Consider the following 144,179-nt stretch of genomic DNA (forward strand, 5'->3'; position numbering starts at 1 on the left):
ATTTCTTTTGTTTTTCTATTAACTTTTTCTTGATTTGATAATTTCCTGTCTGTTCATGCTACCATTGCAATTGTTCTATTTCACTTTTTACTGGATTCATCTCTTGCATATACATTTTCTTTCTCCGAGAAGTGAGGGATATTATTTCATCACGTACGGTAACTTTTACGGCTTCCCACAATATAACTGGCATTATCTCCTCTTTGTCCTTATTTTGAAAGAAGGCTTCTATAATTTGTTTACCTCTGTCTTTAAAATGTCCATCCCATAATGCTCTTCCTTTTCCATTTCCCAGAGAAATGGTTAAAGTAATTGGAGCATTGTCCCCCAGTGTTATGGTTCTTTTTTACACTTCTTAATTCTTGTCATCTCTTCCTCTAACATAAAAAACTCCCACTCTTGACCGGGTGGGTTATAAATATTTAACAAACACATCGCCTTGCCATCTTCCTTTCCCACTACTAATAGATACCTGCTCTCTTCAGTTCAAACGAGGTACGTTTTGGTGGTATAATCGCTTCTCCTTTTCTGGCTGTGCCATAAAAGGAAGCAAAGACATGGGCTAATGCCAATTTACCAAGTTTCTCATGCTCTATTTTGTTTAAATGCATTTCTTGCAAAAAAAAATAAAAAAATATCCCCCTCTCTTTTTAAAGTTTGCAAAACTATTTTCTTTGTAATACAGTTTTGAAGGCCATTTATATTTTTTGACACAATTTTTTATCTCACTCATAATCACTTATATTTTCTTTTCTATAAGACAAAACTAAAAGACTACAAAACCATAAAATACAACTTCATTTATATTCCTCCTCAGAAAAAAAGTAAAGTAAAAAGGCATTGTGGACTTTCATGTATTACTTTTTTGCATGATTCCGTGTTCATTTTTTGAACACTTTCACTCAAACTACTAGCAGCCCATAAATCCCTCTCAAACTTAGAACCTTTTACTTGTATCTAGTCTTAATTTAGAACATATTTAGAAAAAGGCTTATCCCTTGAGAATAAGTTCAGAAAAAGTGAGAAAAGATAGCAGCTAGGAGAAAGAAAGGAAAGAAGAAGAGAGAAGAAAGAAAAAGGTCTCATTCTAAAAAAAAAAAAAAAAAAAAAAAGGACCTTGAACTAAAATAAATTAGGAGTAGTTCCTATTTTGTCCTCCTTTTAATTAGTGCTTCAATAAAATACAGTAATTCCCGACTGTGCACCCATACTACTCCATACACTAGTCACAAAATCAACTTTTTATATGAACAAAATTACTTTCCACTCCCCCATAGTACTTTAAATGTCCATGCTTTTCTTCCTCATCTTTCTTTTCTTCGCTTTCTCCACTCAACTTAAGCTTCACTACTCTTTTTCACCCTCTCCCACCAACAGCTTTGCTGGAAATAGGACATGCAATTTAATACCCTTCTCTTTCAGATGACTTTGGATGTGCATGAAGCCTTTCTTTTGGGTTTGCAGTTTTGCTGTGAAGTCTTGATCCAGGTAGATGCTGTCTCCACAGTAGAGCACTTCTTTCCTCCCCATGCCGTGAAGGCAGCACCTGTTGCTTGGCCTCCAAGGTCGAGAAGCGAGCAATGATACTTCGTGGTGTTACGGCAAATTTGCGGTTGACCTCATTTGGAGACATGATTCATTGCTCTGGTTGAGTGATGGAGTCCAGGCGAGGCATTGATGATTTTATAAAAAAAGGTTTATTATAAAACTAAATAAAAAGGAGTACAAAGATGGACAAAATTAGTGACCGCCCCGGGCGGACGTCCGATGATCGAGTGGCCCACAGTTCTAACTCATCACGTATATTCCCCCTCAGTCCCCCTCCCTCCTCCCCCAGGAGATAAAGAGGACAGAGAGGAGGTGAAAGAAGAGAGTGAAAAGAGACAGTTTCTTCTTTAGGTCAAAACAACCAGTTCTCTGGTATCTCCTGATTGTCGTGAGTGTTGGAGGTGTGTGCGTGTATGGTGTTTGTGTGTATGAATGGATGTGTCTTGGGTGTGTATGTGTGACTATGTGAGTGTGTGTAGGCATGTGAGTGTGTGATGCCTCTGTGTCTGAGGCATAAGATGTGTTTTGGGAAGCTGACCTCGAGAAGAGAGCAGAAAACATGAGACAGCAGAAATGAAAAGTCTCAACTTAAAGCCTTAAAAAGAATAAGGTCTATGAGTAAATATGTTAATAAACATAACGAACAATTTTGCCCTGACAGTGGCTTGTTGCATGCACCTGCCTTTTTGTTTGCCACAGAACGATGCGCTGCCACAATTCTCAGTTGTTCTTTATTGATTTGCAGAGTTTCATGTAGAAGCGTTTCTACAAAGTTGATCATATTGGCAGGGTCGTTATCCTCCTTCACGTTGTAGATGCTGACGTTCATTTGTCTTGATTTATTTTCTAGATATTCAACCCCCTTCTGCATCTAATCCATATCTTGTGTGAGCACTTATATCACTTCCACAAAGATGGTTTATTTTTTCTCAGTGCAGTTAACCCTTTTCTCCACTGCAATGCCTTTAATTTTGGACTTATGCTGTCCAATTTCTTTCTTTATTTCGTTCATTTCCCTCTTCGTTTCTTTTCGGAAAATTCTCCGCGGGACTCATGCAGCTCTTGAATGACCTTAAACACCTCCTTAAAACGCTGCTTGTCCATATTTGCATGCTTTTATCTTTCTTCTTTCTATTTTCCCATTGTTTCTGCTACTTTACCACTGTCAATACTAACTCCACTGTCTCTATCTTGCTTTTGGGTTTACAAGTCGTGACAGATAATCTGTTTTTAATGTTAACTTTTTTTACCTGGAAAATGTACTGCTGCCCTGATCCCACCTATTTCTGGATCCCTTTATTCATCTGTAATTATTGATTTTCTATAAGAATACTTCTCTTCTGAACATTTTTTAGCTAGATTTACCACTAAATCTTGCTTCTCTATTTTCCCAAGTTATTTTCTTGTTATTTAGAAATGTAAGCATTGCAAAGAGCCAGGGAGAAATACTAGACTTTGTGATGTTTGGTGATTTGGAAACTTTGCCTTCCTCTTCTGCATCTGAGTACAACAACACTCATCCGTCCATGGACCCAGCAAACCCGGACAATCAATTCCCCACCATCCTCTCCCAAGATGGAGCTGCAGGAAGTATATTTGATATTAGACTGCCTGGAGAGGGAGGTCAGAGAGACACTTGACCTCAATAGTGAGTTGGAACTGGTGCTGGCCACAAGTTTTCAGACCTTTTCCAGACCCAAAGTATGCGAGGTGCCAGAAATTAGAGAGCACATTGGGAGACACTTTAATGTCATGCTGAGGGACTCATCAACACCGAAAATGTATCTGGCCTGTTAGACTAAAGCCTATTCCTACCCTTGGAGTTATAATTTATTGCTATGAAAAACATATTGAGCATTGAAAATGAGGTTACCATCCTGTTAAATGTGAACACATTTGCCATTAAGTTCTTTACTTGTTTGTTTATGTTTCTAGTAAAATTATAGATGATTCCCTTACAAAAAAGAACAGGAATCTAGGAAAGCTCACCTGCACTGTCCAGTGTCCATGGTATTTATTTCATAGTCATATTGGAGGAATTATTATTTTGGCTGAAAATTTACTGAATCGTTTTGAATTGAATCATTCTAAATGAACCCATATCGTCCTTGAATCGAATCGGCAACAGCAATCTATCCCACTCATGGTCTTCTAATTGTGAAAAGAGAACCTGGTTTATACCTTTGAGTTTAAAAAAAGATGTAGAAGTTATTCAAAAAGAAATTATATAAACAAATCTCTGTGCATTTGTATTGTTACTTTTCTTATTAAATACTTTTTGAAGCAGAATTCTCCAAGTATTGAAATGTTCATCCACAAATAGGGACACAGTGAGATTTATCCATTGTGAGACAGGTAAGTTTCACCATACTAATGACGTTTTGTTGCAATAGTGATAATCCTAGAAATTGTAATAGTATTAGTATAATACGTGAAAATATAAGTATAGTTATAATAGTAATAAAAATTGTATTATAAAGACATTAAGTATTTATTTATTTTTGACCAGCTGTCTGTGACCCACTCAGTACCCACTTTTGGGTCCTGACCCACCAGTTGACAATCACTGTGCTATATTTTAAAAATCAGAATCATATTCAACTTTATTGGCCATGTAATGTATGTTTTACACACAAGGAATTTGACTTGTTGAACTGTGCTCTCTCTAATAGTGTAAACATTAAACTGTGTTATGCTTATTGTGTGGCTCCTGAGGGTCATCAAAGTTAAGCAGAAAAAGAAGAGATATATCTAAAGTGACATCGCCTGAGAGAAAACATTCCTTTCTCAGTGTACTTCCTCAAGGTAATGTCAGAGTCGAGCAGCTCTCCCTGTATGTAAATGTGCTGAGATGTTTAAATAAAGCACACTGAAGAAATGTTGGTCGGACTTATGGAAGGGGTTTTAAACAATATTGTTGTTTGTTCTATAACACAATTGAAGCTACAAATCCATTAGCTAAGTTTAATATTGAAATTGTAAACAAAATATTGGCAATTTAAAAAAAATTATCAACATTAAAAAGGCCTTTCTTCCCCCCTTTCTCCATGATGATAACATATCTCTGTGTTCTGCGGTGATGGAAGAAATCAAATTGGGCCTAACATTATTTAGACTCCAGTCGAGAGCTTCCTGCTATCTGTTCTTAAGACTTGTTAGATTTGGAGTTTTGGCGGTAGGGCTTTTCTGTTATTGTTTGTATTCTTGATACATTCTTCTTACTAATTCAGAAATAAACTGCCAACACTGCCTCCATGTCATTGTTAATGCAGTCTTTAAATCATAAACATAAACATTCAGGCCCCTATTTCAGTGACCTAAAGTGCAGCTTTGATCTGCGTTTTGATCACAGTGCCTGATATCTTTGAGTAACACTTTTCTCCCTTACTTTTGTAGACATGTCCCTAAAAATCAAGTGTGGTAGAGATTTTGCAGCGCAATTAAGTTGAAAGACAGCATGGCGCACCACGCACTATGATTACATGTTGTTTTGTTTCCGGTGTCACGGTCTGTGTTTACCTCGTACTGAGATCGATTATGAGCATATATATAAAAAACCTTAGCCTTAACCCGAACCTAATCCAATAAACTAATTATGTGTTCACACCGGATACGTCTTCTGCGGCATCGGACGCATCTGCTGCACAAAACGTTCCGCAGGGTCCGCAGGATCAAAAATGTTCGCATCATACGCGCGTCTGAAGCGAAGCTCAGTGAGTTTCACTGCCTGCTGAAGTGAGGAGCTGCACTTCTTTTTCTCCTCTCATAAACATAAACCTCCAGTGAAAAAAGCCGGCGTAATTAGCGGCTAATGCTATCCTAGCTCAGTGCTGACTTTCAAAGATGAAAACTACAGAGATAACTTTTACCTGCTACTACCACTTCCTCACTGATTCTCCTCCACGCCAAATCCTTCCTAGTCTGGTCACGGTTATAAAGGCCATGGTTGAATAGGTGAACAGACCGGTGCCCGTGTTGACGGCCTGACGCCATCGTCAACAAAGACTCTGATTGGCTTTTGTCATGCAAAACAGTCGCAGGAGTATTATTTTCTCTTGCAAATGTGCGGATATGCGTAAAATCGGGAGCGCATTCGCACGGACAACGCTCTTGAGGTGTGCACCGCACTGCCGCACAGATTTCGCATCGACTTTGTATGTAATCTGGACGTACAGACATTTTGTGACACAGCCGGTGTGAACGCAGCATTTAGCAAATTAATGTTTCGGTAGTGCGCATACGCATTTATATCCTCATAATCAATCTCAGTAGGAGGTAAACACAGACTGTGACACCGGGATGCATGTTTATTTACTTTTGGCAAAAAATAGAGGCTGCATTGGAGTCCCGGGTCCCGGGCCCCGGGCCAGCAAATCCTTACTGGTCCGTAACGTACGGCAACAAAAATAGAAGGCTGAAGAGAAGGAGCAATATCAGAAGCAAATGGTAGTACACGTCGTGCTTTACACTGTGCGGTAAGAATTGTATTTTATGTTTTGTTTGTAGCCTTCTATTTAATACAGCTGGCTAGCGCTAGCAGTGACACAGCACCAAGCTGTGGCCAAATTCCTGTGAAGTTGTTTTAACATCAACTCTCACACTGTTTCACATTTTCAGATGTCTGTAAATTTCAGCAAAATCTCAGGCTTTGGTTATCCTGTGTGAATGCGCCACATAAAGAGCAGATGTTTAGGGGTCATTTATTTATTGCATGTGGTCCCTAGGTAAACCTAACCCAGTGTGAATAGGGTTTTACTTAGACTGGACATGAAGAAAGTTCCGTGTTGATTATTGTGGCGTGTGCGATCCCTCAGTGGTTCTCAACTGATCAAGCTTCCTCTTTTTTTTTTTTTTTGTCAATTTCATGTATTGAAAATGTTCTTAAGAAGTTTGAACCTTCTGCATTGTAATAAAATAGGACAGTTTAGCATATTAAAAAAAAAAAAAGGAGGGAGTAAACATTTTTAGCTGTGGGTGATGCAACTGGAGATGGAATACATCATTTCATTTTCAAATAGCTGCCTTTTAATAACAAAAAGTACCCAGATCAAGCCATTCTTCTTATCATATTAGTTGTTGTCATTAATAAAAGTAACGGTAGCATGAACATTTTCTAGTCTTGACAGAAACAAATTATAGAAGAAGAATCTGTTCAAAAAATATCTTTAATCAGCCAAAAAATGTTGTGTGCTAACAGCTAGGAACTATATATGCTGTTTTCTGTTCATATCCTTCTTTCATATGTAGCAAAAGATGAAAACAGCTAAGGATATGAAAAGTGAATCTTAATACTTGGGTTTTTAAGTGGCAGAAAATCAGTGCTAGAGCACTGTGATGAAAGAGGTTGATTCCCCTCTGCCTGAGGAACAAGCGTCTGTTGGGGAAGATCTGTCCCTCCTGGTCTTCGGGGGACCTCAGTGAGTGCAAGTGTCGCTTCAAAAGATGCTACATTGAATAGATACTTGCTGGTTTAATCATAAAATTGACCTCATTAGTAATCTAACATCAGTCCACTGTCTCTCATGTCTTTGTCTGTGCCTGGGAAAAGCCACAATAACCCCTTTTGTGGAATTCACTTGGAGGAAAATGTATGGTTCAGTGGCAGACAGTGAGATGAATTTGAAGAGGTCACCTTCATTAAATAAGTGAACTGTTTTAACAAAAAGAGACAAGGTTATCATCTGGGAAATCATTTTCATTACAACTTGTCTGCAGCATATGATCATTTTCAGTCTTGTCACCGACTCAACAAAGTTCCAGTCCTAATAGAGCTGTGGGGCAGACTTGATCCCAATTGAAATTGTAAACAATTGTAAAATGAGAGATACGGAAAGAAACTAAAAATAAGAGCTTCTTTTGTATGTTGTGATGTAAGAGTAACTAAACCCCTGCTTTCTCCTGACCTGCCACTAGAAGGTAAATTCCTTGAATATGGGCGGGGCTCCAGGAACAGTTAAGACACGCCCAGTCTATACTATAAAATCGCCAATGAACAATCTATGCTATGTTAACTATAGCTACTCATTACTCAATACCTCTGTTCACTCTTCTCTCAATTCAACCTACTCACCACAGATTGTAGAGCCCACAGGTGCTGGTTTTTATAAATGGGGCGGGGCTAAAAATGCTTGTTTGTGACGCAAGATGGTCCCAAAATGTCACATGATCTTGTAGCAAAAATGAATCGTAATAGCTGAGTTTCAACCCATAGAGGGCAGTAACTCTGACATTTTACAACCAAATATGCCAAATTGAAATACTTTGACTAAAATGTTGAGAGTTGGACCAGGATCAATCAACAGCACTACTTCATACCCACATTCATATTCAGCAGAAAAAAAGGGTTTTGGGGTTCAGTTAATAAATAAATAAATAAATAAATAAATAAATAAATAAGAAGATTACTTCCATTAAACCTGCCCTTAGATTAAAGCAAAACTCCAGCTTAAAACCCAACACAAAAAAATACATACTTACCTATGTTCAGACTAAAACGATCACTTGAACCACTGAAAATAATCTTTATCATCTAAAGGTGGTAAAGGGTATGCTAAAGAAGGTTTGGGGAAAGTTGGGGGAAGTTTTCCCTCAGAGATATAACAAAGCATTTAATGTTATAAATATTATAACCTGTTTTTTGTCAATTATGATTTTAATAATAAATGTAATATATTTGACTCTTATTTTTTTAAACTGAAATATAACCATAGAGCCAAGTTGGAGTACTGTAAATGTGTAAATGTGGGTGTCTTCTGTGATGTGGAGCTGCTGCAAACAAGAACATTACACGCCAGAATATCCCTCCTAGAATTCTGTGTTTCTAAAATGCATACTCTGAACACTCTGCTCCGCTGGCTGCACGCAGAGAAAAACAGGAAAGCTTATCCATTGTACTTGCATCATAGGGAATAATTCAATATTCAAAATAACCAGGGGGGCTTGCCTAAAAGGGTGCAAAGTAATGAATCAAGCATTACAAAACAAAACAGCAGCAACAGCGACAAGAATAACATGAAATTAGATGGACGAATATGAAAAGAATGTTTTTCATGGGTATTTATTTTGTTTCCAAAAATGAAAGCTCAATAATGCAGGATTTGTTTTCCCCTCTGTGTTTTTGTAATATTCAAAATGATTAAATAGGCAGGCACTAACTGTGCCTCAAAGAAAATAACGTTAGAAATGCAATGGAAGTTTATGAGGCAAAACATAATAATCTATTTCATAATTTGAGTAAACAAAACAACTTAATGGAAGCTCCTTTATTTACATCATGTAGATTCCACACCCACTTTTGTTGTGCAGAGCCAATGATGGCTTGGAGCACACCAGAACATACTTGCAGGGCAGAGTACACCATTAACAGGATACCAGTTCACCATTGGATTTACACACATAGTAAAATTGGTGCCTATTAGTGTGGCTTTTACACAAATGCTGCAGGCAGGAACATCACTGGTAAAAACTAGACAATGTTTGCTACGCTGAGACATGCAAAACTGTAAAACATAGACATCTTCACGTTATACAAAATAGTCCACGCTTGGAGTCACCTAATCACGTATTTTCCACCAAAAATCTCTTAATTGGTGCGTCAGCTTCCAGCAGTGTAAGACTTAGAGGTGTGAATGACAACTATTAAATGAATATTCATGAGATGAAAAGCAATTATCCATGTTGGTTTACCATTAAAAGCAATAAAAAAAGGGCAAAATAAACAAAACAATGTACCCTGAGACATTACCAAATAGACATTAGCAAAACAGCAGCAATCAAAGTAATGGAGAACAAACATTTGCTGAAATCACCCTATACTGCATTAAAAAAAAAACCAATGCATGCATGCCTTTTCTTAATATTGCTGTGTAGGTGTATAGTAGACATGCTATTATAATTAAACGTGAAATTAATTTGTATCTAATCTCCATAAATGAATTAAGTTGATCCAAACATAGACTTCTGGAGATGTGTTCTCAATGTGGATTAATAAAAAATGTTTTTTGTAAAGTCGAAGTTTTATTGGAAGGCTTTATATATTACTTTCTTTAGATCGACATGCTGTGTATGGATGTATTTCTATTAGGTAAAATGATCCACCCTACATTAGTTGTCTTTGAGCATTGTAAGTGAACTTGTATAGTAAAAATACACTGGCCAAACACACACTGACCCTGTGAGTGACCCTGTGTTGCAAATTATGCTCAGGTTCAAACTACATGATTTCAGCCTTAAACTCCAAACAAGATTTTGATAAATAAAAGCCACACTCGATTTACTTAGGTGGAAGTAGCAAATCCCTTGATAATTTTTTTTTTTTCAATTTAAATTCTTTGTTCAAAAAAATTTGAAATTTGTCTGTAAACAACAGATAGAAAAAGTGTTTTTTGACAACTCTCTGTCATGCATACGGCTGTTTGTGTCATCAATAGGGGTTGTGGATGAGGATCCAAGCGCGGAGACAGAATCAGGGAGCAGGCAGGCTTAACGTTCAAAGAAGGAGTCCATTTTAATGACAAAAAAATTAAATCCAAAGGAGACACGAGGAAACCAGGGAGCAGGGTACAAATGCAGCAGGACAAGAGGAGGGTAACATAGACATTGACAACAAACCAGCAACCATTCTGTGTCCAAGCAGTCAGCTAAATAGTGCAGCAGGCCTGATTGGGAAAGAGCCAGGCAGCTAATCACTCACAACCTAAACACACTGACATCACTGGGAGGTGGAGACTTGAGCAGGAACACCTGGGAACACAGAGACAAGAGTTAACACAAGAAGCCTGTACTATGAAGTTAGATTTCGTCTTATTGCGCAAACTTCCAGGATTTAATTGGTATGTGCTGTCCTACAAAGCAGGCTAACGTCTTACGGAGCTAAATCACCACTGTAACTTAGGCTGAACGACTAACCTGGTCGGGACCAGGTTTTGTTCTGGCTAGGATCTGAGCGAGTATTAAAGGTAGGGTAGGTGATTTTCAAAAGCTAGCATGATTTTGAATGTGGCTTCCCTGATGGCTCCGCCTTTATCCCCTCGCCCCTCCCCCTCTGTGCTCTGTCTCACTCATATGCATGTGCACAGCTGCTGTAGAAGAGGAGCTCAGCTCATCGCTTGTATTGTATAGAAACTTCGTTGTCTCATGTCTCATTCAGCAGTAAATAAACAATAAACTTTACCATTATATTTATACTATAATTCAAGGATGGTGTGTGTGTGTGTGTGTGTGTGTGTGTGTGTGTGTGTGTGTGTGTGTGTGTGTGTGTGTGTGTGTGTGTGTGTGTGTGTGTGTGTGTGTGTGCGTGTGTGTGTGTGTGTGTGTGCGTGTGTGCGAAGCAAATGTCTCCCTGACGCGGTGCCTGTTCCACCTGAAACTTTGTCAACGGGTTCCAAATACCCCGAGTTCGTGCATCTTTTATTTTGGAGTAATTTTGTCATTTTCAAATGTCTATTTTAATTTTATTTCACTTCTGGACAGCACGGCAAGTAAAACCTATTCAGCTTTTGACGTCAGTGTGAGAGGGGGCGCTAGCGCACATCTATATCTATTTCACAGCTCCACCAGAGCTCCTGTGGACGGGCAATGGTGTTGAAAGCTGCACATTTCTTCGTGGCGTGTGTGTGAGAGAGAACCAACGGAGGAGATTAGAGTCCCAAGTCGAGTCTCACACACACACGTCGATCAGGTGCGCTTCACTATCGATCACTGTCTACGTGACATGGTGCAGGTATGTGAGTGTTGAGTGTATAATGGACCACCATTTAGTCTGGTTACAGTCTGTGTCTGACACCTGTTCACAGCGTGGTAGTGACTGTAGTGTTACGCTCTGAGTCAGGTCTAAGTGTTTACATGTTACGTAGATGGTGCTACATAGTGAAGGTCACATGATAACTGCAGGTTCACCCACGCCACACCTGCCACTACACCTAACTACAGGAAATGAAACTTAAGCAGGTACACGTGGATGGACTGGTGCCCCCCCCCAAACACACACACACACACACCAAACGACAACAAAAATACGAAAATGACTCAAAATCACACTACAAATGCAACAAACAACAATTATACAAAAAATGCACAAAAAGACAACAGAAAGATACAAAAAAACACATAATCACTGCAAAAAACATACATTACAGAAAAATACACCAAACAAAAAAATATAAAAATTTGTAAAAAAAACAACACATTCATCATGCGCATGTCTCATAGAATTAAACCAGGGAAATTGCATACACTATTTTACTTTGCACCTGCAAATATACCCCTTTATAATGTTATTATTATTATGCCCATAATTGACAACTCTACTTAAACTCCCACTATATGAATACATACTTCCGATGGGCACTGTACTAGTATGTTAAAAAACGTGACCAAAAACTCTGTTTTAGCTCTGTCAGTGGTGACGCACTTTCAGTGTGAGCTCGTGCATGCGAGGGGTCGAGAACGAGGAGGGAGACAGGGAGACGTGATTGGTTAAAAAAAACTGTTTGTTTTTTTTCATTGGTCAAAGTTCTTACAGATTTACAGCTGCTACAGATGATGGATTTTCGTCGTTCCTTTTTCAGAACACATAAAGACAATTTCAACTAAAAACTTAAAAAGTGTATCTGGAGAAAATCACTTCCCGTGGCTTTAAGCCTCCGCCTCCTGACCAATCAGTTCACGTAGAAAACGACCTGCCCAATAAAAGGAGGATCATAATTGTGTGAACACGTCTTTGTGTGGGTCTGATGTGACGCTGACAGGAAAGAGAATATTTAGGCATCGATGCAATCCTTTCATTTACCCGTGACATCCTCTAGGAACACTATATATTTTTATCTGATAGACAGACCTACATTAGGTCAGATGATAAAACCTGCGTGCATCGGGCACTTTCACACCGATTAATTAATTAATGAATTCTATGGTGATGCAGGGAGCCTTAGTCATGTAAGATAAAATAAAATACAAATATTGAACACCTTATGATGTAGGCTGAACTGTATAAACGCAGCATCAGACAAGGTAAAAGTGAAAGTGAAACTCATCAGAGTGTTTGTTTATCTTGCATGTATAATCTCACTAATTTAAGTATTAATACTCATCAAGTTCTGCATTAATCTCTTACTGCTTTTACTACAGCAACAGTATAGTTTTTGGTCTGAATTATGGATTTTAATTCTTCACATTTTTAAGGGATAAATCCAGGATATAATTATCTAGCTTCGTAGTATAGGCCCAAGAGGTTAGACTTGAAAACAGAATAAACTAAGACTCTCAGAAAAACAGAAAGAGGACTACAAGGGCTACACACAAACAAAACATAACAGACCCTGACAATTTCTCAAATAGAGTAAAAATCCTGAGCCTCATAACATTTCATTATGATTAATTACACATAGTTTAAGGTGTTTTTGTACTGTATTTTGTGGGCTATAAAGCGCACTATTTTATTGGCCGCATTACAATAATTTAAACATTTTCTAAAAAAATCCACACAAATGCCGCAGCCTAACATAGGCGGCACCCTATTGGCTGATGAGGGTGACCTTCAGACAACTCGGCCAATCAGAACGGGCAGGTAGTCGGGTTGCTGTACTCAAGTGATACTCAACTGATAAGTTTACATATCAGTCCATTTACAGCTTTTTATGGTCACTTTTTACTGGAACCAGACTGATACACAGCTTCCTCCGCTCTTCTTACCGTGAACTACCGCGGAGCGATCACAGAGAGTCGGACTCTGAGTCAGAATACGTACGCAATCGTTTCTGAACAAATCCAACGTGGTGATTTGGCAACTTCATGCTGTTATGCTACTTTTACAAACTGTCTGACTTTTCCTGTTGACGGAGCGGAGATCAGAACAGCCTGGACACAGCCTGTATCTAATCTCCTGTTCTGATCTCCTCTCCGTCTGTCCGTCCTCATTACGGAAGCATCTCCATCAGCCTCAGCGTCCAGAGCACCGATCAATCCTGAACAAACCTAACCCAGTGATTTAACAACTTTACACTGTTTATATTTCTGTTACAAACTGGCTGACTTTTACTTCACCCATGCTGCTGCTGCTGCTGCAGCGGGCACTCTCTCTCTCTGACAACATTTGTCCGTGTCGTCGCTATGATAATGACGCAGTGTGCATCAGGATAAAATGAGTGATCAGAATGATTCTGTGCGAGCAAGAATGATTTCATGTTAACAATTGCATTGTGACGGAGCTCAATTGTGTAGCATCATTAAGCTTATAAAACTGGGAAAAATATACAGTTTAGCCACGACATTGTTTACGCCGCAGGGTCAAAAGCTAGAGAAAAATGTAGCGGCTTATAGTCAGGAAATTACGGTATATAGACTTTGAAATAAACACCAGGAGGAACCAAATAGCGTAACAGTCATCAAGCTGAGAGGCAGCATTACTGTCCACCTCAACAAGACTCCAAAGTTTGAACAACAATAGGCTTCATTGTTTTCTAAATATTCAATAGGAGCTGGTCTTAGACAATCTGACTCAATCTATCCTTAAGAACAGAGAGGAGAAGGGTCAGATGAAGTACCTCAGTGTTCCCTGAACAGTGGAGTCTTCAGATGTCTCTTAAAAGTGGATAGTGACTCTGTGGATCATGCAGAGTTGGGTAATGCATCCCACCATTTAGCTAGGAATGTAGAGCCATGCTGGGCTGGGAGCATCAGGCAGAAGTCGCTCCTTTCACTGACTTGTAAGACAAAAGAAGTTTTAAATGTGATTCGAGTTGCTACTGGAGGCCAGTGAAAATAAACAGTGGGTGACATATTGTTTGGAGCTGGTTAAAGACCAGACGTGCTGCCGCATTCTGAATCATCTGAAAAAGTTTTAATGTGCACACAGGGAGGCCTGCAAAAGGGCCTGTATCAGAAGCTGTGTGGGCTGTTGTGTCAGGTAGGGTCTGACCCTTTTCATGGTATACAGGGCAAATCGGTAAGACTGAGAAATTGAGGCCACATAACCCAGATTTCTGGCAGAGTTTGTTGCCACAAGTAGATTGGATTCAAGCCAGGCACTGAATAGTGGTTGATAGTAGGGAATGAAGGTTGGAATGTGGTTGATAGTAGGAAATCAAGTACTAGTGTTGTGGTAGTCGAGACCTGTCTTGGTCTCCAGACCGGTCTCGAGACCAAATTTTAAAGGTCTCGGTCTCGTCTCGGACTCTGAAGCATTTTGACTCGGTCTTGTCTCGGACTCGGGCTGCCCGGACTCGGGATTTTCTCTCAAGACCGTTCGAGACCAGCACTAATTCCTGCTATTTTTAAACTTTTTTATAATGTGATAATAACACAGAGAAGAACGGGATAAAACTATATTTTTTTCATTCTTTAATCCACCCTGTATAATGACCACAACCTTCCTTAATGTGACTGAGTGACGTGTGTGACACACTCGTGTGTGTGTGTGGCTACGGTGTCAGTTTGGACCGCGGAGCGCAAAGGAGATATGAACTAATCACCGGTAAAAATCCCAGTAAAACTCCAGAAAACAATCACCATGAATAAATATTATCTCCCTGGTAAAGACAGTAGCTCTAACAACTGGTAAAATGATAAACTGATGATATTACAGCCTGTGAATGCAGTACAGGAGACGCACTTACTCCGCCTCTGGGTCCTAGTGCCAGCCGTCCGGTGAAGCCTGTTCCGTTAACCGTGTTTACTGAGGTCCGTGTGTGTTTAATAAGACCGTGTGTGTCTGTGTGAAAGTCTGCATGTTTATTCCTCTGTCCATCCACTCTTTTCATTATATCCATGTCTTTTAAGGCTTTTATTACATAGTATCGGCTGTAGTCCGGGCCGCCGCCATCTTGGATTATGTCGTCACCAGTGCGTCATCGCCGCAAATTGCACAAGCCAGAATGACACAAAAAAGACGGTAGGTCTTATGTTAGTCTACTATCTTTTTAAAGTGGTGTTTTTGTGGCTTTTGACTCCAATTACATTTATGTATATAATATGTTCCCCACAATATAAACAGGTTCACAATATAATTATTTTTTATAGTTTCTGTTTCCACTGTATCCAGAATAATAATAATAATTCTCAACAATAACTATTGATTAATTTGTCACATGACTGTTCCAGGGTTTGAGTTTGTTTTATTTAGTTTCCAATCCAATCCAATCCACTTTATTTATATAGCACATTTAAACAACAAAACATTTCCAAAGTGCTGAACATGCGACCACAACAATAAAACCAAAACAATACAAATGAGTTCTGCCACTAAATGAGTATAAAACAATAAATAAAAATAAAACAGTTTAAAAGAATAAATATAAATAAAAAGACATTAAAAACTATAAATAAGAATAAAACTCAATAACATAAAATAAAAGACACAGAGGACCACACAACTTACGCGGTGCTAAAAGCCAGAGAATAAAAGTAAGTTTTGAGACGAGATTTAAAACACTCCACGGTGGGGGGCCGTACGGATGTGGAGGGGCAGAGCGTTCCACAGCTTAGGGCCGACAACGGAAAACGCTCTGTCCCCTTTAGTGTTATGGTTCGCCTTCGGAACCACGAGCTGGAGCTGGCCCTCAGACCTCAAAGCGCGCGGGGGTCAGTAAATTTGGATGAGGTTTGTGATATACTGAGGGGCCAGTCCATTCCAAGCTTTAAAAACAAACAATAAAATTTTAAAATCAATTCTAAATTTAACAGGGAGCCAATGCAAAGAAGCAAGGATTGGGGTGATGTGTTCACGCTTTTTGGTCCCTGTTAAAAGTCGTGCCGCTGGGTTCTGGACTAACTGCAAGCGGTAAAGTGCCTTTTGGCTGATGCCAGAGTAAAGTGCGTTGCAGTAGTCCAGACGGCTTGAACTAAAAGCGTGCACGACTTGTTCAAAAAGATTAAATGATAAAAAAGGCTTAACTTTGGATAAAAGACAAAGATGATAAAAACCCGATTTTAAAACGCCATTGATCTGTTTATCAAATTTAAAATCACTGTCTATGGTGACGCCAAGGCTGGTGACTTTGGGATGCAAATACTTTTGGAGTGATCCCAAGTCTGTGAGGGTACATCCAAATGCCATTATTTCTGTTTTTCCCTCATTCAGTTTTAAAAAATTCTGGGCTAACCAAGCCTTGACATCACTCAGACAGTGGAGCAGGGGTGTCAGGGGGCTGTGGTCATTCTTTGCAATGGGCATGTAAATTTGACAGTCATCTGCGTAGAAGTGGTAAGACATGCCATGTTTCTTAAAAATCTCTCCAAGTGGGAGGAGATATATAGCAAAAAGAATGGGACCCAGGATAGATCCCTGGGGGACTCCACAGTGAAGTGGGGCAGAAGATGAAGTGGAGTCCCCCAGCCTGACGGAGAATGACCTTTTCACATCTACCTGTAGCTCTTTGTTTTTAGACTGATGACAACTTGTTTTATTTCAGAAAGTTTAACTTTTACAGTTACAGCTGGAAACCTTTGTTAATTGAATATCCTAGTTACATTACAGTAACCAAATTAAACTATATCAACTAGGTGAATTAATAAAAATGGCCTGTGTAAAGGTTTTTTCAAACTAAAAAATTATCTTGTGAACTCTGTGACCTGTTGACCTGCACAACTCAAAGAATCAGAATCAAGAATCATTATTTCTTGGTAGAAATGCTTTTAAACACTTGCTGTACATTCAGCTGACATAAAAATCTTGTTTTCAAATATGTAGAATAATTGTGAATTTATCAGTAGCAGTCGTACTTTTAATATTTTACAACATTTTTTGCAGGCACCTTTTTTGTCCGTTAAATGTATTTAAAATTAACTAAAATTGAAGAGAGAATGTTATTTATCTGTCGAACCTTGTCATAATTTCATTTATTTACATATTTTTTTAAATTGAAAAAAAAAATGTTTCTTTTCTTGACTCGGTCTCGGCTCCCGAAAAGTCTTGGTCTTGTCTTGGTCTCGGTGCATTCTGGTCTCGGGCAAGTCTTGGTCTCGGATAGTGTGGTCTTGAACACAACACTATCAAGTACTAACCCCTGAGGTACTGTGTCATAATGTCATGTGATTAAGACACTTTTTCTTCCTATGACACTCATCTTCTCGGACTTGAACCACAACAGGACATATCATGTGATGCGAAGTTGAGAAAGCTTTAACTTATATTTCAACTAAATGACAGTCACAATATACAGTATAGTCCTGACATGATGACATTAAAATAGTGTTAATAAAATTATAAGAAAAAAGAAAAATGACAAATCGACACATTTGTTACTGGAGTTGGAGAGTTCCTGAAATGAACGTCTTAAAAAAGTACCTACTCTCAAAGAACACAATGCATAAACATTGCATTATTTAAACTGTTAGTTACTCCTTCCCTTTGTCTACGTCAATAAATGTTTGGCGATCTCTATGGAGTACCTACAATGTAAAAATGTACAAGATTGTGTTGATGATAATGTATCTTTCTTTAACCGATGCATTGTGAAAAAGTCAACCTCCATAGAAAAAATATGAAATAAGAACCTATTTGGAGCATTTTGGGAGAATTTACTGTGTAGAAGGCTTGTAAAAGTTAAGATATTTGTTCAGTCATTGTAAAAACATTGTTTATGCCTTTACAAAAGAACACACAAACAACTTAAGTCAGAGTGGCAGTAACCAAGACAAAAATAAACAACAGGATATTTGAGAGCACATTTGTAATGGGCAGGACTTTTTTTTTTTATTTCTAATGAAAACATTTTGTAATAATAGCAAGGTAAATTGCAGCTAAAGAGGAGCCAGGATATTTAGCAGAAGAACACAATGACAATGAAAACAAAAGCGTGCAGAGAGCATGATGACTGTCTAATGAAGAACACTGAGCACAGGCTGCAGTGACACAGGCTGCTGGTGAAGGTGTACTGACATAATACACAACTAAATTATATGAAGAAAAAGTGCCATCAAACATTTTTGTTGTCAAGACCATTGCCGTACTTGTGTACCCGCTGTGTAAATTGCACGGCACTCACAACTCCCAAACTACCTTCCAGGTTGCAGACAAACTGAGCAATATAACTACTCTTGCATTTCAATTACTACCAGAGAATACATTTACAGCTCCTGTGATAACAATTGTGATAACAATTCTGTATGCATCATGAAACAATAACTAACTGATATTTATGATTGATGATTAATCAATGATTGTGTCTGATGCTTTGCACCTTTGAGCACTAAATTAGCTGGGATTGACTCCAGCAGACTAGTGCAAACCGTGCAGTGATATATAGCAAAGGAACACAAAATGAAGGATCAAATAACAATATCTTGACTTCTTTCCTTGAAGCTAATTTGGATTTTCATAAAACAATTTAAGTATACATCATAAATTTAATTATGTGAAATCCTCATTTGTAGACCAAAATAGATTGTATGTCAAATACAGTTGTAAAATGTGTATGAAAAATTAAATTGCAGATAGGAATGGTAAAAAGTCTACACAGTTACTGGATAATTGGTTAATACTGTTATGAGTTTGAAAGTGCCATGGTCTTAGCAGAATGGAATAGTTTGATTATTACACCAGTGATGAGAATCATATGCTGAGGTGGAGACATTGCATTTATTCAAACAATCTGTGTTGTTGTCCTTATCTTTACACAAAGGAAGATGTAAAAAGATCAGGTCCCTTAATAAGGTTTTATCTGGTTTCATTATTTGATCTCCATCTTTGATGATATCCCATTCTCAATGATAAACAAATGGAAATCCTTTTTTTTCAAAGCTGAATCAGGAGATTTAAAAAAAAAAAATTAAAACAGCATCATCAAAGCAAAGTCTCCACCATTCTCCTCACAGCTTAAGACAGAAAGCATCTTCTTTTTTAGCTCATTTGTTATCATGATGTCGTTACATACATTGATGTTAGCTCTGAGCCAGAGTAATTTTCTAACTGTCCTTACTATGGACAAAGCAATACAAAACTTTATTTTAAGGTGATCAAGATATTGATTTCAATATCAAGACAGAATGAGGCAATACAGTTTACAGACTTGTTTGAGGGACAACCCCTCCTACACCTTTGCTATAATACAGTACATTCATTCATGAGGAAAATCTAAGACGTGTTTGCTTCTTATTTTTCTGAGCATTTGTCAAATCCTCACACACAGGAAGAAATCCCCATCCACTCAAGAATACTGTCAGTGTCAGCGTATGTGTGCATGTACTGTAGTCTACAATAAAGCACACATTAGCATGGTTTTAATTTACTATTGTGAATTTCACATGCACATCTTTGAACAGATTGGCTTCTCCGATTACTGTGTGTAACCACTGGACGATCAGGGGAGCTGAACCTCATTGCTTGCATAGAGCTGACACAGATTTGCCATTTATTTGTAACATACAGTATAATAAATTCTTCTGATAATGTGTGGCAATTAATGGTTGTATTCAACACCAATGACCACTTCTTTTCACCAACCCTGCCCAAAGCTCATGTTTGTTTCCATGGCCATGTGGGACGTTTGCTGGGAGGGACGGGGGAAGCATGTACTCAGAATATTTTATAATAGTGTACACCCTCTAGTTTTTGCATATATGTTTGTCTCCACTAAAAATATGTACAGAAAATGAGTTGAACCTCTGATTCAGTCAAGGCTTAGCTCCTTCCTGAATACAGGCATGGCAGGCTGTGAAAGAAGAGGAAAATGGGAAAAATAGGTGAGAAACCTCATGATTACATGACAGTAGGGGGCTCAAACCTCCTCTAACTGCAGAGTTGTGTCAGTGCGTGAATCAAATAAGCTGACAGCCTAGATAAGACCCCCCCCCTCAACACTATCTCTATGTAAGGACAGCTTTACATCAAACTAGTAGTTTGTGTGAAAAAAAACAGACTCATTGAGTTCCCCTTGCTGCTCCTGCAGCCTTTGGCAGATTGCCAGAATGCACCGCAACTGAGCAAAAAGAACCAATCGGAGCCAGGATTGTGTTTTATGGACTGTCTGACAGCTGTTGTTCACAGTCCCCGCCCCTTTCCCGGGCTGGAGCACCATCTCTTTTACAGTGTATGGTCTGGAGGAGTAGAATAACTTTTGCTTTTCTGCTTGAAAGGTAATTATTGCTGCTTGATAAACATTATGTTTGATTTGTAATTGTTACACTACAACTCTATGGTGCATGTGTTGTTCATGTGCGCGCAGCAACCTCCGTGTGGCTGCTGTAAGTGACACTGTGTTGTTGCTGCTGCTGCTGAGGTGTGTGCACATTGAAAGAGAAGTGCCGCAGTGATATGATTTTAACAGTGCATGTTATATTACTGTGATGATGCTGTCGGCCTAACGTTAGCTTGTTAGCTCCTCTGAGGGAGGGACATAGGAAAGTTTGGAGGCAGGGCAAGAGAGCAGCGTGGAGGGAGGGGGACAGAGGGATCTGGGAGTTGCAGACTGCACCTTTAACAGTCTTGCAAAGCTTGGTGACAGACGACCAGATCAATCTGAGCCTCCGCGGGCCCTGAGGTCCTCTGGCGCTGGCCACTTAATAATCCCTACAGTCAGGACATGCACACATGGTGAGGCGTCATTCAAGTTTTACGGCCCCTGTCTGTGTAACAGTTTGCCAGAGCACTTCAGGGCTGTGGTGAACATTCAGATTTTTAAGAACAGGCTCAAGACTCACTTGTGTAATTCAGCTTTTAGCTAATTATTTATTCATTGTATGATTGTTATCTTTTATATGCTTTTATAGTTTTAGGATTGTTATCTTTCATGTTGTTTTCATAGTTTTAGGATTATCTTTTACGCTGTTTTTATAGTTTTAGGAATGTTGTCTTTTATGTTGTTTTTATAGTTTTAAGTTTATCTTTTAGGATTACTAACCCAGTGTTTCCAAGGAGGGAGCGCTCTGCACTTGGGGCTGTGATAGGTGGTGGTGTCTGTCTAGTGGCCCTCAGTGGTAGTTAATGGCTTTTACTATTTTGCTGTACTGGGTGGCTTTGTCTCATTGCCCTGTGGCCATGGTCTATGTCCTGCTTCTAGTGCAGACGGCTCCTTGTGATGTCTCCTTACCTAGATCCTCTGTAACCAGCCATGTGCCAGTGTCCTTATTTTAACCTGTGTGTCTGTGTGTGCTAGGCGGGGATTGTACGGGGTGACATTTTCTTAATTATAATTTCATAATTTGTAAGTAAAAATATTTTTTATTCTAAAATTCCTTTCTTCTATGAATTCAAAACAAATTATTGAGTTAAAAACAGCTAATTCATGGTTGAAATACAAGTAAGTAAGTAACTTTATTTATAGAGTGTTTTTCACGGCTAAAAAAACACTAAGTCTAAAGAAAACATGGAAAAATAAACACAAATAACATGAGAGACAAGAACGAAAGAACTGTGGGTCGCCATTGGCATTGGAGGTGCCCCTAAAGGAGAGCAAAGTACAAAACTAGAAAAAAACCTCTTGGCTATAAAACCACAGTCACGAAAACCATAGCACGTGGGCAGGTGGGGGTGGGTGATGACTCTGGGGAGGGGTATTGGGGGCGAGGGCTCGGCAGAGAGGGGTTGAGGATATCCAGCCGCTAGGGGGCTATACAGAATAAAACTGTATAAATGGTAAATGGACTTGATTTATATAGTGCTTTATAACCACACTGAAGCAGTCCCAAAGCGCTTTACATATCAGCTCATTCACCCAATCACTCTCACATTCACACACCAGTGGGACAGGACTGCCATGCAAGGCGCTAGTCGACCACTGGGAGCAACTTAGGGTTCAGTGTCTTGCCCAAGGACACTTCGACACATAGTCAGGTACTGGGATCAAACCCCCAACCTCTCGATCAGAAGACGACCCTCTACCACGTGAGCCACGGTCGCCCATATAGTTGAAAATAATTGAAATTCATAAATTTTGTAAATGTAAATGTTAAATAGTAATTTAAAGAACATTAATACGGCCATAAAACGTGAGAACTGGATGTTTTGAGAGTAACAGCCCTGTTCTTATGCAGGCTGGGTTTTTTCGTTACCCTGGAAACCAGTGACGCGCCGTGACCACAAGGGTTGGGTAGGCAGGGTGTTGCAAATCGATACCACCATTGACAATTTCATTTGTTTCTGCTGGAAAGTGTTAATTTAATTCAATTTAACTTTATTTGTATTGCGCAATTTACAACAAAGTCATCTCAATGCGCTTATCAAAATGCCCCCTGGTAGGAGAAGTATCAGCGATTCCTCCACTTCCACCTACAGCGTGATCGGTGCTTACCCGGAGGGGCCCACACCGGGATCTTTCCCATCGCTGGTGGGGATAATCGGCTCGCCCTTCTCTTCCAGCTGCCATGAACACAAACACTCAACCTCAACTTGTCTCCAAAACAACTAGGTACAAAAACCCAGTCTTTAAAAAACATAGAAAATCTAAATAATTTACAACATTTAATCATGCTCGGATTGTTTGGGATCCAGTCTATAAGAGAAGTGGTTTACTTGGGAGGCACTTAAATATACGTAGTATGATACCAAAACGTGAGCAATTAGAGCATCTGATATGTAATTCAAATCAAGATTTTTTTGGCTTGTCTGAGACGTGGCTAAATAGTGTTTCCCCAGACTCAGCAGTAACTTTACCAGGTTTTAATACATTTAGAAAAGACAGGGATCGAGGGAAAGGAGATGGAGTTTTATTATATGTCAAAAATACGTTCAAATGTAGTCAAACTGTATGGCCAAATAACATTACGTTAGAATGTTTTGGTGTAAATATTTTTTTTTCTGCTGAAATGTCACTGACTGTAATTTGTCTCTATCGTAAACCCACTTCTAAAAATGATTTTTATGATCAACTCAAAGATCTCCTAAATACATGCAATCATAAGAAAGAAATCATATTATTAGGTGATTTCAACATAAACTGGGATGACAAAAAAAATCTGAAATGAATAACCGATCAGTTTAATCTTACTCAATTAATTGATAACTCCACCAGAATCACTAATCACTCAATATCTAGAATAGATTTGCTTTTCACAAATAAACCGGAAAGGATTACTAAAACGTAAAATCTATTAATTGGTCTTTCAGACCATAATGCTATTCTATGCACACTCACTCCTTTCCCAACCACTCAAGGAAACCTAAAAATACTGGCATACCCAAGAACCAACAACAACATTTTGGGAAAGCTTTAAATGATCTGACCTGGGAAAATGTAACTTCATGTGATGATACTGAAACATGCTCTGAAATATTTCTTAAAGAAATTTAGGAAGTTTATAGGTCCTTCACAAAAACAATGACGTTTAAAAGGAAAAAAAATAACTCCGTCCCATGGTTAAACTCTAATTGTTTGAAACTAATAAAAACTAGAGATCAGCTACTAAAAACTTCAATTAAATCTGAGTTGACCACAGACAGACAAGTCCTAGCTAGTGAATGATCCTGCTATACTAGCACAAGAGCTGAACTCATTGTTCCTACGCTCTGTTGAATTAATCGCTGTGTGTTGCAAAACACCGGAAATATCCTACGACACTGAAGCAAACAGTCAAACTTTTAAATTAAAACCAATTTATGAAGCAGATGTTATAAAAATTATCATGATTATCATGAAAAACTCCAAAGCTAAAGATTATTATGGTTTTGACGTTGACCTACTTAAAACTCACAAAATGACGGTGGCATATCCAATTACCCATTTAATTATTCTGTCTGTTAAGCACTCCATTGTACCGTATACATGGAAGGTGGCCACAGTTACCCCTATTTTTAAAGCAGGTGATAAAAGTAATATGAATAACTACAGATCAATTAGTATACTGCCAGTGTTTTCAAAGGTCCTCGAGAAATGGGTTGCTAAACAGTTAACTGAACATTTAATGTATGGCCAAACTCCTTTGCATCCCATGCAGTTTGGCTTTCGTGCACATCACTCAATTGAATCTGCTATCGCAATGTTTGTAGAAAAAGTAAAAAGTAGTTTGGATAAAAACAGTTATGTTGGAGCAGTTTTCTTAGATTTGAGAAAAGCATTTGATGTAGTGAATCATAGCATACTCCTGTCAAAGTTGCAATCTTTTAAATTTTCTGACCAAGCCTTGAAATGGATGGCATCATATTTGTCAAACAGAAAACAAGCCACCATGGTCAATGGAGTGACATCATCTTTGTTTGGATTGTCTACTAGGGGTCCCCCAAGGATCTATCCTGGGGCCCATCTTATTTTCACTTTTCATTAACGATCTGCCAGATGTTTGCAAGGGTGTGGACATGCAACTATATGCCGATGATGCAGTGATACAGGTGCCAAAACATCTGAGGAAGCAGCTCAAACTCTAACATTAACATTAACTCACATTCAGAATTATCTCATCCGTTCCTGTCACCAGTTAAATACACAGAAAACTGTCTGTATGTTTTTTTCTAAAAAAGCCTCCAATATTACCTGCTCAAATGTGTATTTTGGAGATCAAGAACTGCAACTAGTGAAGGAATTTAAATATTTAGGAGTGTTGTTAGACTCTACACTCTCCTTCAAGAGTCATGTCAAAATGATAACAAGAATAATTAAATACAATTTGTCTAACTTTAGCCAGATAAGAAGATCAATGACTGATCAAGCTGCTATGATGTTTTTGCACTGTATGATCCTTTCCCATGTAAGCTACTATATAACCAGCTGGTCACTGACAGGTGTAACAATTCTAAAACCAATTGAGAGGCTTTATAAAAAAGCTTTGAAAATTCTTGACAAAAAACCATTTACATACCACCATTGCAGTATTCTTTCAAAGTATAATCTACTGAGCTTTGAAAACTTCATAGAATTAAAAAATGTAAGTTTTATTTATAAGAGCTTACATGGGTTGGCTCCACCGCCTCTTAATAATTACATTAAATACAGAAAGACTGCCTCGAGGACCACTAGGACCATAAGCAGGGGTGACTTTCAGGTGCCTGTGAGAAAAACTACCTTTGGTCAAAACGTCTTGTCCTACAAAGGCAGCGTTCAGTGGAACAGTTTACCAACCACAGTGAGGGAAGCCCCCAGCTTTAACACTTTTAAAAGTCATTTAAAGGAGTGGCTCAGATCAACCCAGACTTGTGACCACAAGTGATTTAAACTAATATTTTTATAATGCATCTTAGGGGTTTGTGCAATGCACTGTTGCACTTTAAATAAAAAAAAAAATAGAGAAAGAAGCACCTTAGGGCTGTGTGCAATACACTATAGCACCTTAAATTAAAAAAAATAGAGAAAGAAGCACCTTAGGGCTGTGTGCAATACACTATAGCACTTTAAATAAAAAAAAAAATTAGAGACAAAGCACATTTGGGCTATGTGCAATGCACTCTCGCACTTTATATATTGTAGTGTGGATGAGTCGTGAAATATGGATTGCTGATGCCTTGTCAGAAGTCGCTTTTAATTGCTGGTTACAGAGCAGCAGGACAATCACACACAGTGCCGTTACACACCATCCACTCTGTCAGAACATGAACTAACGTTCTTCCTCCTCCCGCCAACACTTATTAAACCTCGTTCTATTCCCGCCAACCACGAACTAACACAAGAGTGAGGACACAGTCCCGAACAAAAAGAAACATCACAATCACATACATTAATTTAGGGCAGCAAACACACACGGAAACACCCAACATGGCAACACAGAACAACATTAAGGCTGGATTCACCGGCATCACAATATTTATATACTTTTATTGTTTTTTTTATTTTTTTATTAAAAGGCAATTCAGGGCTATTTGCAATGCACAGTGGCACTTTAAATAAATGATTATGATAATGTAAATTTATTGTATGCATTCCTGTGATTGACCAACCCTGCATATGTGGAAGCAAACTTCTTTTTTTTCCCCTGTCCATTTCTTCACCCTACAGCATTCTGTCTATTCTCTTGAGTGTAGTTGTTCTGGTCCCAGTGTTCCATTTACATGAAAAGTTACTGTATTTTATGATTCATATGTTCTTTGTCCTGTATGTAATCCTTTTGTATATTGTTTTGTGTTTCGCCATGTCTCATTGTTAAGTGTAACATTTTATTACATCAGCCTGTCTAGGGACAACAGATGGAAATTAGCCGTTGGCTACAATCTGGAATATTTACATTTTTATGAATGTTCATTAATATGTACTGTCCCTACTTAAATAAATAAATAAAGAAATAAAATTCATAATAACAAAGAAAAAACCCAACAAGATCCACATGAACAAGCATTTAGCCATCTGACAACGTCATAAAACAACATTAAAGAAACATAAACAACTATTTAATATAGCCTCCATACTCTCCCAACAAGATATATATCATGACACAGCAGCGCAGCCGTTGTTTGTGTTGGAAACACAGAAACACGGAGAAAATGAAACAACAACAACTCAGAACAGCCTCAATGAGGTGCATCTATAAACCCAATTCTACCATTCACTGTAGAAAATATGAACAATTTTCTGACCTTACCTTTGCTGAAGGTCTGGTAGCTCAGGTGTTGGTCTCCCATCTTTTAAAAGCTTTCTCAAAAAAAAGTTTCTCTATCATCTCTAGCGCTGTCATCCTAACTGTAGTGTTATCCCGCCCACTCGCTAGAGCGAGAGAGAACGTAGCAGCAGCGGCCACGTGGGATCAATTCACTAATGCACTGTGAACTTATGTATAGCATTTAGCATAGCGCGGTTATGTCCAAAGGCAGTGTAAAGAGCTGCCTTTTTACGTGAATGGTTTTCATCTTGGGGAACTGACTTCGCATATGCAAACTTGCGCTGTTTAGTAATTTGGGCTATGAAACGCACAAAATGCGGACACTTTCAAACTTATAGGTACTGTAGGCTGGAAAATGGAAAAATAAATAATGGAAATGGAAAAATAAATAATAATTATATTATAATTAAAACAAATAATCAAAATATCAATTCACCCTTGGGTTGGCACTGCCTACCTTGCCTATACCCTGACTGCACGTCACTGCTGGAAACCATCTTTAGAATTGGAATGTGGATTTTCCTGGATGCAGGAAATTCTCCAAACGGGTTGATTTGCGGCCTGCTTATGCATATTCATGAATAGGCGTGTCTGTAGACTCTGACTCCACACACGCCAGTGATCACTGGCGATTATCTTTTGCTATGCACATACTCTTGTTGTCGTTTTCAGCCAAAAAACTGCACATTACAGTAAAACACATGGCTAATTAAGCAGCTATTGTGTGTATGTGCATTGCTGCAGAATCAGAGCAGTAGGAGCAGCATCTCTTCCTTTCCGCACACAAACACAGCCAGACTCTCTCCTTTCCGCTTACCACTTTCAATCGTCAGTCACCGCGTAAAAGTTGGAAGCCGTCCAATTCCACAACCGAGACCGTTTTTAGTGCTGTGAGCCCCAAATCCGTAAACATCCCCATCGTTTACTAGCGATGTTGGGTCTCACTGCATAGGCTGGTATAGCATTAGCACGGAGTGCTAACAGCTGATGACTCCCGACATGATCGGCAGGAGAAAAGGTAGTGCAGTTTGGGCGTCCAGTAGTGCAGTTTGCATTTACATATGTGGCAATAAAGTATAATATATATTCTGTAGACCGCAGTGTTTGTTTTAGTTGTTAGATAGTTGGAGAGGGAGGAGCTAACATTTTTGGAGGCGTGTATAATGTCCATGTTAGGAGGAGAGAAGATTGTCAGTAGGAGGAGTTTTGGCAGGTGACGTCAACTGAACTCGAAAATCGAATTCGCCCGTCTGAGCTGACTTTTGACAAAATGTGGAATAACAAGGAAGGGACAAAACACAACTTTTTCAATTTTGGCCCTCTGAAAGAGGCTAAAGGGATGTATATCACTGTAGAAAAACCATTAGAAAGTGATTTTTTCATCACCCTTTAAGTCTACCACTGGAGGTCATTGTTGAATTGGTATTTACCCAGCATATATCGTTACCGTATTGTGGTGTTGTGAAAAGTACATTTTTATTTAGTTTTTAAAATGACTTTTGTTTTTTTTTTAATAGAATTAGTTAATTTAAAACAGAAAGTGTGGCTCTAGTAATTTGTGGTGTCTGTCTAAATTATAAAAATAATAACAAAACCACTCCTCACCAATTCGTGTACCCTTTGGTCTTAATAAAATAACAAATAAACAGTGGTTATTTTGTTTTACTGATTTAAAACCAAAGCAGAAATACAGAAATATCAAAAACCAGATTTTTTTTGTATTTAAATAATTATTTCTGGTTGTGAGATGTTTGGATATTTAGGGGGGAATTAGAGTGAGAGCTGAAGTCCACTGTAACTGGTTTCCCTCCTCAGGTCCTGGACCAGATCTCTGGACACAATAGGACCTTTTAGGGTTTATTTCTGCAGTTTTCAGGTCCTGCTCATGTTTTCATGCAGTCTGTGGATGTTTTAGCTCGTAAAAAGCTGCTCACGTTTATATTTTGTTTTGCGGTGCTATGGTCCAAATAAATAAACAGGTGACTGTGGGGCTGGTGTGAGGAACAATATTTGTTAGAATTTCTACGATTTGACACTTTTGAAAAAAACAATTACACAGCTTTTTTTAAGGCAGTAAAAATATTTATTTTGCACGTTATAATACCGCTAGACACTAACGGCAGCCGTTTACACACACGGAAGTTGATCACAAGACACGAGAAGCACCAGTAGATTCATTACACTACTTCTGGTTCCTTTAATCACATATCGTGCCTGCTTTTCATAATATCCATTTTTTTAATGCATTAATAATGTTTCAATTTATTCGTTCATCCGTAATGTGACTTATGCATTGCTCCTTTTTTGCCCAAAAGTCAAAGTTCCCGCCCCATGTCTGTGGGTCCTTACTGTGTGGTGAGATTAAAACTTGACGCCCTCGTCCATAGTTTTCACGTAAATATCCAAATATCATAAAACAGAACAAGATTTAATTTTTAAACAGAAAAACACTGCTTATCTGGTTTTTGGTTTTTCTGTATTTCTGTTTTGGTTTTAAGTCAGTAAAACAAAATAACCACATCGTTTATTTGTTATTTGGATTTCATTTTAAAACAGAATAACAAAAGAATGAAGGGCACACAGATTCTTACCAACCCTAGATACTGGTCCATAGATTAATTTATCCCTTAATGTAACCGATTGCTGTACTTTCTACAGTAAGAATACACAGTAATTTCTCGTTTTTGTGTTTTACAAAGTGTACTGCAGTGCATCATGGGTAAAAATATAACTACTTTAGTTAGCATAAATTGTCTACAGAGATATATTGTAAAACTATCAGGAAATCTTTGTTCTCCCTGTAGGGTGTGTATTACAGTTTATTATTGTTTATGTGGGACCTCCCTCATGCACGTGACGAATTGAAGAGGGAACGGATTTCATTCACTCATTCAACACTGTGCGTTGTTCACAGTCAAAAGCCTCCGCAGAAGACTAGCACACCAAGCTAGCCTGTCTGAGCAGGACCCCTATCTCCACTGTGAAATGTTTGGAAAGTACAAGACTGCTGCTACGTTTTGCCTGTGAAATATGCTTGGTGATCCCAGCCCAGCATGGCTCTACATCTCAATCCATTTCTTTTCCTCTGTTCTTCCTAAATGGTGGAATGAATAACCCAACTCTCCTTTAAGAGGCTTATGAAGAGACATTGTTTAGGAAACACTGAAGCACTTGATCTGCCCTTCTCCTCTTTGTCCTTATGGATAAAATTAGTCAGATGTTCCAATACCAGCTCTTTGTGAATATTTAGCACTGACAATGTTGAATATTGTTCAATAACATTGTTGATATTGATGTTAAATTGTTAATTGTGATTGATTAGCTGTGGTTACATTATGTTTTTCTTTTTAATAGGCACTTCTTCTCGAACTAGATGGCAGCACCTGTGGCCAATCAAACTGGAAGCACTTTGTTGCACCTACTAAGGGTTTTTCCTCCTGTCTAGATTATTACTTATGTTGGAGTCTGCTTAATGAAATTGCAGAATTGTAGAAGTATGTTAGACCCAGTGTTGGTCAGTAATGCGTTACTAGGTAACATGTTATATTTTCAAATCTGGTAATCAGATTATAGTTACTTTGTCCAGTAACTATGCGTTACTTGATTGCCATGTTTTGCTATCAGAATAAAGCGTTACTTACACTTTCATTGTAAATTTAGCCCAAGTACCGGTACTCTTGTACGTCGCATATTAATGTGACGTTATCTGAATGAGACCGTCTACCACAAGCTGCTAACTTTGCAAAACAAATGCAGCACTTCTTGAAAAAGTAATCTGTAATCTGATTACTTTTTCAGAGTAACTTGACTATTACTGGTTAGACCTTAACTATCATGTTTACTCAACCATATTCTACCATCTAGTTATCGATTATGTTGACTACAAAAATGTATCAACGCAGATTTTATAGCGTTGACACGTCGTTTAATCTTGAAGATATGGGTGCAACGTTTAGTCGACATTGTCAATAAAAACCGATGACATAATTAGTCATCGACAAATTCAGGTTACAGTCTTTTTCAAGCTGTGGACGGAGCTGAAGATTGTTTTTTCATCAGGAGTGGCTCATCTCACCTTCTATATAGACCCTTTGATTGTTTGTAAACATTGTGACGTATTTTGTTGGGACTAAAGCTAACTAAGCTAAGCTAACCTACCGAAACAAGTGACAACAACGAGTAAAAAGTACATGGCATACTGTAATCAAATCACAAAGAAACACTGATTTTATTATGGTCATATTTAACACTTGTATAGAAGGATAAAAGTTAACATGTCACACGTCTTGTGAAATAAACGTTAGCATTAAGCTAACGTCACTATTCATCCGTCCCAACTTGTGAAACGCAATATTTTTAATTATATTCAGAGACAAAGCTGGCCCCATTAGACAGTAGTGTAACTATTGTGATTATTACATCAAAATATCCTGTTAGTACTGCTCTCAGTAGACTAATGATTACATCAACAAATCTGATCTGGTTTAAAATCAGAGTGATATTTATAAACCATAACTCTATGTAACTCATTATCATATTCAAAATTATCAAGATTCAGCAGCAGCGGCTTATATTAAAGAGTTTTTAGAAAATAATTTTATTATAAATTAGGAAATAAATGCATTTCACACACTAACACTAATAGAGTGACACACATGCACAAATATGTTCCAAAAAATATCAGCCCATGAAGAAGAATTACTGAAGCCAATTCTAGTGTTAATGTAGTCAATTTAATTTGTGTTTGAAAGGAACCTGTTTACACTTTAAGTTGAGAATTGTTTTATTTATTAATCTATTTTTAATTGATTGTAATTTTTATTGTTACCATGATAAATATTGCCCATCCCTAGTCTGGGAGTAATTCACCCTTGACACAATTTTAAAAAAAGCTTACCTGTCCCAAGCCACATTTAAAAGATTGTAGCAACATAGAGCAAATAATTGTACGATTTATTATCTGATTAACCGATTAATCGTTTCAATAATTGTCTATTAAAATAGTCATTAGTTGCAGCCCTACTTGTAAATTAATGTTGATTCCAGTGCATGGCTGCTTACTGCTTTCTTTCTGGTGCAGTACCTTACATTGACCGCTAGGGACAGTGTGGCACCACCAACTTTGTGCAAGTAAACGGCGCAGAAAGAGAATGGTGGAAAGAAAGAAAAACTGAAGAAGCTTAACTGGACCGATAGTTTCTAAAGCTTCAGAAATTACAGTCTGTGATTCAAATAGGTATTAATTGATAATAGGTATTAATCAATAATAGGTATTATTCGCAGTGTCGGCGTCATGGGGGGGCATTCCCCGGGGAGGACTACACTCATCAGTGAGTTAGTGACGTACCCGCTTTATAATATGTTTTTCTGCTGATACTAGTGTTTAATCTGAGCAATAAACCTCTTTAATTTGTTATCAACTATGTGAGTTTGATAACATTACTTGATTAAAGTAAAAGCAGCTCTGTGATTGGTTTAAACTTCATTACCTCCACAACCTGCAGGTTAGCGCCAGCTTTTTAAAGTTACTTATTTACTCTCTTTGTTTACTACGACTACTTTGTTCAAGACAACATACACTTTAGGTTTGGGATATTTAATTCATTCATAATTTTTTTGTGATTTCAATTATATTTTGTGTTAAATATAAGAACTACACTACAAGTACATGCTTTGCTGTCACAGTACAACAGGGACACGTTCATCAGGTGGAAGGATTTAAGCAGGTGCGCTAAAAATTGCAGTCCAAAATCTGTGCTTCAAAACAGTAAAATAATTGACTACTCGACTTATCGAAAAAAAAAATTGATAGATCAGTCGATTACAAAAATAACCGTTAGTTACAGCTCTAATATAGTTAAATTATGCAGATTATGTTACACGTCAAGCCAAAAGGTGCTGTGAATTGTGTACAAGAGGAGCAGTCAAAAAGAAAAAGCCCTTTCAGTGCAAAAATATGAGTGTCCATTTTTTTTGGTTCTGCTCTGCTTTTTCTGCTCCCTCTTGACTAGTGTGTATTTCAATAGTTCTGCAAACAGGAGAACTCATCAGTGGTCATGCTCTCCCCTACAACGAAACTCTGAGGCATGACAAAACAAAACTTAACCTCCAGAAAATACTAAATAGTGAGAGAAATGTACAGTAACTAACTTAAATAAGTATTTATTAATTTTAGGATTATCTTTCAGGTTTTATTGTTATCATTTGTTGTTTCTATAGTTTTCGGATTAATTATATTTTATGTTGTTTTTATAGTTTTAGGATTGTTTTTATATTGTTTCATAGTTGTGTTGTTTGATGTGATTTTTATAGTTTTAAAGTTTTTCTTTTAGGATTGCTGTCCCATCACAGCCCCCCTGTGCTAGGGGCTGTAATGGGCCGTGGCTGCAGTGGTGCTGTCTTGTGGCCCTCAGCGTTGACGAATAGGTTTTGCTGGACTGGGGGCTCTGTCTCGGTGCCCTGTGGCCATGGTCTATGTCCTGCTCCTGGTGCAGATGGCTCCTTGTAATGTCTCCTTACGTAGATCCTCCACAGTATACCCAGCCATGTATCATTGTCCTTATTTTAATTTGTGTCCGTGTGCGGTGGACGGGGTTTGTACGGGGTGGGTGTATTTTTAACTACAGTCTGTAAAAGTACTTTGAGATGCATTTTATTTGTATGAAAAGTGCTTTTTATGAATAAAGATTGATTGATACACCTTTCTCTTTATCTAAAATTAAGTATGGAAAAAGGGCAACAGCCTCACGAGTCACGACAAGTTGATTGATGCAAACAGGGGAAACAGTACTTAACATGTTTGCAGGGAAGGTAAGGTAGCAGTATTAACAACAGTGGTGACATATTTCAGGATCAATACAAAAAGAATCCTTTTACAGATGAGGACACTGTTGACAATGAGATTAGCCTCTGACTTAATATCAGTACAAGAAAAAAATCTTATAAACAAGGAAAGCAGTTATGATGGGAAAAAAGGCCAGAGAGCAGTAATAAAGGATATACAGTGTTGTGTTTCATATATTTATGGAAGAATGAGATGAAAAATACCATAAATGAAAATTTACAAAAAATATGTTAAAGCTTACAATATAGTGACAGCAGGCAGTCAGAGAGGTTTAGGATTATAGGAAAAGAAGAGTTGAAATTTTGACAGAAAGCTTCCAGAGGCTAATTTCTCTACCCCCTGCGTTCTCTTACCCAGTGTGTAAAAAGCAAAAACCTTTTCATCCATATTAACATGCATCTAGCTTGAAATGATAAAACTCAGGCTTTCGCACTGAAGTGTAACCCATAGATCTTGGCCTGTATTGTGTGGCTGCCTAATTCTGTTTGGTTAGGGAGGGATTGTGTCATCTCTATTGGTGCCATTGCATGGTGTTTTAAATTCAAACAAAAGATGAACAACTTTATTTAAATTTTAAAAAATGCCACACAGCAAAGCAAAAACAAAGTTAATTCCACACACCACTAAATATTGCTGCTGGAGCTGCTTTTTTATCCTTTTGTATCAGCAGGGGATGTACCCAACCTCCAGTGTTGAATACTACAATTGATTCAGCAGAAGTTTGACAGAGAAACACCAATGGCTGCTAGATACTTCTTTTTTATTATTAATATTATTAATATTATTATTGACATTTTTATTGAAATAACGCTGACCAAACATTCCTACAAATACATACCAAACTCTGAAATATGTTACAACAGATTCGGGACAAAGCAAGTCAGAATAGATTAAAACTATATAACAGGAGCTTAATGTTTATGCACGCAGCTGCCATAATTGAACTATAGAGTTGCTAGCACGTCAGTACAGAATGTGGCTAGTGAATGATAAATTCAAATCCATGCAGGCTACATACTGTACAGTAGTCCCTCGTTTATCGTGAGGGTTACGTTCTAAAAATAACCCGCAATAAGCGAAATCCGCGAAGTAGTCAGCTTTATTTTTTACAATTATTATACATGTTTTAAGGATATAAAACCCCTCACCACACACTTTATACACTTTTCTCAGACAGGAATTAATTTGTTTAAACACTCTCTAACTTCAAACCTTCATAGATTTTAAAACATAAACCAGCATTTCAGAGTCACACGGCTAGCGATCAGACATTGATGCCAAACGCATTCAGAGTTTTTGTTGACGATGACGTCACGCAACGCGGACACCGGTCTGTTCACCCATTCAACCATGGAGTAGAAGCTGTGTGTGACCACCTGGAGCTGTATGACACGGCCTTTATAACGGAGACCGTACCAGGAAGGATTTGGCTTGAATGAGAAGCTAAAGGTTCTCCCTGTAGCACTGAGCTAGGATAGCATTAGCCGCTAATCACACCGGCTATTTTCACTGGTGGTTTATGTTTATGAGAGGAGAAAAAGGAGCTCAGCTCCTCGCTTCAGCAGGCAGTGAAACTCACCGAGTTGAATGTGTCGCTCGTGGGTGAACGCAGCATTAGCCAATCAGGACGCAGAACACGACGCTCATTCATACACAGTAAAAAATGCATGCAAAATTGCACTGCAAAAAAAATCTGCGAAACTCCGAGGCTGCGAAAGGTGATATAGCGAGGGACTATTGTATATATTTTTTACCCAACACCAGCCCTCCCATATGGAAGGGTGAGCAAATCTTAATTAGAGGGAAACATATAAAAAAAGAGGGCAGTGTTACACCTTATTGAGGGGGAAAGTAACATGCGAAAGGGATTTAGGGTGGGACAGTGGAAGAAGCTATTTTGGAAGTGTAATGTGATGCTACTATTGTACATATTGTGTTGTGGGGTGTAGTCACTTCTCTTCCTGCACTCGACGAAGGCAGTCACATTCTCTGCTCCCTCTCCCACCTTTATCTGCCCTTGTTGCTGTTTTTGCTTTTGTCTTATCTTGTGAATCTAACATCCCTATTTAAAAACAAAATTATGGAATTGATCAGTTGGTCTCTCAATGCAATTGACCAAATTTTTTCGACAAAAAGAACGGGCAGAGGTGAGCACGCCGGTCTGGACGGAACATAGAGCTGTTTCAATGGTTTGTTTTGAAAAATGCACTTACGGTTTGCAAATGTTAATTATGATTCAGCAAATTGTCCAACATGACAGATAAAATTATGACTGACATTTTAATAACGATTTAAGTTTATTTGCAAATAAAAACAGATGGTGGGTTCAAAGGATTTATCTGTTTTTCCAGCCTCCACTTGTTTTTTTTACCTACTGGGACCTTTTCACCAGCCTCCTTAGGGTGTCTTGCAGTTTTATGAAGCTTTGAATGCTTTCTCTGCCTCACAGTCAGTACAGCTGCCTCAGATAAGTTTTTTTGCTGAAGGTAAATCAATAGCTCAAAAAAGTGTGACCAAACTGTGGTTAGGATTTATATAAGAAATGAGGTGAAAACCATGGCCTCTGTTACTGATGTGCTCTGGCTCATTCAAAGCAAGTCCTTCAAACCCTGTCAACGGAAGCTTGTCATTGCTACTGTGTATGTTACACAACTACTATCCATCCATTTATTTTCTGACCCACATGCTCCTTTTTTCAGGATCGCAGGGTTACACAACTACTACAAACACTTACTTAGTTAAGCCCATAGGAGTTCTGGCTAAAGACACACTATGCAATTGCATAGAACCCTTTATAAGCCACAAGAGGTGCCCAAAGCTGATTCCTCTACCTTTCTGAGTAGCAGTAATATTTTCAGTCGTTGACTGTTTTTTTAAAAACGGTTACAGAAAAATCATGTTAATTGATAATGCAAGATCACACCCCAAATAGTGCTTCCACGCATCTCCGCTCTGATTTTTTGAGAATGACCCCACAAGGTTAGTGACACACTAAGACGATCTTGTGAGGCCTCCGTTACTGCAGCGCTGAAAGCTCACACTAACAGAGTTAGATAAGATAATTATGATTTTCATTACACAAATTACTCTCAAAGATACCGTGAAGCAGCTAACTGTATGAATTTCTTCTGCGAAAGGAGTCCTTATTTAAACTGACCACTATTTGGTTATGGACAGAATTCCTTATAACATCTATTTACAACAGCAGTCATAGTCCGGTGTTGTGACAAATTCAGTGCCCCGACAAAATTATGATTTCTGAAAACCCAGAACTGGATCCTGTAGAGCAGCAGTTCCCAAACTTTTCACAGTCCCGTACCCTTTCAGACATTTAACCTGAAGCCATGCACCCCCTACTCCTGCACAAAAAACATTATAATGCAATGTCATATACAATGTAGCTCTGCAATGAAATTTCTCCCTGAATTCTACCTATACTGTTGATGAATATATAGTATATATAATAATATCATATAAAAATAAAGTAAAAAATAATAATATTAAGCACACAAAAAAACAACTTTTTCAGAATTATAACTTGTTTGCGTCATTTAATAAATTAGCCTACTGGCATTTAGTGATAAACCAATTTTTTTTTGTAAAATGAATGTACAAAACATTTACTGAGTCAACATGTAGCAGCAATTCAGCATATGCATCACCCTGAAACTGTGAAATACAACTCACTACAACTTTAATGAGAAGGGTGAGGTTGAGAGCACGCACAGAACTCCATAATGTTTGACTGAATTTCATATTTGTGCTTTTTTGATGAGATTGTTTATCTGTCTGAGGCTGCATGAGGGGGCTCTGCATGTGTAATATGTGGAAGTAATACATGACTTCTGGTCGATTTATATTCTAGTTTCCAATGTTGATGCACTGTTTTTTAATTTCAATTCACATACCCCCTATGACAATTTGTGTACCCCTGGGGGTACCTGTACCCCACTTTGGGAACCTAGGCTGTAGAGGAAAAGTTATATGCTTTCATCTGCTTGATGTGTGATGGCACAGTGTGTATTCTCTGTTCAGTTCATTCGGACTGAATATTAATTAAAAACAAAAGAAAATTAAATCAAAATTAAATGTCATTATCACTTAGAAAATGAATGTCAGGTAAAAATAGATTATGAACAGAATGAAGGAGGTCAATGGGCCAACCACACATGTGGCCATCAAACCCAGCGTTCCACCTCTAAACCAAAAAAAAGTATTACACACTAAATCCACATCAAAATATACACCAAAGGAATAAAACATTGCATGAGTTAAACTACTACCATAAGCCGTGGCTAGTGTTTTTGAGTCCTAATTGTGTCAAAATTGTTGGTCCCCAAAGTGTGTGGTATTAACCAGCTATACAGTGAATGATTGATACCAATCAGTCAGCAGTTTGTGGATCATTTCATAGATTAGACATCTCTCTATCTAGTTTGTCAAACTGGTGGCCCCTAACAGCAGGTAGGATAAAAACCACTAAGGTTAAATTTCAGTCAAAAATAAGGTTGGATGGATGGATGGATGGATGGATGGATGGATGGATGGAGCCTGATTTAATACACTAACCTACCACTAAGGTCTGCCGTATCCCTCCTTTAAAAATGCAATCCATCTATTTAAACTTTTCTTCATTTGAGGAACAGCTACTCTGTTCTGCAATCAGAGTAGCGTATTATAACGGCCCAATTTTACATTCCTCTTAAGAGTGTCTACTGAACTGCTCCTTTCATTTTTTTTTTATGATTTCATTTTTAAAAAAACGCATCTTAGTTGATTAAAAAGGGAGCCACAGGAGGTGCCACTCAAATCTTGAGTGGGATATATAAGATTTAATCAAGCTTGCTAAACCAAGAAAGGAGACAAACTCTAATAAATCTATTTTAGCCGGACAGTGTTCATGTCCTCCAGTACGTGATTGGTATTGATTTTCTTTAAGGTGCAAACAATATGGTTAAGTTTTTAATGGGTGTTTCTAAATGCTGTTTAATGCCTTGAGTGTTACACTGTTTTGCTTTGGCTCCGCGGACCTGAGGGTGATTAGCAGCATGGTGTCTCATCAGTTTGTGTGATGTGCCACCTTTGCCTTGCACACTGGAAGCTGCCCGAGGGTAGATTAGATCTAGCCACGTGGCTCCTTTTTTTGTGTTGTTTTTATGCTTTGAACTTTGACAGCTACTTTGGCACCCTGTTTCCTGACTCTTTTATTCAATAAGGTATATCAGAGTAGAACAGGCTGTCTCTGTGTTTGGCTCAAATTATTGAAGTACCAAGATTCTCTTAAGTGCAGAGACACATTTTCTCTCAGACCAAAGTTATCTAACATCTGAACGTTCTACATGATGAGATATTTTCCTTTGAGACTTCTGTCACCTCCCTTCCCATCTATTAGAGACCAAACTAAATTTCATAATTCTCTTGCTCCAGGGACAGCAGAACAAAAGAGAAATTATCTTTTTGGTTGAACTTTCATTCTGTTCTTATTAGTGTCATATTTTACAAATGATCTGAAAGAATGAATTTAAAGTAGACCCATGAAAATCAAGAATGGCTTCACTCTGAAGTCCAAGGTCAAGGTCTCAAACAGTAAGTGTAGCCGAAGCTCATTATAATAATAATGTGTAAATGTCCTTGTAATGAGAAGGATTACTACAATGGCTTTAAATGCTTTTGCTCACAGGTTTCAGGTCTTTTATGCTGTGAACAGAATATTCTACAGTACAACCAATATTTTAGAGCCACCCAAAAATAGACTCATCAGAGAAGAATTAAATAGAATTGAATAGATTAAAATATTGTTATTTCCATTTGACTGTATACAACATGCCATCCTTTATGTAGCTATAACAATACATATAGTAAAATATATACGTGTTGGTGTCTCTAATGTGCTTGAATATAATGTAGTATATAATAAAAGATAAGCAAGACAATCTTAAATCATAAGCTGTTGATTTATACACAATATTTTTTGGCACAAAAGACAGTTTAACATCACATCTTGTGTTTAATGAATCATTTATTGACATACAGAGGAGTGTTGTTTTCCTTAAAATCTATTTTTTTTTTCACGTTTCAATTTTAGATGTTTAATAATAAAGAGAGGTTATTAGGGCTGCAGCACATTTAGTTAATGAAGTGAAATAGATTGTAGCAGTTCATGGATTATTAATCTCTGAATGTAGGTTGGTGAACTAGGGCCCCCAAACAGCAACTCCCATAGGGCCCCCACAAAGCCAGAAATATGGTTTAAAATAAACACGATGTTTTGGCCAGGAGATCATATGTTGTATTGTCAATGAATAGAAAAATATTTTTGAATTTCCTTCTTTATTAATGAATTATTTTAGCTAATGATTTATTTATTTATTTATTTATTTATTTATTTTTGCTGAGCTGTGTTCCAATAACTCATTGTCTACGTGTAGTGAAACAAGGAAATGGTGTTTCATACAGCGAAAGCAACTCAGGGGGATTTAATCTTAAAAGGAAATTGGCTCTCACCAAACAAATGCAATACATTTTAATTATGAAGAGAATATTATTTGTTTTTAATTCTGAGTTTATCAGTTTAACTTGGTAGGCTACTAATTCATTTTTTATTGTTTATTCGAACGGCCATCTCAATCATGATCATTTTGAACAAACTTCCTTACACTGTTATTCTGAAGAACACACAAGAGATACAGTGTATGAAGTTTCCAAGACACATACTGTACATGTGCTTACAAGCTTTGAGCATTTTTTTACAAAGACTTTGACTCTTTAAATGGCAACAATGTAATGAAAATGAATTATTTTGGAGAACATATTTTACCTTGTTTTGTTGAGTTTAAAACAAGAAAATCAAATTGAGAAAAAACTTTAACGTGGTTATGTGGAATCAAGTTTTATTTTCTGGTAATCATAAAACAAACATTTAACCAAACCGTAAGATAAGAGCCTTCTATCTTTACAATGATAAATGGTGTGTTTCAAGGCTTAATCCTCAGATCACTGCTCATTTTTAGGAAAGGATTTTGTCAGTGATTCATTATTTTGCAGATGGAACACTAATTATTGCTCATAACCCACACATACATTTTTTTAAAGCCTCTTCACAACTGTTATAAAACAAGCTGTGTACATTTGATGTTTTAGCTTTAAATTCAACTATGTGTTTACCTGGGATGTGGTCACTTGTGGCTAAAGCTAAGCATAACTTTAATAGGTAAGTGATTACTAAGCTCTTTTGTATAGGGACGTCCTGCGTGATGTCACAGCATCTGGAGCAGCCATCTTGACGGATTAGAAAATGCTAAACCACTGGTGATACAACAGCTCATCGCGTAATATTCCTGTCATGCCGGAGCAATGTTGTGCAGTTGGATCCGATCAGATACGTGATCATACAAAAGGAATATCTATATACTGTATGGCAGCGTTTGGCTTCCAACTCAACACAAGTGGCTTTGCAGTCTTCATTTTGGATCAGGTAAGTGGTCCCCTCGAAGGCTAATGAATGATTTCTCTGAGTTTGGGATTTAATGTTGTAAATTTACTGTTACCATAAAAATCTGCAATGTTTGTGTCCACTACCAAGCATTCAACAAAACGTAAGCTTGTCTTTAGCCGGACACATCAGGATCCCAATTTTCCGAATTAAAAAAAAAAAAAAAATGTTTTGCTTTAAACATAAAATCAATTGATGATCCAACATTTAGCTGTTGCCCTTTATGATTGACTTCTTTTTTTACAAGTTATTTTTTGTAGCAGTGAAAAAAACCTACCAACATTAGCTAGAAACAGTATAAAGAGTAGAGAAGAGAGCCGTGGAACAGCTCAGTTAGCTACAGAGTCTCTACTGGTAAATGCTGGCCTCTAGCTAACACACTGTAGCCTAATGTCAAATCGTTTTAATGTGAACGTTAACTCCAGGATTTTACCTTTTAAAACTTCCATTACTATATTATGGAAAAAGCCTGCCATTAAATGCACCATGCTTAGCAACAGGCCACACATTTAATGCCTGTAAAAATAACTTGTGGTTTGTCATATGGATCTATAACTCTGTAGGAGACCACGACTGTGACTTATCACATATACTATGGCACACTTTTTTACCACAGAAACAGTCAAATTTAACCATTTGTCCTTGAGGTGTATTGACTGCTTAATATGATATTCATTTATGCTATATACCTTTTCACTTAAAAGCTGAGTATAGGCCTTCAACATTTGGCTTTAAACATATGGGGTTTGCAATCCGAGCCAGTTATTTCTGTAGCTCTGCTGTTGGGATGTTTATTGCTTGTCAATTGTGGAATTTGCCTATTCTTGTGCTTTTCTGCTGTGCATGGGGTTTTATCACCGTATTGAACATTTGTTGCCTTCCTTCTTTGCCTTAAAAGGGACATATCATGCTAAATCCACTTTTTTTAGCCCTTAAATGTATTTTGTTGTATATTTAGAGTGTTTAGAAGTACAGAAAAGTTCAAATTAGTCTCTTCAGGTGCTCCGTAGATATCTTTATATTCTGTTTTGCTCATATTTTTCAATCTGTTTCGATTTTTCTATTCTCTATTACGTTTTTTTGAACTATTACATCACAGTATTTGCAGCGGAACTGCCAAATTAGGACATCAACTCCAGGCCCAACACTTCGAGCAATCCACCATTTTTATTTGTCGCTGCGATTTTGTAGTCCAAGCTCAAGGATGCCGAAGTTACTAGAGGATAAGTCAAAATGTTCGGTTGTTGGATGTAGTAACCCACACGCTTCATTACACCGTCTCCCAGCATCAGAACCTTTTCAAAGTAACTGGTTGAGTTTTATTTTTTATGGAAATGTACCCACATCTGTGGGCAAGGTCAATTTTGTGTGCGCGAAGCACTTCAAGGATGACTGCTTCAACAACCTCCACCAGTATGAAGAAGGATTTGCCGAAAGACTTTGTCTGATTGAGGGTTCAATTCCTTCTATCTTTGGAGACGACGAACAGAGCACTTCGGTAAGCTGTAAATAACGCTAAAAAGTGTGATGATAAGACGTCCCTGTCATTGTTTGTTAGCATTAGCAGTTGCTTAGCAGTTTGCCACCGTCTTCAGACTTCATATGTTAGCACTGTGTGCTCGTTTTAGATCCTTGATGATATGGCCTATGTGATTTAATTTAAGTCTAAAGCTTTTCATTAGTCATTTCATTTTGACGTTTTTGTCTCCGAAAAGACTGTATAAAATGCATTTTGTGACGTTAGCTTGGCGCTAGCGTTAGCTCAGTGCTTGTGTTAGCTCACTTGTTAGGGTTCTGCAGGTTCATCATCTTCATTTTCATCTCGCTCCGTTGTTGACATTTTGTAAATCACCTGTGAATAAAAGTTTATGCGCCGCTACATAACCGTATCTCTTCTATCAAACTACAAAAATGGCCGAACAGGGTGGAGTTGAACTGAATGTCACCTCTGCAACCTGGAGAGGGGGCGGGGTATGAAGTGTCTCATTTGCATTTAAAGAGGCAAAAACCAAAACTAGTTGCTCTCAGAAGCACATCAGAAAAGGGTAGTAGAATTAGAGCAATAGAATAGAAAAGTAGTGGGAGAGAAAAGGGGGCCTGTGGAGCTATAATAATGAGGAATTCAGACCCAAGCATTGCAGTTCCGCTTTATATAGACCACAACTGTATGATTTATATGTAAAAAGGAAGGATTTAAAACCATGATATGTCCCCTTCAAAAGCTAAGGCTCGGGGTCCACCTGTTTTGTTTCAAATTTCTCGTCAGTCCATATATGTGATAACCGAGCTGGATTTCTTCAGAGGATGATTTGACCCCGTTTGCTCTCATTGAACTCTTGTTTTTGCCTCAGAACATGATTTGACCTCCCTTGTTCCCCCAGGGATTCTGTCTCTGCCCTGGTTTTTGATTCTGCTTGTTTTAATAAACTATATAAACTGAATAAAACAATTTTGCAAGTAAGCTTCAATGGAGACTTTTTTTCCACACTACACCTCTTTTTTATCATCCACATCATCACCTGGGGAGACACGACACCCCCCTCCCTCCTTTCTCTGCCACAGACAAAGAACAAGGGGCCTACAGGAATTTACAACCTCTTTGTTTTTGCCCCCTGCTTTTTCAAGAACTGAGGTAGGAACCCCCTTTCCTCTGCTTCTCTCCAAGAATTGACAATAAGCATTCTAAAAGTGGACAGATTTTTGATACAATATTGAAATGTATTTTTTGACACTGTCATTAACTCTTTATTCACAAGAAACCTGGAATTCTTAGATAAGGTTACATACAGGTACATCTCAAAAAATGAGAATATCATGAAAATGTTCAATATTTTCTGTCACTCATTTCAGAAAGTCAAACCCATATATGATATAGGCTCATGACACATGAAGTGAAATATACAGATAATTTTCCGAGACACTGAATTTTCAGTTTTCATTATCTGTAAGCCATAATCATCAAAATTTCAAGAAATAAAGGCTTGAAGTATTCCACTTTATGTGTCATGAGCCTATATCATATCTGGGTTTGACTTTTTGAAATTAGTGACAAAAAATATTTTCATGATATTCTAATTTTTTTAGATGTACCTAAAGTTACAGTTTCTTAATGGATATCTCCCAGTAAATATTGCAAGCTATATATCATGCATATTGTCACACTGACCAGAAAAATATGATTTTTGCTCTCATCTTGCTTTGAAGGTTATAATATAACTGTGTTCTGAGTTATTTTCACATTTCTTTTTCCAAATAAGTTTTTTTCATCCACTCAGAACACACCCACGAACAACCCACAAGCCCACAAGTCACCCAAAAAAAAGCTAAGATTGACTGCCGTAAAAACCGTCCAATAGGAACGCTTAAACCACAATAAAACCCACCGCCAAATCCAAAATCTTGGGATTTGAATGGTGCGGGTTGCTGAGTGTGATGTACTTTTACATTTTCTTTGTAACCTCACATTGTTTTGTTTTATTAGACTTTAACTAAGCTTGCACATTCCAGAGAGGATAACCTCCGGTCTGAAGTCGACAAGAGAGCAAAGCACGCTGAAGCCGGTAGAAGTCCACATAAGGTCAGTTTTCAACCATTGGTGAAGATCGCTGTGAAACCAGCCGTGAAACCAGCAAAAGGCCGACCAAGTCCAAAATCGGACACGTCGGACACACTCTGTGGTCCAGAACCGCGCCTTACGGACTACAGACTCTTTCATCAGAACTTGAGGTACTCTGGATCTCAAATCCCAATTGGACCTTAAAGTACTTACAGTCACATAGTTCTCATCAGATCTGATATCATCTTAGTTCTCTTTGTCTTTCTCTCACACATAAGCACACACACACACACACATACGCACATCACACACAGACATACGCATACCACACACAGACACACAATTAAACCACATTTCATTTCTTTTTTCTTCCTTCTACTAAGCTTTTTACTTTTACATTTTTATATACTTGAGCATTTATCCTTAGCTTAGTGACCGTAGCGCTCTTTTAGTTAATGTGTAAATACTGTAGGTTTAACTGTTTGATTAATAAATGTTTATATTTACTATTTGTCTGTGATTTATGCAATATAATAAGGTTTGTTATTGGAAAGTACACAGTTTGACAAGAATTCACACCCTGAATGACAAGGTATTCATAACTACTTAAGTGACCTAAGACACTTTAAACTCTATCTTAGTTGGCACCTCATTTAAATTCATGTAATATAAACGAATTCAATCCAGAAAATAGTGTTCTATAAGAATTCAGGGAAGCCCTGCACCTGCCTCCATTTTCTTACTTGCCTGTCCCCAACATTATGCCATGCACAAAGACATGATTTGGCCAACGCTTATGATTATACTAGACAATCAAAGCTGCATCATAAAACCTTAGAGCAGGGTAATGGTGATATTAAAAGGCAGTGGTTAGCTTTTACCAACTTTCTCATCTTAGGCTTGTTTGGACTCCATGACATCAGTTACACTGATATGACACGTCTTTGTAATTGTGTAGTAAATTGGTTGGTGATAAGTATCAGGCTACCAGTTCATTTCATCTGAGCTTTGGCTCACCAACAGGAAAGAGTCAAGAGGCCTTAATGCCTAAATGACATAAAGAGCTCCAACTCTTACCAAAAGTTACTATTTAGGATATATTAATCAGTTCTTCAAACTAAATCAGTATAGGAGCCTGAATTTTTATTATGAGGACGTTTGCTCCTTAAATCACATGCACATATGTACTGGTTTGAGTTTGTGAGTTCAGAGGTTGTTAAATCTTTTAGATTCAGCATTGCACTGGAGGATAAAGCAATGTGATGTTTTCTATTGTCAAGGCAATGAAGACAAAGGGCATTACAAACCATTAAAGGAGTCTATATTTATGTCCTGCAGACTGTGTTAAGCGATTGAAACAGCTGAGACTACACCTTTTTGAATGCAAAAGCACATTCTTGCAATCGTTTTCTCATATTGAATGGTTTCTTTATTGTTCACGGCTTTAAAAAAAAAAAAAAAAAAGATGGCTGCTTCCTCCACACACCCCGACTGTAAAACCCTTTTATTCAAATGTTGTTTTATTCCCATGCTTTTGAGATGAAACAAGTAGGCTGACATGCATAAAGAAAAAAAAAAACCACACCAGGTACTTTTATCCTCAGGACAAACAATGGCTTCTGTCGGGGATTGCATCGTGTGTCTCTGTGTGACACCCTGAGGACAACTGGGAGAAAGCCTCAACCTGCCAATCCTTAGTATGATGTGCAGATTTCATAGGCTTGTCATGTTTGATGTTTCATCCCCTACCCGGGAGTAGGTTTTTGTTGTATTGTCTCTGTGCGTCCCACTGTTCCAGAAAGCATCTCTGTCCATGATAATGATGTCTCTCTTATCTGCTGACAGACCATATATTTTGTCCCCTGAATGCCTTCGCAGCGGTAACACATCTATTTCTGTGGGCTTCATTTTTAAAGGCAATGATCCAGAGTGTCTCCTGGTTGGCAGAAAACTTGCCCTCTGTAAAGAGCATTGAAATGTGTTAATCTGGCTGGGTAGGAGCGAGCTGCCACACACGCTGGGACTGGACTGATACCAACCTGAGATACTGTGGTCTGATCCTGCTCGGCTCTCTGAACCCTTGTTCTTCGTCTGCCCAAGCCCTTGGCCTGTAGCCAAGCTCAGCAGTCTTGGGATCGTGACCATGGATGTTGACACAGCCACAGCAGCAGCAATGTGGTGGTGCTCAGCAGAAACCACTTTGGAGTCCATAATCACTGCGGTAGCAGACGTCACTGCAGCTGAGCTGGAGAACGAGGAGGAGCTAAAGAAGGCGGCCACTTTCTGGTAGTATCTCGTTCGTATGACCTTTGCTGAGCGGTAGAGATCCCCAATGAAACAGTAACAAATGGGGTTTAGGCTGGAATTAGTCAATCCAAGCCATTGGGCAAACGGTCGAGTTTGCAGGAGCCAAGATGATGGTCTTTGTTCACAGTCAATCCAAAGATCAGCCACGTAGAGCGGCAGCCAGGACACAGCAAACAGCAGCACTAGGCAAACCACCATCTTGGCGATCTTCTGGCGTGTCTTTAGGCGTGAGCTGTGAAGAGCTTGACTGCGAGGATCAAGATCCGCAAAAGTGGATTTCCTTCCTCCCCAAAGCCGTCTGCCTGTCAGGAAGCCTATGGTGAGGTTAAAGGTCACTGGCAAACAGTAAAGCATCACGAACAGCAGAACGTTGTATCTGTGAAAGAACAGGACAATTAATAATGAGCATTTCTGTTTCTTTTGAAAAATAATCAGTCATGTAGATCAGCACAATGATAATATAAAGGAAAAATCATTTTCTTAAAGGGATATTTTGGTAAAATAGATTAATGTTTTTCAAAGCACAAGGTTTTTCAGTAGTGACTTACAGATAAAAATATTATGTTTAAGAGATTTATTTAGTTTCTGATGTCTTCCCAGTAGTTTCACCACCTGATAGCGATTTTAGTTTAACTTTTCTTTTTAAGGTTCCATGTTGAGATATCTTTTGTTCTGGTATAGATTCAAACCCCTCTTTCAATTCAATGAATAAGAAAGATAAATTAATATTTTCCTCTGATAGTGGAACTTGAAGGCAGATCAGTGGAGCACCTTAACTTTATACCACATAACTCAAATAAAACAAATCTATCTGTTCTTCATTAAATGTTGTTTATCTAATTGCATATATTATAGCTCAGATAATAAAAACTATATTGAAATCCTTTTCTAAATAAAAATAACAATCCCCTTTTCTTTACATTTACCTTTGAGCAAAGTGTCATATGATGATTTTACTTCAGGACTATTAATATACAAAAGCCCTCAAAGATAATGACACCTCTTTAATCCCAAAAAAGTGCAACACTAACTAGCAGCATATAATTCCTAAACCTGAAGTGCAAAAATACATCTTTAAAGTTTTGGACAAAAGTATCAATAAAGAAATATTCTAAGTGTTAATAAAGAGAAACAATCCTCTCTTCATACATACTGGTAGAGGTAAGGCACATCTGTAGCTGCAGCAGTCAATTGTCTGACATTACCATTATCCACAACCAAATTCTTTATTATTCAAATCCATATGAGGCAACTTTAGTAAGTTTTGTCTAAAAGCACATATGGTGAGACACACAAGCCTGAGTTATATTTTGTCTCAATGAAGCATAACTAAGAGGAAAACCATCTGCTTTATGCAACTAATGCCAACACAGGGCCCTTCTTTGAGCTGAACTGTCAGTATATTTTGAGACTTGGGGCTTACTGTTTACAAGAAAGGAACCAATACCATTATTTGACAGTTATTCCAGCAGGATTCCACTGGCTGGGCTTTTCCCATGCAGTTTTATACCATTAATTCCTACGGACCTCAGTGGATTTCTTTCAGTTTAATTTGAGTGTCTAATTTGAGTGTGACTGTCACAAACATATCATGATCTTCGGGCTCTCGGTGTGTTGCACTATGATTTGCACATTTTGTTTGTCAAGCATGTTTTTATGACATTGTTGGAATTGGTCCTGTACACAGATCTCTGTTAAGACTATCCTAACATGTCATCAAATGTCTTTGTTTGGCCACCTTGATTAAAAAAAAAAAAAAAAAGTTCAAGTTTAGGCACTATGTAAGAGACGACATGTATTTTTTTGGGGAAGATCAAGGCCTTCCAGGCCTTGCCTGGCCTTGGAACATGTCTTATCCACTGAGGCTATCAAAAAGGGGTAACACTTCTTGTATAGTGCCATTCTAATGTCTTGTGATTCAGTTAGCAACAAGAAGATGCTTCATTTAGGGTGACAAAAGCTAGCTTTGTAATGAGAATCACACTAAGCTCATCATTACTCCTTAATGTGACAGGCTGCATTGTCTAGCAACTTTGGATATTTGAGTTTGACATTATTATTATTATTATATTTTTCAACAGAGAACATAATAGAAACAAGGTTCACAGACAAAAAAGCTAAAATGGCACAATAAAAAAAGTGATGAAGTACAGAAATTCTGAGCTACTTGTCAGCCTATAATGAAACTATGATGAACTATGAACATTTTTATTAGTTTGAATGCAAATTTGAACCCTGTATCTTATTACCTCATGCTCAAACCCTGCGATTTCCTGTGATCATGAAAAACGGACGGGAAATATGAATTTCCCTTTCTGAAACGGGAAAAAAATTATAATCTGAAATGGAAGAAGCATTCTGAACTGTTTCTTCCTCTCTCTCTCTCCCTCTCTCTCTCTCTCTCTCTCTCTCTCTCTCTCTCTCTCTCTCTCTCTCTCTTGCTCCCTTCCTGATCTAGTGGCCTACTCAAAGTCCTGACCTCAATCAAAATTTCTGAAATGTGTTTTAAGGTGTTTTGATGGACACATTGTTCAGATTAATAGGGGTCAGGCAGTAATAAGATGCCTGGAACCTATTATTAACCTGCATGTTCTTCTTCTTCCTAGGAAATAATACATCCCATCAACAAATTTTGCACTAAAGTCCAGGCCCATGCCAGATTGTCTCAAGTACAATAACAGGTCAGTCATCCTAAAGCTGCTGCTACAGCAAACCTCTAAAGCAGTAATTATTAACCGGTGTTCGGTGAGTCATTCTCAGGGATTTGGCAGGGGCAGGTCTGGATTGGCTAAACAAGGGACTGGGTCAATTCCTTGTGGGCCGGTCGGATGTTTTAGCCACGAGGGCCAGTGTTCAGTCATGGCACTGGGTTATTCATGTATCCCCAACCGCTGTCAATGGGCCGCCTCCACCTCCACCTTCCTTTTTTTGCAGGAGCACCCCAACATAACACATCCGTGCACTCTGTTAGTAGATGTAGGAATGAGGGGTGCACGCAGTTCAGTAAAAAACACTGCTCTAAAGTTCAATATTTCTATAATCAACCATATGTGCTACAGATTTGCTTTTTCCCCAAAATGTAGCCCCAATACTGAATAAACCGTACTGTAACTGTAAAACTTGTATATAAAACCTCCCCCGACAATTTTTGTTCAATTAACACCAAACTTGCTACAAGACATTTTCAGATTGTTCTATCCAAACGATCCACACATTACTGGTTTTGTGAAAAATTCACCCTACAGTGCATCAAAATGTTTAACCAGAAATGGTAATGTAAACATATACTTGCAAATATTTGCTGAATACAGTACATTGTTAATGTTCATCAAAAAATAATCCAATTTGGAGTACCGGTAGATGATGTGTGGAAAAACGTAATTTTGTACAGCATTTAGCATTTTTTTTATTGCGAACAATACAAAAACAATTGCATTTTCAAACTAACCAAACCAATATATGTGACGGGCCATTCGAGAAACGGGAACATGTCGGCCAGGGGGCGTTTTCAGCTATTTACAGATTGTGAAAGTATGGATTACATACACACATAAGAATTTAATAATATTTGAAGAAGTAACGGCAGTACTCTCTAACACAAGGGAGAAAACGGTCCTCAAAAATCCACCTCAGAGCAGCCATCTTAAGGGGCTGAAATATGGGCTGTGTATTTGCAATACTTTGCATTAACCTGATCCTCCAGCAATGATTGTGAATAGCTGTTTTAACCATTTTAATGGGATTTATCCACAAATATCTTTACGTTCAATATATAGGTGAACTGAAGTGCAGCGCAAGCATTCAGAAACAGTTTCACCTACAGGAGCCGCTTGTATTGTCTTTTTCTGAATTTTTCTGAAATTCGTACGGATGCCCAATATCCTGCGTGGCCATTGTTCACAAAGTGATAAAGTATAGCTCCTTTCCAATAATTCAAATGCACCGAAGATCAATAGTTTCAATGCATGTGAAGGAGGTGCAGTAGTGTTGTGATGACACCACAGACAGCGTGCTGAAGGGGCATGTCAGAACAGGTAGGAGCTTCTTAAAGAAACAGAAGCCTATTTCAAGATGTTTGATACAGCCATGATGCGAAAGCAAATTTATTCAAGGCAGTTATTTTAATTTACTGTATTTACAGACCAACATAAGGTTGCATCATCATTGTAGTGCACTATAGAATGGCACTGTGTGCCAATTGATACCCTCATGTGTTTCGATTAGTTTGACAAAAGAAGCAAAAATGGATGCTGATGAGGTGAAATGAAGGCTGGCCTCTCCACATTTCAGACTGAAAACACATGAACCTTTAGTCCAGTGATTATTTTTACATCACCCATCAGATGTGAAACATGGGGTGGTGCAAGTTTCTTCATTATCTAATTCCTATTGGGCCGGCTCGCCACTCATCATTGGCTAGCAGGGTGTTGCCAGCGGACATCTGCTTACTTTAACTAGTCAGGAAAAAAATGGACAGGAGAGAAAAAAAGCAGTTGAGGGGCAAAAAATAGGCAAGAAAGAGGAAGCAGGTGGTATGTAATGGCAAAAGGTTGCTTAAATGAGCAAAATGTGGCAAACAATACTAAAAAAAGGCAAAAATGTGGAACAAAATGTAGGAGGAAAAAAGAAACAGTATTTATTGGAAAGGAAATGAATTTATTTGGCATAAGGTAGTCTATTTGGATGAAAAGTGGCAAAAAAAAAAAAAAGGTTAAAGAAGGGACAAAAATGGGCTAAAAGTGACAAAAGGAACTTGCAAAAATGGACAAAATAATAGGAAAAAGGGATATCTATTGGCAAAAGGTAGCCAAAATTTAAAAAAAGGGGCTAAAATGTTGAAAATTGACAAAAAGGGGACAAAGGAAGTTGCAAAATAGCCAAAAAAAAACGGAGAACCCAGAGGCTGAAGTGTGGACAGAAAGTGTGTTCTCCCTGGAGAAAAGGAGGGAGTACTTCTGAGCTCATTGATCAAACTCCTTCATTATTCATGGCTGTGATTCACTAAGATTAATCTGCCTGAGTGAAGAGGTGGAAAGGGAGCCGGCATGTTCCACAGAAAAAGTTCATTCAGCATCTCACAAGGACCAACACAAGCATCGGCTGTAAGCCTGACTCACGGGGCGGATTCACTAAAGGTTTAGGGGTATTAAAACGTGTGCAAACGTCACTCCATGCGTTAATAAGCTGTTCAAACCCAAGGGAATCAGGAGTAAGCTGATGCTGCACGTCGCAATACGCTCTCAATCCATTTAACGTGTTTCCCTCTAATGAATATGCATAGTAGGTGGAGCTCACAAGGGGAGCTCGGAGGAGGACATTCAAATAAATTATTGAAGTGGGCGCAATGCAATTCATCAAATCTGGAACTGTTTGCAGTGATTGTTTTAGCACAGGAAAATAGTATGACTGACAAGCAGGTGCAAACCACAGCGGAGATGGGGAAAAAAGGCTCCAGTTAACCTTTCTAGTACAACAAAATAATTCAAATAAAACAATAGTCAATAGTAGCAGCCATTGAATGAGACAATAAAACTTCAGTAAAGTGTGTGAGGGAGAGAACAAGCTTCACACCCGTGGCGGAGCGTGTGTGGAGTCTGGTGATGTTGCGGTGGAGAGAGCATGCTTTGCACACTATGGACGCACCGCTTCAGTGTAGTTTTGACCGTCTAACTCTGGTGTCACATTGATGGAAGGAGCATCAGGCCAGAATCAGCTGATCAGATGTGTAACAGTGATGGCACAATGTTCACATATGAGAGTGTGGTGACACAGTGCTACTCAGGCAGTCAGACCTGCTGGATGATGGTCAGTAGATCATCTTCAAATGGTGCTGACTGATGGACTGATAGGACGGGTTCTGTCCAAATCTGCCTGATCAGAGCAAAGTTACAGGACCTGATGGAGCAGCCACATTAAATTAAGGGGAAAAAATATCATTAGGTTTTAAAGTTGTTGTTATTGTTGTTGTTGTGTTTTTTTTTTGTTTTTTTTTTAAAACACTTTTATTTGTTTATTTAGTTTTCTACATTATTAAATGTTTGTGCAGCAGACAGAGAAGTCCATCTGTCTCCAATTGAACTTCCTCAAATGTCATTGTGGGCTTCTGCACTCACGTCTCCACATTGAACGAGCAAATTGCTCATTTAAACAGGTGAGGTGAGGAAAATGCGTCACCAAAGGATTTAGGGACACAACTGGTTTACCACCCTTTATTTCAGATCTTAGTGAATCTGCCCCTCGGTGCGCTAAGATATGTTCGCAGTGCAGCGTGGGGTGTTGGGGTTGGTGTGCTTGCGTTGGGTTTCCTGCGCATCTTGACTTAGCGTGACTTGGCTACAAAGCCCGGGGACCAGTGCCTCCCTGGAGCACGTTTATACTTGGAATGATGAGTCAAACAATAATAACACCTTCCTGTTTTTTTTTTTTCATCTCATTCACCTCTGCAGCCAGGCAGCACTATGAGTTTTTACAGAGGCTGCGGCAGCATAAAGCTCACAGCTAGGCCTACCTGCCTGTCAAACGCAAAAGTGTGTTTTACATGTGGTAAACTTAATAAAAATTTCATTTTTAATCTGTGAATATTGGCTGAGAGGAGAATCTTTGCTTAAATACTGGAGGCTGACACAGCTGAGCAAACGCAAACAGACACACACATTACGAGCCCTCTGTAGTAAAACCACAGATGTTTAACCCTTAGGGGCCCAACCCCTCCCCTCTGTGCCCATCATTAAACAGACGTAAAATAAAAACTAGAGCAGCTAGAATGCTCATTCTTTTTGCTACTGAAAGCTAAGATGCTTGCCTCCATCTTACGTTCCAAAATTATGCTCGTGACATCATTACGTAAACACTACGTGCATTGCAAAATCCACAACTTTCCGCACCAGCTCCGAGTAGCCTTAAAAGGTTGTTGTAGTGGTGTAGAAGCAAAACCAAATGGAAAGAACCTATCAGCCTTAATTTCTCATCCTGTGCACGCCATCCTCTGTCCCTCCCTCCATCCTGCGCGCACACACCAAAATGTGCAGGGATGGCTGAGTCAGCTCTCGTGCCGCCTGCCTATGTGCATTCAAGCTTTTCAGGGCGTGGTTTTGGATGGAACCCTGATGGGAGCATTGAAGGCGGGTTGAGCCTAAAATACCAAAATCCCTGAAAGTAGCTGCTGTGAAACCTCTGTTAAAAAAGAGAACACTGGATGCCTCTATACTGGCTAACTATAGACCAATCAGCAACCTTCCATTCATAGCCAAGATCATTGAGAAGGTTGTCTTCATCCAACTGAATCAATACTTAACATTCAACAAAATATTTGATAAATTTCAGTCAGGCTTTTGTTTTTATCACAGCACAGAAACTGCTCTTATCAAAGTGATCAATGACATAAGGTTGAACACTGATTCAGGAAAAGTATCTGTTCTCATTCTATTGGACCTAAGTGCTGCATTTGAAACTGTGGACCAGTGGTCGCCAACCCGTCGATCGCGATCAACTGGTCGATCTTTGAAACATTCTCTGTCGATCGCTTCTCTGGTGTATGAAAGTGTGTGATTGATGAGACACCTCATCCACACAGTTGCTCTGGTCAGAGAGCACACAGCCACAGCATGACAACAGTGCTGAACTGTTCATTAGTTTACTGTTGTAGAACAAACAATGAGATGAGATGAGCGCCGAACATTTGCCGATTGTGACCCTGGATTTCCACTGGATGCGTATCTGCACCAAAACTGCTCTGCTGCATGACTTCAGCGCAATCTGTAGTCCAGCAATCCCCGCCGCCTCCGGATTTGCTGCACATCTGTTGCAGCAAGCAGATGGCAGCAAGGACTCAGGAGATCCCGCTAATTCATTTCCTTCTGTAGCACACAATTTATGACGCCTTGAATGCTCCTCTGTCTCTTAAAGAAATTCCAAGCTTGTCTGAAGCACCCATGAATACGCCCCCTTCAGTACTCATACAAACACGCATGGATTTTGTTTACTTCTGTTTTTCTGTGCGCTGTATTTGGTTACTTTCTACATTGTTACATCGCTACGATACAATTAGAATGATTATCAAAGTGAGGAATGCTAACATACGGACGGAGATCACATTGTGTCTGTGTACTTATTAATCCACTAATAATAAGCTCTTGTTTTAAAGCAGTCATCTGAAAAGGCAAGCAGCAGAGTAAACCGATCGACACGCAGTTATCTCTCAGCTGTTTTCTGTGACTACAGCTGATTACAGTGTTATTTACATTTTTATTTTATTTTATTTTTTTATTTTAATGCGTACATTAATGAGTCCCTGATGCAGTCTCTGTTCGACCTGAAACTTTTTTAAGAGCTTCTTCACACGGATCTTCAATACATCCCTGGAGCTGTGTGAAGTACCTTCCTGCTTCAAAAGCTCCAGCATCATCCCAGTCCCAAAGAAACCTGCCATCACAGGACTCAATGACTATCGACCCATTGCGAGAAGCTGGTATTGAGCCACCTGAAGGACATCACAAGACCCCTGCTGGACCCCCTGCAGTTTGCCTATCGGGCAAACAGGTCTGTCGAGGATGCAGTCAACATGGGACTGAACTACATCCTGCATCACCTCGACTCCCCAGGGACCTACGCTAGGATCCTGTTTGTGGATTTCAGCTCTGCATTCACCACCATCATCCCGGACATCCTTCACCAGAAACTCACCCAGCTCACAGTGCCAGTCTCCACCTGTCAGTGGATCACCAACTTCCTGTCTGACAGAAAGCAGCAAGTAAGGCTGGGAAGCATCACATCCAGCACCCGGTCACTCAGCACTGGCGCCCCTCAGGGGTGTGTTCTCTCCCCACTTCTATTCTCCCTCTACACCAATGACTGCACCTCAGGGGACCCCTCTGTGAAACTCCTGAAGTTTGCAGACGATTCCACCGTCATCGGTCTCATCAGGGATGGGGACGAGTCTGCCTTCAGACAGGAGGTGGAACAGCTGGCTCTCTGGTGCAGTCAGAACCATCTGGAACTGAACCCGCTCAAGACTGTGGAGATGACAGTGAACTTCAGGAGAAATCCCCCCCCACTAACCCCCCTTACCATTCTGAATAGCAAAGTGGCTACTGTGGACTCCTTCAGGTTCCTGGGATCCACAATCTCACAGGACCTGAAGTGGACCTCCCACATAGACACAACCAGGAAAAAGGCACAGCAGAGGATGTACTTCCTGCGACAGCTGAGGAAGTTCAACCTGCCCCAGGAGCTGCTGATAATGTTCTACACCTCCATCATTCAGTCTGTTCTGTGCACCTCCATCACTGTCTGGTTTGGATCTACAACCAAACTAGACAGACACAGACTACAAAGGATAATCAGGACTGTAGAAAAGATCATTGGTGTTGATCTGCCCTCCATCCAAGACTTATACCTGTCCATGGTCAGGAAATGGGCAGGTAACATCACTGCAGACCCCTCACACCCTGCACACAATCTGTTTAAACTCCTCCCCTCCGGCAGACGCTACAGATCACTGTACGCCAAAACTACCCGCCATAAAAACAGTTTCTTCCCCCAGGCTGTCATTCTGATCAACTCTAAACAGTCAGAGTGTCAGACCTGTTTCTGTTACTGTGAAATAACCTGGAACTAAACATAACAACCCTGGATCAACCTGTCACTGCGAATGTTCATGGACATAATATTTTCATTTAAATGTTCACCTGCACTACTCATCAATGCACTACTGCACTGTTATCTTATTAGTATCATTGTATTTTTATTTTATTTCGTTATTATTATTATTATTATTATTATTATTATTATTATTATTATTATTATTATTATTATTATTATCTTGTTATTTTTATTTAGTTTGCACATATTAGTCTAACTACTCTTATATTTATGTTTATACTTCTTTTTTATTTATTTTTCTTTATTCTAGTTGATTGTTATTATTTAATGTTACACTATCTGAGAGAGCACAGGTCACCAAGACAAATTCCTCGTGTGTATTCATACACTCTTGGTCAATAAAGTTGATTCTGATTCTGATTCTGATTCTGATTCCACATAGCCCGAGTGTGTGCATGCGTTCTTTTGGACTTGTTTGGTGATTTCAAAACGTTTATTTTAATTCTTTTTCGTTCAGATGGAAACATTCAAGTTTGCTCAGAAGTGAAACCTATTCAGTTTTGACCTCAGAGTGTGAGCGGGTGCTAGCACGCCATCTATATCTATTTTACTATGATGTTTCAAAACGTTTATTTTCATGTTAGTTTGACCGGACAGACCTCACCCGGAAGTTATTGACGGCAATGGCTGTCGTGTTGAAAGCTGCACATTTCTTTGCGTGAGAGAGAACCAACGAAGGCGATTAGAGTCCCAGGTAGGGAGTCTCACACACACGCGTCGATCAGGTGCGCTTCACTATTGATCACAATCTACGTGACATGCGTGCAGGCCATTAAGTCCGGTTACAGTCAGTGTCATGACACCTGTCCAGAGCGTGGTCGTGACTAGTATTACGCTCTGAGTCAGATCTAAGTGTTTACATGTTATGTAGACGGTGTTACATAGTGAAGCGCGTCTGATTACTTCAGCTTTACTCACGACACACCTGCCACTACACCTAACGACTGAAAATAGATAAGTTTAGTGAAAGTTAGGCAGGCCGGTACATGTGAATGGACTGGTGCGCATGAATTTAGAATGGATTCACCCCCCCCCCCCCCCCCCCCACACACACACACACACACACACACACCCCCACACACACACACACACACCAAACGACAACAAAAACATGTAAATTACTAAAACACAAAACTAAATATTTATACAAAAAATACACAAAAGACAACAGAAATGCAAAAAACTACACCAAAAAAAGATACAAACATATACAAAATGACATCACACTACAATGGCAACAAAAAAAAAACAATAATCATACAAAAAATGCACAAAAAGATAAGAGAAAGATACAAAAAATAAACAATATGACTCCAAAAAACATACAATACAGAAAAATACACCAAATGATTTTTTTTTAAAAAATGAGTAAAAAAAAAAAAACAAACACATTTATCATGCACATGTTCGATAGAATTAAACCAGGGAAATCACACACGCTGTTTTACTTTGCACCCAGAAATATACCCCTTTATAACACTACAGAGTACAGAGTATGTACACCACGTTGTACATCCAACCTTCAGACTCATTTGGCTATAATTGACAACTGTACTTATGCTCCCACTATATGAATACATACTTCCGACAGGCACTGTAGTAGTGATATAAATCTTGAAAAAGTTGATTTTACATAATACCTCCCTTTTAAGTGCAGTTATGCATCCAGTGGAAATCCAGGGTGAGAGAGAGAATATTATCGCCCATGCATTCCGTGGTGAGGACCCCTTAACGGCCGAACACAACGGTGTAAAGAACAATAACTGCCCATTTAGATGCCTGAACAAAACCATTGCAACACAAATATATAATAATCGCAAAAAAAAAAACAAAAAACTTTTGGACTAAATGGAAAAGTAATGCAATGATTTAAGTCCTACTTGGAGGAGCGAAGTCATTTTATAAGCATTGGAAACTTTGAATCTGACAGAAAAAGTAAACTGCTGAATGAGTGAAAACTTCCTTCAACAAATTCATGACAAGATGGAGGTGATCATCTTTGGTAACAAGGAAAAGAGGACTGCTGTCAGCGAGTATCTTGAGTCTCGATCTTTAAAAGCTAAAGACCAAGTCAAAAACCTATGTGTTCTGATTGACTCAGATCTTACATTCAGCAGTCAGATCAAATATATCACAAAAACAGCTTCTACCACCTAAACAACATCTCCAGAGTGAAAGGTTTAATGACTCAGAAAGATCAGGAGAAACTGGTCCATGCTTTAATCTCCAGCAGACTGGACTATTGTAATGGTCTTCTGACAGGAATCCCCCAAAAGAGCATCAAACATCTACAGCTGGTTCAGAACGCTGCAGCTCAGGTCTTAACCAGAATAAAGAGGTCAGAACACATTACTCCAGTTTTAAAGTCTTTACACTGGCTCCCAGTCAGCCTCAGAATAGACTTTAAAGTTCTGCTGCTGGTGTTTAAATCTGTTAATGGGTTTGGTCCAGAATACATCAGTGAGATGTTAGTCAGGTATGAACCCAGCAGGTCTCTCAGATCTATGGACACAGGACAGATAGTGGAGCCCAGAGCTCACAGTAAACATGGTGATGCTGCTTTTAGTTGTTATGCTGCAAAGAAGTAGAACAAACTGCCAGCAGAGCTGAAGTCAGCATCTAATGTGAACATTTTTAAATCAAAGTTAAAGGCACTATTTTTCTCAACTGCGTATGATTGAAAGGGGATTTTTGGTCATGTTTTTGTTGGTGTTTGTTGATGATTTTAAATGTTTTTACTGATGAATTTAAATGTTTTGTTGCCGACTTTAATGTTCTAAGCTGTTGAATAATTTCTGTTGCACTTTTTGATCATGGAAAGCACATTGAGTTGCCTTGTGTATGAAATGCGCTATACAAATACATTTGCCTTGCTTTGCCTAAAGGAGGTCTTACTTGCTCAAATCTCGCTAGCTTTCCAACATTGTGGACTGCACCTTTGAATAACCTATTTTTAGTGGTTTAACATGCAAGCCCAACACAACATTTACAAAAAAATGTACCTGAACTTCAACCTGAAGGGCTTGGTTTGAGAGCAGTCTGAGTGATAATGTAAATATATAGGAGACTCTGGCTTGTCACAGAGAGGAATGTATCTGGATTATGAATATTGTTAAGGAGGCATCAGGCATATTCTATTAGATTTTTCTTTGAGATTTAAGATTAAAGTAACCCCTGATAAAGACTTGTACCCCCTGAGCTCACCATATACCTGTATAAAGTCCCAGTTCTACTACATAAATAAATGAATAGAAGCAGATAGTCCCCACTGTATTAGTTTACATTTCTTACTGTGTGACCTACGGTGTACCTACCCTTGCTTTAGGCGAAGCTGAGGCCACTCCTCCTGACAGACCAAAATGGTAAAAGTTTCAAAGCTGATTTCCCTCCTTCGGTTCATCACAGCAATTGGTGCGCACATTATTGAAGACAATGTCCATACTACGGCCACAGTCGCCAAGATCCGTCGACGAGTGAACATGGAGCGAGCCCTCAGTGGTGAACGAACACTGTAGTAACGATTCACACTGATCACTGTCAGTGTTAGGACACTGGCTGAGACAGAGATTGCCTGTGTAAAGGGGACAGCTCGGCACAGGAGGTCTCCATAGACCCAGGCAGTGTAGATCTGGCTTCCCAGAGTAATAGGCATGCACACACATACCACAGCCAGATCACACACTGCCAAGTTTACTAGAAGACTACGTGTAGCACTAACACCAGCTAGCCGTCGACTGCGTCTGCTGGTGAGGACACGCAGTGACATTAAATTCCCGATAAATCCCAAAAGGAACGACAAACTGTACATGATGGTCAAAGCAATGGTGCTGGGCTCGTGGATGGTCCAGAGCAACATGCTCTCCATGTCCTCCCAGTTACTGAAGGAGTAGTTGTTGATGGGCAAAGGAAAGGAGGCGGTCTGTGGGTGCCTGAAGGTGAAAGTAGAGATGGTTGTGAATAAAGAAGTTTGAAACACAACTGAGGTAGCCTCAGAAGGCAGTGGGTGATGGAAGGGGTAGGTGATGGAGCTCTGGAGTAGGGCACCATGGAAGTTGTAAGTGCTGTTTAGTTTCTCTTGAGAGCTGTCATATTGAAGTAAAGTGGAAAGGCTGGGCTTAAAGCTCAGATCCTTGGATGGATCCATGCTGGTACACAACAGGAAGAAGCAGTGAGCTGTGGTGATGTCTAATTTAAAGTCAGAAAAAACACAACTACGATGAAACAACCCCCAAAAGTGTTGCTTTAGGCATCAGCTAGTCTCGTGGTCAAGTCCTTCTGATGAGCGCGAAGATGCATTTTTTGTGAAGAACATGGAACACATAGTTCACTCTTGTATGCCTTATCCTGTGAGTCACCTGGTGTCATGTCAGAGCTCAGCACTGTCCCAATAGATCATTATGCAACATCAGTATGGTGATTTTTCCAGGGAGTGGATGGTATGAAGCTGCTATTCCACCATCTGACGTTAACTGACCTACTCCCTTTAGAGGAAGGTGTAGCTCACACACAGGGTTCATCTCTCTTGGTCACTTTTTCCTCTTTTTCTAACTCACATCTCCAGTCCATCTCGTAGATGTATTCAGCTCTGTGCAAAGAACAGTTAGAAAGATCAGAGGCTGCTCAGCTCCCTCTTGATGAGAGCAGCAAAAACAAGGAATTAATTGTTCCAATCCTTCAAGTTGTGTCAATTGAAATCTACATATTTTATAGTATTTATTTCAATCGCAAAAAAACATCCAGGTCAAAAAAGTTGTAAAAATAATGAGTGAAGCATCCTTTTTCAAGTACTGACCATCCATGTGTGGAACTCTGCCGCTGAAAACCAGGAGAAGTTACCCTCTGACTGTTCGCCACTCAAAGCTTGCTCTCCGTTCCTGGTCCACTGAACTGATGTGGTGCCGTGCTTGAAAAGGTCTTTTTTGTTTCTGTCAGCCCTTCTCTTTCACACTCACCGTAAACCACACACGTCTCTGTGCGCTCTTGCCCTCAGTGTGCATCGTCTGCCTGTGCAAGACTGAATGAATATGAGAAGGATGAAGTCGGGGGGGAGGGGGGGGGGTGCAGCTCCTGTCTTCCACACCCACCCACCCACACACACACACACACACACACACACACACACACTCTCAGCCATTATTGCTCCTTCAATCCCTGGAAACCCGGCACTGCTCTAATAAACACAAATATAGCTTTCACTTCACACTTTAGAAGGAAAGTGAGTGTATTTGATTAATATTAATAATTAATAATATTAATTGACATTATATTTCATTAATTGGTAATAAAGCATTTTACGTTTTGTTGGTTTTGCTTTTATATATATATACTGTATATATTAGAGGAGTGCCAAAATATCCATACAACGATATATTGCAATATTTCATCTTTTTTTTATGCAAGTTAAGTACTAAGCACAAGTTAAATGTTCTCAGGTTTTCAAGTTTACAAAGAACAAATTGCTATTAATGTTAGCGCTGAAATGTTTGTGCAGTCTGCAGTGTAGGTTTAAGTTGAACTTTACACATGGTGGTAAATATAAGTTAAAACGTGTGCCCAGGTTTTCATAGACCACCCAGATGTTTATTTTATAACGCACAGACTGAAATTTTTCATATGCAGGGAAATTTTTCAGTTTTCACTGATATGTGTCCATGTTTACTGAGAAGTTGATAATACTAGCACTGAAATTAGTATTTTCTGCATTAATTTTGTTTCTAATGATTCAAAGTTAATTTGCACTAACATTATTAACAATAATTTGGTGAAGCATTATTTTGTATCAGTCTTCCCTTAAAGACGTAAACATAACACAAGGACATTTGGATTATAGTTGTGGTCAGTGTGTGTTAAGAAATGCCACTGTGCAGTATACACTTTGTTTTACTTGGCTGTCATTCATGTGAAATTGATTGACAATGTTTTGCAATTCCTGTGAAATGGGTTCATATATATGTATATATATACAGTATATATATATATATATATATATATATATATATATATATATATATATATATATATATATTGCAAGCCTTTTGAAAGTCACTATTTTTGAGCCTGCAATCCGTTATTTTGTGTGTGCCCTCAATGGCTGGCTGATGGCCAGCATTTTTCACACTTCAACAAGTGCAAAGACAAACTGGTATTACGCAATTTACTGAGCCATCCACAGTTTCACTTCACCATCCGTGTCTACAGCCGGGGCTAAGAACTAATCACTAACAGCCTGAGCAAACCTGCTTGATCATGTATGATCAGCTGTTGGTCCAGAATGCAGAGGGGAAGAGAAGAGACTAGTTGCACTTTACCAGCCATTAGGGAATGTTGTGCCTAGAGGGGTTCAATGAATGATTGTTGATGAACTATTATTACTTAATGGCCACAAATACATGATGTTTTTTTATTCGGAATTAGTTATTTGGAATTAAATCATTCGGAATTAAAGTGTTCTGCTTCGTGTTTACATGGAAATAGTAATTCCCGAACTGAAGTTTACATGGGAAACCGGTTTATTCGGTTTTAGTTAATTTCGCTTTAGGTCTGGGGGTTGGGAAGGCTCGGATTGGACAGAGGGCGAACATGACTTACAATGATGTGCCGTGACCACTAGGGTTGGGCAGGCATTTCATATGTTTCTGCTGGCAAGTGTTAATCAAACCAAATCAACATCGTAAAACACCATTAAAGAAACATAAGCAATTATTTAATATAGCCTCCATACTCTCCCAACAAGATACATCTCCTGACACGGCAGGGCATCCGTTGTTTGTTCATATGTTTTGGCTGACAAGTGTTAATCTAACAAAATCAACATTGTAAAACACCATTAACAAAACAAACAATTATTTAATACAGCCTCCATACTCTCCCAACAACATATATCTCATGACACGGCAGCGCATTCGTTGTTTGTGTTGAAAACACAGAAACACGGAGAAAATGCAAACAACAACAACTCAGAACAGCCTCAGTGAGGCGCATCCACAAAGCCAATCCTTCCTTTTGTACCATTCACTGTGGAAAGTACGAACAATGTTCTGACCTTACCTTTGCTGAAGCTCTGGGAACTCAGGTGTTGGTCTCCCATCATTAGAAAGCTGCATGTCACTAATGACGTATCACGTTGATCACTTCTATCGGGTGAAACACACAACAAACATTTTATTGTCGGCTGAAACATAAGACCATTCATGAAAACTGTTTTCACTTTTATTTTGATTGTGGTTTTGAAGCAGCAGCTCAACAATAACACACTCAGGTCCACGGAGCGGAAAGAAGATAGGAACTAATCATCGGTAAATAAAGCACAGTAAAACTCCAGAAAACAATAACCAGGAATAAATATTTGCTCCCTGGTAAAGATAGTAGCTCTAACAACTGGTACAATTATAAACATTAGGAATTAAGTGCTTACAAAGTCAGGTTAAAAAGGAATTAACTTTTAAAGGGGAATAAAGGTTCCCATGTAAACGTGGCCATTGTGAGCGTGTTCAATCTGACGTTTGTTAGTGGTTTGTTCAGTTGAATGCCAGATTTCTAAAGTACCTTTCAGGCGAAAACCCAGCTAAAACACGACATAAACTGTCTTTAGTTATGAAGGGAGATACACTATATCTGCCAACCCCAGCCACCACAGATTTGGACTGCTGGAACCAGTACCAGCAGCTCATCCTCAGGTTCTGTCTTGGCGATTAATACGGCATCTCGGTATGATCAAAGAAGGTAATTGATGATCCAGGCAGGAAAAATGTTACATTTTTGTGTAAACTTTGCTTACCGGATTAAGACCCAACAGTATACATCGACAACGTCAACAGCAAACCTGAAATGACAGCCAATCAGTCCACAGTAGCAGCAGTTCCAGCTTTCACCCCTACAGTATATTCTAAAAAACAGGAGGGAAAACTTGCTCCTTGAATTACATTGACAAATTACAAAAAAAGGGCAATAGTGCTAAAGGTGCAATAATTTTCCAGGTATTCGCTGAACCCTCCGCTTTGCCCTGTGCACCGCTTACAGAGACTTTCAACAACTTCCCTGTTTAAGCAGCTTGATCTTATGTTTACTGGTGACAAACCTGACGAGGACAGCCGGTGCTCAGAGAACTGCAGCAAACCCAATATCCACGCTCTGGCAAAGGAGCAGGAGTTTATACATGGAGCTCAGCGATTATAACATCAGGTTGGACTGTACCAGCTCATCCACTCCAAATCTCCATATTGGCAACATCTTCTTCTTCTCTGCATTTTGGAATTGCAGCTCCACCAGCCGAACCTACATGATGAAACTGTTTTTTTTTTGTGACCAAATGTTTGCCCCAGCCCACTAGCGTAGCTTAGCAGCTGTCTTAGTAGACATGGCCAGTAGGGTTGCCACTTTTAAAATGAAGAATAACAAACACATTCTATGATCCCTTGGAGCCATGAACCCCATGGACGCGACTCATGTGGGGTGGGGTGCCTGCAGTGTTATCAAGCTAAGAGTCAATTTTTTTGGATTGTGGTAGGAAGCCGTAATACCCAGAGAAAACCCATTGGGCATGGGGAGAACATGCAAACTCTACACAGAAAGGAGTATGTGTACGCCTCAGGGCTTTAACCCAGAACCTTCTTGCTGTGACACAAATGTGCTAACCACTACCTCACTGTGCCCCCCAGAAGGAATATATGTGTATGTGATATACAAATTTTCTTTTTACAATGTCTTTAAATGGCAATACATAATGATAATTCATTTGACTTTAAAACCTCAACATCATAATCAATCAATCAAACTGCAATAGTCTACTAAAACAAGCAATGTATGCGCCCTGGTATCTGTCAAAAACACAATCAGAAAACAAATTGAATCAATCATAAAATACTGTACCCATACCGTAACAGTCTCAGGAGAGGATTATGGTTTGAAGAACTGTGACACTAAGGGGGTCTTCCATGTTCTTGCATGTCTGCACTAGTCCTGCTCTTCTGATGCACGCTGTCCGATGTCAGGCACTAAAAACACTTACCGACATGTTTTACAATTTAACTTGTTATCGCTGACTGGAAACAATTCACATTAAACTCCTTTTCATTTCATACAACCTGGGTGCTTTAGTTCAATGTGAAGAAATGCAGGTATTCTGAGGGGAATACCTCACAACAAAATATTAATATATAAGAACTATGAACTAGTTCCTTATTGAAAGTGATAACTTAGTTCCAAATTATTGAATTATTAACTGAACCATATATTTTTTAAATTTGCGAACTGAACTTTGAACTAGTTCATGTAGAAAATGACCTTTCCCAACACTGTCAATGGGCATGTTTGGCTTATTCCTACAGGTCTGTTCAAGTAGCTCAGTTTTTTTTTTTTTATCTAATTGTTGCTCAGTTTCCTGTCATTTTGGTAGCCAAAGCTATCAATCCTTGTTGAGTCCTAATCCTGACTAACAAATTCAATAAGTCAAGGCCCTATTTTCAGCCTAGTAAAACAAATGATCTAATGGTTGATGCTGAGATCAATATAGCATCTTCAGGCATTAATCAGCAGTGGATTTACTTCCCGTGTCCAAGACCTTATCGATTATTTAATTATCTCAAACATTTGTCATCCTTTGGTGGCTGGAGTATATAAGGCCAATATTTAGTATTGTATTAAAAATATTTTGTCCTTAAAGTAGATGTTTTTGTAATCAAGATTAATGAAGCAAGCCTACGAATTTCAGTAATTTTGATAAACACTTTGCTGTGATAAGTGGGTCAGAGCATCTCTAGAACTACTTGAATCTTCTCTTCTCTTTTTAAACATCCTTTTGGTTTTAATTTCCTTTGAGAATGTAATATGGCTAAATGTGCCAAAACTTATTGGCTAATTTTGAAAGGAAAATACTATGCCTAAAGCACTTGTAACTGGACACACTTCATCCTTTTAAGAGTTTAAACAATTAAACATTCACATTTTAAATGTTTTGATGAAGCTTTTACAAACAGTCACAGTGACAGTTCTACTGACCATGTAAGGATTCAACCGAAGGCACACAGATGGGTTCCAGATTTTCTGGCTCCTTATTGCAATATGTCCTAGTGCTGGGACTTTATCATGTTAATTACGACTAATTAATTACAGAAAAATAACGCACTAAGAAAAACAATGCAGGTTCCTGCTATACCATAATGCTGATATACAGACAACTAAACAATAAATGGGAGAACCTGGGGAGAAGTAATTACTGTGTTTTTTGTTTTTGTTAATTATAGGTTAAATAATAACAGTGGATAAAAAACAAAAGCCCAACTGTACAAGAAAGAGCCGATCACTGGAGCTCTTCCAGCCGCCGCTACTACCTCAATACCTGTGCTATCTGCAATATGCTTCGAGCAGGCATCGTCACCATTCCACACCTGACAAAATGACAGGGTTCAGAGCAAAAAAGAACACGTCCATATCTGACAAATGATCAAACTCACTGGCTAAATGGATTGCAGTGGACAGTCGGCCACTCTAGGTGGTAGAGGATGTGGGGCTAGAAGTGGTACTACAGATAGCATCATCAAGTCTGACCCAACTTATGAAATGCTATAAAAAAGACAACTTCAAATAAAATTCATTAGCTTTATCAGTTATTAAGTTCATGCAACAGATATTGTAACCATTTTGTACTGTTCAGTTTCCACTTCTCTGGGATGTACTGTAATATACTAACTACTGTTTTTCATTTTAAAACACAAAAATAAATTTGTTTTAGAAAGTTTACAAAAAATAAGTAAAAGCATGAATACAGTTATGAGTTTGTGCCTTATGAACAACGCAATCATAATGTTCTTTATTTATAATAGTGCTGTCAGTAGATTGAAAAAAATTGTGATTAACTAATTATGCTCTGTAATTAATTAATCGAATTCATTTCTTTTTTAATCTCACCTAAAACATGATGAGAAACGCCCTCATTTTTTAGGTATTATCATTTAAATTGCATTATTGTGGCAGATCGAAACATTGATATAAAGTCATTTATTGTTTGTTTTTAACAGACTTGAACAGATGCAGGTGTAGCTATTAACATTCTTCTGTATTTGAGACGAGTCTTTAGTTTTTACCATAAGGGGAAATATTGATGTGTACTTTAGTCAATCTCCAAATAATAGAAAATACAATTGAATTAAAACATCAGGTCCATATGCAGTGCTCTAAGTTAGCACATCAAAAAAGAATAAGAACACTTTTCTGAGCAATACAATTATTGAACACAGACCTTGTTGCTTTTTCTCTTCTTCAGTTAATATAAAATAAATAAACCAGACTTATCAATCACAGTGCTGTAATTTAGCACATAAAAATAACAAAAAAAAAACATTATTCATCACAAAATAAAGTGCTCAAATAACATCAAGCAATCACTTCTTGTTGTAGTAGTAGTAGTAGCCCCGCCCACATCCTCTACCACCGAGAGTGGTCAACTGTCCTCCACTGACTTTGTTCATTTGTCGCTCTTGTTCATTTTGGCTCTGAACCATCTTATCCAGTGTGGATTGTATGGGCCATGTCCGAAGGACCGTTGTCCGTGCTAGCTGCTACATAGTTAGCATTGAGAAAGACCTTCGGTGATCCACAAACTCTTTCTTGCACAATTTGCACACAACTTGGCATTTGTTTTTCATCCAGTGTTTTTTATTTCCTAAAAGGAACATGCACAAAACATAAATACTTCTCTTCAGGTTCTACCGTTGTATCCGATTCATCAGTTTTATGGGTATACCGGGAATTCGTGCAATGAACAAGGTTCCACGCTGTTTGGGGTGCAAAAAAGAAAAGTGATTTACGGCTTTATTTTTTTTATTATTAATTAATCAATTGCAATTAACACATTAAAGTGAGTGACAGCCCTAATTTATATTGCACATTATGTTAGCACTCAGTGATAAAAAATAATAAACACAATTTTGTTGTTTAAGCTCATTGTTTTAATTGATTCGGTCTTATTCTGGAATCCATTTAAATTGAGAACCTTTGCTTCTCGTGTCAAATGTTGTTGGGTGATAAGAAAAAATTAATTGTGATTCATGAATTACAAAGTCACTTTTTTTATTCGAGTCCCACCACTAATAAGTACACATTTGTCCCGTTGCTGCAGGCTCCCTAGGATAAATAAAAAAAGAAAAATTAATCACACACAGAGTATATTCTTGAATCACCTACCTTCTCATCCTGCTTACACATGAACAGTTTGCACACATCAGAGACACATAGTAACCAAACTGAAACACGTGCTACCTTAAGAAAGCCCATTGGATCCCTGATGACATGCCATCAGATACTTTTCTCCTTTATTCTTGCTGAGGACTATGAGCGTGTCCTCTGTCTCAAGCTTGAGACTTTTATATAATAATTCAGCGTGCATAGGCTTGATGTTCTTCAACATGATGTTTTCGGTGATCGGACTGCTATTTTGACAATTACTTTTTTGCTTTTAAAAATATGTGATAATGTGATGAAAATTATCCACTAGCACTTGTCATCACTGTTCAGTATCAATCATAAGTGGACTCAAGGGTCCACAACATCAGCCAATCATCTCCTTGGGGAACAACTAGGTTTTATCAATGTTATCACCATGGATTCATCCCATTGGATTTCACTAGTTTAAAACAGAACTGATATATTTTATTCAGAAGCCTACTTCTGTCATAACTTCCAAGCACAATAATTAAAAGACATGATATCTAGATTAAGGTGACCGTGGCTCAGTGGTAGAGTGGGGTGTCCAGTATCCACTTTATCTAAGTCATTGTTATTGTGTCCTTGGGCAAGACACTTTACCCACATATGAATTTTGCATAAATGTTGTTGGTGATCAGAGGTAGGTGCGAAATGGCAGCCACACCTCTGTCAGTAGAGCATGCTGTGGCTACATTGTAGCTTACCGCCACTGGTATAATGAGTGACTAGTGTGAATGAATAATGGTTTCTGTACGCGCTTTGAGTCTCCTTGAAAAAAAAGTGCTATATAAAAATCTAAGACATTATTCATTTCAATTCAATTCAATTACTATATCATTTATATGTAAAATTTCTTAAAATATCAGCACATTTCACTCTTAAACTTCTTTATTAATGTTCTCATGAGAAAAAAAAATTGAGGAGAAGTCAGATTGCATAAATTCTACAATTCTATTAAGCAGACTTTTTTTTTTTATCTCAAGTGATGTACAACATGATGATGATTAGGGTTAAGGGACTTGCTTAACATCCAAGTTGGATTCAAACCGGTGACCCTCCGGTTACATGCCCACTTCCTTAACCATTACCCCACTACTATCTAAATGCTCTAAATATTTATATGTTAGGAAATGCTTCTAGTTTTTTATTGGTTTTCAAGTATCTTCGATGACTCTCCTCAGATACTAATCACTTCATGGCTGCCTTTTCCGCCCCTTTGCAGCTCAGCTCATGTTCAGTCACCTTGGTATTAGTTCAAATGCGAGTACGGACCAGTTCACCTCATGAAGCTCTTCACCATTGCCTCTCTTGGCTGAACAGCACTTTCCATTCCTGGAGGAGCATCTACTGTGGAGAATCACTGCTAAGAGTAGGCTGCAGAGGCAGCTAATTAGCAGCACATGTGATTAGCATTCACCTTGCTGACGATCAAGAAACATCCATAATTTAACTCAAGCTGTTCATAGCAAACATCACAAGAGGAATTTGCTTGAAAAAGTTCTTAGTGTGGATAATGACGTCATAGTGATTGGAATTGGATTTCTGTTGTTTTTTCTTTGAATGCTCTCTGTACAACATTTGTCACAAATAATTCTTTTACTTCAGTGGCATGATGAGATATTCAACCAGACAATGTTCAAAATTCAAATTTATCAAACGCAATACAAAAGCAAACAAGACCACTTCAGAAATGGGATAAGCAAAATATTTTTACCAAACTACACAAAACTGAGAATAAGATACATGTGCTTAAGGTTAGGTGGAACAAAATATTAAAAAAATCAGTGTAGACATATGAAGAGGAAGAAATATTACTTTGTGTAAAGTGCAATCAGCCAGTTGAAAACACTTATTTTCTGCAAAAGTTGAATTTAAAGGTCATTGAGGTGTCGAAGCAAACAAGACACGTCTTTGACATGTCACTCATTTGTTGGTAATTACAGTGAAACATTTACAGCTTTGTCTATATATAGATACTATTAACCTCTTCTACTTTTCTAAAAACCAGGAAAGCCAGTGACCAGTGTCTGTACAGACCTGCACAAGTATTGGTTGACTACATTACACTTATGAGCCCTGTTTTCAACAGATTATGGCTGACTGAATGAAAATAAAGTTATTTGTTCAAAGATATTTGTCCAAAGAAATTAGGCCAAGATTCACGGCTCTGCCCTGCAAACACCGTAAAAGTTATAACTTTTGATGTCCCACTTCTCTAGATGATCTCCAGCAACTTTGAGCCCCGTCGGTGAAACGAACGAGGAAAAGTGTGCTAAAATAGGACATTTGTCCTATATTAAATTATCTTCATTCTGTAGAGGGTGCTAGCGCGCCAATGTCTGTTTTTCCATATTGAGCTGGTTTAGGGCCGGGGGTTTAACAAGTTCATATGTGCATACCGTATAAAGGTATCAAAAATCCATGGATTACTTTCGGTGTCCCACTTCTCTAGATGACGATTTCAAACCCCATCAGTAAAACGCCCTAAGAGAAATGTGTTAAAATAGCAATTTTGCAATTTTCAATTCAAGATTCTGGACTTCCTGTGAATTTTTTGGTGTGGTCTCAATAATATTTTTTACTTGTCTTGTCATGGTCTACTTCTGTGTCAGTTTTTATTATTCTACAATTAATTAATTTTTTGTGCATTTTTAAAATTGGAAATAGCCAGAAATTAGGGAAGCGTGCGATTGAATTTTGTTTGAATTTTTGAGACTTTACAGAATGGTTCAGTGGATGAAAAGTAGGTCAGCTGGTTCCAACACTGGGAAATAAAAGAAAGAAAGAAAGAAAGAAAGAAAGAAAGAAAGAAAGAAAGAAAGAAAGAAAGAAAGAAAGAAAGAAAAGAATAATAATCACACCCAATAACAATGTTTCCCCCTTTTTGAGTACCATGAACTATACATTTGAGGAAAGCGGGCATGCCTACAACATGACAAGGGTCCCTGGTCACTGATGGGCACGTAACATTTGCATGTGGCCACTACGAGAGCAAGAAGCCCTTTGCCAGCTCGTGGTGCTCGGGCCTAAAAACAACCATGCATTCAATAATGTCTTCTATTAGAGGTTATTACATTTACCATTCTGCTATTTACTTTGGTAGAAAGCACATTCCACCCAGCCCCTTAGCTTGAATGTTAGAAATATAAAAATGCTGACTATTAGCCCACAATGTTGTTCATCATGATACACATTTTCCTAGATAAAATATCCACCCCCCAACCACACACACACACACACACACACACGACCTCCGTTGCTTCTGTCTGTTCAAGGTTTTTACAAGACATTATCAATTTTAATAATTGTAATCAGCAAAATGGTATAAACCAATTGAATTGCTCACAAATAACACTGAACAACAGAAATAATATGATTCATCATGTCTTTTTTCAGCTTCAACATCAAAGTAAAAGGGCTTACTTCTGACTGCAAGTCAGTGTCAGACACAACCATCACGCACCGTGTAAAATGATGGTGAAGTTTTAGCTTCATATTAAATTTTTATATTCACTTCATAGCCAGTTAACGTTAAACTGCATTTAAAGACAAGTGCCTTGCCTCCAATGCCTCTCCAAAGCAACCTATCCAGTACTGAGCAACTGGTTGTGTCAGAAATCTCCTTCTGACTGATGAAGTAGATTTATGTCTTGCAGACATCCTTGTACCTTCTTTACATACATTTCTATACTTATTGAGCTCCCAGATCTATCTGATGACAGCCGTTTCAAACACACAAACCAAGGTCGCCATACTGCTGAAGGTGACATCACCACAGTTGAAAATACATATTCTCGTTATTTAATGTTAGACTGAGACGTAATAGACCTGGAAGGCTGAGCGTTCTCCTTTCAGCACAGTATCAGTAAATTAATCATTCCTTGTCACATAACATTTTGATCAAACAAGCTGGGACGCTATTTATGTACACTTTGCCGTCATTCTCTCCTCTGTGGATTTCTTTATTTTGTACCAGGTGGACAGGTTTCGCCTGCGGTCCACTTAGAGGAGCTCACTGCTAATGGCAAATAGCCCGTCTACTCTTTAAGTGTGTGTTTGTGTGTGAGAGAACAACTAAAGGATGGCATCTCATGTTATATCTACCAGTATATTGGATGTTGCATTTCCATGTCACACTAACACAACTGATACTCTTTAGATTTATCAACTATATTCAATCATAGGATTTAGTTTGTCTAAAGAAAATGTAAGATTTTTTATTATCTGACACACTTCCATATTTGTCTGAAGTTGCACAGACTCATGGGCTTCTGTATTAACAATGTGATATTGCAATATGTATCTATGGCTGCAATGCAGAGTAGTGAAATTATACATTTTCACAAATGGACAGACAACCACGCCTGTGGAAATGTATTGTAGATGAATATGAAGCAAAATGAGAGGTAAAAAAAACTTCCTTTGTTGACTTTTAAATGGATTCTTAAACTGTAAAACATGTCACCTGCTCTGAGACAAAGACATATAAAGAATCATATTCTGCTATTATGACTGCTGATGTGAAATATAAAGTCTTCATGTTATGACTCAAATTGTTTTGTTTATAGATTGGTTTATTTTTTATCTCTGAATAACTGATATATGTCATCATTATTAATGCATTATAATTTCCTTTTTTTTTCAGATAGAAAATGTAGATAGATATATGGCTGCCAAATTTAATCACTGATCTGTTTAAGTAAGGCTACTGTAAATAACCCCAGGTACATTTCTGTTTGCTAACAACGACTAAAGTGTTTTATTTTGGTGCTTATTGCCATTTTTTTTTACAGACAGTTGGAGTTAGTTTCCAGTTAAATATGCTACAGCTACCGAAGGCACACAGACAGATTACAGATTTGCTGGCTCCTTATTGCAAGTGCTTGTGCTGGGACTTTATCGCATGAATTGTGATTAATTAATTACAGAAAAATAACGCACTAAAAAGAACAACACAGCTATTTTTTATTTTTTTTGCACTCCAAACAGTGCTGAACCTTTCGCATTGCACTGGTTCCGGGTGTACCCATAATACTAAGAAAGTGTCTATTGGTACGGTTACCGAAGTACAAGTACGTAACGTGTTAGGATTAGGGTTAGGATTAGGATTAGGATTAGGATTAGGATTAGGATTAGGGTTAGGGTTAGGGTTAGGTTTAGGGTTTAGGGTTTAGGGTTTAGGGTTAGGGTTAGGTTATTACCCAATGTCGCAACAATTTTTAGGGTTAGGGTTAGATTTAGGATAAGGCTTAGTCTCAGTCACGCGACCTAAACTGGCCAATGACTGACCTATCACATGCCCTAAACTGGCCAAATAGGGGCGCTGCGTATGGATAGAATGTTGGTATATTGATAAGGCAACTGTATGGATAGCCACTGCCAAATACTAATGCAAAGACAACACAATAAACGGGAGAACTTGCGGAGAAGTGGTTCCTGTGTTTTGGGGACATTGAATTTAGTTCAAATAATAACACCGGATGGGGAACAAAAGCCCAGTTATGTGCAAATTGTGCAGGAAAGAGTTTGCAGATCACTGGAACTCTTCTAGCCTACGCTACCGCCTCAGTCTCTGTGCTAGCTGTAACATGCTCTGAGCAGCAGCTCCTAGCAGGCAGTGTTACCATTTCAAAGTCAAAGTCAAAATGAATAAGTCCATGACTGACAAATGAACGATCTCACTGGCTAAATGATGGTAGTGGACAGTCGACCACTCTCGCTAGAAGATGATGTGGGCAGGGTTAGAAGAGTTGCTACAGATAGCATCATCTGACCCAACTTATGGACTGCTATAGAAAGACATTTTTAAACAAAATTAATCAGCTTCATCACTTGGTCTGTTTATATCATGCCACAAATGTTGCTTTTTGTGTTTAAGTAAGCACATATCTGAAAACAGGGAATCAAACATTAAATGATGTGGAAAGTTTAACATCATTTCATCAAGGTCAAATAGAAAGTTGTTAAAAGAGAAGCTTTAGATAGTGGAGGAAGTCCCATCGTCATTGTGATTTTGAACTGTGTCCAGGTTTAGAAGATTTTCTTATTTTAATGAGCTGCAGATCATTTTCCTTTTAAGCACACTCTGATTTAGGTTGTGAAATCATTCCCATGGCCTTCAAAATCCACTGCTGACTAAAGTAATTTGTGTAGAAGACACACCCATGCTGTAAATACTGCAGTGTCATTTGGCCCCTAAGTGGTTGAACTGATGATGTGTTGTAGCAACAACTTGTTCAACAAATTTTACAGCGTGAAAAGGGCAGTCGCATATGGCATTTCAGATAGACCTCTACCAATTAGAGTGACCCTCAATCTGTTAGGACTTATTACACATGTACAGTTTATCAGCTATTTTACACCCTGTTCAGACAGCTGCTTCTGTCACCGTCGTCCTCGTTTATTTGCAGTGTTTTTAACACGTCCCACCACCTCTTTTACCAATGATGTGTGTGTGTGTGTTAATTGAGGCATTTGTCATTTTTAAAAAAGCTCACAATGATTTCTACTCAGCTTTTCTGAGAATCATTTTGTAATAACCATGAGTGACAGAATCATTTACAGTCAGATATAATGTGTGGTCAGCAGTGAATCCAGAATTATGCCCAACTTAAAAATAAGAAAATGGACCCACTGCTCCTGTTGCTCTTGATATTTCCAGGATTTAATAGTTTTTTTTTTTTTTTACATTTTAATCCAAAGGTGTCCATCAAAGACATAAAGGACTGATTCTGAAAGGAAAACTCTTTCCTAAACTGAATTCATCTAAAATGGCAGAAAGCTTTTTTTTTTTTCTTTTTCAACAATTATATACAAGCTACTAACTTGAATGCTGTTTAGCTGGCTATGTAAATGTTTTACTTCTTTACTTTTTATCACACTTCTAACATTGAGAAACTGTTGCTCACTGAATTAGAGAAAAAGAAAAACTAAAAGAGCAAAACACAAATAATGAGTAACAGTGGAATGCTGTTTTGCCTGATGGCGAAGGGCAGTTATTGTACAACTGGCAGCCCTATATGAAACCAGAGATTGGCTGTGTGGAGTCTGTCGTGGATTGTTTTGGAAGAAAGTGGTGGTGAATTGTCCAATGCAATATTTGTAATAAAAAAAATTAATTCAGTTTGAGTGGGTTTGGTCTCATGGGAGCATGTGAATGCAAATCCCGCGCAGTAAATACTAGGGATGTAACGATTCACTCAACTCCCGATACGATTCGATTCACAATACTGGGTTCACGATACGATTCTCTCACGATTTTTTCATTTACAAAATGGGAATGTAGACAAATTTTTCTTTTGGGAAAAAAACTAGAAAATACTGTATTATTTTCCTTTTATTTTTCATTGTCAAAAGAATTCCTTGATGAACTATTCAAAACAATGCAATTTAACTAAAAATAAATCTTGAATTAAATAAATAAAGGAATAATACAAATGAAAATGAAGCCTATTAATTTAAATTCTGGTTCTATAATAAACAATGCAAAACTGCATAATAGTTCTTTTTCTTTTAAAAGTGCAACTGAAAATGTATTTTGTGCCTTAACAATTGGACTTAAAAAAAAAAAAAAACGTCATTGCACTGATTTACGTCATATTTGTTTGGACCAGCAGAGGGCGCTGGTAACCCAGTGGTCGGTTGGCATGCAGATATCTTGCAGTGAAGAAGAGATGCTATGCTAGCAGACAGAGCTAATAGAAAAACGTGACTTTTACAGATATTCAAGTAATATTACAGATATTCTTTCGGTGCTAAAGGGGTAATAAATCATTTATTAACATATTTAAGAGTAGAAGGCGGCCAGAAAGAAAGTATTAGCAGACTCCGCCCGCTGCCAACACTTCCGGATGGCGCCCTCTGCTGGTTAAAAAAGTTCTGCGATTCAATTGTCAGAAAATCGATATCAACCGTGATACCTATGAATCGATTTTTAACTGCCTTACGATTAATCGTTACATCCCTAGTAAATACACTTCATGGGGATCTGGGTGCCCTCGCTTCAACAATTCTTCAAAATAAAATTATGGGAATATAAATAATCGTTTTTTCTTTGCTGCGCAGAACCAAAGAGTCCAAGGCCCAGTCCCAGTCTGGGTCCAATCATTGCTTTGGACGATAGGTAAAGCTAAAAAATAGAACTGTATTACTAATTTGGGAAAGAAATATCAACCCTATATACCGGAAAGGGTAATATCCCTTTTATATGTGGGCATCGCCATTTAGGAGATATCAGTCAATAAGCATTCACATGTACTTGTCAGGGTTTTAACACTAATAGTTGTGTCATCCAGTTCCTTTTAAATTATGATGTTATTTCTAAGCAGAACATTCAATAACAATGTTCGCACATACCAGAAAACAAGAAATCAGACTTTTAAAATGCCAGGCAGTGCAGCATTGGCTGCCACTATTAGCAATCTTACTATGCATGCATTCCCTCTAACTGAATAAGGAATACACCTTATAAGTCTATGCACTTTTTAACTTCATCTGCACTCTGTTTATATTATTAATACTGTAATTTATTTATATTCTACCTCATAGTAATTTATCCACATTCTACCTCATTGTTGTTCGTTATTTGTTATTTGTTGTCCGTATGTCTTTAGTTAAGTTATTTGTTGTATAGTATTGCTAGTTGTTTTTTTTTGTGTGTTTGTTGTGTGTTTTAAGTGCTCTTTTTATGCACTGCAGGTTTGCACTGGGGGTTGGGGGGGGATTGCAATTTCATCTGTGCTGTATGTTTAACATGGGGCATATTTGACAATAAAGAACCTTGAATCCTTGAATCCTTGAATCTATGATGAGAATAATTGGGTGCCTTTAACTTTACAAAACCAGTATAGTTATACAGTTAAGTCTTTTTTTTAATTTGGATTCAGTATCCTTTTACTTTGTTCTCCTGCAATGCTATCATCTTGATCAGTGTAACATAGCATGCCAATTCGTTGAGCACTGCAGCAGGGAACATGCTCAGAGATGCTGACACATGACAGTCAGCACCTGGGGCTTACAGAAGCTTAAACCATTAATCAATAGCAAATAAAAGCTGGGTGCGTCTCACATTCTCAGCTGTATTGTACTGGGTTTAACCTTAGACAAGTTTATCCCAAACCAGTTTTAGGTATAACCACTCACTCCTTCCCTCTGTTCACGGCCACCACCATTATACTTAAGCTGGGTGCTGTGTCACCCGCTTCAATTTCTCCACACTTGTCACCAGACTCGCTGAACTGATTCCACAACACAATCAGGGTAATTTGGGGCCCTAAGCAAAATCAGTATATGGGGCCCATATGTGGCGCGCACAAATTTTTTTTGGTAAAACAAAAACATTTTGGTGCGTTTACACCCATATTTTATTTGTCATTCCTGTTGATTGAAACTTACACTAGATGGTTCCAAACCTCAATTTAAAGTGAAAAGACAAAGAAATTCTGCAATTCCCGCTTTTATCTTTTGTAACATACAATCATTACGTGTCAAAAGTCAAGTAAAGTAGTTAAGTACTTTTAAATTCAAGTAAAGCAAACAGAGAATACAGGTAAACACTCCAAATGTATTGAACAAAAAGTTAACTGAAATATTTCAATCTCACTGCAGACCAAACACACCTGTTTTGTGCATACAAAGTCAAACACCAGTGGTGGTAGAGAAGCCCACTGCTGGCCCACCATGTTATTGTAAACAAATAAATGTTAAAAGTAAGTTACTACTGCAGCATAAATTATGGTTAATGGAATTAAAATTATTCATGTAAAATATTCTTTTACCTAAAATTGACCAATTGAGAGCTTGGATAAGCTATAATAAACCCACCATTATCACAATATCTGAAACATGGCTTTCTTCTAGCATCTCTGATAAAGACAATTACACAGAGCAGACCGAAGTTCTAGAGGTGGTGGAATGGCTATTTATATTTTGTCAAGTTTACAATCACATATTATTTGCCCAAAAGAGAAGCCAGTTCATTTTGAATGTCTGCTTATTAAATTAATTTTACATGAAAATAAACATTTAATAAATGGTAACAATTACAGACCTCCTAACTCTCCTTCTGATTCAGTAAAGAATATTTTGACTACAGTTTCATCTCTATGCTATAATAATGAACATACTGGCTGATTTCAACATAAACTGGCTGGCTCCCTCTTCTGCTTCTGAACGTAATATTTTTAACAGATCATTTTTTTTTCTAAGTGATTCTTAGAATCTGGTGTTCTATCTGACTGCTTCAGTGATCACTGTATTGTATTGTGTATATGGAAAATTAAACCTCCTTGTTTCCCCCCTAAATTTATCAAAGTTCGCAAGACAAAATGGTTGAACAGTGTTAACTTTATTAATGATGTTTTAAATATTAACTGGGACAGACTTGATTTAATACCATCTATAAATGAGGCCTGGGACTATGTTTCTACTGAGCTTTTGAATGTTATTAATATGCATGCGCCATGAACTGAAATCAGGGTCAAAGGACACCATCTCCCCTGAGAGCTGTTCAGTCTGTGTAGACAATGTGATAAGGCCTGAGCTAAATTTAATGATACTTTGAAGTTTGCTGCTGATTGGGAGGATTACAAATGTCAGCTTCTGTTTCCTCTAATGATGTTCCACCTGGCTGCTCTTTCTCCTTCAAAAGGCCCAGCTGAGGTGGAACAGATCATAAATGGGCTTTCTCCTGGCAGTGCTGGTCCTGATGGCATTTAGGCCAAGTTTATCAAGCTTGCCTCTCATGTTCTATGTTTTCCCTTAGCTGATCTGTACAACTTATCATTTAATACCTGTGAAGTTCCCTCTGCCTGGAAATGTGCGAAGGTCAGACCCCTTCACAAAGGGGGTGATACTAGTAACTTAAATAATTATAGGCCCATTTCAATTATTAATAGTATAGTTAAAGTATATGAAAAACATGTATTTAATTAACTTTCAGAACACCTATCATCCAAAAATCTCTTATCTCCATTTCAATCTGGCTTCAGAAAGCATTTTTCAACTACGACTGCATTACAAATATTTACCAATGATATTTTTTCTGGTTTTGAAAATAGTTATCTTACTGGTGCTTTATTTATAGATCTCACAAAAGCACTTGATATGGTTGATCATTACTTGCTTTTAGACAAGCTTCATTCTATAAGCCTAGATAGGCCCTCGTTTCTCTGGTTCAATTCTTATCTTCATCATCGGCAGCAGTGTGTCTTTTACAAAGGTAACTATTCTGAATTTTCTTATATAGAAAGGGGTGTGCCGCAAGGTTCCTCTCTAGGTCCACTCTTATTTTCCATCCTTCCATTTTCAAACCCACTTGCTCCTGTCTCACAGGGTCGCGGGGGTCTGCCGGTGCCAATCTCCGGCTCTCATTGGGCGCTGGGCGGGGGTACACCCTGGACAGGGCACCAGTCCATCGCAGGGCACTCTTATTTTCAATATTTACTAATGACTTTCCCCTTGTATGTAAGGACTGTTATATCTAACTCTATGCTGAGGTCACTGTACTTTATTCTTCTAAATTCAATATCACTGACATCCAGCACTCAATTCAGCTTGACTTCAATTCAGTTCAGGTTTGGCTAGAATCTAACAAACTTTTACAAAACAAATCAAAATCAAATTTTATGTTGTTTCAGAAGTGAGTCCGTCCTGTTTCTGCTAATATGATCAAACTCACTTTTTCTGATTTGTCACCAGTCCCAGTTGTTGATCAATCCAAATATCTCGGCTTATGGCTTGACTCTTCACTCATATACAAACTATCACAAATTAAATTTCTTATCAAATACTTTATCAATCTGTTAACTGCTTTAGTTTCTCAGTTAGAAAAAGGATACTTTCACAGTTGATACTTTCCATTTTTGATTACAGTGATATTATTTATCAAAACACACCTGCCTCCATCTTCCAACCACTTAATGTCACCTACATTAGCCTGTGTAGGTTTATTCTCTGCTGTCCTTTTAGAACTCACCACTGCCATATGCATGAGCAATTGTCATGGCTCACTCTGGCATTCAGATGACAGCTTCACTGGTTATTATTTATATTCAAATGTATTAATCTCAGTTTTCCTGATTATCTAAAACAATATTTGATTCCTCTCCGATCCTCTTACAGAGATGGAAAAAAGGCTCCAGGTGTGAGCATGTGAGAGAGAGAGGTAAAAAGCTGGACGTGTGGCCCTAGCGGCTACGGTGCAGACGGTCGCTGTTCGCAGAAATGGAAATATGGATATGATCATGGATCGATGTAGCTTCGGGTGCACTGCTCCAGTCTGTCTCCCTCTCCATGTTTTGATCGTCAAAGTCTCGTGTCATTTTTGATGTCAGGCCAGAATCAGCAAATCAGATGCATAATTTACGCAGTGGTGATCACTGATGGCACAATGTTCACATATGAGAGAGTGCGTGACACAGCGCTGCTCAGACCTATTGGATTATGGTCAGTAGATCATTTTCAAATAATGCAGACTGATTGACAGACTTGCTCCATTAACTTAGATTAATGGTAGATCAATAGGACGGTTTCTGTCCAAATCTGCCTATTTTTCATGGAGTGATCAGAGCGAAGTTACAGGTCCTGACGGAGCACCTGCAACAAATTAGGGGAAAAAATATCATTAGGTCTTTATTTATTTTTCTACATTAATAAATGTTTGTGCAGCAGACAGAGAAGTCCACCTGTCTCAAATTTAACTTCCTCAAATGTAAGTGCTTCTGCGCACTGACGTCTCCACATTAAACGAGCACAACGCTCATTTATATAGGAACGGTTTGCACCAGTTCTGCTTGTGCACTAATGATTGCTGCAATTTTAGTAAATTCTGCGCATTAGGGGAGGAAACTGAGTCACTAAAGGATTTAGGGAAGCAACTGGATTACCACTCTTTATTTCAGATCTTTGTGAATCCACCCCTCTGTGCGTAAAGGAGACATGCACACAACTCTTGCTGAGTCAAAGGTGGACACATGAAGGGTGAGACAAGAGAGACGTGTGTGAAAGAGACACAATAACTGCCAAACCTGTAACATTAAGGCGCCTTTCCTAGTGACTGACACACACATTGTCACAGCCAAAGTGGGTGTCTGTTGCTTTGATCCATATGCATCCATGCACAATTTTGCACAAGCATGCACTCGCCAGCCTGTCTTGTTCTTTTCTGTTTTCTGAATTGTCTTGATTTGTCAATTTGCGGGAATTTGAGTTTTTATGCTGTGGATGAGAAAAAAGTCTGTTCCAATACGGAAACGCTGTTCACTGCCTCCTTTATTCTTTTCCACGGATCATTTACTGGTAAATGAGCTCCTTAAATTCTAGTTTTCACACTTATTGTGTATAAATCAGGAGGATGGCGACTGTGTACCTTAGGAACCAGCTTTATTTATTTTTTACATTACCCAGAATTTCTTGGGAGCCCGGGTTCTCAACTACCAATTGCAGTAACACTTTAAGACAGTTACTGTATACGTCACACTGTCTTGACACACAGGTCACTGTGATGTAACATTGACCTGTTAGACTGCCAGATTACCCATATTGCCCTGTGGGTTTTTCTGCCACATCACAGGCTATACGCTACGCTAATGCCTTAAAAGTCAGTAAAATAGTCACTGAGGTACGAGGGCCTCTGGTGGGTCCGGACCGGACAGGGTCCAGTCTGCAGTTGTTCAGCCCGCACATCGCTGCACAAATGGGGTCTAACCCAAACCCGTACAACGCAATCACGTAATATTTTACATTATGAGGGAAATGATAATAAATTAATAAAAAAAAAATCCACCCAGGTTACACTTACTTACTCCCATGGACAAATTTGAAACTCCAAATAAACTAACCTACAGCGAGAGTAGAGTAGTGTAACTAAATATGAATTCACAAGCCCCAGGTCTTCATCTTAATGGTCAAAACCAAGCCTTTTTTCTAAGGCAAAATTTTGTAATGTCCTTATTCTATTAATGATGCATAGAGGTTCCTTTTGTTGAAAAATCAATACTTTTAAAAATAATTTCAAACTAAGAATTCCACCTGTTTCATAGTTGAGTTACCCTCATCTTTGAGATATGAGACAAACAGTGCAGTGGATGGTCAAAGCATGATTTTCTTCAAGTCAAAATTATTTTTAGCTGTTTTTGACACCCATGGCTAACATCTCGTCTAGTCTAGTTCTCCTTTTTGGTCTTTTTTTTATACTGTTTTTAATGCAAGTGTGTTTTTGTGGTATCTCTCGCCTTTCGATTCCTGTCATGTCTTTCTCACACCATCTTCCTATTTTTCTCAGGTTTTCTAATAAGGGTTTGTCCCAAGCGCCCTTCGTTGTTTGTTCAAACTAATCTAAGTACACTCAATTTTGTGTTGCACATTCTGCTGTTCAACCACGGTTTTACACAACCAGCATACCCCAGAGTGTATGCTGACCCTCTTCTTTGGCAGCTACCTTCTCACTTCAAATCCCACTTCACATCTACTGATCAATGATTGTTGCAGGAGCTGTTCAAGTTTATGTTTTATTATGTTGCTTTGCTTTCTTCATTAACACTGCATTACTTCCTGTCTGATGTCTGAGAATTTAGGGACAAGTTTTGAGTCTGCGCTGAAAATTGCAAGATGCGGTTTAAAGGTCCAGTATTATGCTATTTTTCACCCATCTCCAATTGTTCTAAGAACACCAACAACATAGTATTTGAGGTTTATTTTTCCCTAACTCGTCTGTTTTCTGGACTCACTTTCAGAGTGCTCCTAAAAACAGGCTGTTTTTTTGGCCTTTGTGCATATACTGTACACAGCAGCAGCAGTAAATCATTAACAGTCTTTCTTCTCCTCCTTTGACCACAGAAATAGTCCATTTAAGATGATAGTCTAGGGGTGGGCAACTCCAGTCCTCGAGGGCCGGATTCCTTAGTCTTTAAGATGTGTCCCTGTTCCAACACACCAGAGGGGTATTCCATAAAGCGGGTTATGTTCAAACTCAGGCTGAAATGAGGGAAACTCTGAGTATCCCATTCTTAAAAGCGAGGTATGTTCTTCTCTGAGTATGTTACCATGGCAACATTGTCCGTGAACTAAACCTTTTTTTTGTGTGCAAACAGTAGTTTTCTTTATAACATTGTAGATGTAGGTTGAGGTTGATCTGCATTAAAACATCTACTGACGTCTGTAGTAAAGTTCCCTGAATACAAACCTGTGGATAATATAAAGGAGGAGATGATAATTGAAATGAATCCACTTTTAAGGCTCGATTGTTGTTTTATATTGTTATACAGTTAAATCTGTTGATCACGGCTCTTTGAAGATATGATGGCGCAGTGAGTTGTGATGCTGCTCGTGTAAGTGATGGTTCGCGTCCCGCTTCAGTGTTTTTTATGACATTTTTTAGGACGTTGAGATGACTCTGGCGACAATATTACATTAAAAATCAATATAAATGATGCAATATCAATACTGTTTTAATATCCATTGTAACAGGAGGGCTCTCTATGTAGACATCCTATGCTGCTGACACGTCTCCTCAGACACATTTTATTCATATTATTCACCGCTCGTCACGTCACTGAAGCAATAAAGTGATGAAGTGACCAAAAAGTGTGACTAATAACAGGTGATTTAAACCACTATAATCACTGAAGACTGAACACACCTTTAGAACAGGCTCATATTCCTCAAACACCGGCTTATTTCACCCATTACGGTAAAAAAAAGCACTATTTTCCGGGTGGTTGCCATGGCAGCTCGACTCTCGGCTTTTTATCGTGCGCGTGAACGTCAAGGTTTACATACTCAGGGTTGATTAACCCACTTCATACCAGCTGTAATGGAATCCGATACCCAGAGTTTCCCATCGCGGGGTATGTTGACCCAGAGTTTATAGATAGACTCAGAGTTTGTTAACCCTCCTTTATGGAACACGCCTCTGGTTGAAACCAATGTGTTGTCATCAAGCTCTGCAGAAGCACGATAACGAGCCATTCATTTGATTCCGGTGTATTGGAGCAGGGCCACATCTAAAAGTCTCAGGAATCCGGCCCTCGAACGGCTACTGAAAATGAAATGAGATTGTGAGCGCTCTTTGGTTGATCTCAGAGCCATTTAGAGAGAGAGTTGCAAAAACTCCGTTCACTCCAATTGTTTGGGTTTTTTACAGCAATGGCGATTCATGGAGCCTCACAATTGTTCCCGTAAGTGAGCAGTTGACTGTTTCAGCGCAATGAAGCTAGAGCAGATTAGGCAGTTTGTTATGCACTTTTGAACGGTAAGATTTTTATATTATATTTTTATATGGTAAATAATTATATTATTATTATTATTATTATTATTATTATTATTATTATTATTATTATTATTATTATTATTATTATTATTATCTAAACCAATTACTGTGTGCATTAAAGCATGTTAGTGGGTTAAGCAGATAACAGGTGAGGTTAGGATATGCTAACGTTACTAGATAAAGTTAGCAACACACAGCCCACGAGGTTCAGTTTTATTAATGCCATTTCATCCAACAATGTGGAATTACAGTAAATACTTTTAAACGTTATATATTTTGCTGTAGTAAATTAATAATAATGAATTAAATTAATTACTTTGTCTTCAGTCAATGTTCTTGTTGTTGTTATAAAGTGTCTGAGTGTCTCAAAAAAGCATTTTGAAATAAAATGTATTGTTATTAATATTAACATGATTACCTCACAGATTTTTTTATAGTTATAATCCTGATTTGATTTCAGATTGCTTCTGCTGACTTTGGCTAACCATTTCTTTCTCCTCTCTGGTTCGGTTGGGAAGCCATACATTTTCACTCTTTTTTTGGATCGATTGGAGCATCCCCATGTAGCACAGCAACTATGGTGGCGACTACATGCAAGGACACCACGTATGAAAGGCACAGACAAACTGCATGACAAGTTATTAATGTTTCTGACATTGACTTAATTAATTCATCTTGGTACATAAATGGATAGTAAAAATCTAATGTTTTTTTTTATAGATGTATAAATATAATAAATGTGTTTTCAATGCATCCTGTCTGGATGCGGTGTGTTTTTTAATGACCCCTTTTTTCAGATTTCTGCACATGCAAACTAAAGATGTATTTCTGCTTTTTGCAAAAGAAAAAGTAGACAGTGAAGTTATTCTGAATTTGTAAATATTATGTATTCATGTATATATATTGTAGTGTTATGAAGGGCAGGGTTGCATACAAATTGTAAACAGTATTTGCATTGGATTTCCTGGACAATGCAATAGCATCATGCTGCTATTGCTAATCCTCCTCTGACCTGTTGTGCTGTCAGTTGACGATCATTGATAGTCACCTCTCAGACTCCTTTTGTCCTTTAGTCTGTCCCAAAGCTCTTTCAAGGATATATGAATTATATAAATATCTGAAAGTCAAAGATTACATTAAATCATTAAAGGCAGGGTCGGTAACTTTCTAAACCTAGCTTGATTTCGATGTAGCATGCTCCGACAGCTCCGCCTTCCGACTCCCCCTCCCCCGTGCTTCCTCTGAAGCCACCCCCCCGTCACTCACATGAACGCGCACGCAGAAGCAGACCTCAGCCAAGCGTATGATGTCGCATTCAGCGGTAAGATATACTTTATCATTTTATATATTAAAAAAGTGACTAATTTACTATCAACGGTGGCGGCCAAGCTAGCATGTTAGCATTAGGTTACCCGGTAGTAAAGCGTTTAGAAGGAGGGCGACATTCGTCCCCAAGTTGTAGTCCTCCTGAAAACAAAGGTTTATTATAATGAGTTTTTCTTTACCACTACTCAGAGTATCGATCAGCTGGTCTGCCACTGTCCTAGAACATAAGTAATACATCTTTTACCTAATTTATTTTATTATAATCATTATTTTCATTTATTTGGCACCTTATTCATTTTCACCTTGTTATTCAGTTTCCCTTACAACATCTTACTTTTCTGCGTGCCTATAATTATTATTTTTAGTGTTGTTTTCATTTCTTATTGTTTCTTTTTAGTGCCACTTTTTGCCTAATTACCAGTCAGGGATAATATAACAGACAGAGAGAGGAGTATAGCTGTAGTCTGTAGAAACCTTTTTTATTATTATTTATTTCTGTACATTCTGGTTTCTTTTTTATATTTAATATTCTGTATTTATATATTATTTCACCCAAGTGCTGCTTTTCTTTTCTTTCTGTAATACAACTGGAATTGTAATTTCCCTGCCCGAAATAAAATAAAGTATATCTAATCTAATATTGTTTTTTTTTAATTCAATAGATGTAATAGAGCTGGGAAAAATAATGTCATGTCTACAGCAATTACAGATACATTTTTTGTTCAGTTGTAATCATTGACAAAAAGCCTAAATGTTTGATATAATTTCTTATTTCTCTTTTAGAGTTCAGAAGGTGAGAGGTTTTATGCCTCTGACCCTGATTACAGTCCGGAGCCAAGTACATCGTGGAGTCAGAGGAGACGTGGCCGAAGTCAAAGGAGGATTGCCACAAATCAGAGATTGCTTTCCAGATCTACTGGGACATTATACGGGTTACATCCCTGGAAGAGTGTGTTACGGCAGAATTTACGGTTGACCTCATTTGAGACATGATTCATTGCTCTGGTTGAATGATGGAATCCAGGAGAAGCATTGATGATTTTATATAAAAATGTTTATTCTAAACTAAGAAAAAAGGTACAAAATGGAACAAAGTGAAACAAAATTAGCGTCCGTCCAGGCGGACGTCCGAAGGAAGTGCCGCGCCCCCGCCCCAACAGTTTCAAAGCTTAAGCTTTTTATACAGATAAGAAAAGGTCCCAACAGTGAGAGACAAAAGGGAGGGAGTCAGATGCCCATAGTGGAAATGTTGGAGGATGATGAAGATGTTATGAGAAGGTTTGGCTCCAGTCTTTATCTGTCTTGATAAGTGTGTGCGTCAGTGTGTGTCTGCATGTGAGCAGAGATTCCTTGGCAGAGACTGTGCTGCACTGAGAATAATACGATCTGTACTGTTTAATCATGATTCAGCTGTTCAAAAGTGTAAAGATTAATGGAGTCGTCATGTATTAAAACATGACAAATTGTACACATGAACATACATTTGAGGATATGATGATGAATATAAAATTTGCCATGACATTCCCCACTTTTGGTCGCCTCAACGACCAAATCAAGAAACAAAATTATTATATTCCACCTTTGCTGTCTGTCAGGGTTAACCATTAGCTTCTTTTGTGAGGCACAGATATATCAAGAAAAATGTGGAAATAAACTTCTTCATCATTATTATTAATGGCATGAATCATCAAAAATCATCCTTTATTACATCTAGATAAGCAAAAATCATCATTTGCATCAAGGACATCACTCGTCTTCATCGGCTGAGTTCAGTGGTAACCATATCTTGCATTGTGGGGGGCCTCCCCTCAATCAAGAAAATAAATGAAAGAAAAGCAAACAAAAACAACCTTATCAGTAACACTATTTTCTTCCCCTTTGTTTGTTGTTTTCTCATAAAGGCCAAAGCAGTGTAAATAAATGAGCAACATAATGAATAAAAGCAAAGATAAATGATGGGCACACTTGATCTCATGTGGCAAACAGAAGGGTTCTGTGTGAAGTTCTGGTGGTCCTGTGTTTCTCATAGTTGTGAATGTGGGTGTGTGACTGTATGTCTGGTCTGTCTGCGTGTGAGAGAATAAATGAAAACAAAATAATCTAGTGCACAGTCAGAAGATAGAGGGGTTAGTATTGTGCGAAGGAGAAGCTTGTTGGCTATTTGCTAGTTGTCCCCCTCCATGCCAAAGTTCAAGGCTAAAGTGATTTAGCTCTGTGCGTGCGCGTGCCTGTGCGTGTGCGTGCGCACTACCACCAAAGGCTGTGGTGGACTTCTTGTGGCTTGGTATCCTTGTGGCTTTTGAAACAGTGTCTTTTTGGTGAAGATTTCCAGCAGACGTGTGACCAGTCTGCAGTTGCTGCCCATCATTCAGGCAGTAGTCGTGGCGTTTAACTCGCAACTCATTGGTGGGGGGAGTGTCCACTCCGACGCCCACGGGTTCTCAGTCTTTGATGATGGGGCAGGATGTGTTAATCCAGCATTGGCATGCGGCCCATTCATAGACGATGAAGAGTTGACTTGGGACTGAGCGAGTTATTTCAGCATTGCTTTGCTGAATGGGAGTTGAGTCCTTGAGTCCTGAAAGGTCACACACCTTTGATTGTCCATTTCCTTCTGATGCTTGGTCCTTTGAATGATGTTGACATTCCATTAGCGTAAGAGTTGAAGGTGATTTCATTCTTTCATTGAAGATGTCGTTTCTTCAGGGGACAACCACAAAGCCAACAGAAACTAACAATTTAAATAATAAAAAATGATAATGATGGTAACAGTAATATTAAAATAAAATAAAATGAAATACTGTATTCATCATAGTGTGTGTTTGAGTGTGTGTTGCCTGTGTGTGTGTGTAATGGCACTATTCTATCGGCCTGTGTGTGTGCGTGTGTGTGTGTGTGTGTGTGTGTGTGTGTGTGTGTGTGTGTGTGTGTGTGTGTGTGTGTGTGTGTGTGTGTGTGTGTGTGTGTGTGGTCACACGTCCAAAAAAAAAAAGAAAAACACAGCAGCGACGTGTGTGTGTGTTTGGCTCTCTGTATTTCTCTCCCTTTCTCAAAAGCTGACACTCGTCAAATGAAAGCATTAAAGCCAAGCCAAAGGGAGAAATCTGATTCCACGTTTAAACAAAATAAAAACAAAGATAAAAAAAGTAAAACTCGCCTGAAAGCATGATCTGAGTTCACATCATACCAAGATTGTATATGCGTATGCATATATTATTTGTTTATTGGGTTGTTCATCTGTTTGATTCACACAAACACAATTTAGGTTAGATTCGGGGTTTTAATCTATTTTGCTTTCGGTACAGAGGTGAACTCAGATCATGACACCGCTGGGATGTTTTGGAAACTTTGGTTGCCCGTCTATCTATGGTCAGGACCTCACAGGCTGTGGGAGTCCGAACAAAACCAAAGTAAATAATGACCTAAACAAAATATCCGAGCCCGAAGAAAACCAGAGAGAACCTACAGCATTAAAAAGCATAGAACCTCAACCATTTGAGCCCTTCTCATAGCTATTCACTGCGTCAAAACACAGAACAGCTGAGGATCAAAATCAAAGCTCAAAGCTGAAAATCAATACAATGCTTGACTGGTTCCAAAAAAAAAATCAACACAGAGCGAATATATATATATGTAAATGAAAATTTATACATATATGTTTATAAAGGCAGCTTTACCTTAGTCCGAATTGGTGTTTGAGGTTCAACCGATGGTTCGTGCTCCAGTCTCTGTCCGAGGGCGGACCACCGCGGGCCAGCCCCGGGGCTTCAAATGTGTCGACCCAGTGCTGGTCCACGATCGACGCCCCACAGAGCAGAAGATGGATTCAATTCGTCGACGCCAATTGTTACGGCAGAATTTACGGTTGACCTCATTTGAGACATGATTCATTGCTCTGGTTGAATGATGGAATCCAGGAGAAGCATTGATGATTTTATATAAAAATGTTTATTCTAAACTAAGAAAAAAGGTACAAAATGGAACAAAGTGAAACAAAATTAGCGTCCGTCCAGGCGGACGTCCGAAGGAAGTGCCGCGCCCCCGCCCCAACAGTTTCAAAGCTTAAGCTTTTTATACAGATAAGAAAAGGTCCCAACAGTGAGAGACAAAAGGGAGGGAGTCAGATGCCCATAGTGGAAATGTTGGAGGATGATGAAGATGTTATGAGAAGGTTTGGCTCCAGTCTTTATCTGTCTTGATAAGTGTGTGCGTCAGTGTGTGTCTGCATGTGAGCAGAGATTCCTTGGCAGAGACTGTGCTGCACTGAGAATAATACGATCTGTACTGTTTAATCATGATTCAGCTGTTCAACAGTGTAAAGATTAATGGAGTCGTCATGTATTAAAACATGACAAATTGTACACATGAACATACATTTGAGGATATGATGATGAATATAAAATTTGCCATGACAAGTGCAATAATGTTTCCATTATGACAAGTGTAAATAAATGTGTAAATATGACAGCCCTGCACTGAGCAAGGTGTTGTTTTTTTGTTTTATCTATTATCATTACAGAAGAAGTAGCTGTATTTACACATTTTTATATAGTATTTTGGCATTTGCTTGAACAAAAAGCATCTACAATCAAGCTATAACATTTTGAATCTCCTTACTAGTAATGATAACAAATGTGTACACGTACAATTTTTATTATAAAAAAGAAACATCACATACACTTCATACAACTTTCATCCAGCAAAAACAATGGAATTAACAAAGGCAATACACATGAAGTGTTGGTCGGCAGGTGAGGCTCTGTATGTGGCAGCGTCGTCCACTGTGGGAACTTATTGTTTCGGCAGTGGTTCACCTTTAGAAAGAACATCAGAATTACATATCTGACAGTTACTGCATTTGATAGACAAACCACACCATTTCTATTGTATTTCACTCGATAACAAAAAGTCATTACAGTTTCAGTTGTTCATCAGCTATGTTTATACAAATTCTTTAGTTTATTAGAGCTGTAAAATATGTCCAAGTAGACCTGGTATAAATGTTATAATATTATGTGAAGTATATTTTTAATTAGCTTTCGCACATAAGCATATTAGTACTTTATAATCAACTTACAAAATAAGTCAACTCACCTCGCCCTCTGCTCAGTTGCATCTGCAACAGGTCCTGGGTGGCTGGAGCAGGGACACCTGACAGAACCCCATATTGACGGGGATCGTCAGGCCTCCTTGTTATGGTCCGTGGCAACCCTCCCACAGCAGACAACCTTTTCCTAAGGATTGCACTCTGGAGGTCTGGGATGTAGCCAGTCTTTGTCTTCTTTTACTGTGTAGAGGCTCCACTTCTTGGATTTTTTATTAAACAACCTGCAATATCTGGAAAAACAGAAAGTATAACAATCTTAGGAATACATCTAAATAACCGTGAACAATAGGATGAGTTTTCAATTATGTTATTAACAACCTTCACCTTGACCATGTATTTTGTCATTACATAACCACACCTCAAAAATGTAAACAACTTTGGTGCATTTATTTATTAGATCTGTCTCCACTTATGGCCAAATGTCATTAAATTCATCAGCTCCAACCTCAACGTTTAGGTCCTGGGACGGCATACTGAATACACAGGCAAAGAACAATAATTGAGGGATATTATGACATGTTACTGTGATGCAAGTAAAGCAGCGTGCATTTTTTTAAAATAAATGGAAAAAAATTATAATTATAATTACCATACCTTGAATCCAATTGCTGAAGAGCTGTCTCTTCGGGACCACTAATGTCTAACTCCTGGACTCCAGCAACGGAGAAATTATCATCTCTGTGAAAATGACAGAATTACAGAAAGTAATCAGCGTTAAACTTGATTTGAAATGCATTATTTTTTAATGCAGCAGAATGCCTGCAGGAAATAAAACGAGTTCAAAGGAGAGCCTGGAAGACAATCAAGGGCTCTCTCATCTGGATGACACAGAGTACAACATAAGACCCCCCTCCCCCACTTGCCTTACGTACAGATCTCCCCCCCCCCACCCCCCACACCCCACACTATCGGCATATACATTTAGTAATAGCGTGATGCACGTAGAACAAACGACAAGTTAGGAAGAATGTTCGATAGCATGGTAATACAACACATGTTCATATCAGCCTAAAGTTACACTCACCTCTCAGACAGTGACTCGGGAGCAACAGTTGACACAGCGGGGTTAGGTAGTCTCACAAGTGAGTCCTTCCACGGCGTTGAAGTCGACGGAGCACAGTTATAGCTAAAAAGAATCACAAATATCCTACATTACAGCTGTTGACCGCCCTGCTGAAAGCAAACACAACACACACGGTCAAACACGCACACATGTATACTGTACACACTGTAGCTGCTAAACTAGCTCGCACTAACAGAGAATCAACAGTAGCATCGGGCTAATCCAACAACAGAAATACTTTGCGACATGTATCGCTAACGTTAACATCTGGCTAATATGACAAATAGCTTGAATTGCTTCCACTATTTTAAAAGATAACACAATCACCCAGGCAACAAAACAGCCTTACCTGTCCAAAAGTAATTCAGCAAACATAGCATCAGTTTTCAGGCCCTTGTCCTCCTTCAATTGTCGCCATCGTTCAAAAGATGTTCCGATGCAGATTTTTGTCTTTCCTCTCGCTAAATCCAAAGACCTCTTTTTTGCAGCTTTTTCTAAAAACGTCTTTCTTTTCTTGCCCGTCTTAGCAGGGCAAGACGTTACCAGTAAACGTGGAATAGGTACTTTCTCCGCCATTCTGTTGTCTACTTCCGGGCTTCCTCTAACAACGGTGACGCGCTTTGCAATGTACGCTCGTGCACGCACGGGGCCGTGGACGAGCAGGAGGACCAGGAGACGTGATTGGTTGAAAAAAAACAAACCGTGAAAATCCCATTGGTCGCAGTTGTTGCAGATTTACAGACGCTACAGTTGACAGATTTTCTTCGTTCCTTTTTCAGAATACATAAGATCTTCACATCTGTCCGGACATAATGAACATTTCTACCAAAAACTTGAAAAGTGTATCTGGAGATAGTTACCAACCCTACCTTTAAGATTACTTAGGCCCTTAATTACCATGGGATTACTGAAATGGAGGTTGAATGCATAGATGTTAAATGGCTATTAGTATGTCAATGAACACTGGGATGTGATTGTTCTTAATACCATACAAGTTTAAGATCATCAAAGAAATTAAAAGCAATACATCCTGTATACAATACATCTCAACACGGTTTTTAACCAAATTAATGTTAGCCTTAACTACGTCAAAAAAGCAGGTAAGCTAGCTGTTAACACTAATCTTTAAAACAAATTTACATTAGGGAAAAATTTATTTATAGAGCTACATGACCATGTATTAAATATACACATACATGTGACAGTGTACTGTAAAAATATTGTAAATCAATGCAGTTATTGGAGACAAATTACCAAAAATCCAAGTTATGTCACTCAAAATCAATGGATTCGAATTGCCCACCAATAACCTCCGGGAACAAATTGAGTCCGTTGTTACAACTCTCTCTCTAAACGGCTCTGGTTTATCTATACACTGGATTATCTATATACTGAACAGAAAGATATTAACTGTGATAATAACTGTAATATAAACCTGCCTTCGCTTTGTTTGTTTTACCTCTGAGGATCTCACATTTTTATGTTGGGTAAGAGGAGCCAGGATTGTCAATGCGAGAAAAATCCAACTCGCTCGTTTGGAGCTGACTTTTTACAAAATGTGGAATGACAAGGGAGGGAGGAAACAGAACTTGTTCAACTTTGGCCATCTGAATGAGGCTAAAGGAACGTATATCACTATAGCAAAACCATGATAAAGCATTTTTTTCACAATACTGCCCCTTTAAACACAGCGGACAAAAATCTCAAATTGTGATAAACTTGTCAGGTAAATGAGGCCTAAATTACCAGTAAGTGTTCAGAGGTATTCCTAACTAGAAATAATATGGTCTGATGTTTCTGGAGGTGTGTGACATATAAAGACCTTGAAAAGATTGCCATAGACGCAGAACAATCAAATGTCATAAATTTCCCAGAAACAGTTCTAAGTTATTCTCTTTATTATAACATTAATAAAGTTGAACAAAAGCCGGCAAGTGCTGGTCTCGACTCTACTTAACGAAAGCTCCTGAGGCCACCCAGTTTGAGAAAAGACTGAATAAAAATGCTCTCAAGTACAAGACAAGACCGAGACCTTAAAAATGTGTTAGACCAGTCTCAAATACTACAACATTACCTAATTGGTTAAAGGTAACATTGACCCACACACATACTGATGAGGAAACAATGCAAAACAGCCTACTAAGTAGTAAGAAACATTAATGTAACAATACAACCTCACGTTTATGAGTTTGGATGTTTTTAAGCTCTGGTAATTGTGAACACAAGTAAGAGGTTTTGGCATAAGATACACATAAATTAACAAGTCATCTTAATTAAAAATAAGAAAAATCAGGAAAAGTTTTTTTATCAGAAAACAGTCACCTGTGTCTAAGCTGAGTCTTAAGCCTGGTTTAAGGTTTAGCTTCAGGTCCTATGCCGGGGGCATGTTGTCAACGTGACGCTGAGGTTGGCCCTTTTACTTATGCGTGGAGGGAACGCCTCACTATGCGATTGGCCGTCCTGCCGCTAGGGGGATTTGGCTGTGTGTTGTTGTTATAAATGAGCATTAAAAAGCCGTTGTTTATCTTCCAATCACAGAAAAATATGTTTTATGTTTTTTAAGCATTTTAAAATGTAATTTATTTCTGGATTATTACGTACCTACTGTACCAAACCATGTGTGTTTAGTTGAACACAAACATTAAAACAAAGATTTCAAAATGTGCACTTAATCAGCTTGATTTCTTATTGTATACAAACACCGACAACAACAAACACAACTTTCGCACTCACAGCGTACATAACCATAATTTTGTAACCATCGAGCATCCCTTAAAATTAACATACACTCCTTACCCTCATGTCCAATTTGCCTCACTGACTGCCCTCTCATAAAAGTGCAATAAAAATGTATAACCTTTTTTTTCAATGGAAAAATCACAAAATATGCAATATTTTCAAAAAATTTGTGGAATATTTGGGATGAAGATATTACAGCATTGACTATGTCAATAATTGATAACATTGATTTTGATGCATTATTGTTTTTGGAACGATGAGAGACATGAATACCTAAAAAATCTACACCCTTCAAAATACATGAAAACAGGTTTTATGTCTGAAGACCAGTGTTTGGAATAACGGTGTTTAAAATAACGGCGTTATGTAACGGCCTTTGTTTTTCAGTAACGGGGTAATCTAACTAATTACTTTTTACGCCGTTACAACGCCGTTATCGTTACTGAACGTTAAATGCGGTGCGTTAATAAAATGTTATCCGAAAGCATCCCCGGCTTCTGACTCAGCTGTTGTGAGGAGGTGGGTTAAAAACAAGGTGAGCGATTATGATTGGCTAAGGCGACGTGCCAGCACACGCGACACACACACACGCACGCACACACACATAGCAGATGTGATGAATCAGCAGAGATGGCGAGCGTGGAGCAGTCTGATGAAAAGTTGACATTTTTAAGGTGAGAACGTGTATGTGAAGTGTACATTATATCCAGGAGAGAAGACTTTGTCGACATCCGTTGTAAACAACTCAAAATTATTGAAGCACCTCACGACACACGCATCTAAAAAATGTGAAATATTTGACATTGAGCAATTTTTTTTTTTTTTTTTTTTAATAGTAACGCAAATAGATACTTTCCTTGGTAATGAGTTACTTTTATTATAGAGTATTTTAGTTACTAACGCAGTTACTTTTTTGAACAAGTAGTGAGTAACTATAACTAATTACTTTTTTAAAGTAACATTCCCAACACTGCTGGTGACCCCCCAAAACTAGCAGGGGCAGCAGAGCTTCATATCAAGTTTCAGTGAAGGTCTGGATGTCTTACCTTCATAAAATGGTTTTGGTATTTAAATGTGAAAATCCATGTTTTTTCTTGAACAAAAGAAAGTGGAATAGCATCAACAGTGATCATGTTCAGTCAGTCTGTGTCCGGACACTAACCGGGTGATTTTGACTTTATCTGGAGTGTTTCAGCGTTTAGGGTTAGGTCTCTCTCTCTCTCTCTCTCTCTCTCTCTCTCTCTCTCTCTCTCTCTCTCTCTCTCTCTCTCTCTCTCCCTCTCTCTCTCTCTCTCTGTATCCGTGCGTGCAGGCTCTGTTGATTTTTTTCTTCACTCAGCCATATTCAAACTCACTCATTAATATCAGTTCTAATATTGCAAGAGCATTTTATTAAAATATCCTGAAAATAGCCTAGAATCTTCACTCAGACTTGTCCCAGTCATCCCTTTCCTTTCTCATGGTGGCAGCATTGGCAGTTGGGGCCTTGGTAGTCTTATTACCTATTTAGAACAAAACATAACAATTCTAAAATTATCTAAACTAGGACAGTGCCCGTTGAACATATGTATTCATACAGTGGGGACTGAAGTGTAGTTGTCAATTATGGCCAAATGAGTATGTGTTTGAAGGTTGGATGTACAAAGAGGTGTACATACTCTGTACTCTGTGGTGTTATAAAAAGATATGTTTGTGGTGCAAAGTAAAATAGCGTGTGTAAATTACCTGGTTTAATTCTATGGGACATGCACATGATAAATGTGTTTGTTGTTTTTTTTTTTATTGTTTTTTATTTGGTGTATTTTTCTGTATTGTATAATGTTTGGAGTCATTATGTGTGTTTTTGTATCTTTCTGTTGAATTTTTGTGCATTTTTGTTGCCATTTTGTGGGAGATACCTGTATTCGCTCCACAAACACACGCACACACACGCATACAGATCTTTCTTGCATTATAGTGCAGTAAAGATAGATAGACAGATAGATAGATAGATAGATAGATAGATAGATAGATAGATAGATAGATAGAAAGATAGATAGATAGATAGATAGATAGATAGATAGATAGATAGATAGATAGATAGATAGATAGATAGATAGATAGATAGATAGATAGATAGATAAATAGATAGATAGATAGATAGATAGATAGATAGATAGATAGATAAATAGATAGATAGATAGATAGATAGATAGATAGATAGATAGATAGATAGATAGATAGATAGATAGATAGATAGATAGATAGATAGATAGATAGATTTGATGGGTTAAATGATGGTGTATATCCCAGCTTCCTTCTCTAATGTTAACGTTAGCAGTAACACTTTATTTGAAGGGTGATGAGACTGAATTTCATCATTAATGTTGTTATAAATACATCATTTATGAGCAGCATAAAATGAGAGGCCAAAATTTAAGTTTACTGATATGAAAGTAAGAATTTCAAAATTCTTTTATCTTTTGCAGCTATTTTTTTTTTTTGTAGAGGGTAACACATGAGTGGATTTTCACTCCTGTCCCATCCCACTCTCACAAAAATCATCCTGTCCCATCCCAATCCCACCACGACTAGTAATTGATTCCCACCCAAAGGACTCCCAAAAAAAATGTCAGCCTCTACTAGGTGTAGGCCTATAAGCATTAGCTTCTACACACCCTTTCGGTTACAAGACTGAGATATAACCGATATAAACTTCTTCTTCTCCATGGTCACCTTATTGTATTTACACCCATACACCCATGTATTTGTTATGACAACTTCAATTGTGAACTTTGCAAAAAAAGAACTAACGAATCTTACCATGTTTTCCAGAAAAATTTCCTTTTTCCGCTTTTTTCTTCTGTGTGTTTAGCCTGGTCCTGTGATGAGGCGAGACGTCAAGCTCATCCATCGTGAGACACGTGCTGTTTCCTCACCCTGGATGCCGCGGTCTGGGCGGTCAGCACACATTAAGAAAATCTTATGCTGCATTCAAACCTACTCGGAACTCAGGCTTTTCTGACCTCCGAATGTCGGTGCTCCCACTTGGGAAATTCAGAGACTTCTTGGAGAATCAGTTGTCTGACATCACACAACAATGTCTAATGTCAATGTCTGGAATGCTTTGAAGACAGTGAAATGGGAGTTTTTCATGAACGCAACATTAGTGCGCACCAGTGTCATGTACTGAGTTTGCATCGTACTGAGATTGTATATGCGCATCTATGCGTATGCGCGCACTACCGCAAAATTATTTTTTGCTAAAAAAAAAATAGTGTGTTAGGGTTAGGGTTAGGGTTAGGGTTATAATCTCAGGTAAACTCAGTACGTGACATTGTGGAATAACTTTTTTGGTGAGTATTATTATTAAGTATTATATTGTTATTATTATTATTACATATTGCATTTGAGTAGAACATACAAACAAGCAGAACGTGGAAACTGCTGTTAACATAAAGTATTTGAGTCGTAAAACAGGCATTTTTAATGTATTCAAGCCTCTAGCTACATGTATGAAATGTTTAACACATTAAACTGATTGGAAATTGATCAAAAATTAAACTAATAATTGTTTTCTTGATATTGCTTTATGTCTCTTACTCATACCTGTACGTGCACTGTGTTAGCTATGCTAATTTATACCTCTGTTAATAATTATTGGATTTTCCAGGAGGTGTCAGCGAAGCAACTGCAAGCGCAAAAAGTCTATTTGACACGTGGGATTTTCATAAAATCGAAGGTGTCTCTGTTTAACTAGAATAACTTTGTGTACAGGTTTGACTAATAATACATTTATTTGTGTATTTGTGTGTAGCCCACTAAGCTTGTGTTGTCACAATACTGAGATTTCTAACTTTGGCAAAATGTGTCTATATTTCGAGCGATGTTGCCAACACTACACTAAGTATATCAGTGGCAGGTTACCTTTAAGTAAACCTCAATTACTTTGTAGCTTTTACTTTGTATTAGTCATTGGGTTTTGACTGAAATTACTTCATACTATTTCAAGGTTTTCTCAAGGAGTGAGATTGTGCCAGCTTGATTTCATGATGGACAACGTTGCTGGGGCCTCAAGAACCCGTTCAAGAAAAAGCAACTGAGGGAGGTCTGCGTGACAGCCATGGAGAGGCTGCAGAGAGAAGGACAGAGAATTGGGCGAAGGAGGCATTTTGTGCTGATAGATGAGTCACTTCAGATATAAAAGAAAGGTAACTTTTCATATTTACTGCTACAACTTGTTAAGCTGCTAATTATGACTTAGTTTTGTAATGCCCGATGTCAGGTCGAGACTGGACGAGACTTGGACTGTCTGGGGAAGTTAGTGCTGGATTTTGTAATAGTGCTACAGCTGGCTGCGAGCAGCTTCTATGAATAGGTAAAATAGGCAGGAAAAATATTGCTCCTTTCTAAAGATGGATAAAGATGCATTTGTTTGTAAATTAAATGAAATTAAATTAAAATCTGTGTTAGACTGTCATCCTCAACCAATGGATGGTTAGCTCTGCTTTGCACCCGGCTTACCAGAAACGTCAGCAATGTTTGCAATGAAACTCCCACCCTAAAAGACTGTTGGCTGGTTTTGCAACACTGTTATTTTAAAACTCACAAAACGTTTCTACTCAGGCAACCATTTATTTTTACAAAATTGAGGCACAACTTCCCCAGACAATCAATTTGAAATTTTAGAGTCTGGAAACGAAACTAATCATAATCACGTCAACCAATGAGGAAAAATAAATATGTAGTATATTCAATAATAATTAAAGATTCAATATGAACAATTTGATCAGAATTTGGGGGTGAAATATTAAAAAACAATTTACACTTATCAGAAATCTGTTAAGAAAGAAGAGTTTGGATGTTATGTCAAAGACATTTACATATTGAAGATGCAAAAGGCACCAAATACAAGCGCAACAGTAAAAGTTGGGCACAGTGCACGTATGCGGTCTCGAGTGGGGAGCAGGGTGCGGATTTTTATTTTAAAATTTGGACCAGCGCTCCCGCTCCATCCCACTACAATTTCACTCCGGGGCCACCCATATTTGACCCACAAGCAGTTTGTTTTCTAGCTGGATCTGTGTGTTATGGAAAAGTATGTAATTGGTTCAATTATTGTTCAAATTGTTGGAGGGAAGAAACCCCAAACAGAACTCATACTCATACCCCCGTCTGAGCGCCAATCAACTGAGCCAGAGCACAATGGATATGGCGCTGCACAGCTGTAGCAGAATGTCTGTATGTGTTTTATAACATTGGCAAGCAAAAAAAACATTGTCCTCTCAATCACAGAGAAATGATTGGATTGCCGATCGACAGAAGCGTAGTTGAAACAGCAGGCCATCATGTTCATGCTCATAGTGATAAAAAACCGAATGAGACAGAATCATTTCTATAGAAACTCTCTTAATTATCTTAAATTTGGGCTGCAGCGGTGGTTAGGGTTAAATCTGATAAATGACACATAAATTTGTACAAATAAAACTATTTATTTAGCATTTTTTAGTGCAGGGGTGCTTATTGTGTGTGTGTGTGTGTGTGTGTGTGTGTGTGGGGGGGGGTTCCATTTGAATCACTGGTGTTCCAGGCCACCCCTCTCTGCGTTCGCATTTGAGTGTGGGAGCACTAAAATAACATACAGAAGCTTACAGAATCACACGACAACATATAATTACAATGTGTTACACTAAAAGAAAAAAATCTGCATCCAGAAAACAGTTTTCTTCTGTGAAGATTGGCCTAGAGAAAAAACAAATGATCCCGTTTCTTCTCTTTGTAATTATCTGCCCGATTTTGGAGAAGATTCTCTCTGAGGAGAAGGGGCTCCTCAACTTTCCAGTACGTTAACGCTTTGGTCCCTGCTCTCTATCTAGTGTTGCCAACTTCTCAGTAAGGAAAGTATTTATTGGCTGTCCCAAAAGGCACGACAAGTCTCTAAATGACATCATCGCCTAAGTTGATTAATTGTCCATTTGGCATGTAATTGTAATGGATGCTGCAGGAGAAGAATAACCTTGTGGGAGAGACAAGTTAGTAAAAAAAAAAAACACCTTAAATATGTTTAAAACTACTAATGAACTTTCTTCTGTTGATTCTTTTTTTTATTATTATTTATTTTGCCATTGAAAGAGGCTTTACCTCTAAAAATAACGTCACTAATCAATCGATCTTCATTTGTATAGCGCCGATTCATAACATGTGTTATTGTAAGACACTTCACAGGAAGCAGGTAAAACACCTTACTGTTTGTTATCTAATTACTTTATGACCTCGACGCTTTAAACCTGCAACTTTTATCACAGCGGGGCCATAAAAATGTGTTTGTTTGATCAGAGGGCCACATGATCAACATTCATGTCAGCATTGAGAATAATGATTAACCTGAGCATTAATACAGGAAAGAACAAAACCTTTTTATTCTGTGTATGTTTGTTGTTGCCTTACCCATTGTGTGGGCATTTCTGTAGTCATTTTGTGTATTTGTGTTGTGAGTTTTTCTTTTGTCTTTTACTGTATTTTCCCGCAATGTTGTATTTTTTTTTATGTATTCTTGCTCTTGTTTTGTGTATTTTTCCGTCATTTTGTACGGTTACTTTGGGGGCCGCATAAAATTAAACCGAGGGCTGGATGTGGCCCCCTGGGCCGCCAGTTGCCTATGTCTGCTTTAGACCCACATTACATAAATCAAGTTTGTCCTGTATTGTTAAATATGAGAATATACAATTTAATTAAAATACTTTTTTATGTTTTTTGCAGGGAGAGAGGTTGTTTTTTTGTTTAGTTTTCTTAATTTTGGTTTAGTTTCTAACCTTATGCTCCTCGCCGGCGTCGCCTCTGCTCTGACTGCAGCTGAGTGCTGCATGACAACCGGAGAGACTGACAGCCTGTGAGTGCTTTGGAACTTGCATTCTACTTTGTCTAATCAGATTTGTAAACTTGATGTCAAAGGGCTGTCAGTGTGATATACAGTTGTTAAAACTAGATATTGCACCTTTAATGAAAATGAATTTCCCCCTATTCCCACTAACATTATTAATTTATCTGACACAATGTTAATAACCTGTTGTTTCTTGTTCTGTCATTTTTCCCAAAACACAGTATGAAAGGGGCAGGATGGCTGGGGGCGGGAAGCGGAGGAAGTGGGTGTTTGGGATGCTGAGGGTGCAAAGCACTCAGAGGCGGCCAGAGCAAAGACAGCCAGGGCAGCACCCTCAAAGATGGTCGGGAGGAGGGAACTGGTGCCACTCATAGCTCATCATGTCAAAAGGGGCTCATGTGTCATCAGTGATGAATGCTAAGCCTATAGAAATGCTCTGCCGCAGCTGGGATACAGGCATTTCACAGTAAATCACAATGTCTCTTATGTCCATGCTGAGACAGGGGCCCACACCCAGCACATTGAAAGGGCATGGAGGCCATATAAACAGACAGTATGGAGATTAACCGCACCAAGCAGCTGCTCATAGACCACCTTTATGTCATTGAGTGGCAAGCGTGGCTTAAAGGAAAGTATCGACATGGTCTGCTAAGCAGGCTAGTCCATGACATGAGACTGATATACAGGTAGACTAACAGGCAGTAGGGAGACTGATAAGACAGAAACAGACAGGGATAGACAGAAAGACAGTGGGGAGACTGATAGACAGACAGACAGACTGTATCAACTGACGGGTAGACTGACACAAGTAGACTGACATACAGGGAGATTGGCAGATTGGGTAGATAGACGGGTAGGCTGACGGAGCGGATAGACTGAAACACACACACACTCAAAAAAATGATTCAGGCCCTCTGTAAATGTGGCACATATAAATTGTGTTGGCTTTTTATAATTTGTTTTACTTCAATGGAAATGCATTAACATTTAATTGATGTAATTCAATTATTATTAATAGTGGTGAAAGTGATACATATCAATTGTTTTATTTAAATGTATTTAATTAAAACATATGCAAATATTTTCCATTGACCTTAATGAAAAATTATTAATTGTGATTTTTAAAATTATATACATTTAAAACCTATGCATTTTTATTTAATTAATCTAACTCAAATGTAATTAATTGTATTTTTTGAAAATATATTCATTCAACATTTTGCATTTAGATTTAATTCATGTAACTCAAATCTTATCAATAATGTCATTTGAAAACGCAAAGGACTTTAATTTAGGTGAAGCCACACCTCTTCCTGTTTTGTCCTCCATGTCACGGAGACACGAAGATTGCGGTTCTGCTCGATTCTTCCTGGATGGAGAACATTATTCTGTAAGTTTGTTTTGTTTCTGGTCATTTAGAACAAGTATCTTTGTTGTCAAATAGTATGTATTCTGTAAAATTGATGAAAATGTACAAAAGCAGTGATAATGACGAGGCTAGTTCAGTTAGGGTTGATGGGTTAGTGTTCGCTGTCGGCGGGAACAGTGAATTTTGGAGTTGGCGTTGATGTCGCATGTCGGGGATGTGTTCTACGTTGGCCGTCAACATCTGTGCCTTCTCTCTGCATTTGGGTTGCTGTAAACAGTATATCTGCATATTTTAGCTAAATTGGGCTTTGTAGAAGCGTAGTAAGGGCATTATTAATGCAGCTACAGAACGACAGAGAATGGCCTTTTAGCAAAATGGTGGCGCCCGATGTTAAACGTAATGACAGACACTTTCACCTCGACTTTTACTTTTATTTGTCATCTAATTTGGCGTGTTTGTTACTGAAAGTGCAGAATAACTCTGTAGTGGTATTTCCATCCCCACTCTGTTCATTTGAATGCCGCTGTGCGTACGTATTACTACTCGTATAGTTCAATGTACTATCTACTGCAGACATAAGCAACTGGCGGCCCAGGGGCCACATGCGGCCCTTGGTCTAATTTTATGCGGCCCCCAAAGTAAATGTACAAAATGACAGAAAATACGCAAAACAAGAGCAAGAAAAAATAAAAAATAAAAAGAATTACAACATTGCAGGAAAACACAGTAAACTACAAGATAATAAAAACATAATATAATCCAAAAACACTACAAAAATAAACAAAACAACAACAGACATACACAAAATTACTCCGAAAAACATACAAAATTACAGAAAATGACAACAAAAGATATGATTTTATGTATTACTAAGACATTTGGATAGATCTTTTGGTCTTCAGTCAAAAATCAATTTTCTGTTTTATGTGTTTATTTGTCTTCACTTTAGTGTCACATAAACCCAAGGTGGGAGTGCATCTTAAGGTGCATGATGCTGTACCTAGGAGAAAATCCAGACCAACTCATCAAGGACTATCTGGCAAGTTAGTTTAACACTGACTGTTTCTTATAGTGTAGGAACAGTTTTGTCCTATGTAACTGAACACTTGGTTTACTTCTCTAAAACTGTAGTTGATAATCTGCTTTCACATATGTCCCACTTAAAACAAACCAAACTGAGTCCTCTTTAAGCGGACAAAGGAAAATGGGCTCTTAAATAATTCCACAGTTTAATAGAAGGCTACATAATAATTTTTTAAAGTGCATGAACCCCATTCAGGGTTTGTTTTGTCTGTACTTTATGGCTTCATACTTTTAAACAAGGTATTAATTAAAGTAACCAAACAGATGTATTACCACAATTTTAGCTTATTCAGCTAATTAAATCTGAACCAACACAAAGACTATCTTATTCAGTAATTGAATTGAAGATGATTGAATCTCACGCTCGGTAACTGTAGACAAAGAGTTACCTGCACCATCATCACCACCACCTTCACCTGGTCCGTTCCTTCAGATGTCCGGGCAACATGCATGACTTTAACTTTTGGTCGTGTTCCCGTCCTTTATTTTGAACATTTATGAATAGTTAGTTATTCGTCATGTGTCGAGATTAATCTAATAATCGATGTACAGTATTGGCACACTTCTAAAAATAATACACTGTTAATCAACTCTACAGTTTCTGTCTATGTAACAAAAATAAAAAAGGCAGGATTCAGGTACATTTTCCTTATTTTAGATTAGCATTTTGATACAACCCCACTTTAAGAAACGAAAATAATCTTTAAAAATGTTTTGTTTGTGTTTTTTATATTGTTTCCCTCTTGTGTTCAGCATTTTGCTTATAATGTTGTGTGTTTGTGTTTCATAGACTCAACAGCTGCCGAGAGTGCAGTGAAGGACCTAGAGGACGTCATTGTCATGGGAATCTTCGCAGCTCGAATAAATGAAAGTGGGGAGTCTCAGGATGTTGGCATTGTCATTGAAGGCATCAATGTTGTAAACAATCTCCGTAGTGTCATCCATGGATTTGTAATGCTGTTCGGACTCTTTTATGCTCTTGACTTGAGCTACCCTTTAGATGTTCAAGTACACATTCGAGTTCATCCAGAAAATAATTATGAACTTGGATCCCCACAAGATCAATACAAAAATTGAGCAGGTGAAAATCAAATTGTTTGCACAATAAATGAATACTTAATCCACTAGGGAAAGTTGTGCTGGTTTTGCTGTGTGGCCGTGTTCGTCAAAGAGAAGCTGTTAATGTTCAAAGTACCCTCACTCTACTTTGTTTTTATTGACTTCTGAAAGATTGCTTGCAGATTTCTTTTGATACATTTAAAAAGAAAAGTCTTCGTATGCATCTTAGAAACATGTTGAAAAGAGAAAATATTATACTAACAGTTGTTTAAAAATTGTTGTTTGCATGTTTTAAAGAAATGCACTTTAAAATTTCATGTTGAAATAGAGTTGTGACCTCTTCATGTCATTTTTGTGATCATAATGATCTCTTGTTTTAAAAATGTAATGTACACTGCAATGTATGTACACTTAATTTTTTTGCACTAAAAAAATAGTTACATTAATAAAAAACTGAAGAACCATACTTTTGTCTGAATTGTCTTGGGGATTTAGAACAATATTTAAGTTGACTATATTAAAAATATTAATTTATATTTTAGATAAAAATGAGTTGCACCAACACATTTTAGTTAAGTTAGTTTGAGTTGGATGAATGTAAATCAGTTAGGCTTATTAAAAGTATTTATTTCATTTTAGCTAAATTTAATAAAATTGAGTTTGACTAATTGTAAAACATTAATTGCATAGAATGTATTTTGTTTGAGTTGGGGCTACATATAAACAATGTGTGGAAAAACTGCCTACAAATGAATTGTGTTCAATTGACAGATTATTTTTTTGAGTGCATCCACACACTGCTGCTACGTTCATGCCCCCTCACCATAGAGTCATGATACTGTTTGTTTTTGTTCAAAGTGCTTCTCTGTGCGACTTCAGAGGTTATCTGTGATCATTTATGTTAAATAAAATGTGTACAATTCTTTATATGTGATTGCTTCAACTACATTTCAGCTAATGGTGGTTAAGTAATGCTTATGTGTTACCTAAGAAATACATATGTTACATTGAACAATAAGGGTCCAAAAAGCATTCAGTAATTGTTAACTATGGTTAAGTAATGCTTATGAGGCACTCCTATACAGTTAATAAGGTTTATGTCAGGTTACTAATGTCAAGTAATCCCTTACTTCAGATTTGGTAAGAGCTACCTGATGACCTACACAGCACAGCATTAGTAAATGATTACTTGAGACTGTAAATAATTGTAATTAATGCCCATTCAGGTAACATGTACACCATTAGCGAATGATTAGTAGATGTATTAGGTAGCTGCTATTTAATGCTTATTCAATCCATAGAAACACCTTTAGTAAATGATTACTAGAGACATTATTAACATTTTACTAATATATTAAGTACTGCATTAATTAATACTAAGTAACGGATGCATAAGGATAACTAATTGCATTATGTAAGAGTAGCCAATAATTAACTGCTTATTAATGCATTTACTAATAAGTAATACATTATAATGTATATTTAAACATTAATAAACTGTTAATGAATGCTTAACTCATTCCGTGCCAGCCATTCTCAGATTTTCTACCCCCTCAATGCCAGCCGTTTTTGAGCATTTTGACTGATTTTAAAGACCCACAGAATATTTTCTACTATGACTATCTGAAATCTGACACCAGATTCTGAAAGATTGAAGCCTTTACTTTCATCCAAAAAAAAAAATTGTTTCTGGCTTGTTTCATTTTAATCAGCCATTGAATAGAGCAAGTTTTACACAAATATTCAGTTGCAGAGCAAAAAGCTGGGAAAAAAGCCTTTTTGTTAAAAAAAAAACCCTGTCAGTGACTTTAAAGCTATTTTTTTTTTTTGCTTTAGTGACAACTCTAACATCTGAACATCGGTTCCTTATATAAAACTTAAAAAAAAACACAGACCAGGCTTTTGATGGCAAAATTATTATTATTTATCTATCTGGGTCAGAGTTGAATGGATTTCTTACTGTATTTTGGCGTTCCTCCAACTTTTTCTCCCGTCAGTCTGTACACATGCAACTTCCTCCTCCTCCCAGACATACAGAGTGTCACTGCTTACCCCGTTTTTTATGGTTTTATCTCACAATCGCCACATTATCCATGAATTCCACACTTGCTCTGGTCAGTGTGCGCTGCTGGGAACGTCAGCTCTGTACGTAGCGCCATTGTCTGTCCCGTTAACGCCTTTCCTCTCTTCCTCTTAGCTCTGCTGAGCATGGATGATCTCTCATCCAAAGGTGCGCTGCTACCTCTACATGTCACCTATTATTTTGCTATCTGGCTCACAGGCTGGGGGTATTTTTTACCCACCTCCACAACCCCCCCTCCTCCCCCCTCCCCCCGACACGCAGGGATGACCTGTTTGGCCCGGTTAGTTGATGGTTTTATCTCACGATCACAACATTATCAATAATCCACTCAGGTCCACATGTTCTGTGTTCGTATGTGGTGCTGTGAGCTGCTGGATACGTCACTTCATAGCGCTATAATCTGACTTCTTTTCCTGCTTCTTCCTCCTTTGCTGGGTAGCATCAGTGGCTAAACTCTCATCTAAAGGTGCACTGCTGCCATTATCAGGACACAGTTGGTCACTACAACACCCCACAGCTTAGATATTGATGAGGGACCTTCGCCAGGGTGTTTTCTAGTAATCCCCGTGAAAAAATGCAAATGACGAGTTTCTCGTCAATGGCACTGAGAGTTTGGATTTGAAATGACAAGACATCTCGTCAATGGCACTGAATGAGTTAATAATGCATTAAATGACATTAATTAAGGGACCCTTCATCTGTTCTGGCCTTTGAATATAACTACTCACAAGTCTATACTGTCATCTTTTTCATCTGGTTCATTTTTCTATTTTCATCATGCCATTGAAGTGAAATATTTAAATTGAAGACCACTAAAGAAGAAGCATTTTAATCAATAGAAGAATTAAACAACATTCAAACAAAGTCTTTTTTCAGAAATAACATGACCTGTTATTTTGGGGGGTATCTATATCCCTCAACCTTCAATATTCCTTTTAGCTTCACATAGTTGAAAAATAGAGTAGCTGCCTGGTTGGACTTGTTTTTCCTATTTTGTGAACTTGCCCTTTCCATTGAAGTTTTCTATCTATCAGGATTTCCAACATCGATGGCAGGCGTGCTCATTGTAAAATGTCACAGGTGTCAGACCGTGTTTGGTAGATTGTCCAGAAATAAAGTACAACAGATAAATAGTAGAAAAAAGCACAACAGCCCTATGTATCTTTCTCTAGATAAATGTTTGCTTTTCCAGAGTCTGCCTGTCGTCTCCCAAAGGCTGAGCTCACCGTACCTGTCCAGTATTTAAGCTCCTGGTCCAATCTAGCAGATGTTAAGATATTGTTTACTTCCTTGGTACTTGAACGTTTGCTGTCTCTTTATGCCATTACTGTGACCATTTGGTACATCCTTGACTTTCTCACATGCTTTAACCTGTCACACAGCTCAAGTTTAATGAGAGGAAAAAAATATCTGTCTATTATTTATCTTTATTTTTTTTTTATTTTTAAAAAAATTACATGAACACATGAATACATATCTCCTCTCAGACTGCAAAAAAGAAAGACAGAAAAAAGAAAATCAGAATATCACTCAGTTAAAGGCTTCAATTTGTCATTGTCCCAAAACAAGTATCATTCATCCCCAGATAATGTACATCCCTCCACAAAGTTCACAAATGGTCTCAATACCTCCTCAAAAACATCTTCTTTCCTTTTCAGTGTGTATGTTATTCGCTTCAATGCTAAAGCTGCCATCATTTGCTTTATCCAATGTACCGCACTCTCTTCCCTTCTCTTTCCATTTTAGTGCAATGAATCTCTTTGCTTGCAGCAAACCCATATCAATAAACATTTGTTCACATTTTTTATATCTTATATTTTCAGGGTATAATCCTAAAATGAGGAAACCAGGATCCAGTGAAACCAATTTGGATATGATTTCTTTATAGTTTGTGTTAATGCAACCCAAAAGATTCCAATTTTTTTTTTGGGGATATTTGGGTTATATTTATTCAATTTTACAGGTGTAATATATTCACGTTAACCACTTGTATTGTAGCAACCTTAATCTGGAATTAATGGTTTGTTTGTGAGCTTTTGTACAAACCAATTTCCATTGTTCCATGGACACATCCTTTCTTAAATCCTTTTTCCAAGCATTCAACCTTCCTTGCAAATTTTCGGATGATTTTGACATAATTCATGAATTTTTGATATTGTACCTTTATTTGAACTGCTTTTATTGATCATTTATTCTGTTTCAGATTTTAGTGGTTTGGTGGAACATTAAAGTCAGCAAAACAAAACAAAACAAAACAAAAAAAAACATTTAAAATGATCAGTAAAATCATTTAAAATCATCAACAAACACATTACATCAACAACATGACCAAAAAACTCCCTCTCAATCATATGCAGTAGAGAAAAATATAACAACTAAAAGCAGCATCACCATGTTTACTGTGAGCTCTGGGCTCCACTATCTGACCTGTATCTATAGATCTGAGAGACCTGCTGGGTTCATACCTGACAAACATCATACTGATGTATTCTGGACCAAACCCATTCACAGATTTATACACCAGCAGCAGAACTTTAAAGTCTATTCTGAGGCTGACTGGGAGCCAGTGTAAATATTTTAAAACTGGACTAATGTGCTCTGACCTCTTTATTCTGGTTAAGACCTGAGCTGCAGCGTTCTGAACCAGCTGTAGATGTTTGATGCTCTTTTGGGGGATTCCTGTCAGAAGACCATTACAATAGTCCAGTCTGCTGGAGATTAAAGCATGGACCAGTTTCTCCTGATCTTTCTGAGTCATTAAACCTTTCATTCTGGAGATGTTATAGAAGCTGTTTTTGTGATTTGATCTGACTGAAAAAATCTACTTAAGTAGAAGTACTGTTACTTTGATGGAATTTTACTTAAGTAGAAGTAAAGTTACTGGTGTAAAAATCTACTAGAGTAAAAGTAAAAAGTAGATCACTTAAAGGGGACATATCATGGTTTTAAATCCTTTCTTTTTACATATAAATCATACAGTTGTGGTCTATATAAAGCGGAACTGCAATGCTTGGGTCTGAATTCCTCATTATTATAGCTCCACAGACCCCTTTTCTACCCCTTTTCTGATGTGCTTCTGAGAGCAACTCGTTTTGGTGCGGTCTCTTTAAATGCAAATGAGACACTCCATACCCCGCCCCTTCTCGGTTCAACTCCACCCTGCTCGGCCATTTTTGTAGTTTGATAGAAGAGATACGGCTATGTAGCGGCACATAAACTTTTTATTCAGAGGTTATTTACAAAATGTCAACAACGTTAGACTTGTCCATCCAGCTTTACATGTTTGAGCCAGAGTCTGACCCAGCGGAGCGAGATGAAAATGATGATGAACCTGCAGAACCCTAACAAGTGAGCTAACACAAGTACCGAGCTAACGCTAGCGCCAAGCTAACAACACAAAATGCATTTTAATAGTCTTTTCGGAGACAAAAACGGCAAAATGAAATGACTAATGAAAACTTTAAACTTAAATTAAATCACGTAGGCCATATCATCAAGGATTTAAAACGAGCACACAGTGCTAACATATGAAGTCTGAAGACGGTGCAACTGCTAATGCTAACAAAACAATGACAGGGATGTCTTATCATCACACTTTTTAGCGTTATTTACAGCTTACCGAAGTGCTCTGTTCGTCGTCTCCAAAGATAGAAGGAATTGAACCCTCAATCAGACGAAGTCTTTCGGCAAATCCTTCTTTATACTGGCGGAGGTTGCTGAAGCAGTCATCCTTGAAGTGCTTCGCGCACACAAAAATGACCTTACCCACAGATGTGGGTACATTTCCATGAAAAATAAAACTCAACCAGACACTTTGAAAAGGTTCTGATGCTGGGAGACGGTGTAATGAAGCGTGTGGGTTACTACATCCAACAACTGAACATTTTGACTTATCCTCTCGTAACTTCAGCATCCTTAGACTACAAAATCACAGCGAGAAATAAAAATGGCGGATTGCTCGAAGTGTTGGACCTGGAGTCGATGTACTAATTTGGCAGTTCCGCGGCAAATACTGTGACGTTATTGTTCAAAAAACGTAATAGAGAATCAAAAAATCGAAACAGATTGAAAAATATGAGCAAAACAGAATATAAAGATATCTACGGAGCACCTGAAGAGACTAATTTGATTTTTTCTGTACTTCTAAACACTCTAAATATACAACAAAATGCATTTAAGGGCTAAAAAAGTGGATTTAGCATATGCCCCCTTTAAAATGTACTCAGAGTTACTTAGTTACTTTTTTTAGGGGGGGGCATCTCTCCCATGCAATAAACAAGTACAAAAATGTGTATAAAGATCAAACTAGGTTCTTTTTTTTAATTATTATTAAAGAACACCATTTCAAAATAACATGCATGAGAACAAGACATGGTGTGGCTAACCTGGATAAATAAAATAAAATAAATGTCAATTCGATGAGTTAAGTGCTTGTGCCAATACATCCAATGTGTCAGAGCATCCAATAAAACATTTTCCAGTAAGAGAACAATTCCCATCTTTAGGAATCTCTGAAAGCAAGAAATGCGTACAGTATATTATATAAAGTCTATAAAACTTTCTAGGTGGAATGTCAAAAATGATAATGAACAGATTACATTGATTATGCACAAATTGTGCATAATTGGTCAAATTCAAAATTTCCGATGCTTACAAAATGCTCCCTAGGTCCTCAATGAATCCTTTAACACGGTTAATATTACTCTGCTCTTGGAAAGTATTTTTTTTCAATTTTTTTTTAATCTGAATTCATAATCACCCCCACACTATTTACAGTTAATTGTTACCCTGATGAAGTTTAACAAAATGCTTTCTTAGCTACAGCATTACTCTAGATTATGTGTTCTTATCCAACCGTTTTACTCTGCTGGATCTTCTCTATGAAGCTTTGGACTTCTTCTGGCGTGTTGAACCTGTGGACTTGCTCATTGTATAACAGTATCAGTTTAGCTGGAGGTATAATGCCGCTTCTCAATCCTATCTTCCAGAGTTATTGCCATACCTCTTCAAACTTCTTCTGTTGTTTGTGCACCTCTGTGGTGATGTCCTCGTATAGAATCTCACCCTTTTGTTCTTGTACAAAATTTCCTTTTTTGATCTCGCAGCCATGAGTACCATGTCCTTCTGCTTATAGTTGAGAAAACACATACAGTAATTAGAGTTCTTGGAGATTCCTTAGGCTTTGTCTTTGGTTCGATGCGGTGCACTCTCTCAATAACCAAGAGGCTCCGTTTTATCCTTAGTACCTTTTCCAAGTCCAGGCATCATGGGTCAATTGCAATCTCCGTTTCCATACTTCGGAGCGTTTTATTACTTCAATTTAAGGATTTAGCAGAGTTCGCTACCGGAGCAGTTTAGAACACGACCGTTTGTTATGGTGATGTCATCGGAAGTCCCTATTATTTATCTTGTACTGACATGAGTGTATAGGCAGAAGGATGAAGAGTAGGGATGTAACGATTAAGCGTAAGGCAGTTAAAAATCGATTCATAGGTATCACGGTTGATATCTATTTTCTGAAAATTGAATCGCAGTACTTTTTTTTAACCAGCAGAGGGCGCTATCCACAAGTGTAGGCGGCGGGCGGAGTCTGCTAATACTTTCTTTCTGGCCGCCTTCTACTCTTAAATATGTTAATAAATGATTCATTACCCCTTTAGCACCGAAAGAAAATCTGTAATATTACTTGAATATCTGTAAAAATCACGTTTTTCTATTAGCTCTGTCTGTTAGCATAGCTTCTCTTCTTCACTGCAAGATATCTGCATGCCAACCGACCACTGTATTACCAGCGCCCTCTGCTGGTCCAAACAAATATGACGTAAATCATTGCAATCACGTTTTTTTTTTTTTTTAAAGTCCAATTGTTAAGGCACAAAATACATTTTCAGGTGCACTTTTAAAAAGAAAAATAACTATTATGCAGTTTTGCATTGTTTATTATAGAACCAAAATTTAAATTAATAGTTTTCATTTGTATTATTCCTTTATTTATTTAATTCAAGATTTATTTTTAGTTAAATTGCATTGTTTTGAATAGTTTATCAAGGAATTCTTTTGACAATGAAAAATAAAAGGAAAATAGTACCGTATTTTCTAGTTTTTTTCCCAAAAAAAAAAATTTTTCTACAGTCCTATTTTGTAAAATAAATCGTGAGAGAATCGTATCGTGAACCCAGTATCGTGAATTGAATCGTATCGGGAGTTGAGTGAATCGTTACATCCCTAATGAAGAGTAAATCAGGACAATAAATTATTCCATGTTATGGCAGGTATTCAATCTAAATCCATCAGAATGATGATTTGGGGGGAGTCTTCGGCTCTCCGGGGCTTGGTATTGTGGTGGGGGAGGTGGCCTGGGCTTCCTTGTCTCCCATTGGTGCTGCCGGCCTTGCTGGTATTTTGAGTCTAAGGCGGCACCTGGGTTCACAACAGTAGCTCTTGAACACACATTGGTCCTGGATACACTGGCATGCCTGAGACTTTGGGATAACCTCGTATTGGGCTTAACCTTAGATATGTTGATCCCAACTAACAGTCCTAGGTGTAGCTGGGTGTTATGTCACCCTAGTCAATCTCTCCACATGTGTCACCAGACTAGTTCAATACATTCACAACAGCAGCTTCACATCAACACACCCAAAACAGTTGACTCTACCAAATGTCCCCTCCCTCTTCCTTGTTCCTTTCAATTTCACCAAGGTGTAATGCTGCCCTCTCTTTTATTATCTTACACAAAAAAGATGATCCTTCTTTACACCAAATACATGTTTCTTTATAATGCTTCTATTAATTCAGTGTGTGTGTGTGTGTTGTATAAGACTTCCTCTTTGGCCATCGTCATTCCTGCTTTTTTCAGGCTGTAGATGTTAGTCCAAGGACACGTACAACACACAAACAATAATAGCAGCAAGTTTCATTGGGCATAACAGTAAAAAATAGGTTGAAGCTTTTAGAAATCCATCCACAATCCATGTGTTACAAGAGGAAATGGAACGGCTGCTAAGTACAGGGACTTGTTGATGTAGAGTGGACAGACAAAGAGGATGATAACAAAGCTGTAGAATTTCAAGGGAATCTATCAATGTGTGATGCTGAGCTTTAGGTCTTAAGTTGTTTGTAGGAACGTGTAGACTCTAATGCAAGGGTGGGCATTTTATTTTATTTTTTTTTCGGACGGGCCACATGAGAATCCTCAGATGTGTTGGGGGCAGAAAAGACAGTAAGTTGAAAAATACTCTTATATACTATAAGTAATAAAAAAAATCAAACGTCAATCATTTACAACATTGTCTCATTTTTGTAGGAGGAACAGGGGGTAATTAGTACTCAAAATTATTAATTATTAATATTAATATTAAAGTTCGTTGCCAGAGGTGCCATCTTGAATTGAGTTTTGAAGTGTTCTAGATCACTTTATTTTAATTAATTGTTACAGTTCCCTGTTTTTATAGTGGGTTCTTGTCATTAGGAACAGAGGTTTGATAATAATACTTCTGGGCAGTGTAAACCAATTTCCTGTCCTCGTGATACCTAATGGCACAGGATTGCATTTTTCAGTCTGAAATAACATATCTTCAAGAAATTCCCCGCGGACGTCAAGTGGAAGGTGTGTAATCATTGACAAGTTCTACATTGCGTAGGGAGTAAAAATATCACCCAAGGATAATCGTGTGATGATAGAGAAGTGACTTTGTCCAGAAGCTCGTAGCCTGTTGTAATGCTAACAACTGCTGATTTGGGAAGGTTGATTCTGGTGTATTTGCTCACGTTATTAATTAATCTGTGCAAACTGTTGTTTGGTTTCCTAGTTATAGATCTGTAGATAGTGCTGCAATATGTTAACTTCCAAAAATAGGCTATCTTAGCTCCAAGCTACATTAGCAATACGCTACTGAACAGTGAGAAATGCTTGACTATTCAAGGCTTTAGTGGGCAAAACAAATGTATTAAGTAGAAAATAATAGTTCTATGGTGGGTCAAAACAATGTTCACAAACAGAGCATTGCTTTCCTTGTGCTGTAAAAAATCTGTGATTTAAATAAACAACTCTTCACGGCTGGAAACATCAGCAGTTTGACCACCATTCATCAAAACATCGCAAAAATCACGGAAATAAACAACAATATAACAGGGTTATACATTTGCTTATTGTTAAGTATACATTGTATGTTTTACTGTTCAGTACATTATCTGCTTAAAATTAACATCTTAAAGAGTAGACTGTGCACTGTTTACTTTTATTTCAAATTATTGTGATAGTGCTCATCATATCCCTCCTAAAAGTTTCTTAAAATTAAAGTCTAATGTGCTAATTTATTTTTTTTTTTTCTTTAGGATGGCCCAGTCATCACATGATTTTTTTATAGAGTCAATTTGCAATATTTGTGAATATAATTGTCAAATATGAATATTTTGAATATATTCAATGTTGGTCTTTTACCATTATATACATTATATAAAGGCAAACATGGCATAGGTTTCAGACATATTACCTCATAAATCTACAAGAATTATAACTTCAATGACTTCATATTTCCATATTTGCTCATTTCCTAGACATTTTTACAATATACACTCAACTGAATCTAGCAAATGTAAATCTTGTCAGAAATTATGTTATTGGTAACAATTACCATTTTACATGTTTACAAAAAGACATTATTGAGACATTTCAAATGGATTTGTCCTGTGAAACATCTAAAGATCCTTGATATTTGGGAATAAGACAGCCCACACATGAATGACACACATTGAAAGCGGAACATCCCATATATGATATTCTTCATACCTGTCAAGTTTTGGATTTGAAAATAAGGGAAATTTTCTGGCGCCCACTACGAGCCGTCCCACCCACCCATCCAAGCTCTTGTATTTTAAGATAGATGTACAAGAAATCTAAAATACCCACTTGTCAGCCACTGACTAAATACAATCATGTGATTAGAATCTGGTAGGTCGACCTTTATTAACACTGAAATGCTGTGAACATTCCCACGAGGGCTGGACAATATGGACCAAAACTCATATCTCAATATATTTTCTCAATATGGTGATATGCAGTACGATATAAATCTAGATAATTTTATCAAATAGAGTCTGACCAGAAAGACAATTCGTGGTTAAATTTGCTGGTGCAAAATGCCACACAGGGACATTTATTAACAAACAGCTGCACAATATGTGCACTCATTAATCCATCTAACTGAGCTTTACATGTTCTGAGAAATAATAGCAGCGACTCCTAAAACTAGTATATATATATATATACTTATAAAAACATAAATGTGTATATGAAGCACATGTGTTTATTTTATATACTTATTTTTTAGTTTATATACAAGTTAACACGTTGCATATTTACTGTTAAATTCACGTTGCTTGTCTTTAAGTTAGACATTTACATTTTATTTTTATTACATATTTTCTTATAATTTTTCATGCTCACTCATGTAGTTCTCTGGTATTCACTAATGACTTATTAGACACATTTGTTACAGACTTTACATCCCTTTAACACTTTTTAAAGCACTGTATATTTGTGGCGCTTGTGATTGGCTGATTTTTCATGGTGACTTACGTGGTTCCTTCCGCTGTGGGAGACGTTAAAAAAGTTTGTTTTCGTTAATTTATTTGAAAGGCTACAAAAAAGAACTTGAATTTGATGACACATGATCATGTGGTCAACACATGCTAATTGCTCATTTCTTGCCACACATAAAGCATATTTAACCTGTACATTGGTGGTTAAATGAATATGTCCCCACACAATTAAATCTCTATTTTCTTCCAGAATAGTGTTTTTGTTGGTTTAGTTATCTTACCAGGGATATAAAACTTAAGGTTAGCCACAGGAAGTTGATGGTTTGTAGATGTTGCAGGAGGTGAAGTATGGGTGCTGAGTCAGTGCACAATGTGATTTATTTTAGGTTAACAAATTGTCATATCTTGATTTTATTTGTCATTAATCATTAATAGCCTCTATTGGTTGCAGTCTCAAGCCCTGTGTTGTTTATTTCCGTGATTTTTGTGATGTTTTGGTGAATGGTGGGCAAACTGCTGATGTTTCCAGCCGTGAAGAGTTGTTTATTTAAATCACAGATCTTTTAAAGCGCAAGGGAAGCAATGCTCTGTTTGTGAACATTGTTTTGACCCACCATAGAACTATTATTTTCTATTTAATACATTTGCATTGCCCACTAAAGCCTCAGATAGTCAAGCGTTTCTCACAGTTCAGTAGCGTATTGCTAATGTAGCTTTAACATTTGGAGCTAAGATAGCCTATTTTTGGAAGTTAACATATTGCAGCACTATCTACAGATCTATAACTAGGAAACCAAACAACAGTTTGCACAGATCAATTAATAAAGTGAGCAAATACACCAGAATCAACCTTCCCAAATCAGCAGTTGTTAGCATTACAACAGGCTACGAGCTTCTGGACAAAGTCACTTCTCTATCATCACATGATTATCCTTGGGTGATATTTTTACTCCCTATGCAATGTATAACTTGTCAATGATTACACACCTTCCACTTGACGTCCGCGGTGAATTTCTTGAAGATATGTTATTTCAGACTGAAAAACGCGATCTTGTGCCATTAGGTATAAAGAGGACAGGAAATGTGTTTACGCTGCCCAGAAGTATAATGGCGGAGTCATGACGTCACGTGAAAAGGGCCTATTTGGAGTGAGATGCATTTCAACAACCTGTGACGGAGTATGTGCATGCGCACGGCTGATGCACGTAAGTGTGTGTGAGAGAGAACCCACAAAGGAGGTTCTCTCTCATACACACTTACGGCGACCAGGAGGTAGCAAGTCTCACACACACACACACACATCTCAAAACACGCCCTCACCACACATAAGGTATTCATAATAAAAAATATACTAAATGAGTAAAATAAAACTAAAAATTAAACAATATTTATACAAAAAGTACACAAAATGACAACAGAAATGCACAAAAATATACAAAAAGGCTCCAAAAACACAGATGAAGTATAGGGCCCTATAAAATCACAGACAAAATCAAATGGACAGAATTGGCATGAAATGCGTCATTGTGAGAAGGAAGGAACCTTTTTCATGGGGAATACGTGTTTCTGGGGTGCCTAATCCACCTGAAACCCCATTTAAACTGCCAAAAAACTACGCAAATCATCACTGACTCCTAAATACGAAGCCCACCAGTGCCTGCTTAACTTTAATGTGCCTCTGTCCGTTTCTCTTGTAGAGCAGCCTCACCTTCTCAGTGTGTGTTAACATCTCATCAAAGCTACAGAAGATCCGTGGCAAAAGTTGAGTTGTTGTGGATGCGCTGGGTGCTCGGCTGCTTGGGGCTTCCACAGATGTGTGTGTGGGGGGCGGTGGCTGCCTCTCGGCCTGAGATCTTGGGGGTGTCTGGGGGGCTGCTCGGCCGTGGGGGGGTGGCCTGGGGATCCCGGGGCAGTTCCTGGGTTTGAGGTAGCGGTTTTTGCACATATACTGGTCTACGATGCACTGGCACGCCTTGGGATGTGGGATAAACCTCATACTGGGCTTAACTTTAGACACGTTAATCCCAAATACCTGCTTTAGGTACTACCATTCACTCATTCCCCCTGTCCACAGCCACCAACTTTATAGCTAAGCTTCACACTTGTCACTATACTGGCTTGATTACACAACATAATAAGCACAATATGTTCTACAACTTCACATCTCACCCTCACTGTAAAATAATCTATTCCTCCCCACCCTTTCTATTTCCTACCTTGAGTCTCTCCTACATGCTACAGACAGTAAATGGAAAATTTGTAAATTGTGGAAGCCAGGAGGGAGGAGACGGAAAGGTATGTCGAGTCGGCTTTATCGCTTCACACAGCATGACAGTTCACCTGTCAAAACATTACCGCTGTATCACCACACTTCCTCCTTGAACACATTACCTGTCACCAACACACACCCCACATGTCACCAACACTCCACTCTGAATAAGAGAACCACTTAAGGTGCACCACAATATACATATTTGAATGATAGACTGGAAGAAAGACATCCACACTTCGAGTCTGAAGCATAAATCCAAAATGCCTCCCTCTTCACCAGCATGGAATTCACATCTTCTCCCCGTTTTTGGAGATTTACCACTCCAATCCCACAATATCCCAAAATAGAGACACTGTGAGAACAGTTTGTTGAGCCACTGGACTTTCAGTGTCATGATTGCGAATATTGGACCGGTGTACAGAAATTCTTATTTTGAGGGCTCTTGTTGTTTTTCCCACATCAACTAAGACACATAATGTAAATGACATTTTTGTGTTAACAAGTGAGAACACCTTTAATATTGAAGAGTTTCCCTGTATGAGGGTGGTTGAAAATGGAGGCCTTGCAAGTTAATTTGCACTGGGCAACTGTAGTTCCCAGAGGAGATAGATTGTAAAAGGTCGGGCTGTTTTACTGGGGGGAGATGGGCACGTACTAATGAGGTTCCTGAATCAGGTGGTCTTTTTGTAGACAATGCACGGAAGAGTAGTGAAGCATTTGAGTGATGGATCTGATGATAAAATATTACAATGTTTAATGAGAATGAACCGCAGGCTGTTGCCGAAAGGGTATTGGACGATGCAATTAATTCTTTGTTGAGAAGGTATTGAGGCTGTTTTAATAAGACATTCAGATTGTGTTACATTGTCAATGTATTGTCTCCGGTTAAAGATTAATGAGAGCTAAGGATTGCAATGGGAGTACATAATGATGTCGTTTTCAAACAATCCACAATAAAAGGAAGCAAAACTGGGTGCCATTTTTGCTCCCATGCTTGATCCTGAGACCTGATGATTATATAATTTATTTAACCAGATAAAAGCCTCTTTGAGATTATAAATCTATTTTTCAAAAGGGACCTGGCATGGCAGCAGCAGACAAAGTTACAACAACAATAAATACATTCATACATCAGTACATCAACAACCAGAAGTTGTGGAGACACCCCTCAAAACACATTGTCCAAGACTAGCTCTTTCCCAGTCCCTTAACAAAGATTTAAATTCTCTAACAGTGACAAGATTTGTTAGTTTCATATCAATCTGGAAACTGTTCCATGAAGAGGGGGCGGCCTATTAAAAGGCAGTCTTACCCAATTCTGTTCTGACTCTGGGAACAACCATTTTAATAAAATCCTGAGATCGTAGTCCATGACGATTACTGGACCTGATCAAATACAGTATGTGGTCAAGTAAGAAAGCAGTAGTCCAAGAACAGATTCATGATGAATAGCAGCCAGTGTGAGACTCTACAGGCAGACAGGGAGGAACGGTTTACTGCAGCAGACTGTGATGGACGCCGTATCCATAACCAGTCGTAAAACGTAGAGCACAGTGATACAACGATTCCAATTTCTTTTAGTGTTTTTCAGGAGCATTCATAAATAACCATATCACACCATAATCCAGTGAAGGTAAGAAAGTAGTGGAGATTAAATCATCTCTGACATGAACGTTAAAAACAGGACTTGTTTCTAAAGAAGAATCCCAATTTAAGTTTACACTTAGACACAAGACTGTCAATGTGCTCCTTAATTGATCATTTGTTGTCAATGGTGATATCCAAATACTTAAAGGAGATCACCGCCTCAATTTCTGCTGTGTAAACACATTGAGTTCTGGCTGTCAAATAGTTCCTGAACCATCCAACAGTCTGGCTTGACAAGCCGATATCAAAGAGCCTATTCAGAAGTGTGTCATGATCGACTGATAAATAAAGCTGCACAATATTTTTTGTCATTCATGGCCTCAATGATGTCATTCACTGCTTTAATGGCAGCAGTGGTTGTATTGTGCTGCTTTCTGAACCTTGATTGATATTAGGCCATGGTGTTATTCAAATGTCAAAAATCTTTAAGTTGCTCACTGACAAGTTTTTCCAAGACTTTAGCCAAAACTCAGAATTTAGAAATTGGCCTATAATTACTTAAACTCAAAGGATCACATCCTTTAAGGAGAGGAAGAACAAATGCAGATTTCCAGACCTCAGGAATTTCATTATTTAAAAGAGATAAGTTAAAAATATAAGTTAATGGTTCAGCAATAATGTCAGCAGCAACCTTAAGAAAGACAGGGTCAAGCTTCTCAGGACCAGCGCTTTTGCTAGTGTCAATATTTTTCAGAGCTCTACAAACCTCAGTCACATTAAATGGAATGAAGTGAAAGGGCTGAGTCTCCTAGGTTGATGGAGGTGGTGGTAAATGAACATCCTGTCTACATGACTGATGTGAAGGAGGATGAAGTGACTCGAATAAGTACCCAGAGGAAACAAAGTGTTTGTTTAAATGGTTAAGAATTGCTGCTTTTTCAGTTACTGTGTGGTTTCCATTCATAATACAAGTCGGTACTGGGATCCTGATGGTAGAAGTCTGAGCCAAAGAGAAAGAAGTTTGATATTAACACAATCTCAATTTGATCCACGAGACATTGAGTGCTAGGTGAGCAGTCAGAACGTTGTTTGAGAATAAAGTTTTTATGGATTTTGAGCACAATATAAAGGACCGGAGTGACTGGACATAGTGCTTTTGTTTGATAATTACACCATTTTCCAGGAGAAAAAAAATCCAGTTTGTTTATAATACGCTGTTTGAACTCTACCGTGGGGTTATGGTTACGTTTTCGGGAGAAGGTAGTGCTCTTGCTGAACTTATCGTTTCTGAGTTTCCTCCTCATATGCTGAATGGTTCTTTACCCCTATTTGCACATGACCAGAGATTTGAATTTTTTTTATTAATTCAACATCCTTTCACTCATTTGGGGTCTAGTGGAAGGTCTAGAGCGCATCTGCGCTGATGTAGATTAAGGTGGGTATTGCTGGGCATCAGTGTCTTCAACCAAAGGACAGGTAATAGCATTGTAAAAGTCTCAGTGTCCAAAAAAATGTATGTAGGTCAACCATGGCATCAAAGTTTTTGCATTGTGTAGTAGGGATGAAAGAGAACCCCTTACTTAAGGCATTGAGACACTGTTCAGATAACTCTGCTTAATAAATTGATCACATTATGTACCTGTGTTTGTGTGCCTGGTGAGTCTGGTAATGTTCTCTCTACGCAGCAGTAATAACTTGGGTTAGTTCATTTTTTTGTCGATCACACTTCAACCAGTTTTATATTTTTTTTTATTACTGACTGGAGTGTGGAAATGGTTGTTTCTTTTGTGTGATCTCATCTCACATTCTCGAGTGGGTGAATGAAACTTCCACGTAAGTTATTGTCATCAGGTCAAACAAACATTTGTTTAGGATTTCCCACCAACGGTCACAGAAACATCATGATCCCGCTTTCATTTATCCTCAGACCTCCCGGGATTCTTTTGGCTCACATCCACTGAGCATCACTACGTCTAAGTACACACGTGTTTCTCTCTCAAAAAACTTCTCTTAAGAACCGTGTATATACAATACACACCAATGCCATTGCTGAACAGAGAGTTTTTAAGGATTATCTATGTGTAGTCCTCTGTGGTGATCTGAAATGTGGCTGAAGAGTTCGATTCCATTGTGCCAGAATGGATAGACACACCTGTAGGAGGTCTTAGATGAAGTGCGAGAGAAATGCTGGCTCCTGATTGGTGGATAATTTTAGGGTCTTTTTATATCAGCAGCCAAATAGGGGTGCGTTTCAGCTATTAATCCTCACTTCGTATAGTATAGTTTTTTTTTGTTTTTGTTTTTGGGAGGTGAGAGTTGATATAAGTGTTCTGTTTTTTTTTTTTTTTTTTTTTTAGGATCCTTGTACCATATTTAAAAAATCAGCAGCTACTGCAAATTACATCAGGTATGGTAAACCACATTTCATTAGATTTGATTATGGCATTTAACAAGTTGAAGGTTCTTCAATGAACTGACTGCTTACACAGCATTTTATGCTTATTTGAATTAGACTACTTTATGGCTGTCAAATGTATCTCAGTTTTATTTGGTCTACCTTGCCCACAGCACACCTATCTGCATGACTAACTGTAATGCTTTCAATAACACAACCATCACAATCACACTGACTGTGACCTCATCTTTTCTTTATAAAAATGCACTACTGACTTTGGTAATGTAATGTAGCAATTACTTACGTACATGTATTAAACATTACCTTTGAATTGAATAGGTTAACAAGTATAATGAGCATCAAACCCGTTTGAATATACATACAATGCCTAAAGGGATCTTTTTGTGGTCACTGCGTAAATATGCCACCACTGTATTGCACTGTGTATATGACTGAAACAAAACTTGTTTTTGAATATAAATCCCTCTGAAATAGCATCAAATGTTGATACAAAGAAAGAGGAGTGCAGTGAGCAGTAAAGAAAAAATGACTGCATTGTTTGGTGCCTACATGACACAGGAAATAAATAATGCAACACCAGTATGGCAATAATGGGAATATGATTGGGGTATGTTGATATTTGATCAGTGAAATGTTTGATATTGGGGACGATTTCCCAGATGGTAAACTTTGGAGCTGCAGCCATGACAATGCAAAAGAGGAGGGGGAAGTGGATGAAAGCTCACGCAGAGCTTTTAAAATCAGTGAAGCTTCAATGGCTGCAAAACTACAATTAACGTTAACTATACAAACATCATTAGTGCAGACAACTGGAAATACCTGGTACAAAGCACTGTAGCCATTTGTTTCTCGCCCTGCTGCTCAACAGAAGAATTAAATTTGAAGACAAAACAAGATTTTAAGTAGTGTTGTGGCCTTTGGCTCCATTTCTTCTTCCATGTACACCGTCTTTTTCATTTTGTCAAAACAAAGTGCTAAAAAAAATACTACAATATGATATCCTCATTGGCCAAAACTGCTCTAAGTTTAAGTTCATTGCTTTGATAGAGGAACAAAAGGTATGTTAGCGAGACAGACCAGTTAGTTACAAGGCCAGCCTCAGGATCAACCCTCAGTCAGTTTATCGCTAATAGCTTTAAACCAAATGCCAAATCCTAAAAGATGTAATGTGAAGAAAAAACATATTCTGCTTTCTCTGTCCTATTTCTTACACTTACACACCATAGACTCCCCATGTTATTAAGAAGCATTAGATATAACATAATAAATTAAAAGAACTGATAAATTAATCAGAACCACCCATGACGTGTGACAAAGTGGAGTAAATTCTTATGCTGAGATTATTAGCACGACCTAGAGGCTACTACCAAGCACACATCTAATTAATACCCAACAATAAAGGTCACACAAATCCACCACACATGATGGGCAAGAGACGAGAGACGGTTAAAGGTATTATTTATACAGAAATGGGTAAAATGCAGAGTTTTGGCCGGGGCCCACCAGGGCTGCAAACAAAAAAGAAGATAACCAAAAAGAATGTTAGACACCCCTGACTCACAACACAGCACTTCTCACTGTGAAGGAAACCGCCACCTCGATACAAGGCCGCCACCAGAGGACTCTGTAAGCTGTGGTCCTGAGACAGAGGAACCAGGGATTAATACAAACAATCAACAGTATGACACAGTACCGATAAATATAAAAATTAAGGGAAAAATAAGCAAGTTAACAAGTTAACAAGTTTATGCAAATGAAAAGAACAAAATTCCAAAGTAACTCAACAACTCTCAAAGTATGTTAGTCAGGTATTAATGTAAACCAGCAACATGCAGTCAGGGTAGGCAAGGTAGGCAGTGCCTACACAAGGGTGAATTGATATTTTGATTATTGTTTTAATCATAATATAAATACAAATTATTTATTTTTCAATTTCGGATAGCCTACAGTACCTATAAGTTTGAAATTGTCAGCATTTTGTCCTTTTCATAGCCCAAATGATTAAACATTACTATTTCCTGGTACGGCAGAGATGCTGCACAGTCTCACTCCGCTGTAAGGCAGGAGGAGGCCACACCCTCTCCCAAAAGTACATTGCTGTTCTGCCTCTATTCCCATAGCGTGTTTTTATGTGTTTGCGCATGCGCAGTCAATTCCCCAAGATACTTGTACTTTGAGCTTCATCATATCTCGATGGACATGGCACACCTTTTGGGGTTCTTCTACCGGCGCCACAGCATAGACTGCACCCTCGGCAGATATGCCTACCGCCTTGTAGACCACCAAGCTCCAAAGGTCAGTAATCTTATGGCGACCGCTTACACCATGATCTGGTATGATGAGGTAGACCAACTGACCTGCCAAATCAGGGTCGCTGGTCATGTTGCCTTTTCTGGCGACTTGCAGCCGCTGTGAGGCGTGTGTGTGCACTGTCAAATGCCACTCGCAGTCCGGCATGGTGCTCAAACATCCAATCATGGACATCAACCGGGAGCGGGCCCTTGACTCACCCTAGTACAAAAGTCTACCGGCAGTCTAGGCTCACGTCCAAGCATCATCAGAAAAGGAGAATCTCCAATGCTGTGATGAGGGGTGGAATTGTAGCAAAACAAAACCTGCGGGAGACATGAAGCTCACTCATGCTTACGCAACACAGGAATGGTGCGTAGTAGGTTATGGAGCTTCCGGTTAAATCTCTGTGGTGCAAAATTTAGTTACCTCGCAGAGGCTGCAAAGTTGCTGGATTAAGGAACTTTCCAAGTTCCTACCCTGATCAGAGTGAATACAGTTAGGGACACCAACTGTAAATGCTGTGAGACAGAGTAAGAAAACACATTTATATCAAGATACAGAAAAAGAGACTGGCACTGCTGGTCACCAAACATCCTCTGCTTCAAGCCCTGAAAGGTGCTTGTAGCACTGCACAAACTGAATGGCATTCGGTTCCATTCAAAGAGCCCAAGGGTGTGAAAAAAGCGATCTTTGGCTTATCTTGTAAAGATACAGGGACCTGGTAGTAACTGCAGGCCAGAACAATGATGGAAAACCAGCAGGCCCCTGAAAGGGCATCCAAGCTCTCTTCGATGTGAGGGAGGGGAAATGCATCCTTCCTAGTTTTTCTTATGAACCAGAATAATAGGGAAGGTGTACGGACTATTACTTTCCTTAATAGAGCTTGGTCAGGAACAGGCTTATCCGAAGACCACAAGACCTGTGTAGGCTGGGCGTCCTAATGTATCTTACTTAATCATGTGGGTCAGTGGACCGTGCAGACAGTAGGTGCTCTGAGTGCACTCAATGAAAGCGGAGCAACTCCAACTCTACTTTCCTCAAACTAAAGATATGATGGCAACTCTACAACAGACAGACAGGAACAGACAACTAAGGGTGCTTTCACATACAGTGTATAATCCAGTGGACTCAGTGCGATTCAGGCGGTGAATCATTGCTGCATTTTAGTTTGGTCTGGTTTGCTTTCACCCGACTCTTTGTCAAGCACACCAAACTTTCTAAACAACGTCACTCAAGCAAAACAGGCGGTAGACAGAATTCTTCCGCCTCCTTCTTAAACGAAAACAACACTTTGGTCAGAAAAATGCATTTTCCAGAGAATATCCTAAAACAAACCCCAAAAATGTATTTAATGATTAATTAAAAATACCCCATAATCACATGATCCCACAACTTGCTCTTATGTGCTGTCATAAGCCCAGAGATGATGATGCCCCATCTTGCCTGTCAGTACTCAGAGGCGTCATGACCCAAGTAAGGATGTATCATGGACTGGACTTGACTTTATATAGCGCTTTATCACCACACTGAAGCAGTCTCAAAGCGCTTTACATATCAGCTCATTCACCCAATCACTCTCACATTCACACACCAGTGGGACAGGACTGCCATGCAAGGCGCTAGTCGACCACTGGGAGCAACTTAGGGTTCAGTGTCTTGCCCAAAGACACTTCGACACATAGTCAGGTACTGGGATCGAACCCCCAACCTCTCGATCAGAAGACGACCCACTACCACCTGAGTGTGAAGATGTGAGAATGTATGTGCAAGTGAAACATAGAGCAGTCAAAGTGTAAACCATGGCTGACTATGTGAACAGTTTGGGGAAAATAGATAAGTGAAATTAATGAAAGATGTGGGAGTAATACAGAAGAGAGTGTGGAAATGTTTGTGATATGTTTGTGTGCTGCGGACTGTTTCGGTTGACGTACGTACGTCATTATGTAATCACACATTAATGATTTAATATTATAAAGTCTTTAACATTCATAATTTTTTTATTATCACGCGGCATCTTTAAAACCACATAAATGCTAATACAAATAAATATTTTTAAACTTACAAAAAAAACCTCTGAACGTCAAAGGACCCTATTGGCTCTCGGGCCCTGGGCACATGCCCATTTTGCCCATGCGGTAATCCGTCTATGGCGGTAGTTATAAGGCATCAATTGGAATTGGGACATAGGTGGATGCTGGTAAAAACTTGGGGCATCATTTATAAACACTGCATACATAAAAAAAGAAAGCATGCCGCCACTTATAAGCAAATTTGGGACTATAAAAATCAAAACTGGCAAGATAATGTACACACCTCCACGGCAGCTCTGACCCTGCCATACGCACAAAATGATGAGAAAAAGGAAATTCCGACCCCATCAGGAGAAGGATGAAATTAAAGACAGCTCTGTGAAACTGATACATTTGTGTGAAATAACATGAGCATTGCAAAAAACTGGTGATCAATTGACTGCAACACCTGCAGCTGTTATAAAAAAGAACGCGCTCAATACATAAAGATGCACAGTGGCTTAAGTTATTTGGCACTGATGGAGGATGTGGCTCACGGGAGACCCCGGACGGAAAGGATCTACGGAGACCAGCAAGATCTATAGGCGGGATCATCAACTGAGGACGTGGTGCTGTGGGTGTGAGGACGAGGCTGCGGTGGAAGGGAGGATGAGGTGCTGTGTGAAGGCGGATGAGGCTGCCGTGCCCCTGGCCTCACTCATCAGCAACACCGACCAGTCAACTGAAATTAAATATTGTGAATTCCGTATAGTACCAAAGGTGTTTTACTCCCTGTTCATCTTTATTATTTCAAACAAGGAAAAGCAATATAATCCCATGCTTCTGGTACATACAGTATAGTGCATCTGTGTCCCCCTGAACTTCCGTTATAATACAGATGGGTTCCCCAATGATCCTCCAGCCTTTTGTCTGAGGCTGAGCTCCGGTGCGCCCTGTTGAACCGATGCTGTTCCTGAAGAGTAATCCACATTTTCTCCTCCGCTTCTATGTCTGACCATTTCTTTTTCATCTCAGTCACCGTCTGACTCTCTGAGGCAATGCAACGCAATCTGCCTTTCTATCATTCGTAATGCGGTCTGTGTCACCAAATTACGCTCTCCTGTGTGTGTTCACCTCAACAATTAATACCTCCACCTCGCATTGAGTGAAATTGGTTTTATTTGCTCGTTTTCTCCCTCGGTCCACCGTGAAATTCGTATTAGTGAATATCCCATCAATGTCCCCTGGACCCCCTTAGTATTCATCTGCCAGTGTAGCATTAGCGGTTAGGTCCACTGCCAATGTCGAAGTTAAAAAATCCTGGGACATGAATTCAAAAATGGTAACGAAAACACAGTACCTCCTTCTATGTGAGGATTTCGTCAGTCTTTCATGGCTAGTTATTAGATTGGCAAGTAGCCAAGGAAAACTTTTTTTAATAAGACATTAGCTATTATGTTGTTTTAAAAAAAAATGAATAAATTAAAAATTAAAAAAAAAAACATGTCTAATCTAACCTGTTATTTAATTATCCGAGATTTCTTGCCAGCTGCTGCTAAAAAGAAAAGATATTTAGAGCCTTTTTTTTCTCCATACATCTATACATTTATTAGTAAAGAACTATTTTGCAATTATGATGTCATTAATCATTTTAATGGTAATGGTATTCGGATATTAAAGTTTTTCTCATTTGTAACCCTAAACTGAACATTATATCACAGCTTCAGCTTGTACTTTGCTTGGAAGCATTGCATTGTTGCTATTTGACACAAATGAATTTAACAAGGTTCAGTTGATTTTGTCAATCAGTTGTCTGAAATTACACATCCCCTCTCACTATTTCAAGAGAAACATCAAAATCACCATAGGCATCTGTTCCTCTCACTGAAATAAAACCTTGACCTCTTTGTTGATTTTGTTTTTTTTTATTATTGCTGTCACTATTACTGTTTGATTTATGAATTTCTATGTATGTATTTCAATGTAAAACAGCTTCATCTTTTGGAGTGCTTAGTGAAACTCGTTTTTGTCATTTGTACTCGGTTTTCTGAAATAGATTGAAGATTATTTATGAAACATCTGAAACACACCATACAAAGGAACCTTGCAGAGCCATATAGGCTTTATTACAGTTTATATGTGGTACAGAAGAAAATGCAGTAATTGCAGCTTTCTGAACAGGAAGAGCATTGAGCATTTACAGGTCAGGTTTCCTCCCATGAGCCGCATAGAAAATAGGCTCGACTTGATTGCTCAAGTCGAGCCAAGTCTCAAAGCACTTTACACTTCCAGTCTCATTCACACACCAGCAGCAGTGGCGAAGCAGCTCAGTAAATACTCACCCTTCATTGTGCTGATCCCTCTGCCAGCTGAGCCACTGCCTCTCAATTCAGCCATGGATGCTTTCTCTAAACCTAAAATGCTTTTCATCAACCATGTCAAAAGCAGAAAATTTGTGGACACACATTGATGAAAATGAAAAAAATGTGTTGGAAAGCAACCTACAACTTTTTTTTTTTTTTTTGCTGCTTTCAGAAAACAGATAGGGACACCTCATAATGCACTTCACTGATTAGAGTTAATACTACCTTTCTCCCGTTAAACAACCCAGCACATTTTTTGCCGCTGCACTGGACTCTCACTGGTTTTCAAATTTAACCAAACCAAGTTCTTTCAGTTACATGTACTATAGTTTGAAAATATTAAACTTTTAATATGGTCCCTATTATAATAAGAATAATTAAGTCTTCAAGCAAAAACTGATTAAGAAAAAAACATTAAAAAAAAAAAAAAACATTAAAGCAGAACTAAGTAACTTGCACTTAGCCCTCCCCCTAAAGATTATTTTGGTTCCCTTTTGGTTATGGCACTGTCGTAAACACTTTGCACCCCCCACAGCCTGCCCCACCCCACAGCTACATGGGCACCTTAATACAACAGTGACACTAAGGGTGCTTTCACACATATGAGTAACAGTGTGAGGAAGAGAGACAAGTAAAATGAATTAATGATGTAGGAGTAATATGGATGGATGGATAGATATTTGTGTGTGTGCTGCCTGATGGAGCGGTGGGTTGTGAGTGTGTGTGCGTGCCTGTTGCCGCAACGACAATGTATGTGATTGCTGTGTGTCACTGCATGGAGTTGCTCCATTCCTCAGACAAAGGTTTTCTCTGTCCTTTTTTTGCTGGCTCCGCCATGATGTAAGTTTGAGAATAGTGAATTGGTAGACAACCGTGGTCATAATAAGTTATGAGTTTGTATTGGGCTGCCGTAAAGCACTACATCTTGCCACCAAGTCGGAGACAGGAAAGTTGCAAGTGCGGTTTTCTGGCCAGAAACAACAAGGAGAGATGAAAGACCCTCAATTACCTCGTAAACACTTATATTACCCTCATAGGGAATACGACAAGGATTTATTAAGGTGAAAAAAGAAAAAAGTTACTGCATCTGCTGTCTTGTGATTACTTGTGATTACTAACTGCATACTGAATTTTTTCAGTTTGAGTTTTCAGCCAGTTGGCACACATTTGTGCAGTGAAAAATGGGGTCAGGGGGCAGAGCTGTGTACTGACCATCATCCCTAGTGAGATGAATAAACTGGCACAGCCACTTTAGGCCCTACAGCTCCGTGAACCAAACGTTCAAAAACAAGCTTTAGAAATTGTGGGAAGAGTGAATGCACTCAGGATGGATCCAGTGTGCCTCGTATGCCCAATTTGACTTCATCTTTATTTTCATATGAACTGAAACAAATTAGAAAATAAATAAATAAGCTGAGCACTGAAAAGAAAAGGTTTTTCACATTTTGTTGGATTTATTTTTTATTTTTCAGAGGAACACTGCAAGTTAATGGGGGCTGAAGTGTTTAAGTACTTAATGGGTTATAAGATGTTCACCAGTGTACTACTTGTTCTCATCAAGGGACAGACAGTTCTTTGGGGAACACAATTGAGTTGCAGCAATTTTCATCCATTACAGGGTGCATCAGCGCTGTGAAAAGCTGTCTTTCTATTGGTTGATTCTGCTGCATCATTGAGTCACTAAGTAGAACTGAATGTTGTGGACACCAGCTCAACATTAAGACCGGTGTCACGGTCTGAGTTTGTAACCGTGCTGAGATTGTAACCTAAATCTAACCCTAACCTAATGCAATAAACAAATAAAACACGTGTCTGTTCATTTTGAAAACAAAAATAAACAAAACTGAATTTTTACCAAATTCAGAGAATTGTGAGTAGTGTTTTGAAAAATGTGTGCTTTGCAATTAAAATGTCAGCGTAAAGCAGGAATTGTGCTTGTAGTTTAACAGACTTGGTTCAGGGGGTTGGAGAAAGAGTTACATGTTGGAGTCATTGTGTCTCATGTACCAGTATTTGTGCATACACAATTGAGAAAAATTTCAAAATGATGATGCTATTCCAAACACAGCTGAGTTTATTTTTCCGCTGAAAACCGATGCAGGTGATGTGTGTTTGGTCTCATTAGAAACAAAGCAATGGCTTCTGATTCTTTTTCCTTTACAAGTATGGATCAAAGTGCAGCAGGTGGGGTTAGAGAAATAAGAGCGGCCAGGAGAGGAAGAGAAAGAAGGAGAGAAGGAAGACCAGGAGCTGAGACCACATTTTGATTTCTGAGATTCTGAAATAGCATCATCTCAATGATTCTTCCATTCAGGCACCACTTCACTGACTTGATGGAGAAGAAATTAGTGGCTACCGTGGATAAAATGAAGAATGCACTGAAAAAAAAACCCATTAAAACTACCACTAACTACTGATGCTTGGACAATTGTTGCCACTGAGGCATACTTAGGTCATCACCTGCTACGTTATCAATAAAAATTTGGACCTGGCCTTTGTCACCTTGACGGCAAAGCCGCTTGAGGAGCGTCACACTGTGAAAAATATTACCTCCTGGGTTGAGACAGTCGTAGAGAAATTTGATATCTCTTTTCAAAATGATGTATTGACGATTGTGCATGATAATGCTGCTAACGTTGTCGCAGCTCTTCAGCTCCTTGAGGAGAAACACCTGGTAGCGTCATATCGTTGTGCTGGCCATTCACTTCAGTTGGTGGTCAACCAAGCCTGGGAGAAGAATCCCATGATTAACAAGACACTGGAGGCTGCATGGTACCTGTAAAACATTTAAAAAGGGAGTGGTGGGCCATCACTGTGGGATGTTGAGCAAGTCCCTTAACCCCGAACTGCTCCCCAGGCGCCGCAAAATGGCTGCCCACTGCTCCTCAGGGATGGGTTAAATGCAGAGGACAAATTCCATTAATGTAATAACATTAAAGCCCCGATTTTAATCTTTAAAAAAGAGTGAGCTGGTTAGCAGCAAGCTTAAAGTGAAACAATAACAATGGGGTACAACTCAACACACACTGATCCAGGATGTCGCTGTGAGATGAAACAGTTCCTACTATATGATAAAGGACTTTTTAGAACATTAATGGATTAAGAAGTCAAAAGGATTCATGATGAAGAAAATCCCCCTTTTCAACAACCCAAATTAATTCTATAGGCTTGGCAACTTGGAGACAGTCTGGAAAAAAGTGTGTCATCCACGACGCCTCTCGCAGGGAAAACACTGGTCCAGACAGCAAACTGTGTGTTTTGTGACAATGAAGCAACAGTCAGTATAATTAAAGACGGGCATATACTGTCCAATTTTTGGCCCATTTTGAGCCAATTATTGACTCGTGTGTCTATTTTGTGGGATCGTGCGAGTCTCTGCTAGATTGTGTGTCGTGTATTGTGTAGTATACATGGGGTCACGAGAAGCGATTAACACCTCATGACCAGCTCCCGATCAGCAATCCTATGGTCGTAAGGAAATCAAAAATGTTTGAAATCCAGTCGCTCCTTGTGAGGGTATCTCACAGTTGAAGCAATGCCACGGACCGGCTTACCTTCACCGTAGGACTGCTGTAAAATTGACGGACTGTACTGCCCATGTCTGTCCAACCAGCTCCTGGTCCATTACATCACCGTCTTTTCTGCTTTAAAGCTCTTTTTGCTGAGATTTGTAAGTGTTTCTCCACTTCCAGATTCTTCTTCTTTGTCTGTTTTAATGGTGACGCTTCAGAGTTCTTCTTCTTCTTCTAATTTGTACGTTGCATTTCCGGAAACAAGACCCTGATGTGTTGTGTATGAACGTACAGTGTGAGGAGTCAGATCCTGTCAGAGTGTTGGTCCCAGGGCTGCCAAGTTTCAGAAAATGACAAGAGTGAGACTTTGGTGACCCGATGCGTTCCGGCAAAAAAAAGTGTCTTTTTTAACATGGCTTTGGCCTGTTTTAATGTTGATTTATACCTAAAGACTGATGTCCTGATGTCCATGCTAACAGCTCTCCCTGCACTGTGGCCTCCTAATGCTAGTTTTAATTAAATAGAAATTAGAAATTAAAACTAACAAGAATTTTGACAAAATACATTTATTTGTCAATATTTCATTTCAACCAACTCTCCATCATTTAGCTGGGGACATGTCTCATGCTGTAGGTGTTTGTCTCAGATTTTGATGCCTTGATGGCAGAGGCAGAGGGCTCCCACTTAAAACACAAGGCAGTGCTACCTTTACCTCAGCTCTCTTTGTCTGCAACAGAAAGGAGGTCATTAAAACATAAAGTGATTTTTGATTAATAAATGTCTTAGCAGCAGACTCAAGGTCCATAGAATGACACTATTACATACAAAAATAATCAGATAACAGTTCAAATGAACATTAGATTAAACAAGGCATTTGTGTCATTTACTGTGTATTTGTGCCAATATAACCTAGCAGTGTTCATAATAGCTGAAAAAGAGTTTTAATAATTTAAGTTAATGTCTAGGAGTGGGAGATATGGGGGAAAAAATCACATCACAATTTTTTCTTTGTAAAATCACGATCACAATACGATTCTTTTCATTGAAATCAGTTATATCAGTTATTTACCTATAAAACAAACCATTCACTTACTTAAAATCATTACCCTAAATGGAAAAAAGGATTAAATGATCATTTAAGACAAGGTAATTTTCAAATATTTTTTTAAATTGTATGTAAGCAGTTTATCAAATTGGTTCCATGTACAATTAATATCAACAACAACAGCCCCGATAGCTTCAGTAGCAGCAGATCTCTGCTGAGGAGCGATAGAGTTAGTTAGAGAAGAAAAACACATGCAGTGTTTCCTTAAACATCTCTCAGTGCTTCAACACTCAGAACTAATAAAGTTTTACAGGACAGACAGACATCTGCATTGAGCCTCTGACAGACAGTCGCTAACACAGCTGACTGTGTGTGTCCGTGCACTGGGGGCGAGGGAGGGTTAGTTTTTTAGACGAGTCAACTAAAACTATAACACACACACACACGCAGAAAACAAGGAGCTTGTAAGATAAACTGAATAACAAGGTGAAAATGAATGATAAGGTGCGAAATAAATAGCAATAATAATAATAATAATAAATAAAATGAAGTATATGTACATATGTAAAAATATTTTTATCATTTATGTTTATGTGTGCGTGTGTGCGTGCGTGTGTGCGTGCGTGTGCATGCGTGCGTGCGTGCGTGCGTGTGTGTGCATAACAGTGACGTGCCGTGAGTACTAGGGTTGGGTAGGTAGGGCGTTGAAAATTGAGACCAATAATGTCGACACCAATGACAATTTCATATGTTTCGGCTGACAAGTGTTAATCAAATAAAATCAACATCGTAAAACAGAATTAAAGAAACAAACAACTATTTAATATAGCCTCCATACTCTCAACAAGATATATCTCATGACACAGCAGCGCATCCGTTGTTTGTGTTGGGAACACAGAAACACGGAGAAACAACAACAACTCAGAACAGCCGGTTCAGTGAGGCACATCCACAAAGCCAATCCTTCCTTTTGTACCATTCACTGTGGAAAGTACGAACCATTTTCTGACCTTACCTTTGCTGAAGGTCTGGTAGCTCAGGTGTTGGTTTCCCATCTTTTAAAAGCTGTCGTTTTTCCTGAAAAGAAAGTTTCTTTATCGTCTCTAGAGCTGTCATCCTGCCTGTAGTGTAATCCCGCCCACTAGCTAGAGAACATAGCAGCGGCCATGTTGTATCAATTCACTAATGCACTCTGAACGTACGTATAGCATTTAGCATTGCATGATTACGTCCAAAGGCAGCGTAGAGAGCTGCCTTTTTACAAAAATTGTTTTCATCTTGAGGAACTGACTGCGCATGCGCAAACACATAAACACAGGCTATGGGGCCAGAGGCAGAGCAGCAATGTGGTTTTGGGAGGGGGTGTGGCCTCCTCCTGCCTTACTGGGGGTTTCCACTGGATACGTCTCCGCTGCGCCACGGCACCGATCTGGTTTTTCCGCGCTGTCCGCCATCCGATAATCCCCACAGGTTGCGTTTTCAGTGTGCCACAGTGCACTCCGGTTGGACAACTGTGACGTCACGAGACAAAACAGTTCTCACGATATTTATGTAATTGTGAGAATGCAGTTAAATGTATGTGTTATAAACGCAACAATAAACAGATAAACAGGACAGTGTTCCTAACGAAGGAGAACAAGAAGGTTGGACTCTCTTGATTTTTTATAGCCACATTTTTTAGCAACAGCCAACAGAGAAGAGATAAAACTGCACCATTAAAACATGAACTAAATCAAATTTGCTGCAGTTTACAGTGCAGTTACAGTATGAAAGGAAACAATATAGTGAATGTGATTTGTTTTACACATCATGACATTTTGGTGATGTAGTTACTTGAAATATAATCTGAAGTGTTTTTTTTGTTTCAGCCAGCGTTCATCCAAAATGATTTCTGACAGTTTCTGGTGTGCAACAGAATGGCTCTTGATCAACTCCTTCTCAGTGTTCTCAATCAAGGGGCCATGATAACAGGCAGCAAAGCCCCATAAATGTTTTCCCGTCAAATGGCGGAGTCCAGTCCACATGTCCTGAGTAAAACCAGTTACAAATGTATCAGTAATGAGGTCTACAGAAAGAAACCCAATTTTCACAAATATACTCAATAAAAGAAGGCTGCTAGGTTGATGCAATTGCACTTCTATTATACTTACAAAAAAAATGGGTTATCTGCAGTCTTGCAACAATACCAAAAGTGGTTACAGATGTCCTTGTTCCAGGTCTGCAGAATGGTGCACTCCTTTTGCTACCCAGCCTTGAATAAGAGAAAAAAATGAATTAATGGGACGACAAATGTGTAGAGCAGGGGTCTGCAACCTGCGGCTCTGGAGCCTCATGTGGCTCTTTGACTCTTTTGCAATGGCTCCCTATAGCTTTAAAAAAAATATTAAAAATAATGAATTATACATTAGATACGCTACATAGCCGTATCTCTTCTATCAAACTACAAAAATGGCCGAGCAGGGTGGAGTTGAACCTGGAGAGGGGGCGGGGTATGAAGTGTCTCATTTGCATTTAAAGAGACCGCACCAAAAGGAGTTGTTCTTAGAAGCACATCAGAAAAGGGGTAGAAAAGGGGCCTGTGGAGCTATAATAATGAGGAATTCAGACCCAAGCAGTGCAGTTCCGCTTTACATAGACCACAACTGTATGATTTATATCTAAAAAGGAAGGATTTAAAACCATGATATGTCCCCTTTAAGCCATATGAGATTAGGCAAAATGGTTCCTTTGAGAAAAAAGGTTGCAGACCCCTGGTGTAGAGGATTCTGCAATGAAATAATCCATAAAAATCGACAAAATCATTATAAAAATCATAAAATTACAGCATTCATTTTTTTGCTCAAGCTCTTTGACAAATGCCACATGTCCAGTGTGTGTTGGACTCCAATGTCATTTTACTTCCCTTAGTCTGTAGGGAAAAAAAATCAAAGAATATATATCCAGTTTAAATATGGAAACAATGTAAAGTCATAACAATGTAAGTGATGATGTTGTAAAAATTAAAAAAATAAACAATTACTGAAGAGGACTGAAATTTGCGTAAGAGCCTCATTGCAGATTTCTATTTTGAGGTATTTACGCAATGTCTCAAATGCCAGTATAAAGCCTTCTTTTTCTATGATTACAAAATGTTGCCAATGTTGAAAATACAGATTATCTGTTTGGAATCATTGTCAATGACAGAATATGTGTAATATTGTGCACAGAAACCTGGACTGTCCATGCCAACATCACCTTTGGGGAGAAATAACGAAAAAAGAGCAAAAAGACTAATATAAATAAATGTGTAATTTCATACTGATCCAACTATAGAAATATTCAAAAACATCATAAAAAATATTAGCAGCTTTGGGAAAAAAAAATATACAAAGACCAAATAACTATTGAACCATTTGAAAATCAATTCAATCAGAATGGAGCCAAACACCAGTAAATAATAACTGAAGTTTTGTCTAAATTGTCTTTATTAATCCATTTTGATCAATAACTCGCTCCAACAGTTTTATGTCTGCTGTCCTATTTTTTAAGTAGTTTTTTTTTTTTTTTTCACAATGCATCTGCCAGTCTTGTACAATCTCTTGGAAACACAGTTATATTATATCAAGTGTATCAGTGGTCTTCAAATGGTCTAGAATCTGGACCCACTCTACGTTTGTAATAACAATCGTGGATCCGTATTTCTTCAAGATTTCAAACAGTATAATGATCAACCAAAATGACCAGTAGGTGGCAGTGCATTTAAAGGGAAATGTCAATAATCATTACAACTATCTTTTGGCCACATACATTTATTTGCTGGCACATGTTCATGATTCATTGAAAATGGCTCCACAACCTATGTTTGGGTCTCAACCCTGCCATTGACATCCACTTGTGTAAAATTTGTTCCAGTGTGTGAGTGTGTGTCATACTCACCCAAGGCGACAACAGGCCCTTTTGCCTGAAACTCGGTGATGATTGCGACTGTCTTCTCATTTCAGAACTTTTTACAGTGTCCACACAGTTGTAGTCCTGAATCTTGAAGAATGTTGATCTCTCCACTATCCCCATTTTCATTGAATAACAGGGATATCTTGGCGTCGTTGTTGCCTGATAGCAGTGTATTAGTGGACAGCATGAAGTCTCCAACTAGCAGCCCATATTTCATAGTGGGGTGGGAAACCCATTTCCAGACCGTATGACCAAAAGGACACATCTGTGGAGGGGGGAGGGGGAGCACATTACAGAAACAATTAATACGAATGTGAAAAACATATAGGTGAAAAAAATATGTAATGAAGTATGAAGACTTATCCATTCAGTTAAATCAGCTGTTCCCCTAGACTTTATATTGATTTCAAATAGGCCAGGTACCATGCACTTTTGCTTGGTGTTTCAGTCTTCAGCAGGACACAAGTTTACAGGTAGACAAAGATACTCAGCAAGCTGCTTCAGGCTGTCATATGTGATAGAAGCAGGATGACCAATATTGTCATCCTCCACCATAATTTTAGATGACTCTGGAAATGTGGGAATGTCTGGTCAGCAGGATCTGGGACGTTGGCTGAAGCATCATGCACGGTGTCTTCCATGCTGATTGTTTGAAGAGCAGCCAAGCTTGGACATCTTTTGCTTATGAAAGGTATGTCCGGCTCAAGCTATCCTTAATGCTCAAAAAGTAATGAGCGCTCTGGTAACTGCTGGCATTTCAATATAAATTGGGTTCTATTTCATGACATTTGGTGAGATGTCTCACTATGGGATCCAACCTCTGTCTGCATTCCTCAGAAGCATTTATTTCAATCTGCCAAGAAGGTCGGTGCGTTGACCTCAGCACACCTCGCTGTCATCTCGATCCCACTGCCCTCGGCACCTACGGGCCCGTGCACGCGTCGGTCCTCCCTCTGGGCTCTCACGAAAGTGTGTAGCCCGGCTCCAGCTCCAGATACTACGGTATCCCAGTTTCGGACGAAAGCAAAAGCTGCCGTCTTGAAAATCAACGCTGTTCTCAACGTCTCAGACGGTCCAGCACACGTTGGCCTGCATCCCTGCTAGCACCTGCTTTCCTAACTGCATCATGTGGTGATGGAAGCTAAAGCCTCTCTCACCGAAGGAGCTGGATGCTCTGGGGCTCACCTCTGTCCATGTGGGGGTAACATCTCCAGTACGGAGTCTTCCCCAACTGCCTGGACTTGTTAGTTGGCTTTCACATTGAGCCTATAAAAGCCTTTCTCACATTTGACATTGAATTGGCACATAAATGTTTATCGTTGATTTGTTGTTTGAGTCTAGCAACCTGCTGGTCACTGGTGTGACTAATTAATCATGCTAATGTGTCTCTGTTGTGATGATCAGAAGCGAATGATAATTGGCTGAAAAATGTCTACCCCTTTAAAGTCACCTGTTGTTTGAATGCAAATACAACTTAATAGACACTCTTCAAAATGATTAACTATGTACAAAATAAAGTTGTGTCAAAGAGTCCCAGACTCATTTTTTACTGAGTCTGGGACGTTTGTGTTTGAAGGTTGTCTAAATACCCTGCTCATAATATGAGCTGAATTTGCAACCCTGTACAGGGTAATCATGTACATTAGATAAATTCAGGCACAGAGAGGAAGTAGTAGTGGCCTTAAGTAAGTAAGTAAGTTAAGTAAAATTTATTTATATACCAGGGTCACAAAGTGCTTCACATTTTACAGTTTAAAACAATATCAATAAGAGTCCATATGCCAATACAGTGCAGTGTTGGTAGAATGCAAGAAATAAAAGGGTACATACAAAGCCTGCATTGGGCAGATACAAAAGTGTGGCTAGAAAGCCTCCCTAAAAAAGTATGTCTTTAGTTGATTTTTGAAATCATCCACGGAGTCGAGCATGCGCAGAGTGTGTGGAAGTTCATTCCAAAGGCGAGGAGCTGCCGCTTTAAACGATCAATCTCCTCGAGTAGAGCTTTCTATTCAACGAGGCAAGAAATTTTGGTAAAAATTGGCAGAGACCTGTATCGACCTCAATTCAGACATACACACAGGCAGCAGAGTGTGTGCTAACAATGCAGGATTTCCTTTCAATGTCATGTTTAAATGCCATTTAAACCACAAAAATCATGTTTTTTGTTTTTAGTACAGAAAACAAACTGGCATGTTTTTATTTGAGCCACAGACTCTTGGAAATGTCACAGTCTGGCATCTCCAAATGGGTTTTTGGGTTTGATTGCGTTGTTTTGAGCTAATTATTGTAGATTTTGTATTTGTATTTTTTTTTTTTTTTTTTATTGAGAAATTGTGTTCAATTGTTAAAGAAGAAATTGGTTAAATTTTAGTTAGTTTAGCTTTCCTATCTGTGTGTATCCCTGTCTTGTCAATATGTGTTAGTGAAAGTGATACTGTCTGTCTCACGCAGTTGTGCCTTATCTCCTGATTGCTTTCTGTCACTTCTTAAAGGGAACCCATGCTACTAAAATGTTATGGCAGTTCTATTTGGTCGATGTTTGTGCCAGCTATAAAAAAGTGTGTTAAAATTACTCTTACAATTACTCATACCTTAGTTTGTATAAATTGCATATTTGTGCTGTTCCACAAGTTATTTCCTACTACTTCCTTCTCTTCTTCTCACATAGAATGCGGTTGAGACTCACATGACTCTTTGTTTTTTTTCAACTGAAAATTATACCCAAAAGTGAAACAATGGAGCATTTTTACATAATCATAACTCCTGTGTGTAAACAAAGCCAACGCGCTGGCTCGGAACCACTCACAACCACCAAATGTCATTACCCACAATGCACTAATAAAACAATGGCTGCACTCGGAGATTAGAATATGCGTTTTAATGACAAGATTACAATTACATTCAAAGTAACGTACAACACTAGCAGTTAGGGTCAAGGTACTTGCTCAACATTCTACAGCGATGGCCCAGCTTGGATTCGAACCAGGGACCCTCCGATTACAAACCGTTATGCCACCACCACCCTGAAGAACACATTCTGCTATAAGAAAAATATTAAAGCTGATGTCTGGAGAAAAATACCTGACTAGTCATTTACTGTGGTCTATGGCCAGTGGTCATTCATATACATGAATGTATATACAGTAAGTCCTGCCTTTGTCCTCTAGACCCCTATATAAGCCAGTAGGCTTCGACTTCCTGTAGCAGATACTGTCAATCAAAGTGAATGGTCGCATATGCGAGTATAGTTTCAATGTGTGCGAGTGAAAATTTTATCTGGTCGCATCTGTGCGAGTTCGTATGGTGACCTTATTTTGGACGGAGCAGCTGAGCGCCTCGTCACGTCCCACAAAGTGCACCTCTCTCTCTCGCTCTGCGCTGCGGGTGAGCCGAGGAGACGGTGCGCGGTCAGGGAACTTGGCTGCGGCTAATGCAATGGTGAATGTACCGAGTATAAACTCTAATGTGCTCCCTTGGAGTCCGCGCTCACGGGCAGAAGTAAAAAGGAAGAACGTGCTGAGCTCAGTGATAGAGTGTACACGCTCATCAGAATCAGCATGGAGGGACCAGAACTGATGGACTATGATGTCAGGCCAGATGTTCAGCTGTGGTTCTCCCAGGGCAGAGGTCTGCAACCTGTGGCTCTGGGGCCTAATGTGGCCCTTTGACTCTTTTGCAATGGCTCCCAATAACTTAAAAAAAACTTTTGAAATAAAGTTATTTTTCACAGAGACTATTAATGATTAATGACAAATAAAATCAAAATATAACAATGTGTTAACTTAAAATAAATCACATTGTGCAATGACTCTTCCTACTTCACCTCCTGTAACATCTACAGACCATCAACTTTCCTGCACCTGTGACTAACCTTAAGTTTTGAATCCCTGGTAAAATAACTAAACCAACAAAAACACTATTCTGGAAAAAAATTTAATTGTGTGGGAACAGATTAATTTAACCACCAATGTGCAGGTTAAATATGCTTTATGTGTGGCAAGAAATGAGTTGACCACATGATCATGTGTTATCAAACTCACTTTTTGTAGCCTTTCAAATGCATTAACAAAAAAAAATCCTCTATATAACATTGTGTTCATGTAAACTGAGATGCGTAAGAATTTGAAGATGCAAGATACTGTTTTATTTCTTGATGTCAATTTATTTTATTTTATTTTAAACTGTTTTTAAGTTTCCATTTACATGATTAATTTAAATCAAACATTATTCTATAGAATTTTAACTGTATAGAATTTAATTCATTTTATTGTCTTCATATGCAAGGTATTTTTGGCTCCAGGAGGACTTTAATCCAGGTGAAATGAGGTTAAATGGTTCCTTGTAGAGTAAAGGTTGCAGACCCCTAACCAGGGGAAGAGGGTTAGGAGACCCCACTATAAGAGCTGGACTCTCTGGATTTTATTCCATGGGGTGAAGCAATGCAGATGTTAAGTTATGCCACTGTTAAGTTCATTCAAGTACAGCCTTTCTGCAAAATAAACAAAACAGAATACATGTAACCTGTTGTTACTTTGCTGTTATAAAAATGTTACGTAGAGGCGTGGCAACTGGTAGATTGGCAGAGGCAGGGGAGGAAGTGTAGCAGTTTAGGGCAGGACATAGAGACGTTTCTCAGAAACTCCGGATATCAGCTTTAATGCATTTTTGTCCTCACAGCTGAGAGACCCTTTAAAGCTGATGAAATCTGAGAAATCTATGTTTATGTATGATTCTTTTGAAATGCAAAAGAAATACCTAACTAGTCTAGTCCCTCCTATGTCCTATAAACCCCTATATAAATGCAAACGATTGCAGAGTTCACCCAGCTTCCACAATAGGCTTCCACTTTGTGTTTTTGAGACTGTCAATCAAAATTAATGCAGAATTGTGCACGGAAACAACGCCGCGCATCACAACAGCAAACAGGTAAAAAGGATTTTGGCTCTTACCTGACCCATAAACCTATGTCAATGCGACCCAATGCCACCTTGTTATGTTCCTCAATGCGTGTGCAGAAAAGTAGAGGCAGGGCTTCTGGTAGTTTGCAGAGGCAGCGGGAGGAAGTGAGGCTGTTAAGGGCGGTACATCGAGACGTCCTCTCAGAAACTCCAGATATCAGCTTTAAGGTGTTTGACCACTGAGGAAGTGCCGTGTCATTGTTTAGTCTAAGCTAATTCTGTTCCCGTTCCCACAGT

At 38.4% G+C, this 144,179-nt stretch overlaps 1 protein-coding gene across 1 annotated transcript; it reads right to left on the reverse strand.

Annotated features, from left to right (window-relative positions):
• Positions 1 to 22,768: 22,768 nt before the first annotated feature.
• LOC114465192 (neuropeptide FF receptor 2-like) lies at positions 22,769 to 61,003 on the reverse strand. Its single transcript, XM_028450070.1, has 3 exons — positions 60,174 to 61,003; positions 46,642 to 47,575; positions 22,769 to 22,840 (listed from the first exon to the last, which is right to left on the reverse strand). Exons 1-3 carry the CDS (start codon positions 61,001 to 61,003, stop codon positions 22,769 to 22,771), a joined length of 1,836 nt encoding a protein of 611 aa, XP_028305871.1.
• Positions 61,004 to 144,179: the final 83,176 nt, after the last annotated feature.

This window comes from Gouania willdenowi, chromosome 1, assembly GCF_900634775.1.
Source record: "Gouania willdenowi chromosome 1, fGouWil2.1, whole genome shotgun sequence".
Lineage (NCBI taxonomy): Eukaryota > Metazoa > Chordata > Actinopteri > Blenniiformes > Gobiesocidae > Gouania > Gouania willdenowi.

Coding starts and splice junctions, on each gene's coding strand:
- LOC114465192 (XM_028450070.1), bottom strand. CDS start 61,003: ATGGATCCATCCAAGGATCTGAGCTTTAAGCCCAGCCTTTCCACTTTA. Junction 47,576..60,173: donor CAGCTTCGCCTAAAGCAAGG/GTAGGTACACCG, acceptor GTTCTTTCACAG/ATACAACGTTCTGCTGTTCG. Junction 22,841..46,641: donor CAACAAAAACCTACTCCCGG/GTAGGGGATGAA, acceptor TGTTCATGGCAG/CTGGAAGAGAAGGGCGAGCC.